General features: G+C 43.3%; 1 protein-coding gene, 1 long non-coding RNA gene and 1 pseudogene across 4 annotated transcripts; all 3 read left to right on the forward strand.

The window, feature by feature from the left end:
• The first annotated feature begins 12,422 nt into the window (after positions 1 to 12,422).
• On the forward strand, positions 12,423 to 15,604 carry LOC147628103 (uncharacterized). Its single transcript, XR_015268053.1, has 2 exons — positions 12,423 to 13,164; positions 15,288 to 15,604. It is a non-coding gene; the product is annotated as an uncharacterized LOC147628103 (long non-coding RNA).
• A 20,679-nt stretch (positions 15,605 to 36,283) lies between these two features.
• ABH1 (ARM repeat superfamily protein) lies at positions 36,284 to 97,491 on the forward strand. 3 transcript variants are annotated; one of them, XM_086813126.1, is made up of 20 exons: positions 36,284 to 36,456; positions 36,724 to 36,854; positions 37,018 to 37,077; positions 37,287 to 37,343; positions 37,462 to 37,533; positions 37,721 to 37,783; positions 38,251 to 38,427; positions 38,554 to 38,661; positions 38,746 to 38,812; positions 38,946 to 39,148; positions 39,706 to 39,776; positions 39,899 to 39,983; positions 42,331 to 42,399; positions 42,501 to 42,619; positions 81,828 to 81,966; positions 82,055 to 82,558; positions 94,464 to 94,763; positions 96,354 to 96,508; positions 96,673 to 96,778; positions 96,854 to 97,491. In XM_086813126.1, exons 2-20 carry the CDS (start codon positions 36,768 to 36,770, stop codon positions 96,950 to 96,952), a joined length of 2,541 nt encoding a protein of 846 aa, XP_086669252.1. In that variant the 5' UTR covers positions 36,284 to 36,456; positions 36,724 to 36,767; the 3' UTR covers positions 96,953 to 97,491. The 3 variants fall into 3 exon arrangements, with proteins under 3 accessions (XP_086669252.1, XP_086669254.1, XP_086669253.1); XM_086813128.1 differs by having other exon boundaries at positions 96,676 to 96,778; XM_086813127.1 differs by having other exon boundaries at positions 36,329 to 36,456; positions 36,732 to 36,854.
• Positions 63,913 to 64,882, forward strand: LOC147628105 (uncharacterized; annotated as a pseudogene).
• Positions 97,492 to 144,179: the final 46,688 nt, after the last annotated feature.

The raw sequence follows: 144,179 nt of genomic DNA on the forward strand, positions 1-144,179 counted from the left end.
AGGTGATAATTAAGTGGCAGACTATTTGTTAGTCGCATGGTGGAACATGAGTTGAACCACAATGAGATATCTTGGAAGACATGTGAACACCTATTATGGTTACATATTTTTGCATTTATATTCTTAAAAAGCTAAGGCCTCAAACCTTTGTACATAAATTAGTATTTATACTTTTAGTAGGGCCGTGGCTTGTTATTTTTAGCTTGCTATATTTTTGGAAGCACTTGTATGCTCAAAAACTCAAAAACTCTTAAGCTTTATTTTTGGAGTTGTCTTTTTAAAAAGCAAGCTTTAATACATATAGATATAGATAAGTGGTACGATGGGCCACACTCATCCAAGGGATATTGAACCCAATTTTGTGTCGGTGATCTCTCTCTTATTCACGCTTTCATGTTTTTTTAATTTGGTAAAAATTTGTTTATGTAAGGTTCATGCTTTCAATTTGTTTCTAGTCTATGGTTTGCTCTAATTTTTGTGTTTAAGAAAAAGAATTCTTCTCCAAGTGTCATAAAGGTCATGACAGTGGTATTGAAGCTTTTGGGACCACTCAAGGAGAATAAATTTTAGAGAAAAAATCAAAATAAAATTTTTACGCAAGCTTTTAAAGAAAAGGAGGCCATTGAAATTATTTTTGGAAAATCTTAAGGCTTCAATAAATCAAGAAATCATTGCATGGGAAAAGGCAAAGGGCTACAAGGCACTACTTGATTTTGGGGACCTTTGGACAAAGATAGAATGGTTTTAGACCATTAGGTAAATTCTTCTTCACCACCTTCATTCAAACCATCTTCCAAAACCACTTTCAAGCACAAAACCACCTTTCTCATCTCTTAACCTCTCTAAGATTAGAAGCTATGGATGTACTTAGCAAGGATAAACATCCTTTTCCTCTTCTCAAAACTAATTATAAAAGCTTCACATTTGGGATTCTTGGCTAATTAATGGTGAGGGGTACATCTTTCGTCATCATTTTTTAAAAAATTCCTAGATTCCTTCTTGTTACCGTGTTCCTTTTGCACTACTGTCAAGTTGTTTTGAGATATCAACCGTTGTCTTCTTAAAGTTGCCACATTAGATTCTATTTATTAAAAGTTTAAATCTTTAACACGTTAACACTTTTAAAGTTCTATAAAGCTTCAAGTTAGGCCTTAGCTTAAGGCCAACCTCTCTAAAGTATATAAGCTCTATTGATAAAGCTTTAAAAAAGAGTTACACCTCAGCCTTGTAAAGTTTTAACCCATTACTTTTAGATGCAAGTTGCATCACCATTCCCAAGGTTTCACTTTTTGGTCGTAAGGGGGGCCCAAAAATTGACTTTTTCAAAATTTTCATTTTTTGAGTTTTTTCATCAAAAAAACTTTCATTATACATATATAAACCCAAAAAGTGAATTTTTTATATCATTTCTTAGTCATAACTACCTCATAACAATCTTATCATATCTTTCTAACTTCTATGATATCTAATGATTGCAAGGTACATTCTAATATTTTATACCAAAAATAGAATGCAAGTTGCATCACCACACCCGTAAGGGGGGCCCACAACTTTATGATTATTTTTTTAAGAAATATTTTTTTAAGAAGAATAAGTTTAAGTGTGTTACAAATCATTTGGTCGAAAGTGCATCATTACGGTGGAATGCAAAGATGTGAAATGAAGCAAACACAAGCTAAGATTTGGGATAAATCATCATTATATGAATTAGCATGCAAGAAATACACATAATGCCTTAGTGATTTAGCCTTTCACCACCAAAGGATGGAAGTAACCTTCCACAGGCCAATGTTTGGTAGCTCGGCTCCAATGTATGTTCAAAAGTCATATGATAAAAAGATTCCAAAAGTTACAAATGAGGGTCCATGAGCCCCTTTTATACTTGAGCCCTATGACCATAAACCTAAGCTAACTATTAAAGTTGCTACTCCATTACAAACCATCACTTCTCCAAATATTTTATCCTCAAAATCTATCATGTGCATAATTGCCATACCTCCCATATACATTAATGGAAAGAGAAGGTTTCATCATATGTACAAGACAATGGTAGGGTCTCCAATAGTAGCCATGTCGAAGTAGTATGAACCCATGAATCCATAGCATGAGCAATGTAGAACTAGACCCTCTAATGATGAAAGAAGTGCTCTTGAAGCATAGTGACTGTTGTAGTGGTAGTCCATGTTGATTTCGGAACCACTTGCAAATCTCTTATGAAAACACTTCAAAATGAGCCCCAAATGACATGTGCATGATGCCAAAGCATCTACATATCATAAACTACCATCATAGTAACCATTAGAGCTCATTGAGATCACCAAAAGGCGCCCAAAAGTGCCTCCGCCAAATCTATCTAGAATATTCCAGAATGCACATCTTCCATTGTAGGAGTCATAAAAGCCCAAAAGTGCCTCTGCCAAATCTATCCAGAATATTCCAGAATGCACATCTTCCATTGTAGGAGTCATAAAACCCCATATAATGCATATCAAATGGGAAAACCACATTCTCCCATACTAGAGAATATTTTTACACATAAGAAAGTGGTTTCCATGTATCCTTATTCATAAGAAAGTGGTTTCCATGTATCCTTATTCATAAGTAATCCATTGGTTTGAGGACACTTCTTGGTGGAAGTATTCCCTTTCTTTGCATCAAAATGAGCTTCACTCTTGGGCTGTCCACCCCCATAAATGGTAGGAAATCTAGGGATGGAAGAGGGTGGTATAGGAAGAGAGTTTTTACCCTTATTATAGAAGAAATAATGGGTGGCTTAGATGATTAATTCATGAGAGTAGGCTATGATTTTCTATATTTGGACTCATAAAGCTCCGCCAACTTCATAGCCTCTTTAAGGGTAGGTAGTCTCTTTGAGCCAACACATCCACCTTGATGGAAGAATCCAACCCATGTATAAACTTCTTCATCTTCATTTTCTCATTAAGCCCTTCCACATACATGGATAGCTTCATAAAGCTTTTAATTTACTCCCTTACTACCATGCCCTTTTAAGAAAGCTCGTACCATTGTTCGTGGTATCTATCAAGCACCAAAGGTGAAATAAAGGTTAAGTTCATCTCTCTTTTCAAATCATCCCATGACTGTGGTACATTCCCATGCTTAACCATATGTCTCCACCATTGGTGAGCATAATCTTCCAAGTGTAAGGAGGCAAATTGCACTTTATCTTGCTCACTCTTAGGGTAGAGCTGAAAATAAGTGTCTAGCTTGGTCATCCACTCCTCGAACTCATGCAAAGTGGAACCACCCAACACCCTTGAACTTGGAGAGGGACACCTTGTCCTTAATATCTTTAGAAGTATTTGAAGTAGGATTCTCATAACGTGGCTTGCCCTTTTGTGATTGCATATAAGAATTGGAAAATTGAGCAAAGTCTTTGTACTCCTTCTTAATAAAACAAGGCAATTCCATCCAACTATCTTGAGTTTCCACTTGTCTTTGTGCAAAAGACATGTGCTCCCAATCATGATCAGCCCCATCCTTATCCCAAAGCATCTCCTCATCTACCATGATGGACTGATTTGCTTTTGAATAAGATGGTATCCTCTTGGCATCTCCATAGCATGAATCCATAAGCTTGAATGAATCTTGTGGCGGTTTCCTATTCACATGAGAAGTACCAAGCTGAAACGAAGAAGGCCTCAAATCTTTTATGAGAGGCTTCCTAGCATCCAACATAAATCCAAATGAAGGAGCCTTCATAAAAGCCTCTTACATAGCTTGTTTACCTCCCTTGTGAACACCATAATGAACTTCATGCATAGGTTGCTTGCCCTCATGAACCCCACCAATTCTATCTTCAATAGCTTCTTCATGGTGTTGATTCATGGATTGACCCAATTGATCTTCAATGGCTCCCAATTTGGTAGTCATATACTCAAACTTTGAATTCAAGGTTTGGTTAATGATATCCAATCTATCCATGAGTGGCTTAAAATCAAGTTTATTCACCACAAGCAATTCTAAGGGAGCATCATTTGAAATGGCTTGTGAACTTTGAGAGGTGTGCTTATGGGCACTTCCCACATTAGCATCCACTTCAACTCTATTTGAAGTTTTACCCATGGATCGAGAGACATTTTTATGAGTGTTTCCCCCAACCATTTGCTCTTCAAGTTCTTCCATTGTGTCCATAGTGCCATGTTCCTTCAACTCCTCCCCTTCTATATCCTCCATTACCAATTATAGCTTTCTAGGTCTACCTCTTGGCCATGTTTTGGCAAATTTTCAATAATATGATGTAGGAGTGTCGGATTTGGGTGTTCTAGGGCTTTATAGGAAAGTATTAGGATAAGGAGTAAACCTATATGGTTCAGTTAACCCTCCATATGTCTCTGTTTTAACTTTTTTTCGCATGTCAAGTAGTAAGTTTGGTCCACCACTTGCACTCTAATGCTCCGAATGATTTGAAACTTAGTGGTTAAGATATTTGGCAAGTGAAGAACACAATATGATTCGAGACTTGGTTCAAATTATGTCCAAACATGGCATGCGATAGAGAAATGGGTATAACTTCTTAACCCAGAAACCAAATGAGGTGGTTGAGGGCTCTATGGGAAGCCCTAATGATGTGGAATAACCCCCAATATTCAATTTAGGTTCAGTCCAAAACCCCTCGAGCTGAATCACACTTTTCTACAAACTGCATATTATTTCAAATTATCACCTACAAGCAACCAACTTGCAAATCAATGCATGTTTGCATCCCAGAATATCCAAAGCATCAATATGCATCCATCCATTCAAGGCATATTGACTAGATTTTGGTAAAATTTTGGCATGACCTTGGTGCATTTATGAGCCAATCTCAATCACTAAATCAATACCAATGTGCCCAATAATGCCAACCATGCATCCTTGCAAAATCCCATTGATTGTCAATTGCATTTCAAATCACTTGTATGCATAAACCATTGCCCATTTGATTCCATGTAACAAGTCAATGGAGAGTTTTTGCTCGGCGATCTCCCGACCAAGCCTTCTTACCCCCTTACCAAAGTTTGAAATCCAATGGCAAGAGCTGAGGCCATGTCTTGAACACCATGTACCTAATCCCCCTCCTTATTGCTTTTCCAAAAGCACTCACAACAAGGAGAGTTCAAGCCATGCTCCCCCTTGGCCACTCCACCAATGCCAAGGGTATCCTCTCAACATGCTAGATTCTAGTACTTGTTTAAATTGAACTTGGATAATTTGATTAAGAATCTAACAATGTAAAGAGAGTGGAGTGTTTGATAGCTTACAATTCCAAGCATTTACTCATGCTCATGTACATTGCAACTTTAGCATGTAACCATGCTTGCATTATGCTCCTTGTACACTTTCTTCATCAAAATCCTTTGCTCCAAGGCTTGCAATAGTCATCCAATCAAAGGGAAACAAACAATACCCTCACCAAGGCATAACAAATACAAGAAGAATCAATCTCTTGTTTCAATCCAATTATTGGCTTCTTTGCATGTATAGGGTGAAATGATTGGGAAAAAGAGCAAGTAGAGGTTCAAAGCAATGCAAACTATATACAAGGGAATGATGGAATTCCCATGATATGCAAGATATTTGCCCTAAAGCCTGTCTTCTCCCAAAACCCTAATGTCCTTGGCCAAATTAATCAAGCAATGCATGATTGTATAGAGAAGATCAAGGGAAGAAGGATTGTAGATTGGAAACTCAAGAAACCCCACCACAGACCCTAATCTTGAAGGTAATTTCCAAAACCCTATTTCTCTCAAAAAACCCTAAAATTGTGATCATTATTGCAAATCAATGATATGGAAGGGTAGAGGACAAATAGGAGAAGAGAACTAACACCTTGGATCTCAAAAAATTTAAGTGGGAATCCTAATTTTCATCAAGAAAACTCCCAAATCATTCAAGAGAACCAAGAAACCCTAAATTTTAATTGAAATCAAACATTGGCCACATGCATAGGTAGAGGAAAGTTGGGAGAGCCTCATTATGCAAAAATTTCCTGAAAAGATGTCCCAAACCCTAACTTTCCCAATAAAACTAAAAAAGTGCAAGAAAATAAAATTTCCCATGAAATATCCTATTCATGCCAACAATTGATCACATATATGAATGTAGCCAAGCATAAAAAGGAAGATTGACAAAGAAATCTCTCCAAAATTTAATGAAGAAATTCTAAATTTTTCCCTTGGAAACCCTAATCTCAAGAGAGCAAGAACGTGAAGCATTTCATTTGGAAAATTATTGCTTACACCTTTGATAAAGATTGTTAAGCATCATTAGCAATGAATTAATGGCTATTAAGCTCCAATGGCTATTAAGCTCCACTCACCACAAAACGCACAGTGGTACTGAGATTGATGCCACTGGAAATGATATTGGTGTTGTGCTTATGCAAGATAATCATCCAATCGCTTTTAAAAGTAGAATAATGAAACCATCTAAGCTTAAGTATAGTACTTATGATAAAATCTTGGTTGTTATTCATGCATTGAAAATTTGGAAGCATTATCTCAAGAGCAAGCCCCAAGATTCCCCACACATTCACATAGGAGTCTTTATTCGAGACCAAGGAACTTTATCCTAGGAAACACGCAATCACAAGAGCCTCATCGCCACGAAACAAGCATCAACCACCAGCCTGAGAGAACTATAAGACTAATGGGTTGATTCCTAGAGAGACTCAAAGATGTAGCAATGTTGTAGAAGCACCACGGATTTTGAAGAAAAATTCAAGGGAACCCCTTCCCAAGAATCACATGAAGTCGCGTATGAACCTTCCTTTAAAACCACAAGCACAAAATCTAAAGGGAAAGGGAAGGAATCCTCTTCAGGACAATAGGTAGAGCAGCTAGTTGCATTGATGCAACAAATGACCCAACAATGGAGAATAGGTTAAGATTGTGACCAAGCCGGTTAACCTCATCTTTATCCCAAGAGAGAACTAGTGTGGTGCCCAATTTACTGAGCAAACCATAATAGTATGGAGTGTCTACATTTGAGACCTATATCAACTCTCTATTGCGCTTCTACCGCTATTGCGCTTCTACCGCTACCACCAAAGAGCTACTAAAGCCAAGCCCTTAGCTACAGGCCTTTCCGCCAAAAATCCATGGTAACCGTTGGCTTTGCCAGCACTAGCACATTGCAATGCACCTCAATCTGGCCATGAAGTGGCCCAGTGAGATATCCTCACGGTGCCCAACATACCCTTGTTGCCACATCCAATCCTTCCACCCCAACCTTCATTAACCTCTACCAATTGACCTTGAAATAAATTTTCAAAGAAGATGAGGAGGGAGAGGTGACTAAAAACACCGTTTTTGAGCCACCTGAACTAAGAATCCCACCCCCATAGATCTTGAGTCATTATGTGATGGAGGGTGAGCATATATACCTCGTATACCAAGTGCAGCTGTAACACCGCATGGGTGGGACTTCAATAGTATGTCTAAACAACTATGCAATGCTAGATATCACTACACTCGACCTCACCGAATAGGTGAATGTCTAGTCAAGAAAGGGATGGCAAGTACTCCTGTGAGTACCCCCGCCTCTAGAGTCCTTTATGCATAGATTGTGGAATATACCACATGTATAAGGATTTCCCATTGAGAACGGGTGTCCTTGCAAAAGGAAATGAAGCTAAACCAAGCACCAACATAAACTTGTTAAGTGTCTGGGATGGCTTCATCCATACAGCACCTCTCAATGCAATCACATAGATGTAAAGCAGCAAGAGGAGAGCTGCTACTCATGCTGTCGCCCCCACCAAAACATCCACTTCACAAAATCAGGAAACCCCAAGACAAGCAAGGGTCTTGTCTTCTAAAGAGGTTTGTGAGCAAGCACAAATAGCTAGGCGCACTCAAAAGAAAAGGGCCACAAAGATCGGCACAGGAGACAGCCGTTGTCAGGCAAAAATCTGCGAAATGTTTTGAGTCTGTGTATATGTGGGATGCATGGTTTGTGAATAAGCTTTGCCCTGAATGCCCTGGCAAATGTACAGACTGAATGGTTTTGCAGTGAGCTGGTACACGCACGTTTTTTTTTAGAGTAGGTGCTTGACATTGGAAGTTTTTTATTGCAGCAGCATGGTGTGCGGGTGGCCAAATACAGGGCACCGACCGATTTGAAAGAGAGGCCGCCTTTGGAGCATGGGCAATGGTCGTGTTTAGGTAAGTTTTGGCATCTGGAAGGAAAGTTGTGTGGGCGCCGCATGTTCAGATGAAGCAAGCTAATGAGAGGGTGATTGTGGCCATCTAATTGAAGCTTTAAAATAAAGAATATAATGATATAACGTGGCCAATAATTTTGGAGACCACGTGGAAGCCTTCCTTTGCTGTCAGCAGACGTCTAGAAGGTTGGCGAGCGTGGAGAGAAAATAAAAAGTGTGGAGTTGCCGCCTGAAAAAGGAGGGATGAGCTAGTTTTGTTAGCAAGGCGTCGAAGGGAAGGCAGCTGCCTTATAGACTAAGGCCACTGGGGTGATTCAGCAGAGGCCAGACGTGAAGGTCTGGCGAGGAGCTGACGGCCAGGGAGCCGCCTAGAGGGGTTACAGTGGCTGGTGATGCAAGGGGTTGCTGCCTTGTGAGAGAGAAGCTAGTAGAAAGCTGGTGGCTGGAAGACGCCAATACAGCGAGTTTGGGGCTGGTGTGGTAGCCGCCTTGTGCGAGAGCTATGGCCTGCTGGTTCTGCAGGCAGATGCAAAGGAAGAGAAGCTGCAGGCCTCTGGGTGCGCAGAAGGGCTAGTTGTCAGCGTTGAGAGAGGCTGGCTGCAGGCACCGACCATGGGGGTTCTGGAGTGATCGAGGAGAGTGAAGAGAAGGGGCTGGCGTCAACTGGAGGCCACCTTTGAAGTGGATAAAGCAGCTTCTGCAGGCGCACTGGTGGATGGGCCGGATGCAGGGCGAAGACTAGAGATTGCCGTGGAGAGAAGCTGGATGTGCAAAGCTGACTGAAGACAGCTGAAGAGGGAAGTTGGCAGTGAAGGAGGGTTGCTGGTGGGGTGCCCTCTGAAGAGAGAGAGAAAGAGCCTTGGGTGCTGTGTGTTGGCTGCAGTAGAAGTGCTGATGTGTGGGCTGGAGACAGGTGGGACTCGCCTACTACACTTGGCAGGCAGCTGGACAAAGAGTCGCCGGGCTACGAGGAAGTTGAGGGTTGCTGGTGGGGCGCCCTCTGAAGAGAAGCAGAGACCGGGAGAGAGGCTTGGTTGTCAGATGCAAGGGTGGATTCCCTTGGCAATAAATCCAAGCCAGAGTCTTGGTTTTTGGTGTAATTGCTGAGTTTGTAGAGTGTGGATGGTGCCGTGTATGTTTTTGCTGGATGATCATTTATCTATCGTGGTTTTGAGCTATCTTTCTGGTGTGGGTGGGTGGTGAACAGTGAGAAATGTTCCAGCCGGTGGCTGGTGGTGCCCCCGTTGTCGTGGTGTTTTATCAAACTTTGGGAGGTGAAGGGCTATAGAGGCATGGTCTTTTTTCTTGTTTTCACCTCACACCGTCTTACTATAAAAAGTGGATTCGACAAGGGGAAGACCACAAATGTGTCATCTTCCTCATCTGATGAAGAGAAGATGCTACCATCCATCCCTCAAGAAAGGGAGCATATAAACCTCGACTGTTTGCCACTCATTGAATTCCAGGACTACTTCACTTGGAAATACACTGATACAAAAGGTGTACCTCCTAAAGTGGTCAAACACACCATTCCTGTGGTGAAAGAGGCAAGGTTGGTAAAGCAAAGAGCATATCCTATGAATCCTAAGTACTCTAAGATGGTTCGTGAAGATATTGATCGACTCACAAATGTTGGATTCATCTACAAAATAGAGCACACTAAATGGGTCTCACCTATCATGATAGTACCTAAGAAAAATGGAAAAGTGAGAGTGTGTGGACCTCAAAAAGGTCAATGCATCCACGATACAAGATCACTATCCATTACCCTTCATAGAGCGTCTCACAAGAAAGTAGGCCCATAGCTTCTTTGATGGATTTTTTGGCTATAACTAGGTACTAATAGACCCAAAGGATCAACAAAAAATGGCTTTTACCACTAAATTGGGCACATATGCATACCGTGTCATGCCATTTGGTTTGACCAATGCCATATGGACCTTTTAACACCTGATGTGCATACGGAGTATTTACAAAAATTCCTTTTTATGGATGACTACATAGAAAGCACATCTACGGCGTTTGTGAAAAGCACTAGAGAGATGCAGACTCTATAGAATCTCTCTTAACCCTTTGAAATGCTAGTTTTGGGTCCGACATAGAGTGATCTCGGGACACACTATTTCATAACATGGCATTTCCATAGATGACAACAACAAGGTGTGACTCATTCTGGAGTCACCACCAGTCCAATAATTTATGGGGCATGTTGGTTATTACCGGTGTTTCATCTTTATGTATGCCGACATCGTTCATCCCCTTTACAAGCTCCTAGTTATTTTCGAATGGACAGAGGAGTGCCAACAAGCATATGATACCCTCAAGAAAGCATTGGCAAGTTCAACTATTTTACGATCCCCAATTGGGGAATATTATTTCATGTCCATATAGATGCTTCGGCTTTTGCAATTGGTTCTGTACTAGCACAACCAAGAGAACACAATAGGGACTTTCCTATTAGCTTTGCCAGTCACAGTAATTAAACAAAGCATAACAAAATTACACCACCATGGAAATAGAAGGGTTTGCCATGGTCTATATAGTCAAAAAGTTTTGTTATTATCTTTTGGTGACTAAATTCACATTCTTTGTAGACCATCATGCTCTTCTTTACCTGGTGAATAAGCCTTGCACCACGGGCAGAATGACAAGATGGCTTGTAGTTTTGTTGGAGTTTGATTTCACTGTGGTACGCAAAGGTTTCCAACATGTACTAGCCAACCACATGCACATTCCTAATAAAGAACCGCTGTGGGAATCAATGATGACATGCGAGATGCTCCTCTGTTCCAACTATGCTTGATTCTTGAATGGGAAGAGGAAGTTGCACATTTCCTAGCTAATGGCCTACTCATTAAAATGCCGATACAATACGTCTTATTAAGAAGGAAGCACGGGACAAATGTACAAATAAGGGAAAGACATAATAATGAGACGAGGAGTCCATTAGGATGAATACATCTCTATTTTAGAATATGTCCACTCCACGGGCTACAAGCGGACACTTCACAGTAGATACCACTGCTTGAAAGATCCTTCTAATAGGCTTATGGTGGCTAACCAAATTTGGAGACTTGGTTAAGTATGTCAAACGATATGATGAATGCCAACCAACCATAATTTTGCACAATAGAGACAAGATGCCCCTCTATCCCTTGATGTCCTTGCATCCATTCAAGAAATTGGGCATTAATTTCATTGGTCCCATTAGCTCAACTACCCAAAAACACCCAAGCACAGTATATTATTGCAGCAGTAAAATAGACTACTGTATAAAATGGATCGAAGCCTGAGTCACAAGAAATGCCGATGATGAGAGGTCCATAGCCAAATTCCTTTATGAGTGTATAATCACTTGATTTGCATGTCCTCTTGAGCTTGTCAGTGACAATGGCACCCATTTCATAAACGAGGTAATAAAGTAGAAGGTACTAACAAAACTCTATGTGCTATCTTAACCAAGACTGTAGAGGAGAGTCAACAACTGGGATTAGAAGTTGCCGACTACACTATCGATGGACAACATACAAAGTGGCCATTAACACAACACCCTTTAGCTTAACATATGACACTGAAGCAGTCATGTCGATGGAATTCTTGGTACTTACTTAGCTTAAGAGTTGAGGTATAGGAAAGGCTCACTGGGGATGTTTTGAGTGATCGAATCTTTGAGCGCAAAAAACTCAACAAAACATGTCTAAGAGCAATGTATAGCATGATTGTAGGAAAACTAATGTGTAAGCAATGTGGTTAGACAACCATCTCACTCATTCTAGCCACAGCCGCTTAATCTCTCTTATCCCCCATGGCCATTCCTCTACAGAGCCATGGGCATTCTCCCCCCTTCTACGTAGCCACACAACCGTTTAGTCTCTCTTATCCATGGCAGTTCCTCTACAGAGCCACGGCCGTTCCTCCCCCTTCTACGCAGTCACGGTCATACCATTGCAGAGCCATGGGCATTCCTCCCCCTTCTACGTTGCCAATGACCGTTTAGTCTCTCTTCCCATGGATGTTCCTCTAAAGAGCCATCGGCATTCTTAGAGCCACAGGCGTACCTTTGTAGAACCACATGCGTACCTCCCGAGAAAATTTATATAAGGGCCCACCACCCCTCATTTTTCCCACTTTTTTTCTTGCTCTCTAGCCAAATTATTGTCCTTTTTTCTCCCGAATCCTAGCAGAATCTTGCCCTCCCATTCCCTCTACTCACTTGTCTTGCCATGGCCAGTGTAGAGCACTCCGACTCCCCTCCCATTCCCTCTACTCACTTGTCTTGCCATGGCCAGTGTAGAGCACTCCGACTCCCCTCTCGAGGTCGTCACCCACACTCCCCATAAGAAGAGATGATAGGCTAGCCATCACTTCAAAGAATATGGCAAGCACCCCACCCAACAGGATGACTGTATTATTTTTTTTTTGAAGGCTACAGTCTGGGTAGAAGCGGGGGAGCCGTGGGAGCAACCTGCTATTGTTTCTATACCATTTGCTTCGAGTGTAAGCCAGAGGGACCATCATCTGATATTCCAGAGAAAGGACTGAAATGAAGTGCATGGAGAAGTCACGGGTGACACTCACGGCTGGGGGAATAGTAGACAAGGATGTACCATTTGATGTTACAGTAGTCTGCTCAGTTGGCTGGGCAACGCATTCCTAGATGCTAGTGCCTTGAAGTGGAGGACAAGACACCGATCGACTACATGAGAGGGCCCAGACATTCACAAGCGGATTGTTTGCATAATTCATCAAGCTGTGGTGCTACAGGGTGTTCACTCTGAAAGACTACTACTGTTTTGCTCAAGAACTACCTGATGTACTACCTGATGTAAAAGGTATGGTGTAGTATTTGATGCAGGAGCACAAGAGGTTCGTGAGCATACATGCAGCTATGGATGACAGTGCCTATTTTGATGATGATGACGATGGCAATACTTCAGTGATAGACTTTGATGATACGTCCACTGATGGTCTCTCTTGTGATGATGATGAAGAAGCAGGTCTTCCTTTACAAGTTGGTAGGACAGGATAATTTGAGGTTGAGTGGGAGAACATGTCTATTGGAATGCTTGCTAGGCATGAGTGGGTTATGGTGGACTCTCTTGAGAATATCACATAGGATGAAGAAAACCCAGAGGTTCTTGGTACAACGAAGTTCCCAGACATGAGCTTGCGGGTTGCTGAACAACATCATGATGATGGTGAGGAGCATGAGGAGGATTCTTGGGCCAAATTCATGCATATCACCAAGATGAGGAGGATCACTATTTTGTAGGTAACAATGAGCTTTCTATGTGTTAAGAGAGTGTCTTGGATGTGTGTAAATAGGAGGTGGATGGATCTATAGAAGAGCACGTGGATGCCTATGATTGGGGCTTTGATGAGCCCATGATAAAAATGGATGCAGCTATGCAGGTCTACGTGAGGAGAGCCCAATCAAGATTGCACATGCTGAAATGTACAAGGGATGCCAGTCAAGGATACTTTGCTCTTTACGTTTTCGTGTTGGATGTACTGTGCAGGTTCTTGCAATGGCCGTGTTTCTCCACATCATAAGGGGGATGGGCATGATAGACATAGTGAGGAGATGCAGTCCATGTGTGGATTCGAATGCAACTAAGTTTTTTGATAGGGTTCTAGATTGGCACACTTGGGAGGAAATATGGCATAGAAAGAGGTATGCACATGATGTGTTTGATGGTGGCAACCTAGCCATAATGCATGTTGGGAGAAGATGGCCATTTGATGGAGGCAGATGTATATTACAAGGGACATCAAAGGGGTTAATCCTTGTTGGACATGAAATTCATGATTACAAAGCATGGGAGGATGTGCTTATGGCATAGAAAGAGGTATGTACATGATATTTTTGATGGTGGCAACCTAGCCATAATGCATGTTGGGAGAAGATGGCCATTTGACAGAGGAAAAAGAGATGCGTAGATGTATATTACAAGGGATATCAAAGGGTGGACATGAAATTCATGATCACAAAGCATGGGAGGATGTGCTTATGCCATTTGATCGAGGTGGACTGTGTTGAGGTTGGATGGTATGAATAAGTAGATAGAAGCTAGGTAGTTGTTAGATTGAATAAAGTTTTGCCAAATTCTTTTGGTTGAGCATGAATGCTCTAACCAAAAGAGGGGTGGGTAATCTATGATAGGCTTTTTTACGGTCAAGGAGAAGGCATCAGGACATTGTCGATGTGCTCGACTTGGATGGCAATAAGGCATGGCATGGCAGGTCAATAGGCTTGTGAGATACATGGACGAAATGGAAGGTGTGAACACATCTTATTGGGGGACCAAGGCAATTAAGTTTATCAACTAAAATATATAAAAAACCGGAGCATATACTGCCGGTAGCGTGTGTGAAGGGACTCAAAGCTCTGCATGGTAGGCGGCTACCAAAAAGCTGGCGAGGAGAAAAGAGGGGCTGGAGGAGTGTTGTGGGCGACAGGTGAGGAGCCGCAAGAGCTTGTGAAGACAAAAGGGCTGTTGTGGCTGGAACCTGGTGTCAGCTGGGGGCTCTGCTGAGTATGGCGAAGCGATCTAAAGAAGGCTTGGGTGTGGGTGATTGATTGTTGGCTTGTGTTGCTGGAGAAGGCTTGGGCTACGTGGAAGAAGCACAGAGGAAAAGTCAGTGAGAGAGGATGTTGTTTCTTCAAAGGAGGTCGACTGTTTTGTTCTGTTATCTGAGGCTGACAGAATGGGAAGGTATGCGATAAGGCTATGAGGATGATTATGTTATTTTTTATTTGAAGGCTACAGTCTGGGAAGAAGCAGGGGAGCTGTGGAGCAACCCATTGTTGTTTCTATACTAGTTGCTTCGCGTGATAGCCAGAGGGACCATCATCTGATATTCCAGAGGAAGGACTGAAATGAAGCGCATGGACATGTCACGTGTGAAATTGACAGAGTTGGGGGAATAGTAGACAAGGGCGTACCCTTTGATGTTACAGTAGTCTGCTGAATTGGCTGGGCAACCTGGGAACCTTGGAAGTGAAGTGATGTGTCAATTGCCTATTTTGCTAATGATGAGGATGGCAATACTTCAGTGATAAACTTTGATGATACATCCACTGATGGTCTCTCTTGTGATGATGATGAAGAAGAAGCAGGTCTTCCTTTGCAAGTTGGTAGGACAGGAGAATTTGAGGTTGAGTGGGAGAATATGTCTATTGGCATGCTTGCTAATGCATGTTGGGAGAAGATGAACATTTGACAGAGGCAAAAGAGATGCGCAGATGTATATTGCAAGGGATATCAAAGGGTTTGATATGGGTTGGACATGAAATTCATGATTACAAAGCATGGGAGGATGTGCTTATGCCATTTGATCTAGGTGGATTGTGTTGAGGCTGGATGGTATGAATAAGTAGATAGAAGCTAGGTAGTTGTTAGATTGAATAAAGTTTTGCCAGATTCTTTTGGTTGACCGTGAATGCTCTAACTAAAGGGGAGCGGGGCAAACTATGATATGCTTTTTTCCGGTGAAGTAGAAAGCATCCGGATTTTATCAATGTGCTCGACTTGGATGGTAATAAGGCATGGCATGGCAGGTCAATAGGCTTGTGAGATGCATGGACGAAATGGCAGGTGTGAACACCTCTTATTGGGGGACCGAGGTAATTAAGTTTTTTTTTTGCTAAAATATATCAAAACTGGAGAAGCTTGAGGTAACAACCTTATATTGCCTATTGCATGAGGTAGCATGTGTGAAGGGACTCAAAGCTCTGCATGGCCTTAGGTGGCTACCAAAAAGTTGGCAAGAAGAGAAAAGAGGACCTGGAGGAGTGTTGTGGGCTATAGGTAAGGAGCCGCAAGAGCTTGTGAAGACAAAAGGGCTGCTGTGGCTGGAACTGCTGAATTGGCTGGGCAACACCTTCTTGGATGCTAGAACCTTGAAGTGGAGGACCTCTCTATTGTTGCTGTCACCCAAGATGATGGAGAGGTCGACTACATGAGAGGGTGGTCGTGTTCTGAGTGTATGAAGGCCCAAACATTCACAAGCAGATTGTTTCTAGAATTCATCAAGCTGTGGTGCTCTAGGGTGTTCTCTCTGAAAGACTATTGTTGGTTTGCTAGAGTGTTTACAGAGGGTGACAAGAAGGCAGTGTGGCTGCTCCATAGACTCTTTGAGAGAGACTACATTGGTCTTTGTTGTGAGAAAGCCCAGGTATTGTGTGTATTAAGGGACTAAGGTTATGTAGAAGGGTGAGAGAAGGGTGTGAGTGTGAATGGACTTAAGGTCCACTAGCTCACCTATTTAAAGGTGGAGGCATTTTGTATGAGAGCAAGGCCTAGTTGTATTCATAAACAACTTAATAAGCAAGAGTTTATTCTTGTACTTTTTGAGTCTCTCCTCTCCACACACTTGATCTAGCATGAGCACCACGTTTTCTCAACATGGTATCTAGAGCTTAGGTGATTTGAATCACTTGTGGTGTAGATTAGGTCAAAAATCTCCATTTTTCCCTTATCTTTCTTGTGTGGAGCTCAACCCTCTCATGGTGGAGGCCTTCCAGCAGGCTGTAGAGGAAAAATCTCATGGAGATGTCAACATGGGAAGTGTAGAGGAGGCCCTGGTGCATCATTTCGTACCATCAATGGTTTGATTCCTCCACGTGTCACTGCGGCATTCTGTCTCTAGGAACCCGCTTGTAGTTTTTGCTTCGATCGCGGTCGTACAGCCATAGCCCCCGCCTATAAGCCACCATTAGGCAAGGGGCCTTAGGGCTATGGTAGCCCAATGAGTGGAGATGCCACAGCTCTAATTTGAGCCTATTTCATCCACTGTGGCGCCGGCGGCTGGAAGCAAAAGACCAGGCGGGGGTTCATCTTCACCTTCAAGCTTCCATTAAAGCTTCATTTTTGGTGTTTTTTCTTGCTCATATCATCACCTCCTTTGCTCTATATCAATCAAGTGATGAATTAAATGTTTGTTGCTGAGCTTTCTCTTGATTTTGAAGAGGTTCCATTCACATGAAGTATCCATAAGCCTCATACTCATCAAGCTTCAACATCAACATCAACATCAACTTTCAAGCGTTCAAAGCTTGAACATCAACATCAACTTTCAAGGGTTCAAAGCTTTCAAAGTGTGCTTTTTAAGCACTAATTATATTATTTAACACTAATTAAGCTATTAATCCAACAAAGAGAGGTTATTATAAAGTATTCTTAAACGCTAATAGTATTATTAAATACTAATGGTGAACTAATCACCAAAAATAAGTGTCATTTGATACTAAAAATATGCTTTTTAGTACTAATTGTGTTTTATACACACTAATGGTGATATTAATCATCAACCAAAGTGTTGCTTAACACTAAGGTGGTCTTAACCATCAAAGGAGAAGGTCATTTACATTAAGAAGGCTCTTTGTCATCAACATGGAGGTCGGACACATACCATAAGTGCCACATTCAAGTCTTCAACCCGTTTCTTCCAAGGAGAAATGGTGCAACCATGAACCAATTGTCTTCATCTCTTGAGTCAAAGAGGTTGAAGATCTTTGGTTTTTTCATCAACAAACTCAATACTTGAGTTGTTTAAACTTGAACACATGTACACTAAGTGTTCATTTACAATGTTGTTGTGTATTACCCTTGAGACTCTTGTTTGTAAGAGGCATAGGCATGTAATAAGCCGTATGCTCTCGTTTCCCAAGCCCAAGGCATTTTATTCCGCTGCATATTCTGCACTTTCATCGTATAAGATGAGTTGTAAGGTTGAGCATAGAATCCCTAAATGCTCTGCCTTGTTGGCTGTCATGATTTTAAGCATCTTTTGGCATTACTTTTGTAAGAGGCATTGGCAACAGTATGAGCCATGTCCTCTCCTTCTTGAGCCAAAGATGATAAACCTTATTTGTTTGAGTATTTACCTCAACCAATTACATTAAGCTTGTAACTTCAAACCCTATAGGGTATCATTTAACCAACATGCATAAAAGCTATTGTAATTGTGGAGTAGACACTGCCCTTGACCAATCCATAAGGCAAGTGGTAAGACCCTCCCTTTCCCTTCCCTATTTAAATCTACCTCATTACTCATGGAGGAGATATATTATTACAGGAAGCATAAAGCATAATGGAGGACCATCTAAAAGCAAACCACTTAAGCCAGGGTGGCAGCCTTGTCATGATCATTGTGTGAGAATGGTCAAGGTGGAAAGCATGTGGTGGAAGCAATGGCATGTATGTCTCAACCATGTCATCTACAAGAAGTCAAGCAAATACAAAGAGTGGGGTGCACCATCATCGAGGTGTACATCTTCATCGACAACAAATAAAGACTTAGAAGGCAACATTGTATTAGCCTCTAAGGCTCTAGGAACACATTTGTAAATCCTATATAACCACACCACCATGACATCCTTATATGCCTAATGTTATAAAGGCAACCTATGTCCAATACCACCTATTCCAATTCTTTCATAGTTGGTATTGAGGTGGGGTATTAAGGGACTAAGGTTATGTAGAAGGGTGAGAGAAGGGTGTGAGTGTGAATGGACTAAAGGTCCACTAGCTCACCTATTTAAAGGTGGAGCTATGAGGCATTTTGTATGAGAGCAAGGCCTAGTTGTATTCATAAACAACTTAATAAGAAAGAGTTTATTCTTGTACTTTTTGAGTCTCTCCTCTCCACACACTTGATCTAGCATGAGCACCACGTTTTCTTAACAATTTATTCACATGGTTCATTAGGATAGGTAATGGCATAAGCAAACCAAATCTCTTTCACTTATGACTCAATCTTTTGATAAGTAACACATTCAAACACCAGTTTTGTAACATCTCTATATATATTAGGTTAAAAGAAATCTCTAGCAACAAAGTAGATGAAACTCCTCTATGATGACCAATAAAGAGTGATCGATGAGATTCTTTAATAATAGCTCGCCTAAATGGCCTAATAATGCACTTTTTCTTAAAAAAAAAAAAGAAAAAGAAAACCATCATCATAAGAATAATCCAAATGAGATTACCAATCATTAGCTTTCATCTTGTTGTAAACATCGAAAAATTTATAATCACTTTCATAGGTTCTTTTCATGTTATCAAAAGAAACCCCCTTAATAGCAGATATATTATCAATGGTAGGTCTCCTACTCAAAGCATAAGCAACAAAACAACATTCTCATGACCTATTGAATAGCTGGTTGAAAACTTTGAATAAAAAATGCCCACTTAATATGTCTATCTGATATTAAAGTGTTCACCTAAATAAAGATTCACCTTGCATGAGGGGAGAAGGAGAGAAGAGATGATGCAAGGGTCGGTTGGGAAGTATGCACTTAGCCAACCTTATGAGGGTTAACTCCTCAATGTGAAGTTGCTAGGAGCTCACTCCACCAGCACTTGTCACCCAAGTGGAGCTTCCATGTGCTAGGTAAAAAGCAATAAGAGAAGGAGCTATGGAAAGCTCAACTCCTATCTCGATATCTCAATGCCTTCATGTGTGCAAGGAGGGAGAGAGAGAGAGATATATATAAAGAAGAAGGGGAGGGAGAGAAGATAGAGAGCAACACCTACATGCACACACTCACAACCAAGTAAGCAAGCATGTATCAACACACAAGCTCACCACCAACCACATAAGAGATCAAGAGAGAGGAAGAAAGAGACTCAAATGTGATAATGGGATTGTATCCTTTTCATATTTCATTAAGTCACTTATATACAAGAGCTCACTTTTTACAATGGTAGGCTGCCATTAACAATTGGGGACCCAAAACTGGTTCTCTAGCTCTATGTACACATAGGCTTTGTAGCCCATGGCCGGCATTACACATGTCATAAGCTCGGTCTCATCCCATATCTTTTTACATTAAGCGCTTAGTACGATTTTACATAAAATGAATTACATGAAGTGCCACCACACTTTGGTCAAAAATAGTAGGAGAAATATTAACCATTGTGGTTAACATATCCCCTCCCTAATTTGAGGATGTCCTTAAAACCAGCAAGAAAGCTCAGTGTGGCGGTAGTAGAGGGAGTAGGTGTGGATGAAATCGTACCACGATTTGGGGTATTGGGAGGAGCAGTGGATAGCTTTGTAGCTTGTCCAAAAGATTGTCTCCATGTGTCTTCAAAAGTTTATAGTCACAAGGTTGGCATCCTTTGGATATGCTCATAAAGTAGGGCCTTTGTTGATATTGAAGCGAGACCTTGGGCTCCTTTGTCATAGTGGTGCCATGTAAGGAATTCTGCCAAGAGGGTAATAATCAAGTTAAAGAAGCAGATGGTGGCTATGATTGTTGTTCGGGCACTTATTCATACTTGGCGATGAAGGCGTTCATCATCCGAGTGATCATGCTTTCTTTAATGTATGGAATGTCCAAAGTGGGTAGACTAAATTAAGGGAAGCTGAACAGAATCTTTGAGTTCTATCTCTATTTTTGGCAGAATAAGTCCCATGCCCAACGACGACGGATGGGCAAGTATGTGCAGTTAATTTAGATGTGGCATGGGGCTTTGCAGTACTCCACCAAGATGTGAGGCTTTAGGAGAAAGGGGCATTGCCTTTGATGGGTCGTTCACCCATAAGGTCAAAGGTGATGGATTGGGCATCTGGGTTGGGCCGCATGTATCCCCCCTTGTTGCTTGTGTGGGTGATGTCATTTCCATGCATCCTGCTTGGCGTCGATGTAAAGTCTGATGTCCATGCGATCAATCACTTTTGACAAAATGCGTTTGTTGGAGTTGGTGGCCAAGCAGGATTCTAATTGCACATTTGAATTCGGTGTGATCCAAAGGGTCACGCTAGTTGAGGGGATTGAGTGGATGATCCTTTCCCTATGGGGGTTCGGGGGAGGGGATTTCTCCTTCGTCTAGGGGAATATTAAGAGGGAGGGGGGATGATTGGGATTCCCGTTGGGGAGGGGTTTTCATTGTAGAGGGTGTGGTGCCAAACCGAGGCATCAAGGAGGGTGGGTGGGCACGTGGATGTGAGTAGCCGGCGGGCCCAAGCCAATGTAAAGGGAGGAAGGTGGCAAGGGTGGTGTCGGAGAAGGGGGTGGCAAGGGTAGGTAAGGCGGGGTGGCATGTGATGAAGAAAATAGGGGAAGGGTGGTTGGGGAGAATGTTTGGGGAGGGAAGCTTGTGTGGACATGAGTTTGGCTTGTGGGGGGTTGAGTGGATGTCAGTGGGTGTTAGTGGGCGGTGGGATTGGCGGGGGTTAAGAGGGGGAAGCATCATGGTTGTGTGAGCAAGGAGCATGATGAGAGTGCTGGTGGGGCGAGGTTCAAGGGAATGTGGGTCACCACAGGTGGGGGGACATTGCTGTCATCATCATCTTCATCGTCATCGTCACCATTATCTCCCGCTAGGGCAACAGTATGTCTTTTGGAGAAGAAGGCGGCCTTGGATTTGTGAGCCTCTTCTACAGTAAAGTCTTGGGGGAAGGCCATGTGGGAGTCATCAAAGCGCATTATCATTATGGCTGCAATGATCTCCAACTGGCGATAGACGCAGTGAATCGCCATGGAGAACCGGCTCTATTGCCCCGTCTCAACGCTCCACCGTGAGATGAACTCTCCCAGCTAACACCCAACAACAAAGCAAAAACAAAACATAAACACATCCCTGTCCAAGCCCATATGTGTATAACAACAAAACACACCACGAGGACACCAAAGAAACTCAAAGATGACATAAAGCCCATGGACATTGCTATTACCCCAAAATTCTTGACTTGGATGGACTTTTACAAGAAGAGAGCTTTCTGTACTTAACATCCCATATGTTCATACTGTTGGGGGTAAAGGCCCATTTATGCCTAGACACCTATGACACCCTTATGTGTGTACATACTTGTACTTAGGGTTTTGTACTTTTCTAATATAAAGCATGAGGGGTTGTGGTGTGTACCACACCACTCTCATTCTACACACCCACCATTGTGTGTTCTTGCTCTCACTCTCTCTCGCGCTCACTCCCTTCTACTCTCACATGTGGTATCAGAGCTTTGGCTCCACGTGAGATCCTCTCCCACCCTCGCATCCTCTCCGTCTCTCGGTCGCCTCTTTCGCTCACGGACACTTTCTTCTGTTCGGTTCTTTCAGCCTGAAAATAGTACCAAACAGTTCCAGCACTTCGAGAAAGAGTTCGGGCAGCTCGGGGCTGTGAAAAGAGCTCAACAAAGTGCGAAATCAGCGGGGCAAACAACTATCCAAACACTGGGGCAGCGTCAAAAAATGTTTGGGACGTCGGAGGCTAGAAACAGCCACCGGAATTGTGTCTGGAGGGTGGACGGAGGTGCGTACTGTCGTGGGGAAGTGGTAGAACTGTTTTGGGCTTCTTTTTTCTCGGGGTCTGCAGCAGCAGCAGCAGCAAGCAATGGGTCGAAGTACTTGCCACCAAGGTACAGACGCTTCTCGGGGTCCAGCTCTGCATTCCTCTGGAACTCAATGTAACCCACCACCAAGACTTCAATCCAGAGATCAGCCCCTCGGTGTTCTTGGAGTAGGCCAGCTCTATTTTGGTCTCTCCTCACCATTTTCGACGGTTCTTTGCTCGTGGTGGGAAGGCCCGAGTGCCTCTTTCTCAGCGGACATTCTATTCTCTACCGTGCTCACCTTGAGCCTATTTTACTCGAGGTATTTTTTTTTATGACTCCCTCTGTGACTATAGTCGGTCGAGGCGTCGTGGTTCGCAGTACATCGTCACTTTGGCAGTGGATTGTGTGGCCTTTGTGCTACATTTGGCGGTTGAAACAAAGGGCTTTTGCCTTTTGGAGTTCACATGCTTTTGGCGCACTTGACATGCTGTAATTGGTGCCCGAGAATGCAATTGGAGTGACATTGCAGTCACAAATCAAAGGGCTTTCTGGAAATTTTGCTTCAGAAGCGTTGGTGGAGTTTATGCTTGCTGGAATCTTCCCAAATCCCTCTATTTTTGAGGTGAAATCAAAGGGCTTTTGGCAAATTTCATTTCAGAACTGTGTAACTCAGTTGGGGGGAAGATATACAGTCTTGGAAGCTCTGTTGAGCTTGGAAAATTTGGGGAAAGTGCCAAAAATCAGGCCCGATCTATTCATTATTGTTTTAGGACAGTTTTGGGACAGTTTTGACCTCTTTGTTGAGGAAAAGTGAAGAAAAATAGTAAAATACAGAGCTGGACAGAAATTCCAGCAAGGTGTTTTGTGGATGCAAAGTGGTCTTTGACAGATCACGTTAAGTGGGAGTGCTCCCGCTCAAGGAGTACTATTTTGCGATACTTTTTTTGCAAGAGTCTTCTTTCAACTAAAGCAATGGCTTCATCCTCCCAAGTTGAGACTTCTCAAGGCGGGAGCTACACCATTGAAAAGTTGGAGGGCCAGGTGAACTTCAACTATTGGAAGGAGCAAATATATGGTGTGTTGGTCATCAAAAAGCTTAATCAAGCCAATCAAGCTACAAGGCGTTCAACCCAATGATATGGATGATGATGCATGGCTGAAATTTGATGATCTTGCCAAGTATACAATTTTGTTGTCCGTGTCAAAGAATGACTACTTCAATGTGGCAGGTGAGACCGGGGAGTTTGGCAAAAGTTGAGCAGTCTTTATGCAAAGGAAAGTGCAAGCAGCAGGGTGTACTTGATGAAAAAGATCTTTGAAATGAAGATGAAACAGGGTACACCAATGGGAACTCATCTCAATGAGTTCAACGGGAACTCATCTCAATGAGTTCAACGGCCTTGTGAGCAAACTTATTGCTCAAAAGATGAACATTGATGAGGATATGAAGGCTGTTCTATTGCTTTGCACACTTTCTGAAAGTTGGGATACTTTCACGACAGCAGTGAGTAACAGTGCTCCTGCTTTTACAGGCTTGTCATACACTGATGTGGAGAGTTCTCTTCTCACTGAGGAGATGAACCGCAGGAACAATCAAAGTGGCAAAGCCTCTAGTGCTTTGAATGCACGTGGGAGATCTCAATCAAGGGGAAGAGGCAACAATGGTAAGTCAAGGAGCAAGTCCCGCTCAAAGAAAGATATGGAATGCTTTTATTGTGGCAAAAAGGGACACATTCAAAAGTTTTGCTTCAAATGGAAAGCGGACAAGAAGGCAGACAAGGTAGAGAGCAAAGGTGAAGATGCAAATGCAAAAGATGTAAAAGGCAAAGGCAAGAACAGTGTGAAGATAGAAGAGCTTAATGCAGTGAGACAGATGGTGCTATTGTACCTTATGTTCCTGAACCTCATGTTCCTAAGGTTATATCATTCCTTGATGTGCTTTTCGTGTCTAATGTGAATGCACACTCACTCATTGCCGATGATTTAGATAAGCTGGATTGGATTGTTGACTCGAGCGCTCTAAAATTGAGATATTTTTAGATCTAAAAATCCTCGTAGTGTCTAAAATGGTTTTTCCTAAAACAAAAATTCAAAAAGAACTTTCCAATGTGCATTTGGAATTAATTGAAAATAAGTATAAAGGACCTTAGCCTAAGGGTCTAGATTTTGAGAAATTTTTGAATTATGATCCAATTAAGGTTCTTATGGGCCAATAGGATCAATCCAAGTGTGGGGAGGAGATAAATCTAATTTATAAAAGAAAAACCCCAAAAATGAGTAAATACTCACATAAGATGAAGAGTTCACCAAGGACAAGGTTTATTAGTAAAAAACTATGAGTATTACTTTAAAAAATGAGATATTTTGGGTATAATGATTCAATTTTGATACCTTGGTAAGGAGAAGGGGGCTCTTCAAAGATGCGCCTATTTCACATGTGTGGTGGAGTTTTAAACTCAAAAATATTGTGATATTTTTATCTCTCCTCTCTCCTTGATCAAACCAAATCAAAAGGGAGCCAAACTAGGTCCAAATCTTGTCCAAATTCAGCCACACTGAACCTGGAAAATTCTAGAAACTAGTTGGACTTGGTTAGAGGCCTCCCTCACCTATAAATAGGTCCTTAGCTCTTTGTAAAAAAATATGAGAACTATACCATACCAGTATTATACTAAAATAATGATATTTTCTATTATCCTCTAAAAATCCTCTACAAATTGAAGAGATTGGAGCTTCTCTCTCTCTTCAATCTTCCTTGGAGACTCCAACAATATACCAAACCAATTGATTGGTTAGGAGCCTCTACTGTGATCAAATAATCAAGTAATTTAGGAGGCAGAGTGTGGATTATTGTCTTCTTTTTCTTAAATCTCCAAATGTTTCTCTTCTCAACCCCTCTCAAGCTTGAGAAGCATTAATTTGAATGGCTTTTGAATACTATTGAAGTTCTTTAATGTATTGTAATGAAAAAATACATAAATTTTTATTTATGCTTAATTTATAATGGTTTTTAAGCATTTCTCTCTCTCCCCCAAAGAATGGTCATTCCTATGATCTATTCTCAATTCAAATGAAGCTTCTCACGAAGCATTTCTCTAATCTAAAAGTAATTTCTATGCTTGTCTGATTGGAGGCCAAAATAATGGCTTTTTAATACTTTTATGCTATTTAATTTATGGTAAGATTAAGAATCAATCCATATTTGGATAATGATCCAATTAGTGGTTGTTCTAATCACATGAATAATACTAAACTTTATTCTTTCAATTTTATTCAATTTTATTGAGAATTATCAGTAATAGCAGCAGAGGTATGGTAAAATTTTTGAAAAAATTATCACAAATCATTTTCATTCATAATATGAAAAGAGGACTTCCTACTATATTCTAGGATTAATCATCCTAGATTAATTGAATTATTCTCATTATAATCATGAAAATTTTAATTTTTATGTTTATGCATAAATAGTAATTAGCAAAAGAGGAAATTATAGTAATTCATTTTTATCTTAAAAGAGGAATTCATATGACATTTGGAATTCCATCATTGAGATGGAAAAAGAGAAATTCCTGGCATATTGGAATTAATGAGTATTTTAATTAAATTCAAAGATGAAATTTAGATAAATTTATTTTATCAATGAGAAATATTTAAATGTTTAAAGAGGAATTACTATGACATTTGGAGTTCCATCATTGAGATGGGAAAAGAGAAATTCCTAGCATATTGGAATTAAGGAATTAAATGGGAAGAAGAGGAAATTTTAGTATAATTCAATTTATGATTACTTATCAAAAGTGAAAATATGGGTAGAATTGATTTATGTAAATCACATGAATTCTTCTATTCTAAAAGAGGAATATTGAATTTAATTCACTTGAGAAATTGAGAATGAATATGGAACTAATCGTCGAGAAAAAGAACCTTTAATTAGGCCAAGCAATTGGCAAAAATTTAGAAAAAGTTCCATTATCAGGATCAACCTAGAAAAAGCTATTAAATGGGAATAACATGTGAATGGATGAGATAAGATGAAAATAGGATGTGATAAGATGTGTATGGGATGTGATAGAATGTGAATGGATGTGATAAGATGTGTATGGGATGTGATAAGATGAAAATAGGATGTGATAAGATGTGTATGGGATGTGATAAGATGAAAATAAGATGTGTATGGGATGTGATAAGATGAAAATAGGATGTGATAAGATGTGATGTAATGAGAATAGATGTTACATTCCCGTAACGCCGCTACGGGCATTACCACAAGAGGGGACGGCCTCTGGCTCACCACCCAGCCATAGAGGAAGAATGAGGATTGCCCCTCATCCCCCCAGGCTATATAGTGTGTGGCCTGCCGTCCACACTAGCCTGGCCGCCCATGACTCCACATGGGCATCCTCTCCCACTGAACCCCGGACATGGCCATCCGGTCTGCCGGTCGGTCAGGCATTACAGCCTACGTGACATTACCGGGGGGCCCCCCTTAAGAAGAATTTTCGTCCTCGAAAACAAACTGGGGAAACCTTTTGGAAATTGCACTACGGCGTTCCCAGGTTGCCACCTCGTCATCCCTATCGGTACACTTTATGTCAGGTTTGTCTGTCTCGATACCCAAGAATCCTTTCCGGTTCATCTGGTATCTTTGGTGGAGTGATCAATTCCACCAAAATATCTAGAGAAACTACGTTCTCTAACCCGCGAACTGATTCTTCAGTTTACTAAGACAGGATGAACTTGAGAACTCTCCGGTAACTCAAGTTTGTAGGCTATGTCTCCAATCTTCTTAAGGACCTTGAAAGGACCGCAATATCTAGGAGAAAGTTTATCACACTTTCCCGTTTGCATGGTTGCTGACTGCGCAGGAGCCTTAAAAAATACAAAGTCACCTTCTGCAAAGGTCACTTGTCTGCGTCCTTTATCGGCAAATGTATTAGCGCGATCCTGTGCGCTACGGATGCTTTCGCGTGCAGCTTTGAGCATATCATTCATTTATCAAGGAACTCCTTGACAGATTGAATCTTCTCCTTTTCGAGGTCTACAGCCATCGGAGATCTCGGCTGGAATCCATACATTAACATGAATGGTGTAAATCCAGTCTCGTCTCGCTGAGTGTTTGGAGCTGTTATAGGCAAACTCCAATAAGGGCAAGTACTCTTCCCAATTAGATTGCTTCTTACTAATATAAGAACGCAACATATTCTCGAGTATTTGGTTAACTTTTCAGTTTGACCATCAGACTCCGGATGATCTACCATACTCATACTCAGAGTAGTATCCAACTTTTTGAAGACTTCCCTCCAAAAATGACTGTTGAACTTTCTATCTCTATCCGACACTATATCTGCGGCGGCGGCGGGCAGGCCATATAGCTTGTAGAGATGTTCAATAAAGAGTTTTGCCAACTCTGGCGTTTTAACAGTTTTCTCGTGGTAATAAACTTTGCCAGTTTAATTCACCTGTCCACTACCACCCACACCGAGTCATTCCTTCGACTCGTCTTGGGTAAACCGGTAATGAAATCCATGGAAATGTTTCCCATTTCCCTTGAGGAATCTCCAGTGGACGGAGTAGTCCTCCAACCTTAAGACGTTCATGTTTATTGACCTGGCACCTACTGCGTTTCAGCACGTAAGTCTGGATGTCCTTAAACAAACTAGGCCAATAAAACTGTCTTTTTACTAGTGCATAGGTCTTCTGAATCCCAGGATGACCCGCACTTGGACTCTCAAAACTATACCCCGAAGACTCGGCTAGCCTCTCCGGACTAACTCTCGCTTCGCTACCCGCCGCACCTACGGCCAGTCTCTCCGGACTAGCATTACGTGTCGGCGAGGAAGGTGGGCGAGGCTGTGACAAAGTGCATACGCGTACAGCACGCCAGACCTCTGTAAAGACAGGATCATGCTCACAGAAGCCATGATCATGCTCACACAAGCCATGATTTTGGTATTTCAACCAAAACCTTAAGGCAAATTTCATGCCTTGATTTTGCATCATTTCATTAGCACAGAAACTAATGTACTGGAGAGCACTCTAGTAGCGCAAGTTCTCAGACTATGCTACTAGATATTTGTAGACTACGCTACCATGTTGCATTACCAGCTTGTTAAAACTTCTCCTTGGAAAGCTCTACGGCCATAGGAGAAATAAACTAGAGCCAATCTAATCATGCATCACAAGGATTAGTCCCAAAGCTTAGATATACTTTCTCTCTTAGAGTAACATCGTTGCACAAGCATATGCTCTAGAATTTTGTTGAGTTTCTAACTCCACTCTAACTCAGAGTAAATGTAACTTTTTGAAGATTTCCCTTCAAATATAACAATCAAACTTCCTATCTCTTATGCCATACTATATATGCGAGTAGACCATATAGTATGTGGAGATGTTTGATAAAGATTCTTGCACCACTACGGGTGTTTGGAATTACATCCATTCACTTACAACTCTTTGTTGCTATTACCAGACATATCCCTTCAAGTATTGTCTGGACTCACACAACTATTCGAGTTTATGTGATATTTGAGGATATCCCTCCTTTCCCTCAAGAAAGGTTTTTGTCCTCAAAAAACTGTACTCTCAAGCGGACTACGCGCTAGTGTCATAGGTCCAAGAACAAATCTAGACCGTGTTTAATATCATATGTTATATTCTTGAGTCCTTCCAAGAAACTTTTAAACATCTTGCAACGAAGATGTGGTATAATGTCTATGCACATATGGTGGTATTATTGATAAACTGTTTTGCAACAGATCAGTGGTTTCACACTTGTAACAAAGTGCTTCATTGTTGCATATTATTACCCTTCATAAGCGGTTACACACTTATGAATCATTTGGGTGGGTTGTACCATCTATCAAGAAAAATTCCAAACTACTAATAACCACATTATCAATCCACAGATAATGACTGAGCTTGCTGCGAAGCCACAGGTTGCTAGATAATTGATTGTAATTACACAAGCCCAATGTCTCATTACATCATACATTCAATATAGATGCAAACATCACAGTACTTCGTGATGATGAACTTAGGAATTTCATCCTATCCCTGTTTGGTGTTGGTATGAAATATAACTATGAGAACATTATTTGCTGCCTCCTCATTATAGCGGCAAAGCTACCTACCCATCACAGGTGGCAATCTCTACCAAGCTATAACCAATGACAAGCAAATAAACGAGTACTCTTGTAAGAACTTCATAACCATATCTCACACCCAACTCATAATAATCACAACGGATTAAATGCTAGGGCTTGCAAAATTGAATGTTATCTAGGTAGAGGGGATCATCGAACTACGGATGACCTCGACAACTCACTAGGACTAGTGATGTGTAACTTTTAAGTTACTCCACTCTCCTTGCTTTTCCATACCATCGAACAAATCGGTCCCTCGATTTGAGCAACGTCAACATATTTATGAGTACCTCGATACTCATGGATTGTGGTTCGGTAATTTAAAATGTTGATCTAGAGTATTTTTCACTCGAGGATCTAAATTTAATTAGCAGCTATGTATTAGTAGTGAGTAACTACGTACCCACTATCATCACACTAGTAACTCCATACTAGTCTGTGAGTAACTCCGTACCCATGGCGTACCTCCCCCGAGTGGGAGTACCATATACAGCCATCTATAACAAGATGCTTAAGTCACTTGCTGCTAAGAAGTGACTACACAAATTGACCCCTCCATTGCACATTGCAGTACAATATCTGGTATTACAACACGAATTTTTGGACGTCCTTATCATAGAGGTCAACTTAAAAACTAGTGCATAGGTCTTGTGGAGTCTCGGCTGACCTAACCATACCCACTGGTGACTTCCTACAAAAAATGTGGCGCCGAAGTCACCACCTATGTACTTTAACTCCGTAAAGTACATGGTCTTCATCTATCATCTATGGAAAGTTGTAAAACATTCCTGTGATGGATTTTTATCACCCTAAAATTATTGTGTACTATTTTAGTGTGAAGAGCTTTTTTCTTGGGTACCATGGTTCACCCCAAGCTCATCTTTTGTTAAATTCTCCGATTTAACAAAAGATATGTCTGCCTCCGAACACTCCGGTTCAGCCCCAGACTTTGAGTTTACTTCTTAACACTCTGGTTAAGTCAAAACTCACCAGATACAGTAGGATTTACCACTAAGCTCTCCGGCTTAGCCTTCTATCCTAACTCAGTCCGAGTTTATGTACACTTCATATGTCGGATCCGATACTAACAACAACCAGGCTCATCTGGAGTGAGATACTACTCACTATTGCCATGTAAAACCTTATTAAATCCATAGAAATGCTCCACTCATTTCCCAGGGGTCATACGACTTATAGGGTTTACACGCACATGAACTTTGTAAGCAAAATAGCCTGTCATGCAATATTACAATTGCTTATGTAGGAAAATAATATATTTCCCAAATTCATATGGTAGCAACTAAAATGTACTCACAATCGCACACTTATGTTGAACATAGGCAAGACTACGCTTGCAAAATGCTATAGGGCGTCCCCCATGCATGAAATTGTCCAACCAACTAGTCTTACTGCTAACCTCTAGATTTAGATCACTCCGGAACTAAATCACTCTGTTAGCACTAGCACACCATCATGGTCTTGCTACCTAGAGCTTCTCCGAACTCTGTAACTGGGTTTTATCCCAACTTATGGCTATATTTGGTAATTTTCAAAGTTTAAATTTTATCTTGCACACTTTATCACTACAGACAAGTGTACATACAGACCTGCCAAAGAGTCAAGTTACATGCACAAGCCTTGGCGTCCCATTCCACCAAGACTACAATCGATTCCGTGAGAATTTGATGTCCCATACCATCAAATTACCACCAAACCAATTGATGTGACATATAAAAAGGCTCTTTCCCCCCTCGAAAGATCACCACAAACTCTCGAGCAGTGGGATGTCGACGCATGGCAATAAAAAGAAGAGAAAACCATGCTAGTAAGTTTAAGAACAGTTCTCTTCTATCACTTCTATAAGGGCATTGAGCATTACATCTCAAGACTATACCCCTTCAGATTTACCTTTGATTTCTACAAATCAATCCTAAATCTGCTATTATTATCTAGGCGTATGCTAATCCTTCAGATTAGTACTCCTAGATAAACCATTCAATTGAGTACTGCTAGCAGCACTGCTAGCCCCGTTATCCCAAGTAATACACACCTTAGGGATTACTTTTACCAGGCAGTCACGTGACTAATCAAATTAGTCATCTCTAGGCCCAAGTAGTGACACTATTTTGTTACTACCAACAAGGGCCAGCTTGCCTCTAAGGGCCAAAGCTCTCTTGTTGCTACAAACAGTAAGCAACTTGTTTGGACACAAGGCATAACCACATCAAGACTACGCTTGTACATGGTTCTCATTTGCCAAAGTTTATCACAATCTTCTAGCAACTGTTAAAAGATTGTGAAGGGTTATGAGCACTACGGCTCAATTAGGCTTACCTTGATTTCTCGTGATAAGCACTTCGTCTAAATTGGGCACAACTGACGCCATTGCCGGTCTTCTTAGCCCAAGTAAAACACACCGCAGTTTTAGATTTACACTATAGCCAAACTACGTGACTTTGATGGTCAATACTAAGGCTATGCTCTGCTTAAATTTAGTTTCGCTGAACCAAATGTGTGATCACCACATGTGCTACTTTCGAGGCGCTACGGTCATAGACGTGTTCACTAGGCACAACGGCCATAGAACGGCTCTCTCTCGAAGGACTCGGCACTACGGCTGTGGGATTTGTCTCTCTCTTAGCACGCGGTGCTACGGCCATGTGCGGTGGGTCTCTTTCGTGGAAAACGGGCACTATGACCACACGACACGACGGCCGTGTTGGGTTTGTTTCGTGGGGTGTACTGTTGTTTTGTGTTTTTTTTTAAATAAAATAAAATAAATAAATAACGGACCGGGCCGTCCTTCGTCGCTTCGGACGTGGCCGCCCGCCCGTGTGGTGGGGAGTGTTCACAACAGGCCCTATTCTGGCCGCCTGCTGACTGCCAATGTGATTTTTTTTTTAAATAACGGGCCGGGCCAGCCCTCGCCGATTGGGCGTGGCCGCCCGCCCGCCCGCCCGCCCGTGGGGAGCTTGGCCGCCCGCTTGCATGGCCACCTATGGGTCGGCCTGGCCGCTCGCTGGGCTGGCCGCCTATGGGTTGGGGCCTATGGCCGCCCGCTGGCATGGCCGCCTATTGGCTGGGCTGGCCGCCTGGCCGGGCGTTCAACTCCGCCTTGCTGAGGAGACGAATGGTCAAAAACCATTCGAGATAAGGATAAGGAGACGAATGGTCGAAAACCATCGAGTGGGCTCCGGTCCCTCGGTCACGCGCGGGCTCTGACAATCCCATCGAACCACGCTCTGATACCAGTGTTACATTCCCGTAACGCCGCTACGGGCATTACCACAAGAGGGGACGGCCTCTGGCTCACCACCCAGCCATAGAGAAAGAATGAGGATTGCCCCTCATCCCCCAGGCTATATAGTGTGTGGCCTGCCGTCCACACTAGCTTGGCCGCCCATGACTCCGCATGGGCGTCCTCTCCCACTGAACCCCGGACATGGCCATCCGGTCTGCCCGTTGGTCATCACAGGCATTACAGCCTATGTGACAATATATGTGGATGTGTATGTAGAAGAATGGATGTGGATTTGTATGTGGAAGAATGGATGTGGATGTGTATGTGGAAGAATGGATGTGTGGATGTGTATGTGAAAGAATGGATATGGATGTGTATGTGGAAGAATGGATATGGATATGGATGTGTATGTGGAAGTATGAATGTGGATGTGTATGTGGAAGAATGGATATGGATGTGTATGTATGGATGTGGATGTGTATGTGTATGTGGAAGAATGGATGTGTGTATGAAAGAATGGATGTGGATGTGTATGTGAAAGGATGTGATGTCGATGTGAGTGAATGGATGAGATGTAATGTGATGTGAGTGAATGGATGAGATGTGAATCAGTGAATGAGATGTGATGTCATATGAATCGGATGCAAATGAATGATATGGGATGTGAATGGATGAGATGTGAATCGGGATAAGAATGAATGAGATGAGATGTGGAATGAGGTGTGATGTAAATTGAAATAGATGTGAATGAATGAGGTGTGATGGGATGGGAATATGGGTTGATACGAGTGGATGAGATGTGATGAGGATAAATGAGGAATGATATGATGAGATGAAAAATGATGTGATTGAATGAGAATAGGAATACATACGAATTGGATATGGATTAAGTAATGTGGGTAGATGTGGAACAATGTGAAAGACGAGAGTTCATTATAGAAACTGTATTTATAACCTGTTTTTAAATGACTGTTTTATGTCAATAATGCTGGAGAAACATTTTGACCGTCTTCAGAATGAGGCCGTGGAGACCTAACTTATAAAGTTACAACAGATGACGGAGAGTCAACGAAGGACGTCTCGCGTAGCAAGGTCGATCGAGGTCTTGACCAGCCTTGGTTCGATTTAAATGGTGAGCTTCCGGTATGGTGGATGAGGGACCAAGGAAGTGGCCTATGATTGAGTGAAGCGCTAGGTCACCTGCGAAGGATCCTAGAGGGTGCTGACCATATGGTGCTCGGGCTCTGGGTCGTCGAAGATACCCACACGTGCATCGGGGAAGATATTGGGACAAGGAGTAAGAGTTGTTTTCTAAAACCGAGCATGGATCTGGTTGATTGACCTTGCTGGTCCTCAACGGATGAGTCCATGGCTCTTTTATATGGATCTATTGGTTGATCTTGCTGATCTTCAACGAATAAGTGAATATATTGGCGGGTATTAGGAACTATCGAAAAGGCCCCTGAGGAACAGGTGGTGAGTGTTCTGATTGCCAATGATGCCATATGTACTGATGAAATGATTGGAAATTAGGATTCAACCGGATATTTTGGAGAATTATGATCAATGACACTATGGTTTCATTAAATGATTGTTTTAAAGATAGCTGAATCTGTGAAAAGGCAATTTCATATTGGGTGCGTAAGTGCCGTAAAATGAGATTCAATTCTGTTATAGTACGATAGATGAAGTAAATCCCGGATAGTAATTGTTCTATGGAAAAAGAATTAACGGCTGTGCCTCTCGATGGGGAAAAAAGCGTTGGTTTCTATGATCCAAGTGCAAGTTTCTTCCTTGATCTGACCAAGTGCAAGTTTCTTCCTTCATCTGACCAAGTGACTCACAGGTCCGGTCCGGATTAGTTTGGTCAGTAATGTCCTTGACTACGTTAGAGTAAAAATATCCTGGAGGAATCGCCCGTGCTTCTGGGCGAGGGAAGTTTTTCCAGGTTGGAAGAACCGAGGGATTAGTCTCTTGTCCGGATATCCGTGGGCGAGGCCCCGAGTGAGGGATCTTGCCCCGCGCAAGAAGTGCTACTTCCGCTGCTAGTCCGTTGTGCGGAGGGGGCAGGGATCTTTCAAAGATGCTAGAAAGCTTTTCTTGTTCTTATCAAAATCATATCCACTCATATCATTCAAGCAATTGAGATCAATTGCAACCTGAGCAAGAGAGAATGTTAGGCGTAATCTTCATGGGGTTAAGTGGGAATGCATGTGCGATTATTACTTACACATGGGAATGTGGGTGATGCCATTATTTAATTCTATATGTGTGACATATGTTTATCGGGGATACTTTATGTGTGAGATGCGCCTTTTAATTAGATTATTTTTCAAGATTAATGTGTTTAATCAATTGTGTCCCTGTTAGTATGATGTAGTCAAGATTAATGTGTTTAATTAGTTGTATGCGCTGACTAATATTATTTTGATGTAGGCGATAATTAGCGAACTATTTATTCATCGACGGGTGGAACTCATACCATCCATGCAATTGAGATCAATTACAACCTGAGCAAGAGAGAATGTTAGTCATAATCTTCATAGTTAAGTGGGGACGCTTGTTCGATCATTACTTACATATGGGAATGTGGGTGATGCCATTATTTAATTCCATATGTGTGACGTATGTTTATCGGGGATAGTTTATGTGTGAGATGTACCTTTTATTTATATCATTTTTAGGATTAATGTGTTTAATCAACCGTGTCCCCGTTAGTATAATATGTGCTTTATTGGTTGTGTGCATTGACTAATATTATTTTGACGTACGCGATGATTAAGTAGCAGACTATTTATTAGTCGTCTTGCGGGTGGAACATGATGGTATTTATATTTTTGGAAGGCTAAGGTGTACATACCAATTAGTATTTATACTTTTGGTAGGTCCAAGGCTTGTTATATTTTTGGAAGAGTTTGTATGCTAAAAAACTCAAAAAGTTTCTAAGCTTTATTTTTGGAGTTATCTTTTTGAAAAGTAAGCTTTAATCCATATAGGGATGGTACACAGGCTACACTCATCCAAAGGAGATTAAACCCAATCTTGTTATTTTTAGCTTGCTATATTTTTGAAAGAGCTTTTATGCTAAAAAACCCAAAAAGCTCTTAAGCTTTATTTTTGGAGTTGTCTTTTGGAATAGTAAGCTTTAATACATATAAATATGGATGAGTGATACACACGTCACACTCATCCAAGGGAGATTAAACCCAATCTTGTGTTGACAGTGATCTTTCTATTATTTTCAAGCTCTCGTGTGGTAGAAATTTGTTTACGTAAGGTTCATGCTTTTAGTCTATGGTTTGCTCTAATTTCATTGTTTGAGAATTTTTTTTTTCTCCTAGTGTCATTAAGGACTTGACAACAAGTTTTAAAAATATATAGAGTAAACATTGTGCATAATAAAAGTTAATTAGAATTGGAATAATTGACAAGGGGTAGTACTTATACAATTTTCAAGATTTACGTAATTCTAGTTTTTCTCTAGTTTGTTATATAATCTTCTTCACATTTTGAAGGACCCTATAACTTAAGTAGGGGGAGAGATCAATTTTTTCTTTCTTCATGTTTTCGCGCTCACAGAGGTGAAAATATATGGCCTTGTAGAAGCCATCGAGGACCAGGTGAGTTCACTTTTGAATCTTTGCAGGTTTTGCAGTGCAATAATGCTTGTTCAGCACAGGCGCTAGGGTTTTGTAGGAGAATTTCAAGTAGTGAGATGATGCTAAGATGCCCTTATTTTTATAAATTGTGTGCGCGCGCGCACGAGAGAGAGAGAGAGAGAGAGAGAGAGAGAGAGAGAGAGAGAGAGAGAGAAGGATAGACCCATTGCTTCCACACTACGTTTTTGTATACATGACCTAGTGTATTTCACTTTGTGGCAATCTTAGCTTGGCAGGTCAGGTGAGATTGAGTTTTCTCAGTTCACGAGAAGATGGCTGCAAGTTGGAGATCACTGATTTTAAGAATCGGTGAAAGATGCGCAGAGTATGGAGGCCATGCTGATGCCGAAGAACATATTGTGAGTTCGTTTTATGTTATGTAAGAGAGAGAGAGAGAGAGAGAGAGAGAGAGAGAGAGAGAGAGAGAGAGTTAACATCGTGTCCTACATGGAGAGAGAGAGAGAGAGAGAGAGAGAGAGAGAGAGAGAGAGAGAGAGTTAACATCGTGTCCTACATGTATAGGAAACTTGCTACGGCTATGTTTTTCAAGATCTACGAGAATCAGAAAACGACATTCTGTCGGTAAAATGTGTCATGCAAGAATTACTATTTAATTCAGTTTGAGGAAACGGAATTCTGTTGGCAAAATTTGTCTCGCAAAATGTACAATCAAAGTCAAAGTTTGCAAATATTAAGGGTGCCTGAAGTGCACTAACATGTGCTTTTTAAAAAACGTAGTGGTTGATGTTAGTGCCTGAAGTGCACTAACATGTGCTTTTTAAAAAACGTAGTGGTTGATGCAATGTGTCGAACAGCTCCCTCACAAGATTCCCTTGTATGGGACACTGGTAAATTCTCCTGCAGAATTTGTAATATTGTTGTGCATTTGTCTGATGCTATTACAGGCGTTTGAAGGTGCTGTTTGCGTCTAATCTTGTTTACTGCCTTTTTATTTGTTGAGTTCAGGTAGGTCTCATAAACACAGAAGATTCTGATTTCGCCTCCAAAGTTATACAACAATCTCATGACCACATCCAGGTAACCACTTAGATCCAATAATATGGTTTTCAACACTTCACATGCTATGCAAACTCATGCCTCCTCCAGGGCAGAGTGGTATGATAACCATTTGGACAAGGCCCTGCTGACACCTACTGATCTATTTTTCATCTCAACTTGATGTATGAATCCAAACCAATCCATGCGTGCTCTTTTCTTAAAATAGGAGGCATTGGATTCAGGGGATTGCAACAAGCTTCGGGTCTTGATACGATTTGTGGCTGTCCTTGTAAGTATTTCTCTTGTTCTAATGAAGAAATGAAGGGGTGGGGACCCATTTTATAGACAGCTTAAAGGTTACATACATACATACATACATACACACACACACACACACATATATATATATATGTATATGTATATATATACATATACATATGTATATATGTATACATGTATACATATGTATACATGTATACATATGTATACATATATGTACATATGTAGATATATGTATATACGTACATATATACATAGATGCATATATATGTATATACGTATATATATACATATATACATAGATGTATATATATATGTATATATATACCCTACTGCCTGCTAACCATCCTGACTTGGTTGTGACTGCTGCCTGACCTACTCCACCATGGTCGGACTGCCCACGAGCAACTGTAGATGTTAATTGGACTTAGCGCACTTAGTCACGACTCACAACTCATGGGCTTATTTTTGGTACAGATGAGCAACAATGTAATCCCACCTGCATCACTTGTAGAAGTTTTGGAAACTCTGCTGTCCTCGGCCGCCACAACTGTGGATGATGAGAAGGGGAACCCAGCATGGCAACCAAGGGCGGATTTCTATGTCTTTTGTATAATGGCTTCGTTGCCATGGGCTGGTCATGAGCTGTTGGAGGTGTTTTGTTGTCTTTGATTGGACTGTTTCAGGATTTGTGTGCAGTTTTGAGCAGCATTGGAAACTCTCTGGCTCTTACATGATGAGGGATCCTTCACCTGATATTATTTTGTCAACTGTTTGCAGCGTGCGCCAGAGGAGCTGGAACGTGTGATGGCAGGTGTTGAAGCATATCTCAGCATACGGAAGCCTGTAACAGATGCATGCTTCAACGCTTTCCCTACAAGCAAGGAAGTGAGTGAGCCTAGTATCTTTGGAAGCTGTTTAGTGTGATTGAATTCAAGCATTTTGCTTGACATATGGGATTAATCTTGACAGGATCATGTGGTAGACTTATGGAAACGAATCAAACACTGCCAAGAAAACGGCTGGAAAGTGGAGAGTGGTAAGTAGAATTATCATCTGATGCCAATTAAATAAAGCAAAGCAAAAGGAACATTTCAATGTGAGGCAAGGAATATGTTTTCTGCCGCTGTTTCAATTTTCCAGTGATTTGAGCAGTGGACTCTTGTGGGCAGTCCCCAGACCACATCTCGCTTTTGAGGCAAAGTTGGCCACTTGTCAAACTCACGGGTTTGGGCCTATCACATGTCCAGACCCACCGCAAGTGCCTGAAAAAAATACAGCATCTGCATTTGGTAAGCAACGACAAGAAGCCGAGCAGAGGTTTCCAAGAAGAATCAGACGTATTCAGATATTTCCTTCTGCAAAGACAGACGAGGTGAAATTGTGACATTCAAACAATTTTTGTTGTTTAAGAACTTTTTCTTCATTTGTTGGTGATAGTTCATTCCTGTAGCAGTCGCATTGTTTGTGACTCTGGTAGGGTGGAGTAAAATCTCATGTGAGTGCACCCATATAGTGTCCTCAGCTGGCCTGGGTCCCCTAAAGTATGATCTTCCACTTGCCTTCATGTGGTGTGGTTGAAACATTGGTCCCTCTAATACAGAGTAGTCATATGTGTACTGTTTAAATGGAGGGCATGTTTTAAACATTTTTGTGAGTAGATGGCTGCAACATCTTCTGATCTCCTGGTAGTCAAGGCATCCCGATTCCCTAGACCGACTCTGACCCCCTCCGCTCCCCCTCTTCTTCCCTTCCCTTCCCTTCCATTGGATGATCTCTGAAAGCTTGCAGATGTTTGTCTTCTTGTTTGGATGAAATGATGTGAAAACCCTATTTTTGTGGTATCTTGTCCTTGTGGGATTACAACTTTCTCTATATTTTGGAGCTATTCAATGTGACCTGTGGATAAAAAAATATTCTTTGCATTTGCAGTACATGGCTGCAATTGATCGTTTTGTCGTTGAGGAGTACCTCCTTGATGTGCTTTTCTATCTCAATGGACGGTAGCCACTTCTTTAAATGCATTGGATTGTGGTTTGAAAGTTTGGGTGGTAGTTTGAGTTTCGAAGGCATTTATGTGCAACCTCACTGCTTTGTGGTCTGGTGGATTTTTGTACTATGCTAGCCGGAAGGAGTGCGCAGCATACCTTGCAGGACTCCCAGTGCCCTTTCGTTACGAATACTTAATGGCCGAGACGATTTTCTCACAGGTTTTCTTTCTTTCTCATGCTTGTTTTGTGGGCATTAACTGTGTCTCTCTCTCTCTCTCTCTCTCTCTCTCGCTCTCACTCCCAAGCTTATTGGAACTCAGACAGTATGGCAACTTGCAGTTTTAGGATACCATTACATGGAGCACTTAGGATTGTTTGGTGTTATTATACACATGGATCATACAACTCTATGGGGCACTTGGAAGTGATGCACTTTTAGCCAGTGGTGGAAACTAAGTGACTCATTGGTCATGGGCAAAAGTCATTCAAATTGTTCCAATATTATTATGTCATCAGCTCCTTGAATGTATGGTAATCATCTACATTAACTACTGTGGAAATGCCACTTGTACCTCAATCAAAGCAGATCATCACTATTCACTAGCTGGCCACAATTGCTTTGACATTCAGCTGAAAATTAGCTATGATTTGCACTTCTAGATCACCTCATTGGTCACGTGCATGGCAACACATAGACATGCGTTCCCAGTGCAGCAGGTATCTTGGCAAGGTAAGAAGCCGCATATGGGTACATTCCATCAGTTTTGGCTGCCCAAGGGTGCCTGGACATGCCGAGGACATGCGCCCATGGAGGGGTCAACTTTGGGGCACAGTGTAAACACGATTAATAAGGTTCATGATATTTTTGGACCTGAAAGGTGCTGGCTGACCTGGGATGAAAGTAACTTCAACTAGTTTAGACTGTGATTGTTGGTTCGAACTGGTATGTTGCCTATAGCAATAGGGTTTTCCAGTTAGTGAGAAATCTCTAGTTATAGGGTTTGAGCTTGTTAAAAAGAGTCCTGGGGAATTACCTTTGCATGCCCCTTTGTTTGCGGGAGTTCCAACAATCAGAATGGTTTCCACTTAGAAAGTAAATCTTTGCTGAATTTGGTGGTTCCAGAGTTGGGAGGATTGGTTTATGTGAGTGCTTCTTACAGAGAACCAATTTAATGAACCAATCAGGTGATTTTAAAATCTGGTACTTCGGTTCAAGTTATCCCAGGGTATCCACACAGATTTGTACTTGATTAAATCCCTTTTGGTAATAAATAACTGGAAGGGGGCGGGACTGGCACATCTTTGGCTCCTAGTGTGGTGTTTAACACATGGTCTCACAACACCCATACTTGTATTCTTGTCTTGCATCCACAAGGGTCTATGAGACCATGCATACATCACGGGTGTAAGTGAAACACGCATGATTGCATGTGACAGTGGATTTTAAAGGCCGTTTGGTTAGAGGCCTTGTCTAGTGTCTCTCAATTGAATTGCAAGTGTCGAACTCTTGTGCCTATGGCAGAAGTGATAGAGAAGAGTGCGGCGGAATCACACATACAGCACGCACAAGAGTCCTAAATTCTGATCTGTATTATGTACAACTGAATCTCTGGTACAAAAGATGTTTGAGAATGAGGACGTCAATTCTCAGCCCACACTGCTGTAGATCTCCTTGACCAGCCTGTACTGTAGAGATATGCTCTGTACGCTCTGATTGCTGAGAGGATGAGATTGACCCTTTTGCTACGCACATATATACATTCCACCTGGTTGGCCACCTTTTATTAAAGTCAGCCTGCTCACGACAGGTAATAACTAATCATGTTTTCACATGCATGGCTGCCTATGGCTTGTCCGCCCAGATGTGCACCTGTCTGACCTGTCGGTTGCTGCTCGAATGTCATCAAGGCCTGGACGACTTGTGCCCTCCTGCTCCCTGGCTGTGCCAGCATATGGGCTATCCACCGGCTGCCCTAAGGTGAGATGTGTCACAAACAGCCTGCAGAAAAGGTCTCCAAAGTGCAGTCACACAGTGTTATCACGAGCTGGGTCTTCATTGGTCTTCTTCATGCAGTTATTTGTGCCATGTGGTGTGGTAGAGAGAGGTCAGGAGCGTCTTTTGATTGGCCTTGATACTCCTCAAATAATCCCTGTGAATGTTGGTGTAAAAGCAACTCTTTGATTGCCAAGATATATGGTGTTGACAATGCCTATACTTTCTTACCTTTCTTGGATCCAAATAGCCTGTCAAACACCTTAGCACAAAAAAAGCAAAATCCTTGATTTCTTGGTTCTTGCCTCCATTTAATGGCCATCAAGCAACCCATGCACAAAAGCAAAGTGCTAAATTTAATCAGCTTTGATACACCATCTACACTAGAAACAATGAAACAAACTAGAGGCCAGACTAAATTGTACGCAAAATTGTTCTTCTTCTTTAAAAAAAAGCATCTCAATGTGTAGGTTCCTTAAGTTACCATGCAAGTCTTTGGGTTTGAAGATTTCTTATTTTTTGATTTTGAGGTTGATTTTTATGAGGTAATGTTTTTTTTAAAAATGTATGCAGCTTTTTCTACTCCCTAAGCCACCATTCAAACCAATTTACTATACCGTTGTCATCATTGACATATGCAAGGTAAATTTTTTCAACTTTACTAATGAAGAATATGTTTCCTTTTATTTTAGCAGCTCAAGTGACACACATATACATGTCTTTAACAAGTGGATTACTTTTAGGCTCTTCCTGGGGCATTTCCAACTGTTGTGGCTGGAGCTGTCCGTGCCTTGTTCAACAAAATTGGTGATCTGGATATCGAGTGCCGAACCCGCTTGATTCATTGGTTTGCTCATCATCTGTGAGTCGAGTTTTTGTGGCCACTACTATTCAGCTAGACAAATCAGCTTCATAACTTGTAGGAAAATAATACATGCTTTTTTTTAATAAGCAAGAACTACTGCAAGGCAATCCTCCATCCATTGTCATGGAAAACAGAAACTTTCATAGCACTTAACTAACATGCTGAGATTGTAGAATGATCACAAAACTTGCTTCATCCTTTTGAACCCTCCATATTCATGTAGACATGAAGGTTTGTGCGTTTATGGAGTTGGGTACAATGTCCCTTCCCCTAATTTGGAGTTAAGAGATATGATGCAATAACTTGCTCTTGTTTCTTGTGTAGTCCTTGGAGATGTTTGTCACAAGTACAGGTGTGGACATACTTAACTCCCCTATTTAGCTAGGATTAGGAGCTTTTTTAGGCATTGACGAGACTGTTTATGGGATTTTTGTCATGGAAAACAGAAACTTTCATAGCACTTAATTAACATGCTGAGATTGTAGAATGATCACAAAACTCGCTTCATCCTTTTGAACCCTCCATATTCATGTAGACATGAAGGTTTGTGCGTTTATGGAGTTGGGTACAATGTCCCTTCCCCTGATTTGGAGTTAAGAGACATGATGCAATAACTTGCTCTTTTCTTGTGTAGTCCTTGGAGATGTTTGTCACAAGTACAGGTGTGGACATACTTAACTCCCCTATTTAGCTAGGATTAGGAGCTTTTTTAGGCATTGACGAGACTGTTTATGGGATTTTTGGTGTTTTGCTGTCCAAGGACCTGGCCAACAGCTAGGGGCAGTTTTATGAGCCTATAAATAGCAAGGGTTAGTTCATTGTGTATTCATCTGATCCCTGATAGGTGGGACATGTCATGGGCATAGGAGATTCCTTTTGAAGGCCATGATTGGCTAGTATCTATCTATATCTTGATATATATATATATATATATATATATATATATATATATATATATATATATATATATATATATATATATATATATATATATATATATATACAGAAAACAATGTTTCAAGCTGTAGCATCTCTCTCTCTTCTCTGTGTTCATCTTTGCATTTTTGCATAGTTCTTTAGATATGCAGTTCTTCTGCATGTTACAACGTTTTAGACCATGCTCCTGTTGCTCCCATAGATCTCCTAAACACCGGACAAACATGATTAGTTTCTAAATTAGGGGTTTTGCAAACTAGCTCACCACCCAATCATAGGTCTGCATTGGTAGACCACCCCCAAGCACAAGGGCTAAGGCTTAGAGTGGACTGTGTCCTAGGCTTGGGCATCACAGTCACATTGGTCGGGGGACGGGAACGGGGATGGGGAATGCGTGGAGGTAGGGAACGGGGACGGGGGGTGGGAGTCGGGACCGTACACAAAAAAATGCATCAAAATATCCATCAAATGTTAAGTATTTATATTACATTTGAGTACTCTGAACGAAAGCACACAAAATAACACAATTCATGATTCATAGTACAAAAATAGTGTATTGGTATTTTGACTCTAGAATGCAGATACTAGAAAATAAACCATGTCTACATAAATATAGCTTGGGTAGTGGGCCCTAAAGGCTGAGCTCCACATGTGACATCCAAGGTTGAAGCTTGCGGTGCTGCGCTAATCTAAAATCTCAATTAGAATCCATACTAAAGGAAACGTTGGTCTCATTTTCATGAGCATCAGTCTTTGTAACCTCAATCTGCTTATTCTCCTTCTCTTGTTGTTGCTCCCTTACCCAACATACGTAAGTTGGCACACTTGCAAAAACCAAATCACAGGATTTTTTCTACGCCTAGGCGGTTTCCCTTCTTTGATGCAATGTGACTATAGGAGCTCCACAGTTGCTCCAAACAAGAGGAGGTCACAGCTTGGTTGAGAATGCCAATAGTCAAGTGTTGTGAATCTGGTCCATTTGTTTCAAAATCCTCCCACCACAAAGCTGCCCCAACCGGAGTCCGAATCTTTTGTGCATCAGGGCAACCATACGTGCCATGAAAAGATTATACTCTGCAAGTGAGTCTCTTATTTTGTGCCTTGCACCAGGATCTGGCACGAGTCTCTCTAAGATAATCTGCCAACCACTATTTGCCTCTTAATCATTTTTTTGACCCTTGCCTTGAAACTCGGGGTGTAAAATGTATGCTATTGCATGCAAAGGAGAATGATACGCATTCCATCTTTTGACACAAAGATCTTGAACCATCTTATACTTGCTCTTGAGAGCGTCCTCCTCATCCTCTTCATCATGATCAAATTGCTCCTGCTCTTTAATGAGCTCTTTCAATTGCTCAATCATCTTGTCCATGGCCTCATACCAATGCACATCCTCCCAAAACTCAAGATCTTCAACATCATCTTTGCATTTCCACCCTCTAGTAGTAGAGGCTAACGGAGATGTAGTGAACTCATCACTAATGAAAACCTGACTCAATGCGGCACTACATGTACTCAGTCGGCCCAACATCAGAAAGTTATACGCGAACCGTCATAGTTGTTCCGTACGGCGTACGACACCATATCGTACGGAATACTATACGGTACGATACCGTATGGACTCGTATGAACTTTTTCGGGGAAATTTTTTTGGGATTCTTTTACTTGAGAAAGGAGGGTTGAAATTAGGGTTTTCAGCAAAAAGGCCAGGAATTACAACAAGAAAGAGAGCTGTTTTGTTGAATTTCAGTCATTGGCAGTGTATAGGAGAGTGATTAGCACTTGGAAACACTCTTGGAAGCTTGGGAAATACCTTAGCAAGCTTGGATATGGAGTTGGGAAGGAGAAAGTGCAGAAAATACAGCCCAAAAGCCCTCATGAAGGACAGAGGGAAGAGTGAGGGGGTGAGTTGTCCACTCTAGGTGGCAGGTAGGTGCTTTGTGGAGCAAGCTAGAACAGACACATGGTTGGTTACTCCCTTTGTACAAAGGGATAAGGTCGGGGCAGTGGACATTGGGTTTTGTCCACCTCAAGACATGAGTGTGAACACCGGGCTGGTCATAATTTATAAGCGAGTTTTGGTCGCCCAAAACTTAATGAAGTGTGTACACACTCACTTATAAATTAGTGCTAACTCCTAAGGCTAGGTTTATGATCAATACTTATCACCTGTTTCACACGCACGATTCACGGCAGGCGTCCCCTTACACGGAACTACACATTGGTTTTCCAACGAATATAGTATGCGCGGCATGCACTTTCTCTTATGTGTGACTTGGGTTGGTGTGAGGTCATGTCTTTTTCCCTTTAAGGTCCGCCTTTTGGTGAGGAATGCTTGCTTTGCCTCCAAAGCCTCAAACTTGAGGATGAGTGCGCATCCTTTGTGGTGTCCTTGCCCACTCTCCATGCCTCGACGAAGGAGGTGTTGGCAATTCCCATCTTCCTACATAGTGCTATGGCATCTTCTTTTGATGAGGCGCCTTCCTTCCATCTCGCCATTGACATGTGGTGCTCGGATCTTCTGTCTCTTCTCCTCTTCAAGCGTGTCATTGATGATGTTCAGGGGTGAGGGTGGGTTTCATTGTTTCTTGGTGACCTCAATACAATTGCTCGCTTCCTCCACCTCCCTCTTGTCTCTATGTCTTTTCGATCATTTCAGTCCATGTGCTTGTCTCACTGGTAATTTTCTCCTCCTTCTCTTGGAGGGTCTTCACTTGCTCCCTAAGCATATTCAGCCCATCATTAATAGATGGTTGAATTTCACCTTCCTTATATTGCGTGCATGTTTTCATATTATTGTTTTTTGCTTTGAGTGCGGAGACGGGGGCCTCTAACCTAGTGATGAGTAGGGCTTGTTGGCTGTTTTTGGCTTCCACCATCTTAATCAATTCTCCCCACATCTCATTTAACTGGCTCATCAACTGGCCTGCATTTCTACTTTCCATTTATCCCTTTCCTCTTGCATGGAGGCGCACCACGTGCACATAAGCTTGTCTTCCCTTGGTATTTCTCCAAGCTTCTTCTCTATATTTTCGATTTCCAAATCTTGCAACTTGCATACCTCCTTCATGGCTGTCATTCTTGCCTTAACATGGGAATCCATGATCTTTTGTAAATTACTCCATACGTAATTGCATTTCCTTTCTTTTTCACCTGTGGTGCATATGTTTGGAGAGTTCTCCATTCTTGGACTAAAGGGGTCCCCTCTATGTCGGTTCCTAGGAGTAAAGTGCTAGCAGGTAGGGCCCATGAAGCAGAGTACGGGAGGTATGTGTCACAAAATTTCTCATTGCTTCTCCTACTGTTCATGTGTGGCATATGGAGCTTGACATGACATACATATATGGCTTGTGGAGCCTGACATGGTGTGTTTGTATGGCATATGGAGCTTGACATGACTCTACATGTATGGCTCATGGAACCTGACATGATGTGATTTCCTAGGACTAGCTATCCTGGTGATCTTTGTATTTATGTTCTAGGAAGATTCTGAAAGGATCATGAAGCCCTAAACACTTTTCTTGATATAACTGAGCACATGGGTGTTTCTCCCGTCTAGTTGCACTCGTGTGTGCATGACTTTGATTTTATATTTGGATGACTTGTCTTTTTGGCCTGCACAATGCCTCAGATTATTGCTTGTGTTGTCCAAGGGACCGGGGACGTCTGGGCACCTTGTGGACATGTATGTGCACACTTGTTTGGGACTATATGTGTTTTGCAGGTGGAAAGTGTCCCTAAAAACCCAATTTACAGCTTTATAACGCTTGCACAATCTCATGTGGCACTGATGGCTTACTCCTAATCATGTGTGAGATCATCACTAGGGGTCTCTCCATCGGCTTCCACCCATCATATACCTCTCCCGTATATCTTAGCTAGCTCCCCTCTCCATCTCCTCCTGTGGTACAAACTCGGACTCCAAATGGAGCTCCATACAATAGTGTAGGTGTGACTAGTCTGTCAAATAGCCATAGCTTCGTCCTCGGTTCATGGAACTTTATATGTGAGCACTGCCTCTCAAGTGAGCCAAGGGTTGCATAGCCACGCATCAATTTGGTTTCGGCCGCTTTCGCATAGACTGTGGTCCAACAAATGTGATCCCAAGATACCCATAAGAGGTCACATGCTCCACGAGCTCTCAACTGTATGTAAACTGCAGCGTGGATCTGCCTAGCCACTGCAAGGAGGTATTAAAGATCATAACCTTGGTCTTCCCAAGCTTCACAGTGAGGTCCCGATGCTCGCAAAAGGCTTGTAATGCATCCAAATGCCTCTGTAGCCCCTCTAGTGAGTCGGAGAAATGGAGAATATGGTGGTCTGCATATGATAGGACAGGTATCAAGACACTTGCCAATTGTGCTCTGGGTCCTTCTTGTCTGTCTATGTAGTCCAATATCTCGTCAGTGTATAGCCCGAATAGAGTAGGAGACAGGGGGCAGCCCCGTTTCACCCCAATAGTGCTATGTATGACCTTTGAGTCACCTCCTAGGGCCCGTACTCGGCTAGTGACACTCGTAAAGTGTGAGGATCCCCCAAAGCATCTGCTAGTACACCCATATCTTGAATTCTCCTCATCAATCTCGCCCATGGGACAATGTCAAAAGCCTTGCATGAATCCACAAAGTAATAGTATATCCGACGCCCGTGAGCTCTCCCCTCCTCAATGATCCCCTGTAGTGTGAGGTGTCTCCTCTGGAAACCTGCCTCTTCTAGTGCTCTGAGTCTCTGTTCCTCGGCCCATCTGCTGAGCTCATGCTTCAAGATTGATCCATAAATCTTGGCCAAAGTGTGACCAATCATAATAGTCTTGTAGTTACCAGGGTCCATGTGTAACTTGGTTGAACACAATGCTAATCAATACACTTAAATACACCAAGATTTAGTGGACAACATGCTCAATATAAGAAGTAATTTGTTGAATTCACAAGAGACGCACAATGAGCCGGAACGGCCGGCCCCACCCTCAAATAAAGTATATTGATCTTGGGAGAATCAAGTACATAGTGTCATGGGCATTTCTGACCAGAGTTCCATACCAATGCATATAAATACAGTTTTGCAAACAAAGTGGTTGTCGGTGTGGACTTGCAACTCACACTACCCTCTCAAGTGTCCATGTTCCCTACCATTTGCTCTCTATTGTTCCACCAACACAAGGTAGCAACAATCTGCAAGATAGTAGAGAACACTACATAGGGTATGGGATCTTGTAATTTGGTTCCTCCCTCCTGCTACTTGCTTCCATATTTAAGCATAAAAGCTTACCAATTGCAAGTAGAGTTGATGACAGCCAAAGTCTTCACGATGGAAGTGCTTAGAGTGTTGAAATCTTCGATTTGTCGCAATTCTTCGTGACAAAAGTCTTCAAGAGGATGAAGGGGACCTTGGGAAAGCTTCCCCTATGGTTCAACTCTAGAGAGAAAGGCTGAAATTAGGGTTTTCAAAAAAAAGACCAAAAATTACAGCAAGAAAGAGAGTTGTTTTGCTGAATTTTGGTCATTGGGATTGAATAGCACTTGGAAACACTCTTGGAAGCTTGGGAAACACCCTAGCAAGCTTGGATATGGAGTTGGGAAGGAGAGTGCAGAAAATACAGCCCAAAAGGCCTCATGAAGAAGGCGCCTTCTTCTTGAGAGCGAGGGAAGAGTGAGGTGGTGTGTTGTCCACTCTAGGTGTCATGTAGATGCTATGTGGTGCAAGCTAGAACGGACACATGGTTGGTTACTCCCTTTGTACATAGGGGATAAGGTCTGGGCGGTGGACATTGGGTTTTGTTCACCTCGGGACATTAGTGTGTGCGAACACAGGGTTGGTCATAATTTATAAGTGAGTTTTGGTTGCCCAAAACTTAATGAAGTGTGGACACACTCACTTATAAATTAGTGCTAATTCATAAGGCTACTAGATTTATGACTAATACTTACCACCTGTTACATGCCACATAACCATGTCAGTAGATAGTTTCACAGGCACGGTTTGTGGGCGGGCGTCCCCTTACCTGGAACTACACATGAAGCAAGCATGAAAACATCATGCAATTTCAATTGCAAGCAAGCATATAAAGATGTTGTGCAATGCAACATTGGTATGGACAATCCCCATTCATGAGACTATACCAAAATAGACGCGCTACAAGCAAGTCACGACTCACGAGATACTAGACCTAATGGAACACCAATCCACCAGGCATTTCCGGGCATGTACATAGAGGCATAAGTCCCAAGAGAAAGCCAATTCCACAAGCAAGTCACGACTCACGAGATACTAGACCTAATGGAACACCAATCCACCAGGCATTTCCGGGCATGTACATAGAGGCATAAGTTCCAAGAGAAAGCCAATTCCACAGTATCACATGAGTGGCATTAATCCCCGGTATATACAACTGCCATGGACGCCATCCAATGTATATTCATGATGAGAAAGCATGGGTGGACCAATTGGGTGGCCAAATGGTGACATCTCCCCGGCTTCTAAACAATTGTCCACAGCTGAAAAGCATCCAAATATGTCTGAAGCACAAGCGGGCAATCTTTGAAGAACTCTTCATCTACCCATTTAGCATCAATGGGAAGATAGTTCGTAAACTTCACGAGGTAACGCCTGACAACTTTGCCTGTAGCAAGCTTGCGTTCCTTGTGATACACAATTTGCTTTCGCTGCAAGATCTCCTCAAGCTCATCCACTTCTGGTGGATCCTCAATGATCGTTTCACTGGGCTCCGGCCCTACATACTTGCGAAGGAGACTCTTATGAAAAGCATTGTGTATGTGCCAATGACTAGGCAATGCCAATCTGAAAGCCACTTCATTGATCTTCTCTATCACTCGAATAGGCCCCATAGTACTTGGCCGCAAGCTTAGGATATGCACCCTCTTCGCCAGGCCTCTTTGCAAGTCTTGTTTTTTCAAATTTCAGCAATACCTAATCATTCTCTTTAACATCCAATTGCCTTCTATGCTTGTCGATAGCCTTTTCATGCTCGTCTTGTGACCTTGCAAAAGCAATATCCAAGTCTCAAACGGGGCGTTGTTGTATGCTCTACAAGCGGTAAGTACTTCTCTCAAGAAGACTTCTGATCCGCCACATAAAATTTCAAAAGATCCAACAAGGCTGAATTTGTAGCCTCACTTTGCCCATCCGTTTGAGGGTGATAAGCTGATGAGAAGTCCAATTTGGTGTCCATGTTATCAAATAAGGTCCGCCAAAAGAGACATGTAGTCTTGGGATCTCTATCTCCCATAATGGACTTCGGCATTCCATGATGCTTGAACACTTGTGCACCTTGGTGGGTCGGTGGCAAGTCCATAATGAAATCCATTGTAATACTTTTCCATGGTTGCGTGGGAATAGGCAATGGCTGAAGCAAACCTGGTGCCTTTTGCCTATCAAATTTTACCTTTTGACAGGTGATACATGCACGTACATATTGCTCTTATGTCCTTTTGCATGGCTGGCCAAAAGAAATACCGCTCAATCATGTGCGTAGTTGGCGTTATGCCTCTATGACCAGCATATGAAGGAGCATGGCACTCATTGAAAACCTTTTGCCTCATGTCAGACACCACACATAGGAAATTATCTTTCATAAGATAATCCTCTTTGATCACATATGAGGCATGTGCATGACCAGCCACCAAATCAACCCAAATTGTGGCAAAATCAGCATCCGTATGATACAAATCACGCATGGTAGACAAGTCTCCATGAGAGGCAACTGAAATAGCTGGTACATACAGCTTCCGTGACAATGTATCTACCACTACATTCTTCTTTCTTGGGATGTGCAAGATCTGAAAATGAAACATAGAGAGGAAATTGGCCATCCTCATATGTTTCTCTGACAATTTAGTTTGGATAAGAAAATACCTCCAACTCTGATGATCTGTCTTGACAGTGAAATTGGCCCCAAGAAGGTAATGTTTCCGTATGGTAAGTGCATGAATTACAGCCAAGAGCTCTTAGGACAGGTCCTATGCAGTTTCTAGATGCATCACATTCCACACTGAATGGATTTTGCAAATCCGGACCATGTGTAGTTGCATCTTTCAATTTGAGGAATGCATCCCTCTCTACAATAGTCCAGTTGAATGTGGTGGCCTTCTTTGTCAAATCATGCAAAGGAGGAGCGATCCATGCAAAGTGCTGAATGAACTTGCGGTAATAAGAGCATAATCCAAGAAAACTATGGATCTCATTCACCAAACTCAATTCGGGCTAATTCCGAATTGCATCAATCTCTGTAGGATCCATCCGCACTTCATCTTTGGACACAATATGCATAAGATAATGTGGTCGCCTTCTTTGTCAAATCATGCAAAGGAGGAGCAATCCATGCAAAGTGCTGAATGAACCTGCGGTAATAAGAGCATAATCCAAGAAAACTATGGATCTCATGCACTGAACTCAATTCGGGCTAATTCCGAATTGCATCAATCTTTGTAGGATCCATCCTCACTTCATCTTTGGACACAATATGCCTAAGATAATGTATCTCTGACAAGAAGAACTCACGCTTCTTTGCATTTATGAAGAGTTTATGCTTACGAAGTTCTTCAAAAACAATAGCCAAAGGAGCTCTATGCTCTTCTTCGTTCTTCGAGAGGACTAGGATGTCATCAAAGAGGACACCTGTTAATTTCCTGTATCCATGGAATATGCGATCCATCATTCTATTGAATGTAGTTGGTGCATTCTTAAGACCAAAAGGCATAACAAGATACTCATAAAGCCCAAATGCTGTCTTGAAAGCAGTTTTATATACATCCTCAGGCACTACACGCACTTGATGATACCCACTCTTGAGATCAATTTAGCTAAAGCATGGCGATCCATCCAACCTGTCAAGGATGTCGTCTATGCGTGGAATCGAAAACTGATTCTTGATGGTGAGCTTATTCAAATGTAACATGCGGAAGCTTCGGGGGAGATTGGTTCAATGCTCAGAAATCAGCACACTTGTCGTGACGAAATTAACGCACAAAACTGAATGTAGATGTGCAGAAAAAGAGAGAGAGAGAGAGAGAGAGAGAGAGAGAGAGAGAGAGAGAGAGGGAGGGAGGGAGGGAGGGAGGGAGGGAGAAGAGGACATAGTATTGGGCCCTTTGTAGGGTCCCCACCACGAATGGTGTATTTGCTTTTATTAGAATGATGCAAAAGTGAAATAAAAGAATGAACCTAAACCTTCTTGGCTGAGGGAAAATCCTCTACCCTTGACCTTCAATCCTTCACTCCTTCTGCGCTAGCTTATCCTTGGTTGTCCTGGCCCTTTGATCATGTTAACCTATGGCGGACATTGAGATGTACTCCTTTTTACGTCATATAATTATTTTACGTATTCTGAGTCATGGGTCGGGCTTGTCGGCACCACATGTAAAGGGTAAGGGGATTGGGTGATTGCCGATGAGAGGTGCACCTCGAATTTCATCAGGATAAGGGTTAGGATCGGCCGGCCATGTGTGGGCGCCCATGTGTGAATAGCCATGTCACATATAAAAGTCAAATGTAACCTAAAACCTCTCATTCTCTGAGTGTTGAATACAAGGAGTGCTCTTGCTTCATCTTCTCCATCTCCTTCTCCAGCGTGTGTGTGTGTGTGTGAAAGAGAGAGAGAAAGAAAAGAAAGAAAGAAAGATATATTAACGTCTACGAGAGGCCAAAGTCGGCCTACGAGACAAAAAAGAATACAACTGTGTTCTTCCGGTCATCGGAAGAAAAGAAAGAAAAGAAAAGTGTGCATGTGTTTGGATACAACTGTGAATCATCACGGATTGGTGGAGCCCATCTACAAACAATATTAGGGGGGGTGGGGATGTGGATGGAGTGCTAAGGCAAGATGCATCTCTATATGCTGAAGGGGTAGTACAAGCATGCTATGCAGATCTATGTCTAACTCCATCCAGTGCCATAAGAGGGATATAAGATATCATACATCGCCGATGCTGAGGCTGTGAATGGCGTGAACATGTACCCTGAGTTTGAATGAAAGCGAGCTACCCTCTCCTGTGTCTCCATCTGGTGTCTCATTCGGATAGCTGCTATCTCTCGGTGACGGAGTCGGGGTGCTCTATGTCCAGTCTGTCTAGGTCTCCTCCTGGCTCTCAATTCCTCTGCTCTCTGTGCGGTCACCCCACGTGGTACATCAGCTGGCACTGGCATAGCTCTCTGGAAGAAATCTGTGAGCTGGGACTGTCTCCCACCCCTAGTGGGAGCGGGTGTCTGGAGGACTCTCTCTCGAGAACTATGAAGCTCTAGTAGTAGTCTGCCAAGCTGTCGCTGGTCCGAGGCCTCCATCAACTGATGTAGTGAAGAGTGCTCCTCAAACAATCCTGCATATCTATCTCTGACCCCCTGGTGGGCTCTACATCTACATACAAAGTGATCCTCAGTCTCCACCTCCTCGCGGCACAATCTGCATATCCGCTCAGCTCTGGGAACCCGTGCCGCTCTCCCAGCCTCTATCTCTAGATGATGTGATGAGACTCGTAGCTGTCCAATAGCAACGCGAGAGCTGTGTGGCATGTATACATCCATGTACCGCGGTCGATGTATAACCCATCCCTTGAGATGCTCATAAAGTGGTCTCTGTAATACAGCATATTCGATGGTAGTGGGCTCTCTGGTGCTGTCCATGTCTTTTATATGTAGTGCTGCCATATGTCCTGTCTCACCACTCTGTTCCTCTCATTGAGAGAGAGGTAACCCCGTGGAGGAGACTGATCATACTGAAAAGGTGGCAACCGCTCAATGTCTATCCCATGATGTGAGAACCACTGTAGCATCTGTGCATACCAAGATCCAGTGTGTCCAGCCTCGGCCAGCTGTCTGGATGCCTCAAAAGCTCGGCGGGATAATCTCTCCGTGGGCATCTCCCTCATCCTTTATATAAAGCAGATCGTCTGGAACAATGCCTCCACCACCATAGGTGGTGCAACAAACTCAACTCGAACAATGTTGTGCGAGACGGATGGTTTGTTGCGTATCATCCTCGAGAGCATCAAGATCTGTGGTCCCTCGAGCTGTACCCATGTGGAGGCTGCAAGCCTTGGTGCCCAAACCGCTGCTGCATACATCAAGGCTGGTGTCACTAATGTATCAAACAGCCACCCCTTCGTGCGGGGTTCCTGAAAATGTGCCTGATGACACTGACGCTCAAGGCCAGCAAGAGCTGCATACCCCCGGGTCACTCTGTCTCGGACTGCCTGAGCCATGGAGAAGCGTCCACCTGAGCTAGTAAATGTGATGCCAAGGTAAACATCAGAGCTCACCACCTCGACCCGCCCTCCTGCTAATGTGAGAGTAGTGTGGCTCCTGACTGCGGGTGAGGTGTGGAAGATCATAACCTTGGTTTTCCCAATGTTCACTGTGAGACCCTGCTGTGCGCAGAAGTCATCAAGAGCCACAAGGGTGTCTTTGAAGCCCAACCTACGTGTCGGATACCAAGACGATGTCATTAGCATAAAGCATAACATGGACAGTAATGCTTGATAGCTCAACCCCAGGCCTTCTCCCTGTGTGATGTAATCGACCACCTCATCACTATAGACCCCAAAGAGCGTGGGGAGAGCGGGCACCCTTGCTTCACACCAATGGTGCTAGCAACTGTGTCGGACAAGCCTCCTGGGCATCAGACTCTCCCAAAGACCTGCTCATATAGCCTCTACATCATGTCTGAAGGTATGCCTAGTGTCTGTAGTCGCCGAAAGAGGCGCTCTTTGGGCACAGTATCAAATGCCTTGCGGATCCACAAAGCAACAATAGAGCCGTTCTCTCCGTGCCTTGGAGAGAGAGAGAGAGAGAGAGAGAGAGAGAGAGAGAGAGAGAGAGAGAGAGAGAGAGAGAGAGAGAGAGAGAGAGAGAGAGAGAGAGAGAGAGAGAGAGAGAGAGAGAGAGAGAGAGAGAGAGAGAGAGAGAGAGAGTAGCAATCGAGCATTGCTGGCGGCGGCGGCTCCTTCCTCATCGCGGCGCGAGAATCCTTCACGACGACGATCTGAGCGGTGAGTGACACACCATTGCTCCCTGTTTTGAGCTTGCTGGTTTTGTGGTTGTGTGCTTGCAGCCACTCGCACACGATGCTTGGCAAGTCCCTAGCTCCGACACGTGCGGCAAGAGTGCACATTTTTGGCGCCGTTGCCAGGGAATTGCCCTGCACCAAGCTCCAGATGCGGCTCGGGCTGCTGTTTGAAGTCTATTTTATCATGCAGGAAAGGCAAAGAGAGGCGTGTTTGTGTGTTTGTTACTGTTCTTCAGTCATTTTTCAGTTCTGTTTTCTTCATTTTCTGCACATTTCAGTTCTGTGTGTTAGTTGTTAGAGCAGTAAGTTAGTTAGTGTTAGTATGTGCGTGCGCGTGTGTAGACAGAGGTTAGAAGAGCTGCTGCGCGCTGTGCTGCTGTGTTGGTAGCCGCAGAGGGCGCCGCGGCGGCAAGCGGCCCGCCCTAGGTGCACATGAGCTATTTTTCTCTCAAAATATTTTTTAAGTAAAAAGAATTAAAAAATAAAATAAATCAACCCAACCCGCGTGGAAAGAAAATTTTTATTGAAAAAAATTGAAAAAGAAAAAACTCCTAATTGACCCCGACCCCGGCCCGGTCTCGGTCTTTTGATATATATATATATATATATATATATATATATATATATATATATATATATAGGAGAGTGAGCTTCCATATCTTTCTCTCAAGTGAAAGCTTAAGGGGAGTAAAGCTCTATATATAGTCTACCTCCCAAGGAGTGGAGTGGGCATGTGGGACAAAGCCATCAGCTTTCCCCCCACAAGAACCCTTGGACTTTCTAATTTAAGCCTCACATCTAGGCACAAATAGAGTGTTCTGAGGGCCATGGGAGCTCTGGATAGGCGAACACTGTGCTGTAAAGCACGCTAGGACCCCTTGAACGATACGCTCGTCTTGAGCTATCACACGCCTTAGTCCAGTTTCGACCATAAGTAAGGGGATAAAAACGGGTTGAAAACAAGACAAAAACAAGTAAAAACGGGGTACAAAACACCTGAGAAACCACTTGTGTGGGCTTCAAGGGTAGTTACCAACGCTCGTAGGATACCCACGTCACATGCATCTACGCTCTGCTCGGGTGCTAGAGTCTGAGCAACTAGAAAGCGTTTCAGTTTACGCAGGCTCACACCATCCCTCCACGTTAGCATCTTGGCCTTTAGTTGGAACCCAAGGAAGTGCAACCCAAGATTCACGAATAGCGGCTAGTGACTTGTCCTTTAACTTTGAAGTCATGGAAGGGCATCCTATCCAGAACTCTGAGGAAGCAAGCCAAAACGTGCCAGTTTGAGTCCCACAACCTGGATCTAGCATGTTTAGTCGTCTAATAGAGACTTTTAGTAGAGCTACGTGCTCTGAACCTGCGAGGACAAGTGAAGTAAATGAAGGAGGTGGGGAAGTAGATTCGCCATTCACATCTCATGTAGACCCTGCCCTCCCAAAGAGTGTCCATGTGGATATTCTACCCACTTCATTTAATGAAGACCCTACTGAGCTACCACCTTCTGACGCTCTTCCTAAAGTAGAGGCTCCTAGAAGTCAAACCACAAGAAGTGACATTGCGTCCACTTCGAGAGAACCTTTTGGCACGCCAAGTTTAGATGGGATATTTCTCAATGAAAATTGAGAATATGACCTACACACGGAGACTCTGACTGATCTATACACGGGTTACACATACCATGTAGGTTGGTTAGAAGTCATACGATCTACATCTAGTGCCACCAATCTAGATGAACAACAACAAATGATATGTGAAGTTATCCATAGAATTATCCAATTCGAGAGGCAGAATAGGGGAGTGAACCTAGTTTCAACTGGCCCTATGAGATTTTTGGATACGAGAGGCTAAACAACCAACCCTGTCGCAATTGGAGACTCCCTCGGTGAGTCCCGTAGATCCTTCGTATGTTGTTTCGCCTGGAGTCTCAATGCAGGTTGAGTCCACGAGCAGTAACTTTAGCTTCCCAACTTTGGCTCAACTTTCCATTAGGGAATCCACAATGCCTACTCCGATGATGAGCATGACAGAAAGTGCACCCGTTACCACTGTAGTTAGTACAACACCGCTACCTAGTGGTACAGTACCTAGAACAGTGCGTACCAGTGCATATCGACCATATGTACCTATCGTTACTCATGCTCATGTAGCTCCTACGCCTCCTGTTATGCCAATGGCGTATGCTCCACGAATGCCTTATCGGAACCCTTCTCCAAGAGGAGCTATGCCTAGTCACATATCATATCCTGCGTCAGCTGCATACATACCAAGACCAATGCCAACTCTTGTCAACCAGGCCATCCCAGAAGTGCCTCCACCAGCTATGCGTGCTCACTTAGGTGATCTAGCAACGCTTGCTCAAACGATCGGACGATCTATTGCGGAAAACATGCGTGGCATACCTGAGAGAGAGCCTAGAAGCAAGGTGGTACAAGTTGCCAAGCTCACTGAGAACTTCAGTGGTAATGAAGATGTTAGGAAGCACATTGAAGTTTTTGAACACGTGTGTGATTCCTTGGAAGAGCACAATGAGCTACATAAGTGTAAAGCCTTAGGCTTAACCTTGAATGGAAAAGCCGGAGATTTGTATCGAACTTTAAGGGTTGAAGAGCGTACTCACTATCCCACTCTCAAGAGATTGTTCTTGAAAGAATACATACGTGAGGGTGTGCTTTGGGGTGTAGCATCTCAACTCTAAAAAGCTGAACGCGAGGAAGGAGAGTCAGTGAGAGACTTTATTAGTCGACTAGAGCTTCTAAATTCTCGCTGTACTCCTGATGAGCGCTTCAATAACAACCAACTTCTTGATAGATTCATCCGAGGATTGCGCCACGAGGACATATACAATGGCCTAGTCATTAGAGGTCTTACGACGTGGGAAGCAGTCACACTGCCAATGCAATCCAGTTAGAAGACAACTTGATGATTGCAGGTAAAAAGGTGTCTTCGGAAACAAAGTCTGTTAGTTCGCAAGTATCTGGGCACGAGCCAATGACTGTAAAACCTATTGCCAAGGAGCCCAAGATATCCGAAATGTCTATAGCTGACCTTACTAAGGCTTTCCAAGAATACTTTAGGGGTAATCGAGCTCCTCAAAATAGCCATATGTACCCAAGAACAGAGCAACAATGGTGTTCGGTTTGCTTAGGACCACATAGCACGAGTGAATGTCCCACGTTTAGAGTTAAATTCAATGGGACTTGCAATACATGTGGTAAGTATGGCCATCAATCTAAGGATTGCCTAGTACTTAAGCGTATGTTAGCAAATCAGGCACCACTAGCCTGGTCAAACACACCTCAAGTACCCACATTGATACCTGCATCACCGGTCGAGCAACTGTCACAACACATAGTTCCAAGAAACCCAAATTTAGTCCAGTCTGTGCCGTTACCACCGCTAGTGCCAGGACCACAACCTCCGCATCCGAGGGTTACCCCTATAAACCAGATGGGTTGTGAGTCACATAGTGCGTGTGGGGATTATGAAGAGGATATAGATCCCACTGTTCCATATGGGATTGATACGTTTGAAATGACTTCCCAGTATTACATGGAGGATCATTTCGGGCAAGTCAAGCTTGTATAGCAAGCGGTTGCTCTCGCCACAAGAGGGCAAAACCTTAATACCTTTGCCAGGAGACCACCTCTTCAATGCTACGATTGTTGTGGAGCGCATCGTGTAGCGGAGTGCCCTAATAGGCTACAGAAGATCGCTACTCAAATGCAACCAAATCAAGGGAGCACGTCGGGAATGCCGGTACTTACATGTAATTGTTGTGGCATAGATCATTTGATTGCTCAATGTCCACATAATCCAAGTGCACCCAAGATTACGCCATTGAATTTGGTTGAGGTCACCAATGAGGCACTAGGAACCACACCTGTTGTACCCGCAAATGTAGTCACACGGTCAGTGCTTCAAAATCAAAACTACATTTTTGAAGAGAGGGATACTGCATCAATTGCTCGAGCAAAGAAAAAGAAAACGCGACGGAAGAGATTGCTTAATGCCACAAGCTCTAAACCTAGTTCAAAGACTAATATAGGGACAGGAGACGACCCTGTGTATATGAATGATCCTGAAGATGATTCTGATTCAATAGAACCATGGAGACCAAAGCCACTACTTTAAGGGAGGAACCCACTCAGGAGCGCAACGAAGGAGAATCAAGCAAAGACATAAACCGGGGGAAACAAAAGAAAACTCCTCCTACCCCACAACCAAGTCAGCTAATGCTCTCTTGGCTAGCCAGATTGACTGAGACTCTCAAAGACAAGCCACGTGGGCCAAAAACCCTCAAGAAAAAGATTGGGACTTACCCAAACCCACTAGGGGAGATTTAACAAGTGCAACACTTAAGGGGTTTGGTGGAAGAAACACAAAGAGAACTGAAGCCAGAACCTAGAAAAATGAAGATCCCAGACACAGTGTTTCCTACACAAGTTTAGCCTCACAGGAGCCATAAACCGTTAGCTATACCTAGTATCATTCGGGAAGAAAGTGAGGATAGGACATCGGGAAGTGGGTAGACACCCTTCTTGCTTGAAAGAATGTTTAGTGAGGGAATGCCTGACTCCATCGAAGAGGAAGTGATTCCATCTTCACTAGTCCCTAGTCAAGGGCCGATATCTCAAAAAGTACCGTTGAATGTGTCCAAACTAATGGATTTCATGTTCTTTGAAATCAGAACCACAATCATATCCAAGTTATACGGAGATCCTGAGCTATTCTTAGCTCTTCGGGCATTTCTCAATGGAGAACTGAAGGTGGGGTTACCACAATTTGCAAATATGGATAGACCCGATACGCTTTAAGATGTGGAGGAACATTTGGATCTACAGTCCAACCTAGATGAAGACTCGGTCGTTGAAATACCTGTTAACAAGTTGGGACAGTACTTTGAAGGTGACGAATCTAATGCAACCCTCCCCATTACTACCAAGGGATTAACTCTAAAGGGAATCCTTGATGGTGTTTGTGGAGTGAGCATTGTGACTAAAAACTGCTGGGAATCTATGGGAAGACCTCACCTAGAAGTCACAAACATAGTGGTTAAGATGGCAAACGGAACTATAGCTAAACCTATTGGAATGCTAAGGGACCTTAAGATCAAGGTTCTGGGATACAAGGTAAGGCATACCTTCATTGTAATGGATTTCTCTAAGCATCCTATGTCATATCAAATGATCTTAGGACTTCCTTTCATGAGGGAAGCATGACTGGTCGAAAAACCATGTCTAATGTCTACTTACGATTCCAGGACTCTGTCATTCGAGTTGATCTTGAGAATGGTCGCGCGCATCCTTTAGGAAGCAAGGTTATTATTGATAATCGATTGGATACCACTATTCACTCAGCCCCATTAAAGTATTGCTATACATGCAAAAAAGAGATCGATGATGGGGAAGATTTTCCTTATATGGATGTCCTATCGAGCATGACTGAGTCAGATAACGTAGATTGGGTACACCTAGCGGCAACCATAGACACATGGGAAAACAGAGGCACAAGTTGGGTAACACTTGAGGGGCAAGATATGCCACCATTAGTGCCAGTAAACATGATAGGTGTTATGCACTTGACTTTTGTTAGCAAGGAAGTGGCAAACTCCCTTGACACTGAAAGTAGCGAAGACTCTGATCAATGCGACTCCGAGTCTGAATCTCAAGAAGAAACTGACTCTGAGCCTGATAGGGGGTATGAATTGAATATTCACCCAAGTGTGGAAGCCACGTGCTCAAGGCCTAGGACAGTAACCTCTTGCAGTTCATCCGAGAGTGAGGGGGACACAAGTGAAGATCAATCAAGTGAGTCTGAATCTGATATAAACAAAAATCAGAAACTAGGTAAGAAGAAGATGAGACATAAGCGACAATGCTATCGAGCTAATGTACGAGCTAGAATAAACAAAGAGAGATCCACTGCAGAATGGCTTCGTTATGTAGGAGCATATGACGCTCATCGGAAGTTAGTGGATAATTGGGGAGAATACTTCCAAAGTGTCATGTGGTGTAGTTCGCAACCTCATGACATCGCCCAATTAGAAATCAAAGAGAAGCCGAAACTAAGTCGTACTGCGAGAAGGCGTCAAAACCGAGAGTTAGCTCAGCAACAAAAGGAAGCGGAATTTAAAGAAAAAAACATGGCACAACAAGAACCGGTAGACTTACATCGCGCACCCGAGCATTTCAAATCTTTTACCACGGGGGAACGTAAAGTCGTCTACACAAAAGCCAAGGAGATAGAACTAGCAGATCCACGTGAGGAGTCTAAACCAGTTTTTATTGCCCAAGACCTCACCAAGACGGAAGAAGCTACACTTAAGATGCCTCTTAAAGAATTCAAGGACATATTTGCTTGGACATACCATGATATGAAGAGTGTTCCACCCTTTGTGGTGCAACACACAATTTCAATGAATAGCACTGCTAAACGAGTCCAGCAACGTTCCTACCAAGTATGCAAAGATTGTACAAGAGGAAATTGAAAAGCTTATAAAACGTGGATTCATATATCCTATTGAGCACTCAGAATGGGTCTCTCCGATAGTCATTGTACCAAAGAATAATGGGAAACTCAGAGTGTGCGTTGATCTCAAAAAGGTTAATGCAGCCACCAAAAGAGATCATTTTCCCTTGTCGTATTCGGAACATGTGCTTGAAAGAGTTGCAGGCAAGGAGGCTTATAGCTTTTTAGACGGGTACTCTGGTTATAATCAGATCACAATTACAGTAGAGGACCAAGCTAAAACAGCTTTTATAACGGAGTTTGGAGTGTTTGCCTTTCGTGTCATGGCCTTCGGCTTAACCAATGCATCTGCAACATTCCAACGATTGATAAACACAGCCTTTAAGGAATATCTAAGGGACTTTTGTGAAGCCTTCTTAGATGATCTTTGTGTTCATTCCTCTTGGGATGAGCACTTGATGTTTTACGAAAAGTATTTGAAAGGTGTAGATTATATTGCATCTCATTGAATACTTTCAAATGCCAATTTTGGATTTTATTCTAGGGCATATAGTGTCCAAAAATGGGATTTCCACCGACGAAAGTAAAATCAAGGTCATTTTGGAATTGCTCCCACCCACCAACTATAAGGGAGTCCAGCGCTTTATGGGCCATGTTGGTTATTATCGAAGGTTTATTTTATTCTTCGCTGAGATAGCTCGATCATTGTACAAGCTTCTCATCGAGTTTATTTGGACCGAAGATTGTGACCGTGCATATGAGTTATTAAAGAAGGCCTTTGCGAGTGCTCCAATCTTGGAAATGCTTAACTGAGATTTAATCTTCCATGTGCATATTGATGCATCAAACTTCGTTATTGGGTGTGTACTAACTCAACCTGGAGAACATAAACTAGACTACCGCATTAGCTTTGCCAGTCGCCAGTTGAACGATGCTGAAATGAACTACACCACTACGGAGCGAGAAGGGTTGGTAATGATATATGCAGTAAAGAAATTTCGTTATTACCTTCTTGCCACCAAGTTTGTTTTCTATGTGGATCATCAAGCATTGTTGTATCTGGTAAACAAACCATGCTCCACAGGAAGAATCACATGATGGTTGTTGATTCTTCTTGAGTTTGATTTCACTGTTATTGTGAGACCTGGCAAAAAACATGTCATGGCTGATCATTTGTCTCGCATACCTAATGGTGAAGCTCCTACGGGAGTTGATGATGACGTACCTGACACTTCCTTGTTCATGGTGGAGACAATGCCTGAATGGAGTGAGAAGATTGTTAACTTCTTGGTTAACGGTTTTCCACCCAAAGAGCTTCGTAAAGATCTAGCTTGAAAGCTGATCAAGGAGTGACCCTATTGTCTAATGGTCGAGACTCTTTATAAAAGAGGAAAGGATGATGTTCTTAGGCGTTGTGCTCGAGAGGATGAGTATCTACAACGCTACAAGAAACCCCAGCGGAAAGATCAGATGCCCCTACATCCAATTAAAGTAAACCAACCGTCTGAAAAGTGGAATTTAGACTTTGTAGGTCCAATTAGCCCAGCGGCCCATAACACACAATCTCGCTATATTATTGTGGCCACTGACTATGTGACCAAATGGGTTGAAGCGAAAGCGACACGTAAGGCAGATGTGAGGACAACACCCAAGTTCCTCTTTGAAAATATAATCACACGCTTCAGTTGTTCTTTTGAACTTGTGAGCGACAATGGTACGCATTTTATAAATGAAGTGATTAACCTTAATCTCTATTCTGACAAAGACAGTTGAGGCTCATCGCACGGATTGGGATCTAAAGCTTACGTCAACTTTATGGGCCTATCGTACTACGTACAAAGTGGCTATTAATTGCACACCATTCAAGATGGTATATGGCCAAGAAGCAGTCATGCCGTGGGAATTTGTCATTCCTAGTCTTCGTGTTGCTACTCAAGAAGGCTGGGATGGTAATCCCTTAGTAGAGCGTTTGTATATCCTTGAGCGGATAGACGAAGAAAGACAATTGGCGGTGTACAATGCCCTTGTAGAGAAGGATAGAAGGAAGAAATGGTTTGATCGCCACCTAAAAAACAAGGACATCAAAGTTGGGGATAAAGTCTTGATGTATGGAGTGCGTAACGAAAAGAAGAAGCTAAAATATGCTGGTAAGGGACCGTACAGAGTATGTGAAATTACTCCGCAAGGTACCATCCGAGTGGAGACTCTCGACGGAGTTGAAACCGTTGGATTCCTCAATGGGAGTAAATTCAAAAGATACTATGATCCCCTAAGCCAAGAGGAATTACATGCAATCCATCAGAAGAAGGCAGCTAAAGAACAGGTTGAGCTTAAGAAGATACAAGCGAGAGTTGAAGCTAAAGAACGTCAGCAGCGTGTTAGGCGCCAACGAGAGGCCAACTTAGGGACTACGCAAAGCATTTTTCGAGGAGGCCGAGGAGGATTCACTAGAATCTGACTCGCCTCTACGATACCCAATTGAGCTACAGAGTCCTTACGGGAAGGTGCTATATAATGCATTATTGGATACGGGAGCTCAACACAATTTGCTGTCATATGGAGTGTGGTGTCAACTTGGAAAACCACCCTTATCCAAGAGTACCATCCAAGTTAAGGGTATCAATAAGAAGAAAACTACTGTCTCGGGAATTCTGCACTCCTGTTGCCTATCACAAGGGGTCAAAGCTTTTTGGTTATGCCTGCTGGTACCATGGAGAGAGAGAGTTGGTTCTTGCGTTGTAACTCGCCTGGTTGCCCAATCAATACTGCACTTGGTGGCTAACATCCATCCACTCAGGGTCCCGCACCTAAGTCATCAACTTTGGACAAAACGCTAGATAAGGAAAAATCACAAAGTCAAGTGGCTACACCATCTTTGATTGTTCACCACTCCTCTAACGCTTCAACGCCAAGAGTGGAGACAGGCAGTGTGGTCCCCAAGGCTCCGCTTACTTTACCGAAGAGTACATACAAATGGGTCCCAAAAGCTTCGTTAACGGCTACCTCTACTGCTCAATCTCGTTCAGACAAGAAGCCTTGTAGTAGGAAAGTGCCCTAGAAAAGGCAAGGTAACATCACGTTGGATTCCTAAAATATTATTAGCAGCCCAAGGGTACTACGAAGGGAATGACCAGATTTGGGTCCCTAAACATAAGCTGAATTCCTCTGCATCGCATGTAAAATCTTGTAAGCCAAATGTTGCCACCCCAACGACAATTCAAGACCGTGGTAAGGGAAAGGTAACAGAGTACTCCACACCACTTCTTCCAGAGCTAGTTTGGATTCCCAAACGATATCAAGCGATACCACCTAGCTCAGGAAGGGGGGAGTCACAGGAGGCTTCTAGCTCCTCATGCCATTCACAGGTTGATATAGAAGTTTCTGCACGCTCTACATCTACCCTTGTCAATATCCACCAAGAAAAAAATGAGTCTACGTCTCCCCTTGTAAATGTATCGTCGGAAGCCATATCCTCCGTTCATTCATGGGAGCGTACACTACCATCTCTGCAACTTGATGTGGCCATAAGGGTCATAAAAAGCTATTTGCCCACATCACCACCTATAACCCATTGGACAAATTGGTTCCAAGGAGCTACAACATCATTGCAAAAAAAAGGATCTTCCCAAGGAAGGGGGGAGCATGTACTCACGTTCGACATTCTATTGCTTTCTCCCTAACCTTCTCCCTTGACCATTTAACTTCCAAATTCGAGGGAATGTATATATATATAGCTTCATACACAAAAAAGAAAAGAAAAGAAAAGAAAAGAATAGTAAAAAGAGCAAGAGCACATTAAGAGGAGAGTTATCCGCCGCACACAATTAGAAACAAGATTGACCTGTCTTCATGAACCTACTGATGCTATATCTGTGTTTGCAGATATGGCAGATGCACGAGCATCACACACACTTCATCCACTCCCACCTTTGGTAAGAGGTATCATCTGTACCTTTCTCAGATATTTCACAGGTGCTATCCTGTAATTAAAACCGAATTGGGTCATATTGATGTACTAGCCAGCGAGGGAAATGTTGAGGAATTAGAATGGCTAATTTGCCTATTGACCACGATTGACCCCTACTCTGTAGAGGACGTATCCCCGATAGCCCAAGTCTTTACTTTTCCACAGGAAGACTATTCTCGCATACACACAACAGTGCGCAATAAGCCATGTCGCACTCTCACTAGTCTCTCCACCACAATAAACATATATGTAAAGCGAGTTTTGGAGGGCTTTAGAAGCTCAAGATTACTATTGGCCTTGTACATGCTCAAAACCTTTGGCCTCTTTGTGACAAAGTTCACCATGTTGGATGCAGCTAAAAATATATGGCTCACCTAATCAAGGTTCTCCACATCCTCGTGTGTTGCACAAGGTGTCCACACAATCTTGGGGAACTCCTTCGCATGGATGCACAATTGGACCCATTGTCCGTGATCACCTGCACAATATTATCAGGGCCACTTTCATTGATTGCTTGGCGCATGTGGGACATAATGAACTCCCCTGTAACCACTGTCCCTGCCACCAATGCATCTATGGCACGAATGAATATTGTGCCTCTGCAGGAGGACACAAGAATGTTGTGCACATTTCTCTTCTGCACATCTGTCCACCCATCACAAAGCAAAGTACAACCATACTTTGCCCAAGTGGCCGTGAGTGGCTCCATCTCGATCTCTACATCCAGTTGCTCCTTGAGAATCTTAGTAGTGCGCAATGTTTCATAGAAGGGGCCATCCCTCTCACACCCAATGCGGGAGATAGCTCTCATTGCCTTCTTCCATCTCTACATCGAGTTGCTCCTTGAGAATCTTAGTAGTGCGCAATGTTTAATAGAAGGGGCCATCCCTCTCACACCCAATGCGGGAGATAGCTCTCATTGCCTTCTTCCATCGAGGAGTCCTGACAATGTGGAAGCACAATCCACACTGAATAAACAACTTCATCAACTCTCTCGTTGCCTCTTTCATGGCAACCTTCTGCATCCCTGCCTGCACATGTCCTTTCTTGAACATTGGAAGACTGGTTCTTTTGACTCAAGGTGCCGAGCTAGAACCACTTGCAACACCACCTGCAACATCACCATTGGTATCTTCCTCTCCAATAGTGCGAGTCCTCTTGGAGACACTTTGACGTACTTCAGGCTCTCTCAAATTGGGGATATCCTCGAGGGGGATACCTAGCTGCATGGCCTTTCAAGCCTTTAGGCTATCATAGATTTCTTGTGGCACATGCTTACATGGCCCAATGCCAAAACCCTTTGTTTGTGACAAATGTGCCTTTAGCCTGGTGACACTGCCATGGTGCTTATCTGCACAAAAGTTGCATTTCCACTTTCCAGAGCCTGAGCCACCATATCTAGACTCGAAGGTGACATTGTTTCTAAGAGAATCACATATTCGAGGCATCCTACAAGGCGGGGATAAATGTAGATTGTTGGCCCTGCAAGTGCGACACATAACATAAAGTAATCTCATTTTATGGATTTCACTGTCATCTTGGCAATTGTAAAAATACTCCAAATTCACCCCATATTACCCAAGGCAGGTAGCCTTAGACCTCAATAGAGCAAGGGGAGGAAGATATGCAATAAATATTCATGGAAGAGAACAAAACGTGCTGCTTTGTGAGTTGTGCAAAGAAAACATACATAAAGCAAAACAAAACATTAATCCTTGAAAAGACCACCACAAGGCCCAAGGATACCGAGGAGCACAAGGGTTGACACGGGCACTGATTTGTTGGCGAGCTGGTACACAAGACGATGAAAACGTACAGGCGGCCTCCATTGGGAAACATGCACGGAAAACCAGGTACGAAACGATGTGATGGGTTGAAGGGTATTATAATATTCGGGCTGATTAAAAAACGCGTTTCGTACAACACGAAACGTTTTGTATGTTTCAAATTGGTACGAAATATGTTTCTTTGCAACTGTGATACAACTTCCATGGACACCAGTCCAATGTAAATACATAATGAGAAAGCATGGGTGGACCAATTGGGTGGCCAAATGGTGACACCATGGGGTCACTTGCCTCAGGAAGGGCACAATGGTATTAGAAGACCACCTCGCGGGGAAACCTTCACATAGGGCCCTCTTAAACATATGAACCAAAAGTGTAGCCAACACATTCCTCGCATGGAAGAAGTGCTCGGCAAGCAGCCCATCATGATCCTGTGCTCTCCCATTTTGCATCTTGTCAATAGCATCTCTCACGATGCTCAAGTGGAAGGAGGAACGGGGGGGAAGAGGCTTAGCTGGGTGAGGGACGGGTGGCTGTCTAGGGACGTGGTAAAGGGAGGTGGCATAGGCATTGGGTGAGGTGATCGGGGTCGGTAGGCGAGATCTTAAAGATCCTCTGGGCCTCCTTGCAGTCCTATCCCAAAAATAACTGGTACAACTCTTACTTAAGATTGGCTCAACAGGCTTGCTTATTCCTCCGTGTGAGATGTCAAAAGATTGCTCGTGCCTGCTAGTAAGTGGTGGAGCCTAGAGAAATCTCCCATTGCAAGCGGGCATGGGTCTCACGACACTCCTCATCATACCAGCTCTTCTGTGGAACAGAACCACCTGGTGATTTGGGATGCCGAGTTTACCAGTTAGACAATGCATGATGTGTTCTGTCAGTTGGTTGAAGCCTTATAAAGGACCTCCTCTCTCTGTTGTCCACGATGAATAGGAACCAGACATAGTGGACGAAGTTGAAGTTATGGTCTCGGAACAGATCCTCTTACATTGTTTCCAGCATGGATCTGGCCAAAGAGAAAGATAGTTCCGCACGAAGTTTTAGGACTGAGGGACACATGAAGTGGTGTGGCTTGACAAGAACTTCTTCGAAGATTATGTGGCATGATTGTTGAGTACTTTGTGGCTTTGCCGCTTTTGTCAAGTTAAGCAGAAGGGGATGTCACGTGCATCCCGCACTTGCATGCCACATGGACATATTTGTACAGCCGGTGCAGGACCCGGAGTGGTAACTGCTCCCTTGTGAACCCTAGTCCGGGAGACGGGTTAGCGAGGGTTCTACCCTAAGCGTCGAGGGTTAGGTGTATAAGTCCCATACGTGGTCTTGGTCGAGTGCGCATGTCCCGCACATGGAGTAGTGCTTGTCTGCACCGTGATTCACCGTTTGGAATGATGTAGAGGTGTATGGGGCTGTTGTAACCGAACGGGGACATGGAGGAGAAGATTAACATTTCAAATATGCAAACAGAGTATAACACAACAGGAAGCCACAAAATATAAAGACAGCACATTGAGCCAAAACGGCTGGCCCCCCCTAGGAACTTCTTTATTATGTAGAAGCTTTACAAGAAATCCAAGGTGAGGGTGCAGAAAACACCAGATTTTCCATAGTTTACTGAGCTGCTTTCCTCCAAAGCATACAAGAGACTTTCACAGAATTCTCTTCCTCAGAGTCAAGACAAATCTGTCCCGCAAAACAGTCCCAAAACAGTCCCAAGACAGGCTTCAAATCAGGCCCAAAACAGTCCCAAAACTATTTTCAACATCTGTCCCAAACAATCCTGTAGGTGACCAGCTGAAGATAGATACTTTAGGGCTGCAACCACCACCTTGAAGGCGGCCAGAAGTGAGAATGAGAGAGTGAGAACCCGTCGCTGTCACACGTGTGGAGGCTGTATGGCTGTCTGTACAGCCAGCAGGCGGCCAGCTTGGAGGTGGTTAGCAGCAGTACACGGCTGTTGGTCAGCCTGTAGGCGACCAGCTCCAAAGCAGGGCATAAGAGAGCGTAAAGGTGCTGCTGTTGGCCAGCTGTAAGACCAGCTTGGAGGCGGCCAGCAGACAAGAAAAACAGCAAAGCAGGTGCCGGCTCCCCTTGAAAGAGAGAGATTTACCAAGCTGTTGGGCTGTCCAGAACCGGGTGAAGAGGACTCTAAACAGACCTGTATGGCCAGTGTAGAAGAGAGGGATTTAGATGCCAGCCCGCCAGTGCTCTCATGCGCATGCTCGGACAGCCCTTCCTCCTTTTAATAGAGTCGACCAGCTCCCTCTTTTTAGCTGTGCTTTTCCCTTTTTGCCAAAAGTGGCCTTGGCTGCCAAGATTATCCCTCTTTTTGCTTTTCCCAACTTGTTGCCCAAGCTTGTATCTAGGTGCCTCCTTTTATCTAGGGATCTATGCCCAAACAATCAAATGTCCGGCCAAACTTAAATATTGTCTGAACACATTGACTTATAAACCATATAAGTCACATGAATGATTAAAATCCATGTTACTCATGCTTTATGGCCATCTTTTAGGCCAATCCTTCCTTGCTTGTGAATGCTTCAGCTTCCTTCTATGGAAAATCCCCGTTCTCACCTTGGTTCCATTTTGATCGTGGGCTTGCCCCAAAACACTGATCAAGGCTGGTGAAGGGACCAAATGGTGACATCCCCTCTGCCTTATAAGTAGTTGTCCGCAACTGTATAAGCTTAGTACGACCACGACACTCGTCTAGTGTAGCATATGTAGTGCCAATCTGAAGTATCCAACCATAGCCATACAAAAGAATACTTCCACCTGAATTTTTTTGTAGTAACCGACAAGCACCTTTCATATTGGGAAATGTCCATGCTGGTGACATCCTCGCCAGTTTTGCAAAAGTTGTCCGCAACTTTAAGCTTCAATCCATATATTCAAGAGATAATCATGTCCCAAATAAATGGGCAAGACTAGGCAAGTCTCCATAGATCCATAACCGTGTGCCAACTTCCACGAAGTGGGTGACTTTACCAGTTACAGTCCCAGTTGGATATTCATCCGGTACTACAGAGGAAGATATGGGCTCAAGTCGAAAACTCAATAAGTCCACATCCACAATCTGAAGTCAGATACGGGCACAAGAGCCCATTGTATCGAGAAACAAATTGTGGCCAAGTCCACCGGCCATATCAAGAGTCAGACACAGGCACAAGAGCCAATTGTGTCCCAAACATGTATAAATCCATGAGTAGCTGTGAGTACCTGCAAAAAGAAAATAAGTAGAATACATAGCCACAAAACATCTTGCCATTCCATTGGAGTGCATAAGGGCACCACCTCTATGATCCATACGGATGCCCAAGCCTAACATGTTGCGCATAACCGTCAAAGGTACTTGCATTCCACTTCACCAGGGCAACGGCTCTTCCATGAAGTCAAACATGCTTGCCAGGGTTTTCCCTTCCATGAGACTTCACTCACCAAGGCAACGACCCTTCCATGAGTGCTTCTCGCCAGGCTTTTCCCTTCCATGAAGTTTCACTAACCCGGGTTAGCACTCGTCCATGAGTGTTGATAATACTCACCAGGGTTACCACTCTTCCATGAGTGAATCCATCCACAATTGGCGTAGACACGGTTCCCTGCCAACGAGATGCTAGATCACATGACCCTTGGCGTAGACATAAGTCCCCTACCAAGGAGGCGTCATGTCCACTTTACCACATGCTCTTCATGTCAATATTTAGAACATACACTTAGGAGGAGAGGTGGGCTCAAGTTTACTCTACTACGTGCACTCCATGTTGATACCCTGACCACACTCTACCACGTATTTTGACGAGAGACTTGGAAGGAGAGGTGGGCTCACACTTAGGAGAGGTGGGCTCAAGTTCACTCTACTACGTGCACTCCGTGTTGGTACCTTGACCACACACCTTGGAGGAGAGGTGGACTCACGTGCACTCTACCACGTGCACTCCGTGGTAGTATTTTGACGGGAGACTTGAATGAAGGAGAGGTGGGCTCAAGTGTGAAACTTAAAGATAAGAATGAGTCACATGCATAGACATCTTGGTGCTCCATGAAGATTTCTGTGTATATAGTTTTACAGGCATTTCGGCCGCCAATAGTTTTATAGGCATTTTGGCCGTCAATAGAAATCCCAAGAAAAGTCCTTGATCCATGAGATATCCATGACTTCCATCAGTCATTGCATCCTAAATAAAGGGAGCCAAAAACATACTCCATGCCTGTAAAGGAAGCCATAGAGCTGTATACATAGTTGCAATGAATCGCGTTTCATATAGTTTGAATGAAATGAAACGTTTTGTAAATGTTTCATACGAATGAAACGTTTCATTCGTGTCCACCTGGGAACTGTTTGATTTAAGGTTTTTTACCCAGATTCTTTAGTTTTAACTTGAAAACATGTTTTAATGTGTAAATGATACATGTTTAACATTGTTTTGCAGGGAAGGCAACATATTTTTTACATATTATAAACTTGTATATAAAATTTGGGACCTGTAACCCCCCTGTTTTGTATGAAACGTTTTTGAAACGTCTGGGATTTGAAAGAAACGTTTATGAAACGTTGCTTGAGGTTGTGTGTGTGTGTGTGTGTGTGTGCAGGCTAGCTGCCCTCCTACCCAACATTGGTATTAGAGCTTGGTTAGGGTTAGGGTTAGGATTACGCTTTGGCCTATTGCACACAGATGAGCACAACTCCCCTTGCAGCTGTCGAATTGTTCTGCATGTCGCCTGCCTTTGAAGCCTGTCGATGAATCTGAGTTGACTCTACCTGCTGCTTGAACTGTTGTGTGCCGCCCCTTTGAAGCCCGTCGACTGTACCTATTGCCGGAACTGCTGTGTGCCGACATGTTCTGCCCGACTGGACATGCTTTGCGGCCGCCCGACTATACTTGGTGAGTCTGCGTCGACTTGCTGTCTTGCGTTGTTGCTTCCATGTGTCACGCACGACTGCTGTCGCATTCTTGACCTTGTGAGTTGCCAACTGAACCTGTGTACCGATTGTACCAGCTCTGACGTCCTGCGCGGCCCTACAGATCTGCATAGCGCTGCCACTCTCTTGTGCCGCCCAGTCTACACCTTCTGCCTGACCCGTACTGCCCGACCGTATTTGGCAAGCACTGACGGTGTAAAGATGTCCGCCCACTTGCACACTATAAAATTTGGGGCATTTGAAAATTTTCAAAAATATCAGCCCACAGGTTTACAGATTTATAGGTTTGTGGGATTTGGCAGTTTCTGACCTGAAATTGCACGTTTTGTTTGTTGCAATTTGGGGCTTTTCACCATTGAGCCTGCAATTGCAACATTGGTACACATTGGCATTGATTTCAGCAGATTTGGTGCGTAATTGCACTAGAAATTTGGGGATTTTGCAAAAATTAGCACTATTTGCAGGTCTATTATAGACATTTGCAGGCATTTTGGGTGTTACAAGCACATTTACTTGGCATTGGGACATTTCTCCCAATTTTTTGGGCCATTTTGCAACATTCGACCAATTTACCTTTGATTTTACCAGATTTGAGCACTTGTAGCTCGTACAGGTGTTAGCTGATTGTGTTTTTCACGGCACGTGTATACATTTGTGGTTTGTTGTAGTATATGTATGCCATTGTGGGCACTTTGACAGATTTGCATCATCGTGCAATACACTTGCAAATTTGGGACATGCATATGTATTTCTTGTGGTGAAGGAGTTTCCTTTCAGTCCATCGATTATCCTGCTATTTATCTCCCACATTCTTACGGTTTTGCTGGGCATTGCCTACTTGTAGTGACTTGTGACAGATTTGTTGTGTTGTCATGGCCAATAGTAATAATGACTTCTTTGGCATGCTATTTCAAGAGGAAAAGCTCAATGGGGATAACTACCCTATGTGGGCTTATATGATGCGTCATGTATTGGTTGCCAAGAATGTATGGGTATATATGGATGGCACTGAGAAGCGTCCTCTAGCACCTGCTCCAGCGGAAGGTGAAGTGATTCTTGCTCCCCCTCCTGCAGGTCCACCTCCTCGTTCTCCTCCTATATCCCAAGCACCCTTTGCAGTGGTGCAGGAACGAATGTGCGGAATGATATGCCTCTGGCACGAGAGAGCAATCAACGCATGGGCCTAAGCATCCCTAGCGTCCCAAGTATGTTGCTACTGGTGGGCCTTGGCGGCGTTGTATTCAGGTCGCAATGAGGCTCGTGCAGCTTACCTTTGGGGCAAGCTTGAGATTGACCGCATGCTTGAAGGTGACTGTATCGATCAATACCTTACGTATGTGAAAGACCTACGAGAGCAGCTCATTAACATTGATGAGGTCTTGACAGATGGCTATCTTGTTCAAACAGTTTTGCGTAATTTACCAAACTCTTATTAGACATTTGGCACCACTTTGCGGTTGTTGGCTGGTAATGCACCTAATGCGGTCACTTTTGACAACCTTGTGACTCTCTTGCTTAGTGAAGAGTAATCCTGTTTCAACAGGAACAACATGATGTCTGCTGAGTCAGCAATGGCTGCTCCCTTTCGTGGGAATCGATCTGGGCCTAAACCTAGTCCATCGGATCCTCCCAAGACAGAGGACAAGCTTGAAAAGAAAAAGCGCTGTAATTATTGTAGGAAAACAGGGCACACCATAGAGGTATGCAGGAAGCGTATTGAGAGTGAAAAAAAGAAGAAGCTGGCATCTTCTTCCACAGGTGCAGATCAGGCGAGTTCGGCTACACATGTATCAGCCTTGACCATTACATCTTCATCACGTGCAGAGATGTCTTCTGATGACGTTGCTTTTGATGACTATGCTCTATAGTCAGTACTTCTTGGTATGCATTGTCTGGCAGATGCATTTCAGAGAGGGGGGGGGGGGGATTTTACTTGCCCACATGCAGTTGGTGATGCCTCATGGTCACTTATGCTTGTCTATGCTAGACACTTTCTCTTATGTGATGTCTATTGGAGATGCCTTTTATTCTTATTTCCCTTGCAGCGGGATTGTTTCTAGAGTGTTGACATTGTCACTTTCTCACATGTGATGTTTACTGGGAGTGCCTTTTACACACTTGGCCAGTGTTGGCTTGCCCTCATGGTTTTGACATGTCACATGTATATTATTCATTGTGGGATTATGCATCTTTACACTTGCCATACATGCCACTGATCATGGCATCGCTGAGAGTTTACCCATTCTCGCATAGCATTGGCTGATGCCCGCCCCGTGCCCCCACTTTTTCTCCCGATTTTCAGCTTTTCCCATTGTTGAATTTTTATTTTTATCAGCCCTACCATTGCTGATTTTTCTTCATCGGATCCTCCATTGATGAGTTTCTATCTTGCAGCTTACATTGCATGTCTCACAGGCATGACTTCTGGATCCTGTTGCCTTTACACATGCGTATATTTGCTACCTCTTCTTATGCTTATCACTGGTGCAGTTGCAGAGCTATGCTTTGCTCTCTTGTTGTCATTGAGGTGGATTACATGCAGTTCAGCTTGGCATTTCGATGCTTGCCTTCAGGGGGGTATTATGCAATGCCTCTTGATTTGATGCAGTTGATGTCCACATTATCTTTGGCATGCATTTCAGGTGATGCATTTATGTAATACTGTGCTCTAGCATTAGCATTATGACATTGGGGATTCTCCTTTTCCCCGTCATATAGTGCTTGCTTTTCCCATTGGCACTGCGGTTCATCTTTGCCATCGTGATCTTTCTTGATCACTCTTACTGTGGAGCATAGTGCAGGGCAGCATTCACAGCTTTATCACCTTGCTACCCGTTCACACCGTTCACTTGAGGGGGGTTTGTTGGTCATGTCCACTCGCGGCTAGTTCAGGTGTGAACCCAGCTTACTCACGGGCATTTTTTCCCTATGATTGGACGCATGTTTTTTTCCCGTGTGAACACACTTCTGTGTGTTGGGCACTTAGCCCTAGGCTTTTTAGTACTCACTTGTACTTTCATTTGATTTTCATAGAGTACATCTTTTCCAGCACTCTCGCGTTTCTCTGTGCTTGAGGTTGTGTGTGTGTGTGTGCAGGCTAAGCTGCCCTCCTACCCAACATTTGATCTTTTCTTGTCCTCATTGTTGGAAAGGAGCCTGTGCTTCCGAGGAAGCTTATGCTTTGATACCACTGTAGCCGAAGGGGGCCAAGAACAGAAGATAAACGCTTCAAATATCTCTGTACCCTGAGACCACCTTCTATAGCGTTCACAGGAGATAGGCGTCGGTCTCATCGGCAGAGTCCCTAAGAGGGGTGCAAGTTAGCTCACCTCCCAACTATAGGTTCTATGCTTTGAACCACCCCCGAGCCAGAGGCTAAGGTCTGACTCCCACAAATCCATGCAAGCATGCCGATTTATGCTGGTTGAACTCTTACCAATAGTGAGGTTATGACAACAATAACCCAAATAATAACCTTAGCTGCCCATATTGGCTTGCTTTCTTCTAATCACGGGGCTTCCCTAACCTTGCTTGAATAGGCCACTAATATCAAGGATTAGCATTAGGTATGTAACAATGATATATTCACGTTCGAGGCTCTCATTGAGTAGGCCAAAGCAGATAGCCGCCGACTATACTACTGCTTTGTGAACGTTCACAAACACTTGCACACATTCATCCTTAAGAGGTGCAGGTGGGAGTGCAAGGAGTTGACGTGTAGAACGTTGATGTTGATGGGGTAGGCGCTAAAAATGCACGAAAGTGGGGCATAGCACACAAGAGCCATAGAAGTGCAAAGAGGAGCTGAAATCACAACGGCTATTGAAGGTGTATCTCGGGACATCTCCACCTTCGCTCCGAAGGGGGATTTGTGGGTATTTTGGAGACTATGTGTATGTACCCATCGTGTACATTTACCCTTGTTTGTGTACCCGCTTGTGTTTGTGTGTAAGCCTCTACAACCCCAAAAATTTGGGGCTTTTTTGTTTTTTTGGGGTTAAAATCTTCAAATGAAAGCGTATTAATGTGCAAACATTTGGGGTTTTTGCAAAAATTGAGCTCTTGCATCAACATTGAAGCCATTATAGCATTTAGAATTTGGATTTTTTTTTTGAAAAACACGAAATTGGAGCTTCTAGGCCCTTAAAAATTTTGGAAAATTGAGACCTTTGTATCAAATTGAAGTTGCTACTTCGACAAAAACTTTGGATTTCTTTGCATAGCTCTCAATTTGTGCAATTTCGGATTCTCTGCCTTGGCCTTGGAGCCTAAAATGATGCCTTGGGTGTTGATTGCTCGGCAATGCCGTTGGAAGAAAATCCATCACTAACATGTGTTCGAGGGGGGAGTCTAATCTTCCATCAATATTTATGTGTTTGTGTGTGAGTCAATTTGGGTCCTCTCCCAAGTTGTCCCTCGAAAAAGATTTGCATTAAGTGTTCGACATTTACATCAGTCTGTTATGTGTTTGTACCGCCTTGTGTTATAAAAGGCTCCAATATTTTAATTTATCCCTACTTAGGTTGAGGGGGGGTTGACTTTATGAGAGTGATAAAGCCATGAGCGGTCATGCTCTTTTGGCACGTGTTCTCTAATCTCTGCGTCTTTGTGCGTCCATTCTTGTTGAGGCATCGAGCCATGCTTGTTAAGCCTTTGAGCCTTCTGTGCCATGCCTTGGTTTGAACGACGTTTTGGAGACTGTGTATGTACCCATTGTGTACATTTACCCCTGTTTACTTGTGTCTTTGTGAACAACCCTTGTTTGTGTGTGTAAACTCACTTATGTGAGTAAGTAAGTACATGTGAACCACCTCTTATAGCCACCAAAGTGTTTGTGTGTGTAAGTAGTGATGTCACCGGATTAGCTGAGTGTCATTGTCCCATGAGTAGTGTGTCGAGAAAGATAAGGCATTCAGCCTATAAAAGCATGTACTTGGTGAGAGCTTTAATATAATTAATCAAGTCGTGCATATATTCTCTCACCTTCCTTTGATCAGAGCCGAACAGGGTAATTAGGAAGGACATTGTTAGACTGGATACTTAGAGGACCTAGCGCTGACCCACCTAGCCCCTCGGGATGAAGATGGCCTTCTACAAAGATCACCTTCTTCACTTGATGGAGGATAGCTTTATCACACGCCCACGCTACATGGACACACATTTGTCATTTGGAATGTGATGCACGATTGGCCAGATATGCACCTCATCCCACCAGTTGAAGTGGAGATAGCTAGATATGGGCCAAGCACGGCTGCAAGAAAGGATAGGATGTGCTAGCTTTGCCATACAAAGGTGGAGACGGAGGAGCACTACATATGTTGATGTCTTGGATACTCTGAGCGCAAGGTGAGGTTCCACCGCCTCTTCTGAGATGGGTTTGGACCACTCTCCAAGATTATGGACTTCCCAGATCAGAGATGCCTAGGGCTTTTCTTGTTGGAGCTTCGCAAACACTATTATGGCCTAGACTAGCAGCAACTACCCAAGGACCAGTGCAGAGAGCTCTTATTGATTTCTTCCAAACTCGAGCATTGAGCACAGATGCACCCACCCTACCTGGACCCCAGGCTGATGTAGGATCCTGACCGAGAGGAGTGACTTTGGACAGAGCCACTGAGCTATGGAGAGGTCGATGACCTCGACCCGGAGGCCCCCACCCATGCCTACGTCAACATAGGAGGATCAGGGCCATCATTTTACACCAGCATAGGACTCCCTCACCCAGGTTGAGCTTTACCACTCTGCGTGCCATGTTGCAACGCCCCATGTAGGATATCTTAGGATGATATGCGAACCTATTCTCTTTGTACATGGATCAGCTCTAGCATTTTAGCTTTGTGATTTTCTTCAATTTCATATTAGTACCCATGATGATGTATTCCAAGGACATGATGTAATCCTTTTGGTCTCATAGGTCATTTTGGCCTTTTGTAGACATTAATATAACTTTTCTTTCTTTCGTTCTCTCTTAAGCATTATTTTATATTACTCTCTCTCTCTCTCTCTCTCTCTCTCCACCATGGAGTTCCACTTGCTATAGCTCTAGAGTGAACCCCTAACTTTTCTTTCTTTTGTTCTCTCTTAAGCATTATTTTATATTACTCTCTCTCTCTCTCTCTCTCTCTCTCTCCACCATGGAGTTCCACTTGCTATAGCTCTATAGTGAAACCCTATTCTTGGTCATTCAGTTTCCAGGTGCATTTCCAAGAGCCTGTGTTGCCCTAGTCACCTCGGCACTTATGTATGCAGCTCCCTTTTGGGCACATGATTTTTCCCCAGCAGGTTGGCAGCACATAGAGCGCCCTCAGATCATGATGTTATCACGGATAATACGCAACAAACCATTTGTCCCCCCTAGATCATCCAGGCAGAGTTTGCTGCAGCTCCTATGTTGATGGAGGCCTTGTTCCATACAGTCACTTATAAACAAACGGTGAGGGAGATGAATCCATTTGACTCCCCTAACTTGAGTTACAGTCATCACACAGCTGATACCAGCCAAAGGAGAGCATTCATCTTGGTATGGCACAACACTCACTTGGTTTCAGGCACATAAAAAACAGATGGATCAGCTGTAACGGGAGGCGGACGCGTGTATTGGAATCATATAAATGTGAACAAGATTCTGAGCACTTAACACTTGAGCATTACAACCACAAAGTTGAAAATGACAGTACACCACATAAAGGGGCCGATGATAGGCTGACCTCCCCCCTTTAGTTTATATTACCAAAAGAGTCTGCAAAGTACAAGATTACGGGTGCCTGGGGATTCACCACCAGCCTGCACCTGATTCTTCCAAATACATCATGAATGAATACATTTCAAACAAGAGAATCTGTACGTACATCCGCCCTACACACAGGTACATCCGCCTTGCACAAGCCTCTTCACAGGTACATCCGCCTTGCACAAGAGTATCACAATCCTCACAGGTACTCCGCCCTGCACAAGATGTAAATGGATCTTTTGGCCCTGTTTCCACGCGAGAAACTGATCCAGAAACCTATATTCTCCGCGGGCAAGTGTCCCCAATGCTTGCCCTAAGCACCTGTTATACCAGGAATCCTTGAGACACATCCATGCTCACATATTCCATTGCTGTCCGGTCTGTTTTGTGCAATAACCAGTCCAAAACAGCAACTTTCTATCGCGAGAATTCCACCTGTAAAGGGTCCTACAGCCCTGTGGAGGTCCCTAGAGTTGTCCTGTATTGTCCAAGTTGACTTTGGACACCTGTAACCAGCCCAAAACTCGCAATAACTAGAAATTGCAGGTCTGAAATTTACCAACCAGCCCTTTAGAAGAGTGTGGGGATCGTTGTCCAAGCTTGTGTGAGTCCGGGAAGCAAGCAACCAGCCCTGTAGCAACTCCCAAAGCTCCAATCAGCTCTCCAATGTGTTGAATAATGAATAAAACAGCCCAAAAGGCCTCTTGAGGGAGGCGCCTTTTTCCAGTGCCACTTAAGGGGCTTGGTGGATACACATACTGGCTGACATGTGTCCCCATAAGGTGTCCAGGTAGGTGTCCAGCCCATAGTGCTCCATTTGTCCTATTTGTATAAGTTTAGGTCCAACCAAATGGGAAATGGTCATAAGCTGTTCGGACTTCATTAATTTTGGTCCAACCAAATGCGAACGCGTTATAAGTTGTCCGGCCACTTATTAATGAGTGTGGACCTGCAAACCAATAAACCTTAGTAGTAAATGAAGTAAGCTGTAAATTGAGTGTGGATGCACTTACCACCTGCAAAACCCATAAGCCCACAGTTTTAGGCCCAAACAGGAGTGCACACACGTGTCCACAAGGTGCCCGGCGTCCCCGGTCCCTCGGACTTCACAAGCCAAAATAACAAGCATTGTCCAGGCAGCAAGACAATGTCACACAAAGTAAAATAAAGTTATGGCATGCATCATTTATGCATTGTGCACATGTAAACTTGGAGAACCACCTATCATCATTCTTGTACTTGAAAATATTCCGCCTGCCATCATAACACACCATGTGTGCATGGCCGGAATCCACACGGGCACCGCCCTAAAGTCCACAAATGTCTTGCCATGTCCTTGGACTCTTATGCATCCACTCATATGATCCATACACATGCCTAGGTATAATACATACATGCATCCGCATGTTTCTAGGTCTGACACGCATCCGCATGTCCCTAGAATATAGGGGTTTGTGACATCGGCTCCCTTCACTTCAGTATGATCGAGTTCCCCATACATTAGGCTTACACATGAGGACAAGAAGCGGGTGATCCGATAGGGTCTACTGGGGCTATACACACGTAACACATGGATCACACCGGTAGGCCCATTTCCTAACAGGATACAATCCAACAGAGATCATTTCCCGAGATTCACAGCAGATGGGTTCATTCAGAGACCAGGTTATCTCTTTGTTCTCTGTCCCATGCTATGAGGATAGCCATTAGCCAGCTTAGGGTATCATCCCTTAGACACTGAGGATAGAGACTGGCAGAGCTGAGCGGATACCAAGAGAGGACAGGACATGCAGACTCTGTCAGACGGGGGCTGAATCAGAGGAACACTATGATTGGCAGTGCCCAGTCTATTATGAGATCAGAGGGAGATATTACTGACCATGGGACCCTACCACCTGAAGTGGCATTACAGGCCTCCAGTGTGGCTTCTCCCTCCTTGGTCCCCCATGTAATTTCCCAGTGAGAGAATCCAGCTGGAGAGGGAGCATCCCCTCTCATCTTTTGTTTATACCTTGCTTGAGGGACGTACATGTTCCTTCACATGAGAGCTGCAGCGTTGCTTAGTAGTTCGCGTTTGCAGATGTTTTTTCTTTTATGACTTGTGCAGCTACTCTGTGAAACTTCGTTACTTTGATGAGATTCCAACAGTTGTGTACTACAGTATTGGCATGGGTATCCTGCGTGTAACCATTGTTTGGATCTGATAAATGCAGTTATAGCCCCAGATCTTGCTTAATACTGTGCACTACACGATTTCTATAATTAATATTTTTTTGCATCACTTTATTAATCTCTGGTCAAATAGGGCTAGTCTTCGTCTTTGTGAAAGACAAAAGTTCATAATACTAGAATGCATGTGTGTTTTGTTTTACAGATCGAATTTTCAGTTTGTTTGGCCTTGGGAAGAGTGGGCTCATGTTGTAGAATTGCCAAAGTGGGCACCACAACGATATTTTGTTCAAGAAGTACTTGAAAAAGAAGTCCGGCTAGCATATTTTGAAAAGATAAAGCAGGTATATTTTATTTCAAAGGAACATTAGGGGTAATTTTGAAGTGTTGGAATTCAAAAGGCTTACACCCTTCTCTTGGATATGTTTGCAGAGCTTGGAGGATGTCTCAAAGCTAGTGGAGCTTTTACCTCCCAAAAGCTCTCCATATTTCAAGTACACCACGGAGAATCAGGAAGGTTGCACTGAGTCAGAAATGCTATTATCTACAGAACTGACTGCGATGGTTAAAAGCAAGAAAACAGCAAGGGACATACAAGTGTGGGTAGAAGAGAAAATATTGCCTTCTTTTGGCCAGAGAACTGCCATTGAGATTGTTGTCCAGACTTTGTTCTACTTGGGGTCGAAGAGCTTCACTCATATGGTCACTGTCTTGGAGAGATATGGCCAAGTTCTCAGTAAACTAGCATCAGATCAGAGCTTGCAAGTGTTTCTAATCCAGGAAGTCTCCAAAGTCTGGCAGAACAGTGTGCAGATGACAGTTATCGCAATTGATCGCATGATGGGATACAGGATAATATCGAATCTTTCCATTGCTTGCTGGGTTTTTGCACTGGAAAATGTCAGGCAGTTCCACACTTCAGATTATATATGGGAGGTAGCACATTGTTCAAACCTTCCCAGTTGGGCTTTTGTGCGTGTGCACGCATAGAGAGACCTTTCATAGCTGTTTAGGACTGTTTTAGGACTTTTTTAGTTCTTTTTGTCTTACTTTTGATGAGACACCATCAGCTGTGTACTATGTTTTGGTCTCATAGGCCACTTTGGCCTTTCACAGACATTAATCTCTCTCTCTCTCTCTCTCTCTCTCTCTCTCTCTGTCTCTCTCTCATGGGACACCATCAGAAGGAAGAGAGAGAGAGGGAGAGAGAGAGAGAGAGAGATTAACGTCTTCAAAAGGCCAAAATGACCTATGAGACCAAAATGGTACTGAAAGTAAAACTAAAAGAACATATACATCATCATGGTATTGAAAGTAAAATTAAAAGAAAATATCTGTAAAAGAACAAAGAGCCTCAAGCTCTCACATCAGCCAAGAATATCTCGTGTAGGGCGCTGCAAGATGGGCCAAAATGACCTATGAGACCAAAATGGTGTTAAAGTAAAACTAAAAGAACATACACATCATCATGGTATTGAAAGTGAAATTAAAAGAAAATATCTGTAAAAGAACAAAGAGCCTCAAGCTTTCACATCAGCCAAGAATATCTCATATAGGGCGCTGCAACAAGTACCCAATGTAGTAAGGCTGAACCGGCGGGAGTGGGTGGATCTGCTCTCGGTGCTCTAGTCTTGAAGAAGTCAGTGAGAGCTCTCTGTGTTGGTCCTCGGGAAGGTGTAACTGATCTGGGCTACAACAGGGATTCCTTGTGTCTGTGGAGCTCAAGAAGAAAGAGCCCCAGACATCCGTGGTCTAGAAAATCCATGGTCTTAGAGAGCGGTCCAAATCCCTCTTGGAAGAGGTGGAACCTCCCCTTGATCTTATTATAGTATACTGGGCATTTGCATATATAAGTAGCCTTTGTATGGCAAAGTTGGCATGCCGTGTCCTTTGTGCGGCTGCTCTCGGCCCATATTTGGCTGTCTCCACTCTCAATTGGTGGGATGAGGTGCGGATGTGTCGCACACCACACCTCGAATGAGAGATGTGTATCCATGTAGTGCGGGCGTATGATGAAGCCGTCCTCCATCATGTGAAGAAGATGGTCTCTGTAGAAAGCCATCTTCGTCCCTAGGGGTTGGAGGGGTGGATGCCAAGTCCTCTTAGTATCCAATCTCACAATGTCCTTCCTGATCACCTTGTTCAGTTCTGTGCAGCTGAGAACAAAGGAAGGGACCTCTATGCTATACTAAAACGGTGGGAGTGTCCCCATCTGCTTGCCATGCATACCAAACGAAGTGCTCACCTTTGCATACCAACATTGGGTGTCTCCATCAAGTGCCAGCTATCAGAAGGACTCTAGGGCAAGCTGGAGGTATCTATCTGGTGGAAGCTCCCATAGTCTGCTAAAGACCCAAAGGGTGTATGAGTCCAAAAAGTGTTACAAAAGTTCCATGCGAGTATAAACACGGAAACTAGAAGTGCCAAAATAACATAGGCTTGGGTACTTCACGGACCCTACATGTACAATGAATAGTGATGTTAGTGGGACCATTGGAACACATTAGATGTCATCGTCCTCTACTACAATATACATGGATGCAATTTACATGCCTGGAGTGGTGTCGACAAAACTAGTCTCATGTCATCCCCCTCGTGAATGGAGTACAACGCATCTATCCACCTCCTACGGCTGTTACGTCTAGGATAGGTGCACACTAGTGTGGGGTCAGGTAGGAGGCCGGACATGGGGCGCCTAGTGGGGAGATATCCTCAACTGGGAAGAGGCTTATAAGTGGAGGCATAGTTATAAGTAATTATAGGGTTAAAAGCCCAGTGGCCTATATAAGTGAAACCTAGGCTCATAAGTTGTTACGATTGTCTGGTGTGACATCGTTCAGCATGGCCCTTTAGGGATGTTCACCTCGACGACACGTGTAGGGTGTGGCCTAGTGGTAAGGGATGCTAGGTCGTATTGCGGAGGAGCTTCTTCAAGGATGTAGCTATTGAAGGCATATATGCTTATATATAGTTTTGCATGTGAACAGGCACTAACTCTAGGGCCACTTTTGTCCTACGGGTTTCGTCTCCTAGTGTAAAAGGACACCTAGATTAGGTTTTGTTATTATCACTTGTACTTGCCACTTATCATTATTTTGTGAATATATGTGCAAGTACGCCTCCCTTTCTCTCGATTGATTTGCTTCCTTTGTGTGTGTGTGTGTGACAGAGACTGTCCATTGCCTCACAAACCCTAATAATAGGTTCCTGTGGGCCAACATTTGGTATCAGATCAAAGGGTTCCTGCTGTTTTTAGGTTTGTACATGCACACAAAATTGAAGCTGCAAAAGTTACCAAAATTTGGGGCTTTTGTGATTTTGGGGTTCCTGAGCTTCGTGACAGTGGCTATCTACGGACAACACTATTTTGGTGTCGACAAATTATAGTTGTAAGTGCAAAATCGAGGCTTTTCCCACTCTCTTTAGCAACCGGTCTTGATTTGATGCTCCAGTTCTTGTTTTGATCTAGATCTCGTACCTCTACTAGTTTGTTGTCTCTAGAATCTCGTCACTCTTGTACATTGGTCCCGAATACTCAGCTGGAGAATTTGTCCTTTATCACTGCTAGCTATGTAAATGCTTTTGAGATTTGAGGTTGAGCTCTATAGGTTAAGGTTTTATCAGGTTTTAGGCTTATCTAGTATGCTTTTATACTTTGCAAGGGTCAAGTTTGTACACACATGTGCTATTATCACTCCATGTAATTTCCCTTTCTTTTGATGGAGCAAGTAAAGTAATCCACTTCATCCTCTCTATCCTCATCACACTCTTTTGTGAAGACCCAGTTTTGGGAGGGCTTTGTTCACGGCCTCATCTTCATCGATAGCACATTCGAAGATCGGTGCAAAAGGAAGATTCTGTTCGAGGCTACTCTTGGAGATTGTTCGTGCAGTTTGACATCCAGTAGCTACCATCATTTTGTTAGCCTATCTCTGGCTCATGCCTGCTTTTCATTGAAGGAGGGATTGTTAGGGAAAGTCAATGTTAAGGAGATTTGTATAAAGTGTGTGTGTTTTGTGGGAACAACCCCTCCTAAAGATATCTATTGTGTGGGTTCTGTTGTGTGTGGGAACTCCCCCTCAAGATATTATGTGAGCATGTGACACCTATTGAGGACACTTGGCATCATATTTAGCATAAGGCATATGTGGTGGCAACATATGCTTTAGAATATGTAAAGGGGTTGTCCCTTATAAAAGGACTATCATTTTATGTTTAATATAACACATTAAGCAAGATGTAGCCTCTCGTGCATTCTCGCTCTATTATTAGTATCAAGCCATTTATGCTTCTTTTAATGGTTTATGCTTAAACCCTAATGTCAATACATACTACAAACCTGGGACCATATAAATAGTCTCTCTAGGTTTTTAACATTCGAACGACTGCCATGAATAGGCCATTCTAGAACCTTGCGAAATTTATCTAGGTCTATCCTCACACCATCTGTGACCTTGATACAGAAGATTCTTATTTAGGGAAGTCACACTTTGACACCTTCGCAAATAGCTTCTCTTCTCTCAAAATATCCAAATCATGAGGTGCTGTAAATGCCTTTCCAATGAGCTAGTGTATATTAATATGTCATCGAAGAAGACAACAATCCTCTTCCCTAGATATGGACGAAAAAAATCGTTTATCATCTGCTGGAACATGGCAGGAGCATTGGTCAACCCAAAGGATAGCACCAAGGACTCATAATGGCCATACAGCATGTGAAACGGAGTATTAGGCACATCCTCAGGTTTTAGCACACCTCAAGTTTTATTCTTATCCGATGTTATGACTTGATCTGAGATTGATCTTCGTGAAATATTTTGCACGTTGAAGACGGTCAACCAGGTCATCCATCCTTGGTAAAGGATACTTGTTCTTAACGGTGAGTTTGTTCATTTCCTTGTCATCAACATAGAAACGCATACTACCGTCTTTCTTCTATTCGATCGAAGAATGGGTGTGTCGCATGGAGACTTACTCGGTTGAACAAAGCCCTTACTGAGATAATCTTGCAATTGCCGAGCAATCTTGTAGTCCTCCCTCTAGGTAAAGGCTGCTAAACTAAGGATTTCAGCCAGGCAAGAACTCAATCCCATGATTGGCACAATGGTGTTGCTAGACCATGAGGGTGGAAAAACTTGGCAAAGGGCTATGTTAAACATATCAGCTAGGAAGGGGGTCAGAGTGTCTTAGGCGTGAGCAGCGTGCTCAGTTGGTAAGTCCTCATGGTTCTTGGCCTTCCCATGCTGCTGTTTATGTATGGCCTTAGTAACATTATGTATGGTAAAGAGGGTGGTGGTAAAAGCTGGCTAGGGTCGGGGTGAGAGATATGTGGGGTGGGATTGGGAATGTGGTAGAGATTTCGGTCGTAGGTGTGCCAAATGGCCAGATCTATGATGGGGGAGTTGGTATGATGAGACGAGTGCAAGACCACATGCCTACATATCTTACACGATAAAGCAATGAGACAAATCACTGCACACCAAGGGCAAAGAATATGCCTAACCCGTCCTAGGGAGAAGGCGTTTTTGGTCAAGTGTGAGGATGACTTGACAGAAAATGCCTTATTCTTATGGCCCAACTTACCACCTTTTTGCATGCTACAGCCCACATTTCCTTCCCCTCCACTACCACGAAGCCTCCTTGTGGATCCCTGCCTCAACATAGTTGGTATGATGACGAGTGCAAGACCACACGCTTACGCATTTTACACGATAAAGCAACAAGACAAATCACTGTGCACCAAGCGCAAAAGATGTTCCAATGCCTAACCCTTCTTAAGAAGGTGTTTTTGGTCAAGTGCGAGCATGACTTCTATTGATCCTTTTTGAGTGACAATCGTAGTGAGGCTCGGCCGAACTCCTTGAGCACAAGACACCCAATGTGGAGGCAGGCCCCAGGGATCCACAAGGAGGCTTGGTGGTAGAGAGGGGTGTGGAGGGGAAGGAGATGTGGGCTGTATTGTGCACAAAAGTGGTGATTTGGGCCGTGATAGTGGATAGTGGGGCTTAAAGAGCAAGAGTGGAGAGTTGGGCCTTGAGATGACGTTGAGGTGGATCTTTGTGTAGGTGGAAATGAGTCTGTGAGGGGGTTTTTGGGGAAGGTGCCTGAGATAGCGAATGACAAGTATGTGTGATCTGCGCCAATTGGGGGGGGGGGGTGTGGACAGGGAAGTCGACAATGTGTTGGCCGGGGAGTCCTTCACAGTCAACTGTACTAGAGCCCCACTGTAGGGGATGCATGTGAGAGCTCGTGAAGTGGGCCAACTGGGCATGCCGTTATATATGATGAGCCCATGTGCGGCGCCCATCCCCAAGAAAGACCTACCAAAGAAAGTTGTATGACCGGAGTCCTATTGCTGGATGTATCCAGTGGAAAACAGCATACAGCCATGTGCAGAGATGTGGTCTGCAGAGGGCTGCAAAACTTACGTCCCACCCCCCCTCTCACCCGTCCTCTCACCCGTGTGGACTCCACATGTTCTGGACGCTCCTCTGTATGCTGACTCCCATACATACCCTGCAACCTGTGGTAAACTTCTCCCAGGGCTCTGATGGGTCTGTGTGTAGAAGATGATGTACCGTCTGGTAAAGGTCCTGGATCTGACTAAAAGGTACCATTGCAGTTCCAGTTGGCTGTTCATATATATATATATATATATATATATATAGAGAGAGAGAGAGAGAGAGAGAGAGAGAGAGAGAGAGAGAGAGAGAGAGAGAGAGAGGGAGGGAGGAGGGGAGGGGGAGGGGGAGGAGGGGGAGGAGGAGGAGAAGAAGAAGAAGAATGTATTATCGTCCTCTGGGAGCCGATAACGGCCCATGGGACCTCCACGAAATTATTACAAAGCTGTAAGAAACAAAAAAACAAAGCCTCCTCCCTTAATTGGAGGGAAATACAAAGCCTTCTCCCTTCATGGGAGTGATATGGAGCTTGTCGTATGGTCGCATTGTGCTGTAAGGTAGCCATGATGTTTAAGAATCTTGGTGATATAAATGCCTACAGCAGCAAGCTTGGCATGTGTGAGCAGATCCACCAAGTCATGATATCCTTCTAGAATGGTACTAAAGTCCTTTCTTATGTGGTCATATTGTGGGCATGTTAAAAGGACATGTTCCTCCGTCTCCACTGTTCCTCCGAGCGAGAGAGAGAGAGAGAGAGAGAGAGAGAGAGAGAGAGAGAGAGAGAGATTAAGCGTCTACTAAAGACCCAATGGGCGTATGAGACCAAAGTGATACAATAATGTCCATGGCATATCTCATCATGGAATGGAAAATAAAATAGAAAGAAAACATAAATATAGCTATCTCACTGGGGTGATACAAAACTGTCCATGGAAACTTGTCATGGAATACTAAAAACATAAAAAACATGGGAGCAACATCAGCTCCGAGTAGATGGTATACCACTCTCCAAAATGTCAAGCATGGGGCTGACGAGTATGGTGGAGAGGTCTCCCTCAGCTATGTCGCGTGGAAAGGTAGCTCGATGGCGGTGGAGCATGTTCTGGATCTGGAGCTGATGAGGTGATTGTAGCCGACGGGGGGGTCGAGGGCGTTGGGCACGCTCGAGTGCAGAGGCTCGGTCCGAGGTAACTCCTCTCGGGCGAGGTAGGTCTAGAGCAGCTCGTGGAGGGTCCACAAGATCCACTGTCGGTGTCCTCCACCTCCTGGGATCCGGAAGAAACTGGTGATGGTTGGTTGCCGAGGGAGGGGGCGGGGTGGCTGGGGCCTGTGTCTCAAGAAGGTGTCCCTGTGTCTGCGGAGCTCAAGTAGGAAGAGGCCCAGGCAACACTGGTCCTGGAAATCAATGATCTTGGAGAGGGGACCGAATCCCTCACGAAATAGACAGTGAAACCTCTTGCGGATCTCATAGTATACTGGGCAGCGCATTGTAATGCTCCTCCGTCTCAACCTCTATGTGGCATAGTCGGCAGATCCTCTCCTCTCTTGGTGTCCGTACGAGCTTCCCGGCTCTGAATATGCGCTCAGCTCTATCTATCTCCACTTTGAGGCGGTGGGAAGAAACCCATATCTGGCCAATCGCAATCCACATGGCATGGGACATGTGAACACTCAAGTAGCCCGGCTGCTGGATGAATCCATCCTCAATGAGTGTGAGGAAGTGGTCTCTGTAAAAGTGCATCTTCGTGGGGAGCTCTGGGGGCGTGATCCATGTGCAATGTGTGTAGAGGCTAAGAAGATCTGAACGGATAACCCGGTTGGTAACCTCGTGAGATAGTCGAAAAAAAGGGGAGTCCAAACTGTACTGAAGGGGGGTTAGGCGGTCCATGCAGAGCCCATATATTGAGAACCAAGTGGAAACTAGTGCATACCATACTCCAGAGTGTCCCTCAAGTGCTAGCTGTCTGGAGAACTCCAAAGCAAGCCTCGGGTACCTGTGGGGATCCATGTGACTAATGTGATGGAGGTATGTGACTATCTGGAAGAGTGCCTCCACTACCATCGGGGCTGCAACAAACTTTGCCTGGATAATTTGGTGTGGGACTGATGGTTTGCTGCGGATCATACGGGAGAACATCATGACTTGGGGCCTCTCAACTCGTTGCCAATCCTCATCGGATAAATCTGGCCCCCAAAAAGCTGCTCCATATATCAAGGCTGGTGTGACGAGGGTGTTACAAAGCCATCCCTTCGTCCTGGACTCCTGGAAATGTGCCTGGCAGCACTGCCGCTCAAGTAAGCTCAAGGCTGCATATCCCCGCGTCACTCTAGCATGTGCTGCGGGAAGCATGGTAAAGCGTGGGCCACTCAAAGTGACACCAAGGTAGACATAGGATGAGACAATTTACACAGGATCCCCTCTATATGTGAAGCTCAATCTCGATGTGACGGGGTGAGAGGTATTGAAGACCGTTACCTTGGTTTTACCAAGGTTAATAGAGAGGTTCCGCTGAGTGCAAAAGTCATGTAAGGCATCCAACTGTCTGTGAAGCCCTTTGGCTGAGTTTGAGAGGAGGACGATGTCATATGCATAAAGTAGTATGGGGATCAATATGCCTGCCAGTGTAGGACTAGCCCTGCCTAATCCATGAGTGAAGCTCCAAATCTCATCAATGTAGAGGCCGAAAAGAGTGGGTGATAGAGGGCAGCCCTGTTTCACCCCAATAGTGTTGGAGATCTCTTGTGATGTACCTCCTGGGCCTCTCACTCGTCCGGTGACGAACTCATAGAGGGCGATGATGCTCCAAACCATGTCAGATGGGACTCCGATCTCCTGCAGACAGTGTAAGAGGCGGTCTCGGGGTACAGTATCAAAAGCTTTGCGGAAATCCACAAAGCAGCAGTAAATCCTTTGGTGTCGTGCTCTCTCTACCCTCCTCGATGATGGCACGGAGGGTGAAGATGTGGTCAAGGGTAGAGTAGCTCCTCCGAAAGCCAGCCTGTCCTGAGGCTCTGCAAATGAACTGAGCTGCGCTTCTAGCACTGATCCATAGAGTTTGGCCAATGTGGCCAATCGTGATCGTCTTGTAGTTATTAGGATCAAGTGGATCTCCGGCTTTGAGGATGGGGGTGATGGTGTTGGTGGACGAAGAGGGTGGAAATCCTTCACAAAGGGCTCTATTGAACATGTAGGCAGGCTAGTAGGGGCGCTAGGGTATCATGGGCATGCGAGATGTACTCGGCAGCAGTGTAAATTCATTTCAATAAAAACAAAATACATGTAAGATATGATGATATCACAAATCATGTGGGTGATGACTAAACAAAAATCAAAAGGATCACCACGTGGGTGATGAGTCATGACTCAAAATCCAAGATCAAAATAAATAACATGTCCAAAGTTCAAACTAAATAACACGTCCAAATAAAATGATGCTGGCAGTTGCTAGCTGCTATCTGCATTCTCATCCTCATGCTCATCCTCATCTTCAGGCGGGGTTGACACGAGCTTTGATTCGATGGCAAGCTGGCTTACAAAATAGCAAAAAGTACAGGCGGCCGCCACTGGGAAACGTGCACAGAAAAGGTACGAAACAATTCGATGTGAGAGGCTGTAGGGTATTAAAATATTCATGATGAAATAAAAAACGTGTTTCGTACAGGACGAAACGTTTCGTACGTTTCAAACCTGTACGAAATGCATTTCTATGCAACACTGCTTGGCAGTGAGTCCCTCATGATCTTGGGCTGGCCGATTGCGTAATCTATGAGTGGCCTTGAGGACGATGCCCTTTATGAGGAAGGTGGAGGTGGTGGGGCGGGGGTCTGGTGGTGGGGGTAGGGGATATGATAGAGGGAGCGTACATAGGAGTGCCATGTGTTTGGGCAGGGCGATCTCGGAGTTTCCTCCATGTCTCTTTGCAGTTCGGCCCTAAGAAAAGTCGGTATAACTCATCCTCTTTTCGAGCATAGAACTCCCGTTTCTTGCGTTGGGTGAGCCGTTGAGAAATCCGTTGCACTTGGCGCTTTGTGATTTGCGCAATCCGTACCTCATGCATAAGACGGGAGCGTGTGGCCTGACATTCGTCAACATACCAACAGTTCTGGGGCATGGAACCGCAAGGTGGCTTGGCGGTAGACGTCGCGTGCAGATGAAAGAAGCTGTGGCAGATGTGTGGAGTATGGTGGTGAGTTGTGTTGTGAGGGTGGATAGGGCGACAGTAGGTTCCACATCCTGGAGTTGGCGGTAGATCTGGTTGGAGTAAACAAGGTCAAGCTCGTGATCAAAGTGGACCTGAGTCTAATGTAAGATGGGGGGGGGGGGTGTGCAGGTAAGAGTGAAAGAGAGGTAGGCATGGTCGGCTTCAAAAGGGGGTGGTAGAATGGAGAAGTCGGGGATAAGGTGTGCCAAAAGCCGGAGATCCCATAAGGTAGTCCACAGTGCTAGTACCTCCTGAGCGAGGGAAGGAGGTGAGGGCGTCGGAGGAGGGCCATCGGGACATCCCGTTATTGATAACGAGACCATGTGCAGCTCCCAGCTCTAAGAAATATCTCCCGTACACTGTGACCTCACGGTCCTGCGATGATCGCTGCAGCCCTGTGTCAGTGATGTCCAGCTCTTGTAGTTTTCATAGGGTCGTCTAGATTGAGTAGTGGGACCTAGTGACTTCTCCTCCTGGCGTTGAAATCCCCAAGCAGGAGGACTTCCCCCGACTGTGAGAACTCCATGATATCCTCATATAATGGTAAGTACGGTGACTGGCCATGCTGTGCGGCGTAAGGGGAGTGGCGTGGTACAAAATAACACACAGCAATGTGGATGACTCTGTCACTGCTAAGCTGTAGCCGCACCCAAAGATATCGTGCATCCTCGTCCTTTCGGACAATGCTGAGAATCTGTCGGAGATGGGATCTAAAAAGGACAGCTACCCCTCCCCCCCGCCCCGCCCCCGAGCCATGTACTCCTCTTGATGTGGGGGTCTTGCCTCGAAAAGCTGACTCCCACTCATACCCGGCTATGTATGGTAAGCCCCTCTCAGGGCTCTGATGAGTCTCTGTATAAAAAATGACATCCCTGCTTGTGAGAATCTCACTCAAGCCTCCTGGATTCGACCACAGCATGCCATTGCAGTTCCGTTCTGCCAACCCCAGGTGTTTGGTCTCATAGACCCCGCGCCCCTATTTGGGACAGCGCTCAGTGATAATGACTCTACCATCTCTGTAGATAGCCCACTTGCTTGCTCTGCGGGCCTCATGAACAGTCACCATCGCCTCACGCCGGTGTGCCACCTGTGCTGGAGTGAGATCATCTCCCATGTACACCTGTGTGCCCTTGAGGGCAGCCCGCCTGTCTAAGAAGGCCTGTCTGCTGGTGGCAGCAGGGAATCTAATGATGAGGGGTCGCTCTTGTGTCATATCCTTTCCTGCCCTCCATGTATCTGCAAAGGGGGGGCGATCCCGTCCACTCCTAGCATCTGGCAAAGTGTCATGGCATCCTCCTTGGGGAAGCCCCCGCCTGTAGCCCCCATACTCGCACATGGAGGGCCCTATCCTTCCTGCGTTTCTCCTCCTCGAGAGTCTCATGTATGATGCTCTGCGGGGTTTGTGCTTCTTCACCACCTCCACCCAATCTTTCTTAGTGGTCTGCAGTTCTTCCCGCAGCTTATCACTGGCAGCTTTCAACTGCTCCAAGTCAGTCCTTAAACCCTCCTGAATATTCAGTTCCCCTTCCTCCATTGTATGGTCCTTGACCGTAGCCGTTAGGGCTTCCATTTCTGCCCGGAGTTCCCTATCATCGGGGCAGCTTCTGGCATTCCTGTTTGTTGCAGCTGGGTCTCTTTCAACATCTGAATCACCTCTTCCTGGTGGTTCACGTGGGCTGTCAGTTCTTCAATCCTGTAGTTCTTTCCTTGTATCTCCTTGCGGAGGCCTTCCAACCGTTTTTCATTTTGGTTCAGAACCCTGTCCAGCACCTTCTTTTGTTCGCCCAGTAATTTCTTGGTGTTGTCCTCCACTGTTTTGATGTATGCCTCCAGCTCCTGTAGGTTCATCGTGCTATTTCCCCCTAGTTGCTGCCGTGGGGGCCTGAGCAAGGACGAACACACAGTATACGAACAGGCGCAGCCTGACGAGCACAGAGCAGCGCGCAGAGCAAGGGAGGCGGAGGGGAAGCGTGCCTGTGTACAGCACAGAAGCAGGGGTGCAGTGCGGCAAAGGGCGTCTGTGCGCTGGAAACTGGGAGGCAGAAGCGGGGCAACAAAGGTGCAGTGCGGCAGAAAGCAGCAATTAGGGCCACCAGCGCGCAGCGCGAACAGAGGAGGGGGGGGGGCTGCGCAGCTTCACTCCATGAGAGAGAGAGAGAGAGAGAGAGAGAGAGAGAGAGAGAGAGAGAGAGAGATGCCTTGATCGTAGAAGCTCATTGACAGTGGTTTCATTTCCAGATTCTTAGGAATGCAATCAGCAAGACAGTGAATCGGACTGCAGATTTGCGAAAAGAGTTAGCGGCTGCTCAAAAGGCTCTGGATATGGCTAGTGGTGCAGCAAGCAAAGCTATTTCCAACTTGCAGACTGCTCAGGGCTTGCTAGATTCAGCTGACACCGAGGAAGCACATACTCAAGCCACTGCTAAGGCAGAGTGGGCAAAGTCTATGGTAGAGAAAAAGCGGAATGAAGAGATTTTGGCTCAAGAGGCTCTTGAAGCAAAAGATGCTCTTTTGAACCGAGCACTTAAAGAACAAGAGGTATCATTTCACCTTGCTTGCATTGTCCTAAAGCATAAGTATGCCTTTTTGGAATATTGTGATGTTTCAATGAACTGCATATTTTGTGAAGCTCCATGTTCCTCATAGTCTTCTCATATCTACGTCTTTGCAAGAAGGTCCTTGGGATGTGTGGTCAAAGCCTGCATTGAAAGCTCCTATAAATAGTTTCCAAAATGACGCCCAATAGTTAACATGAAGCTTTAATACTTACATGCATGTGTTAAGCCAGGGATAGTAGTCTGGGTTCAGGTTTAGGAAAGGAATGCAATCAACACAAACTAACATAAACTAATCCAAAGCATTGCAGGCAAGTGGGCCTATTTTTTGAGTGAGAGGTGATGTAAGATTCTAAAGGTGCAATGGTGAGAGTTGATGCAAGGTTGTGACTTAAGAAATCTTGTAGAAAGGGTGCTGCTAACACTGGGGGTGAGAATAACACCCTTTTGATGGTTTCTTATGACTGTTATTCATTAGATGGAAAACAGATGCATAATAAGGTTTCCTTTTTATCTGGTTATTTGCCATTGGATTTAGCCCTTTAAATTAGGGAATTTAACATTTTTTAAAAACTCCAAGGATCCCCTGAAAATCCCATAAACAAGGCTTGAAAACTTATAACTGAAATGGTGATAGTGCTCAAATTTTTGCTCCGTTTTGTGAGCTTGTTTTTTTTGGCTTGTTTCTGTGACACATCTGCGGGTCTGGGCTCATCTCCCATGCCTATAACAACAGCAGCAGATTTAGGCGTAGCCAGTGGGTAGCCCGTGGGCTGGCACAGGTGCCACCTGGCTTTCGGCCAGCACAAACAGGTTAGATCTCCCTAAACTCAAGCAACAAGATTAGTACCAAATAGAAGGGGTGCAGGCTAGCTCACCTCCCAACCATAGGTCCGCATCTGTAGGCCACCCCCGAGCCCCCGTTGGGTTAAGGCATCGGTGGACCATGTCCCAAGCCTAGGCACACGTTTCCCGTCATCCGACCACACTGCTAGAATTCAAAACAATATGGTAGTCCACACAATAGGCTCACCCACTTATATACAGCCTCAGTCAAACTCAAAATAGCCGTGGACTCATAAATAGCTATAACTTATGGGATAACAATAATAAACCTTAACCCAAGGAATCACGGCTTGCTGCATTAATCCTCAAGTTCCCCTAACTGCAGATTAGGCCCCACTAACCATGTGGTTTACATAAATGTTCAGTTGGGGGATTTCCTTTATACGCACAATTTCATGTCCAGGGTGAGACTATTTAGCATTGCCTCCTATTATGTAGAATGGGGGGCTGTCAGGTAAGGGTCTGTTCAGTTGAGGGATATCCTTTATATGCACAATTTCATGCCCAGGGTGAGACTATTTAGCACTGCCTCTCATTCTGCAGAGAGGCTAACTTCCATATTTGCAGAGGAGTGCACTTCACTTGGCTCATGAACAGAGGAAAATCTTGCAGCACGATGTTTTGCTTAGGACCTGGAAGATGGTATGATTATCATTAGGGTTTAAAGGATCACATTAAGAAGACAAATCAAGACCCACATCTGATCTGTTTGACCTTCATTTTGCAGGGTCTTTTTATTTCCATCTTTGAAAGTTTCTGCTCAGTGCTGACAGAGAAGCTGTCAAAAAATCCACACAATGGAGGGCATGTGTCGGTTGTTGAGGAGGATAATGCTTCAGCCATGGATATTGATGTCACGAATGCTGATGGAGACAAAGATGGGTAATTGTAGTATGGCTTAGAAACAAGTGTTTGCTCTCACCATGGTTATTAAGGCAGTCAAAAAGTTAATGTAAAGCATAGGGTGATAAAGTTTGGAAGCTGCAGGGGTACAAGCTGATTAGCAAGATGGTTTTCTTACCTTCTCATGCCTCCTGAAACTGCAGCAGGGGGACGAAGGAAGGGTTGGAACCGAAAGATGAAGAAGAAGGCCAATGGTGGGCAGCTACCCTAGGACAGCTTTCTGCAGTCACCCGGCAGTACGCAACAGAGGTAATTGAAGGTTCTTCTGTTTAGTTCGTAGCTCTCTTGAGAATCTGTTTATTCAGCAAGTTCTTTTTCCTGCAGATATGGGAGCACATTGATAAACTGGATGCAGATGTATTCACTGGATATGTGCATCCTCTTGTTTTGAAGACAGTAAACTCTTGCATGAGGCGCATGTAGTTGGCTTCTTGAATACAAGCGGCAGGGAGTCAGCTTGTTGAACGAACAGCATTGTTATAAGATGAGGGCACCCACAGTACTGTATACGACATGCATTAGAGAGATCTACTATCAATGCAGCGCTTCAAAATATCTGGAAGAACCTGCACATAAATTGCAGCTATGAGAGGGGGAATGCAGCTTGTCATGTTGGCTCAATTTTGATGATGGTAAGGACACATTTGTGAAGGTATAACTATGTTTGTTCACATGGGCACTGGCCCGAGTGGTTAGTATCATACCCTGTTGCCATCAAGGGTAGGTGGGTTTTAACTTGTAAAATAGGTCACAAGAAACAGTCTGAAGAGAAACATAATTATGCATGGCCAAGTACTGCTAACACATGTCTGACCCAGCCAACTAGGCTGTAGCTTACGTGCAAGCATTCGACACATTTCTTGGTGCCTATACGTCGTGCTTGCAGTCATAGGAGTTACCTCTCTTGTCATGCCATTTTTTGAGCTTTTTTACTCCCAATGTGCAGCTTGAGTTTCCAGGTCCCTCTGTGATGAATGTTTTGTTTATCCAGTGTTGGTCTTTAATTTCACACGTTGCACAAGTGAATGTGGCGTTGCTTGCCAGTCAACTATGTTAACCCCATGTGGCATATTCCATGGCATCTTTTTGAAAGTTCATTTTTTCCCTTCAGAAAAGAGACTTATATTAAGGAATATTGAATCATGCAGAGGGAGATCTCAACCATTCGGGGGCACTATACTGCCATAAACGCCCCGTAGGAGTGGATGAGAAGAAAAAACCCTGGTCCACACTCTCATGCATATGCTACGTGTTGTTTGCCCAGCCCTTTATATGGGCCTAGGTGGTCAAAGAGTATGCCCTGGTATCGGATGTGCCATCAAAGCCCTAACCATTTGGGAATCACCCTCCGCAACTGTCTAATGCGTATACGGTCATAACACTAGCAAGAAGCGACATCTACGTGATGGCAGGCAACACCTGGTTTATCACCAAGGCTCTAGACGCTAGATTGAGCTTCTTGGAGCTCCAATGAGGGAGCTTTTTCTTTTTGTTCATGAGCACATGGGCAAACTGCTGGGCAGGTGTACTGTCTACCCCAACTTGGCTCCAATATATCTAGCAGTGTGTCCTCTCTCAATCCATGCGAAGCCAATGCCCCAATCAATCCTCTCAACTCAAATTTTGACATACTCATGCTCGACAAAACTCTTCCGAGGCAGTGCAAAATTAGCGCAGACACGGGTAAGATGTGCCAAGAAACATTGTTATATTAGCAACCAACTTGAGTCCATAAGCCTTGTTGTGCATAGAGGTAAGATAGGGGGGCTAAGGGGCAGCCTTGTCGTACTGAGCGAGAGATCTAGAAGCATTGAAGTGAACTTCCCCATAAAGGCAAGGGACACCTTTGATCGAATCTTGAGAAAATCCCATGTGCACGAGAGGTTTCAATCCACTCTATCATAGGCTTTCTCAAAATCAAGTAGCAAGATTGCCAAGGGTTGATTACTTACCTTGGTCCCTTCTACCACCTCCAAATAGGAAAAGATGATATGAATGTTTTTTCTTTGGAGAATCCATTTTGTGTGCCATGAATGAATATTTGTACTGCTAATTGCAATCTCATGCTCATCACTGCCTTAAGAATTTTGTATGCAATCCCAAGCAATGTGGTAGGCATCCACTTGGCAATGTTAGTCTTATCACCACCCTTGGGATGTTAAGTAAAGGAGTTAAGAGTCCGTGTTCCACATGTCCTATGATGCTTCAGTGATCTCATCTTGAAGTCATTCCAAAAACTCGTAAAAAATGTGGGAGAGGCTATCATCCCTAGGACATTTACCATGTGGTAATGCATGAATCACATGTCTAAGCTTATTTGAAAAGGCATCACGTAACGACATGCCATTTGAAGTCAACCTAGGTAGGGACTCCCAAACCTTTTGTTGTGCCCTATCCCTTTGAGGGGAGTGAGTCTTTGTAGATAACAAGCGGTAGTAAAATCTTGACCATGTCATGCACTGGGTGGTGCACTTCCTGCGAGTCTTGCAATTGTCTTAATGCATAACAAAGAAATGCATGTCACATCCAGCTCCCATCTGAATCCAGAATGACTCTTGTGCATGAGAACAAAATTTGCCACATTGCTCAAAAGAGGTATGCGACTCAGCCCTAATAGTGCATAATGCATTTGAGATCTTGGGCGTGAGGGTGCTTCACAAGTTTCCTTTGCAAAGCGCACAATCTATGCAGGATTGCTCTTTGTCCAAGATCTCTTGCCTACTGGCTAGAGCCACACTTTGATAAAAATCACTGACACTCTTTTAGGCAAGATAGACTTTTTAGCTAGAGTTCGAAGCAAAGATGGACCATATCCCAAGCTCTCCAAACATCCATCACTTGTCGAGATAATTATGCATGTGACTTTGGTATGCATACTCGGGGATGAAAGTTCTAGATCCCTTGTTCTCTAATGCACAAAACTATAGACAATGGCTTCAAGTACGTTGGAAAATGAAGATAGTGCCACCTCTATCAAGTGCTCAATCATCCACATAATAGTAGTCCAAGCGGGCATAATTGCAACGTTCACCACTTTGGATTACTCTAAGAAAAGGAGCGAACCTAGCTTCGTATTGAAGTTGTCCTCTAGTCAACAATCCTTGCCATGAAAGGAAAAGATAAATCTCTCCTAGGATGTTCTCTCAAGCAAGTGAAGTCCCTTCTTATTTGCGGGTTGCTCAACCATGTTGGGGTGTGTCTATGGAGCGAGCACGAGTGGGCCAAAAGATGTATGGATATGTACAAATGTAGTAATTAATCATATAGGAATGCTAAACTACTTATATTTACTAACATCAAATAACAAGTTGATCATGAATTGACAAGCAATTTATAAATAATACAATGTAAAAAATATATTAGTGGTAATACTGAGACAAGAACAAGTAACATTATAGTGTATTTCTATCATCACAAAATAGTGCTATACTAAGGTATTCTTGATCTACCAAAAAGGAGTACAACATAAAAGGAGGCAAAGGAACTCTGCCTAATGTGAAGTGGAAGGGTAGCTCCTTGCAGCTTTTGTGAGCATGTCTTTCAAAACGTGTTGAGCAATTTTTGCTTGATGGATGTGCATATTGTTATTCACATCTTGCCCCAAGTACCATTGTTGTAGGCAACCTCTTGAGACTAGAGTTGAGAGCTCCTTCTTCTCCATGCAACCATGCCAAAAGCAAACTCCGGTTCCTATATCAAGACCCAAGCTCTTTTAATAGCATAGTGTCCTTCACATGTGCTCGGACACTCTTATTAGTGTCCGATCACCCTAGAGTCTATAACTGGCCTCTTGGCTCCCTTGAATTCTGCTCGTGCCTTGCCTTAACGGCTGAGCTCTCTACGCTTCCGTTCTGTTGTCATCATGACATTACTTCCACCATAAGAAGAGTTTTCGTCCTTGAAAATGAAATTCAGAAACCTCTTTCTGTGTGTGCTCATCTTTTCCGAGGTAGAACCTTCTTTTGGTCTATCCTTCCATTTGATTAAACACTCCTGTCATACAGAGTGTCGAGTTCTTTTTTCTTGAAAATCGAAGACTTTTTTTGGTTCATGTGGTAAGGATGGGGTTTCGATAAGTTTTACTAGAATATCTTGACTGACGAGATTATCTTCATCACCCAACTTCTTTTTCAGTCTACTGACATGAAAAATTGGATGAGCTTTAGAGCTTTTTGGTAAATCTAACGTATAAGAAATATTACCTACTTTTTTAAGTATCGTAAATGGACCACAATACCTTGGAGATAGCTTTGGACTTCTCCCTGTTTTCAAAGATTCGGAATGTGCGGAAACCTTTAAAAACACTTTATCACCTTCCTCAAAGATAATTTGCCTATGATCTTTGTCGGCCTAATGTTTAGCACGGTCCTGTGTTCTGCTAACATTGTCTTTTGCGATTTTCATCATCTCTTGAAGTTCTTAAAGAAAATCTTTAACCTTTTGTATCTTTTCTTTCTCGAGTCCAATAGCCATTGGAGCCCGTGGTTGAAAACCTTACATCAACATAAATGGACTAAATCCCGTGATTGAATGTTTGGCGCTATTATAAGCAAATTCCAATATGGGCAAATATTCTTCCCAACAAGTTTACTTTTTTCTTACATATGCTTGGAGCATGTCTTTCAAGACTTGGTTGACTCTCTCCATTTGACCATCACTTTGAGGATGATTAGCCATACTCTTACTTAGCATGGTGTCCAATCTCTTGAACACAACACGCCAAAAGTGAATGTTAAACTTTGTATCTCTATCACTAACTATATCGGTTGGTAAGTCATAGTCGATTGATATTTTCAATGAGTAGCCTTGCTAACTCATGCGTAGTGACTGTCATTTTTGTCGAAATAAACTGACACATTTTAGTCAACCTATCTACAACCATCCAAACTAAATCGTAGCCTCTGTTCGTTTTAGGTAATCCAACTAAAAAGTCCATTGAGATACTCTCCCACTTGCCATTGGGGATCTCTTGTGGACTTAGTAAACCACCTATCTGCTTTATTGACTTGGTACTTTTAGCAATTTAAGACTATCATGACATTCATATAAAATTTGGCGCCTAATGTCCGAGTCCGAAGGTATACATACTCTACCTTTGTAAAGTAGGTAATCATTATCGATGGAAAAATTTCTTCCAACATTTTTTTTTGATTACTTGTGACATGTCTCCTTGAGACATCTCTTAAGACTTACCGCTAGTGGAAGTGTCTGTCTTGTGAATGGGGCTATTTTATTTATAGTCAAGGGATCCCTCATCTCTATGTTAGTCCACACGTGGGCATAATGCAGATCATCAACACGCTTCTCCTTAAGTGATTCCAAAAAATTACTCTTAATTTGAGTAAAACTTAACTCGTTAACCATGGACATGCGACTCAATGAATCAACTATCACATTTAAACGTCGTTTTCTATATCTCTCAGTTGAAAGTCAAACTCTTAGAGCAACTCTGCCCATCAAGATTTGCATCCTGTCAACTCTTTTGACTAGATAGCCATTTGATACTCTCATGATCAAAGACTATCTCAAATCTGGCACCATATAAATAATGCCTCCACTTCTTTAAGGCATGAATTATAGCATATAACTCCCTTTCATAAGATGAATAATTTTGTTGAGCTCTGTCCAACTTTTTACTTTCAAATGTAATAGGTTTCTCCCCTTGTAAGAGGACTTCTCTTACTACATCATTACTAGCATCCGTCTCTACCACAAAGGGTTGATTACTAGCATCCGTCTCTACCACAAAGGATCGACAACTTGGAGTATGGGAGCTGTAGCTGTAGCTACCTTAAGTTTTTCAAAACTTCTTTGCTGCTGAGAGTCCCCCCCAAACGAAGGTCTTTTCTTTTCCTTTAAGCTGATCCATCATCGCAACAACTATGTTAGCATAATCTCGAACATATTTTCTATAGAATTCAGACAAACCAAGAGAAATTTGTAATTCTTCAAAGGTTGTGGGCTGTGGCCATTTCAATATGGCTTTAACTTTCGTTGGATCCATACGAATGCTACCTTTCGAGATTATGTGGCCTAGGTATTGAATTTCTTTTATGAAGAATTCACATTTACTCTCTTTGGCATAAAGTGAATGCTTCCTAAGTAACTCAAATACTTGTAAAAAGTGTTCGAGATGTTCTTTCTTGGTACGACTATAGATCAAGATATCATGTAGGAAAACACTATCCATGAGTGTCATGAATGTGGCCGGAACATTAGTCAAACTGAAGGGCATAGCTAAAAAACTCATAGTGACCAAACTTAGTTCGAAAAGCAGTCTTTTGGACATTCGCTTCTCGAATTCTCACTTGATGATATCCGGATCGTAAATCAATTTTCGTAAAGTACGTTGTCCCTTGGAGTTGATCAAACAACTCATCTATTCATATAGCAAAGGGTACTTCTTCGTAATCAAGATTTGATTCAAACCACAGTAGTCTATACATAGTCACATAGACCCATCTTTTTTCTTCACCAACAGAATTGGTGAAGCCCAAGGCGAAGCGCTTGGTCGAATGAATCCACTTTTAAGTTATTCCTTTAACTGTCGTTCTACTTCTTGTTCTTCCTTAAAACTAAGTTGATATGGAGGCTTACATACTGGATTTGAGCCACGTATTACTTCAATCGGATGCTCAACATTGCGGACAGGAGGTAACCTTCCAGTAATTCATTTGGAAAAAAATCTTTAAATTATTGTAAACAATTGCTTTAAGGATTCATGAATTTTTATTATTAACATGCTTTGATTGAAAAGAAGTCATGTAAACACTCTGCTCACTCAAACCACTTGTGTTTTCACATGCGGAAAAAGAAATGACATCACCAAGACTCATGTAAATTGCTTCTTCTTCTAAAGTTTTTGACTGATTTTGTTTAACTTGATTCTTATAGTTCGAGTCTAATCCGCGAATGAATCCATAAATTTTTTGAAAATCATCCATACTTTCAACTTGAGAATGATTTCTCGATAATTGGAGATATACTGAGACAATGTGAGATTTCTCATCTCATAATTGTCGCATGCTTCCCAATTACGATTCATCTCATTCTTTGGAAGAAATTCTTTCATGAATGCACTTTCAAATTCAGCTCATGTAGTAGGCCGATTTCTAGACTCTAAGGTCATCCGCCACCACGTGCATGCTTTAACTCCTAGAGTTAAGCTCGCTTCAAGCGTGCGTATCTCCTTTGGAGTGTGACGCAATCGATGCAAATCCTACCACTTTAATGACCGCATCCTTATTACGTTCTTTCTCCTCCCCATTAAAGGTTGGAGGTTTCAAATCTTTTAGAATAGTAGCATATTTAGAGTGAGATGTACCAACATTCATGTTGCGCCCTTGGGCGGGAGCCATTGGCATTGCTCCCACTGAAGCACTTACAGTGGTAGAAGCTTGCATATTATCTAGTTGGAGGTTGGAGGTTTCAAATCTTTTAGTAGCAGCATATCTAGAGTGAGATGTACCAACATTCATGTTGCGCCCTTGGGCGGGAGCCATTGGCATTGCTCCCACTGAAGCACTTACAGTGGGAGAAGCTTGCATATTATCCTTTAACTCCTAAAAAGAAAGAGGAGTATCTTATCATACTTGGCCTCAATGTCCAAAGTACAGGACTCTAAAGCCTTAAATTGTTAAGTGCTACCAAATTATCATCTGATCGTCGTCAGTCATTGCGCGACATCAGGATTGGCCACACTGCCTTCTTCGTGTCCGACAATCGACTAGGATCTCCACTTACGGATTCACTAGGGTTATTAGATCCCATTTGGACTCATATATGGGATGGAAAAGAATAAACATAAGCACCAACCTCAAGTCGCTCTAGAAAAGTAACCGGATTGCTAGCTCGAAGTGAAATCACCGGTGCGGTATAAAAAGCTTAGAGTTGTCATAGCGAAAACACCTCCCGAGCTTTGTAAAAACAACCCGAAATTGCTCTTAGGTTGTCATGGTAAAACACCTCCAATCTCTGTGGGAACACATTTTTGAACACACCGTGGGAACAACCTACAACCTCTTATCTCCAAAGGTTTAAGACCTTTGAAATAAAATCCTTTGTGGATTAAAAAAAAAGAATTTTTTGCTCTTCTGCAACGCGGCGGCTCCAAGCGGGCGGCTGAAGACTGTTGGTGAGGGACGGAGATGACTGGGTTGTCCGGTTGGTCTTCAAGCCATAGGATTGTTGCGATGCCAACATATGACTGGCTTGGTGGCTGGCTACGCTGGTCGGTGTTTGGTATGTAGGCTAGCCAATTAAATTTGGCTATGCTTAGCGGTTGCGCCACACAATGCATGTAGGAGTTAATGCTGTGAGAGTCGATGTTGTGGGAGTCGACGTTGTTTCCTCCCCTCTTACACATAGGCAAAGCGTGTCGGCTTCACTCCTCCTTTACACGTAGAAGGTGCGCCTTCACATTGGTTGCTGACCAAAGGCGGCGGGCGGTTTGAACAGCACTCAATGCTGTGTTGTTCGCTGGCTGTGGGAATCAACACGCTCAATGATTTGCAGCTTTTAGCGCTTGAGGATCCAAGCTCTGATACCAATGTTGAGGCACCCTCAGGTAGGCAACCTCCTCTTGAGACTAGGGCTGAGTGCTCCTTCTTCTCCACCCAACCATGCCAAAAGGAAATCCCGGTTCCTATATCAAGACCCATGCCTTTCACACGTACAGGGACACTCTTATTTGTGCCCGGTCACCCTAGAGTTTGTAACCAGCCTCTTGGCTCACCTGAACCCTGCCCCTACCTTGCCCGGATGATCGAGCTCTCTAGGCTTCCATTCCGTTGTCATGACACTCATCAAAAACAAAATATATATGCTTGCAAGCAAGATATGTCTTCTTGTTATTTATCCTTTCCATAAATGGACCACATGAATATGAGGGTTGCTTTTGTATTATCACTTCAAATGGTGAAATTCCCTTTTCATATCAGCATCCTTTGTTTTCAAATAGAACATTTTTCAGACACCAGTCTTGTATATAACTCCGCCAAAACAATCTCTACTTTCATGTCCAATTCTTGCTGAATCTGTTCAAATGCAACTTTAGATATACTTCTTCTGTAAACTTATGGTTTTTTTTCTCAAAGTCAATGTCAGCGTGTGAAGTTGTGGATGTTGGGAGATCCTCAAGTGAAATACTAATATCAAAACCTGCACGAATAAGCTTTTGTGTTTCCTCAATTTTCAAGGAGGTGCCCTTTGCAATGGGCTATACATCAGGAAAACTAGGGGGTGGATGTAAAACTAGTGTTTGAACCTTCCATGTATGTCTCACATCAATATTTAAGAAATAACACATCTCTTGTTTTGTCCATTGTGAAAATTGACAGTCACTTGAAAAACAAGGAGCGATATCCCCACCTCACAACTTCATATCACATTTACGATCCTTTGCCCAATGATGGCACTTTACCCTGCTTGTCTTTGGAACTTTCCTAATAGCCCACTTTGTATTATGATTTTCTTTTTCCATTTTTACTAGTAGTTGTTTGTCTGTATCATGCTTAGCTCATTACAATCCCCGGTTTGATCAGAACCCGTGGCATCTTGAAGGAATACTCTAAAAACCAGCAAAATTACATTGACATTACACAAGTGGACACATGATTTACATTGGCATTTTGAATTGGAAGTGCTAGAGAATAAGAAAGAGGAGCCATATCACGCTGCTTGAATTCTCCGCTTACGAGCGCCACCCCCCCAAACGGCAAGTGTTTCGATGTGGTTGAGTGGCCTTTTTTACGCTCCCTAGTTCAAATAGGAGTGCTTTTCATGTGGGAGATGGTCTATGTAAGCTTTTCCGCATACGCTACTCTCTCTTGATTTACACCCTCAAGCTCCTTGATTTTTTGCTTGAGCCTGAAAAGTAGGCCTATGTGTACACTAGAAAGGTTAACTTGGAGCGTATTCAACTATGATGACAAGTAGAAGACTCTACTAGCGTCAGTTGTTGCTAATCTCTTGCAGTAGCCGAACATCCCATTCTCACCATCTCCCACATACTGAATAAATGATGGCAAGTCTTTGAAAGTGGGTGCTACATTCCTCTCTTGTTCTGTGAGATGAACCTTGCCCGAAGTTGCATACTCTTCCAACACCCGCACATGCAAATCCATGCAATGCCATGCTTAGAGGAAGTTGATAGTGGAAAACAAGAGGGAGGCACTAAGCTCATAGTAGAGAGAGAGAGAGAGAGAGAGAGAGAGAGAGAGAGAGAGAGGGATATGAGTTGACATTAGAGGGAGTGAGTGCATGCCATAACCTTCCAAGGAGTTGAGATTAGAGAGAGGGAGGATGCAGGACCATAGGGGAGAGAGAGTGTTTGCAGGCCATTAGCTCACATTAGAGAGAGAAAGGGAGAGTTGAGAGTAGATGGAGTGAGGCTATGCAAGCCAAGCTCACAATGGAGAGATATTCTAAGGAGTTGAGATTAGAGAGAGAGAGGATGCAGTCATAGGAGAGAGAGAGAGAGAGAGAGAGAGAGAGAGAGAGAGAGAGAGTTTGCAAGTCATTAGCTCATAGTAGAGAGATAAAGAGAGAGTTGAGAGTAGATAAGAGGATTGCAAAGAGAGGGATAGAGTGAGGCTATGCAGGCCAAGCTCATAATAGAGAGAGAGAGAGAGAGAGAGAGAGAGAGAGGGATAGAGTGAGGCTATGCAGGCCAAGCTCATAATAGAGAGAGAGAGAGAGAGAGAGAGAGAGAGAGAGAGAGAGAGAGAGTTGGTTCAATTTTGGGGGAAAAAAGAGGTGGAAAAATGATTTTTTGACATATATATGGGTTTGGGATAACTTTTAAAAATGAGAAAAAAATCACTAATTTTGGCCCCCTCTTAGTTGCGAGATTGATGATGTGGAAAGTGACAAGAGATCTTGACACTTTCCACATTGATTGGGTTGATTTGGTGGGGAAGTGGAGGCATTAAATGAAGGAGAAAAATGTGGAGGCATTCAATTATGAGATAGAGTGGGTTTTAGGGAGAAATCAAGGTTAAAAATTGAATGTTTTACATATATATGGGTCTCGGGTCAGTTTCAAAGTATAAAACTTGTAAAATGGAAAAAAAAAAATTGTCCATTTTGCCCCCTCCCCTAGTTACGAGCTTTCTAGAAAGAGAAGAACAACATTAGACCCTATTTTTTTAAGGGGAGTTATGGGCTAAAAATCTCAAATTATAGGCTCCAAGGAGGCCTCTTGATTGACCTTGTCTCCTTAAAAGAAAGCAAATTAGCCTTAATCCCTAAAAATTAGGAATCCTTACAAGGCCCGAAAGATATCCAAAGGTCTCCTAATGATGGATCGGAGATCTTGGAGGGCACCGGCGGTCAGAGATGTTGAAGGCATTGGCGGTGATGGCGGTCGAGGTAGTCGGAGCTGATAGTGGGAGGCTCTTGGTGTAGTGTGGGGAGGACGTGGCTTCTTGTCCACATAGATGTTAAATAAAATTGGTTACCAAGCTACACTATAGTACATGCATGAGTGTGTCAAGCCCTTCATGGTGAATATTAATCCAAGTGAGATTGATTTGGTGAAGCTCTACATGGTGAAGATTCATCCATGTGAGATTGATTGGGTGCCTTGCAACCTCCTAGATTAAAAAAGAGACCTGTAGTACATGGTGAAGCTACCTTGTAGTGCATGCATGAGTACATCAAGCCCTACATGGTGAAGAATCATCCATGTGAGATTGATTGGGTGCCTTGCAACCTCCTAGATTAAAAAAGAGACCTGTAGTACATGGTGAAGCTACCTTGTAGTGCATGCATGAGTACATCAAGCCCTACATGGTGAAGAATCATCCAAGTGAGATTGATTGGGTGAAGCCCTACATGGTGAAGCTACAATGTAGTACATGCATGAGTACATCAAGCCCTACATGGTGAAGCTACAATGTAGTACAATGTAGTACATGCATGAGTACATCAAGCCTTACACAGTGAAGCTACACTGTAGTACATGCATAAGTACATCAAGCCCTACATGGTGAAGATTCATCCAAGTGAGATTGATTGGGTGCCTTGCAATCTCCTAGAATAAAAAGGAGACTTTTTGCTCATTAAAAATTGTATATACAATCACCAACCTATGGTCACAAGGTAACTATGTATTATTTGTGCAAAAAATAAGTTTTTTAAAAACTATGGATTTTTAGTTTGTACATGTTTTTTATCTTTTATGCATAATTATATTAATTATTAGAATTATTTTTCACCCAAAAAAGTGTGTGGAAATTTATAGAGTCCATTATAAAAAGGTACCCAACCCTACTGCATATCTCACATCATTGAAAGCTCTCCTCTTGTATAAAATTGCACCTAGCCATTCCCCCACTCCTCACTTTGTATTTGAAAGTTATCCTCTGTCTTCTTATCAACTTTCCCCTTTCTTTTTGCAATCTTTTCCCTTCTCACTATGGATCTCACACCTTGTGGATGATTTCTTGAATTCCTGACAAGGACAAAAGTCAAAGACAAGTAACATAACGTATTTTATCTTACCTATGATGTTACATAAAATTAATTACCATGCTACATTATAGTACTTGGATAAGTACATCATATCCTATACATTATACTACATGAAGTACAATGAAGAGTCCTCCAAGTGAGATTACCTGAGTGCCTTATTACCTTCTTTTATACAGCAACTCCAATGATCAACCCTTTATAATAAGACTTGAGATTTTAAGAAGCAATTCCCAACAATAGCCATTTTCAGGAGATCACACAAGAGAAGTCTTCTACCCTTGGCAATGACAAAATAGGTATTAAGTTCTTGTCATGTGTTTCCACTTTCATTCTCCTTCTCAACGAGATTGCAGAGGATGATGAGTTGGACACCTCAATCTTGGCCTTTATAACTCTGTCTCCAGAGAGGGCCTGTAGAGCTGGCTCTTAAGCCTCACAAGCGCTCCCCTTTCTTAAGGAGAAAGAGACCAACCCTTGATAGTGTCGATTTGGTCACTTTCCCTCTGATCTTAAAAGAGAAATTCATACCATAGAAGCCTTGTGAGAACTTGCATCCCAACATGCCTCTCAAGAACTAACGAAGGGTTGAAACCTTGTGCAAGGATGAAGAAGAAGACGCTCCACATGGAAGACTTTTCTAGGTTCAATTGTAGAAGCTAAGACCAGGCCTCTGATTATAGATGGAGAGGAGCATTTGTTCCTTCATGATGTAGAGAAATTGTCTAAAGTGAGGGAAGATTAAGTTTTTTTTACAATTTCCACCACTATGAATTTTCAAATGACAATATGGGTGTCAACTATTTGTCCATGCAACTCCTATCATTAAACATTCTTGATGCCTGAAGTAGTGGCTTTTTTGTCCAAGGGGAGATGAAAGTGAGCAAGCATGCCATGGTGGTGGTGAAGGAGTCATGTCTAGTGCAAGAATACCTTGTGCAAATGATGCCATTGACTAGAGGCCCAAGTGGCAACCTTTTTAGCTTGTGAGTGCATTAGGTGCTTGTTTCTTTAGGTGAAAATTTCAAACTTTGTGTGATGCACTAAGTGTGTGGAAGATGAGAAAATTGTCTTTCGTGGCTTATGTGCTTGCTTTATCATTCTATCACACACATCCCATCCTCTTATCAAATAATCAATCATTGGTACTATACTAAGCACATACAAACTCCATTTAAAGCTGTGTGAGACCCTTGTTTTTTCACATCAAAATTTCACAAGTTTCTCATATACAGTGTTCACGAAAAACGGAGGTTTAGTGTTGAGTGAATGGCAAAATTTGGAAATTGACTTTGAAAAATAAAAATAGAAGGTTTTCATGGATTACGAGTTTTGGCGCATAAAATTTGGTGACTTGAAAGAAGAAAATTAAGCATTTTTTAGATCTGGTATTGAAAGGGTTTTGGAATTTTATATATAATATTTACAATTTTTAATACTAATATATATATATATATATATATATATATATATATATATAAAATGAGGTATTACTCTAATTTTTTAGCTTTTTTAAAATAATTTTATCGAATTGATGATGGGATTAAAGAGTAAATACGGTGGTGGGCCAAAAAATCACGTAAATTTAGAAAAATTGAGATTACCATTTATTTCACAACTCACGGTAATCGAACAGCAGTCGGTTGCATTATAAAAGGCTTTAATCAAGCTTAGAAGGTGGTGACTAGTATTAAGGGATCACGATTTAGGCCTTCTCAGTTGTGCGACGGACCAAGGTTTCAGTTTCCCGTTGCTGCAACAACCCGCAACAAAAACCATCAACAGCGGCTTTAATCAAGCTTAGAAGGTGGTGACTCGTATTAAGGGATCACGATTTAGGCCTTCTCAGCTGTGTGACGGACCAAGGTTTCACTTTGTGACGGACCAAGGTTTCACTTTGCCGTTGCTGCAACAACCCGCAACAAAACCATCAACAGCAGGATTCGGTAAGCACTAGAGCCACTCTTTTTTGTTGTTTCACTGTGAGCAATCCTGGCTGCCATGGCCCAAAGGCACTGTTTGATCCTCAGCCACCCTAGTTGCGCCCACCCTGCCCAGCATTGAAATCCTTATTGTGGGTGCTGGCTTGTCAAGCATTTGCTTGGCTATCAAGCTCTTAGAAGCAGGTCAGAAATCGTTTCTGCTAGTAGAGAAATCGGAGGACATTGGGGGCACATGGAGCATCAACCTCTATCCGGGCTATTGTTGTGACATTCCCTCACATCTCTACCCCTTCTCCTTCGATCAGAACCAGTTTTGATGAAGGCACTGGTGATTTGCTTTGGATAGTTGTGCACTACGCCAGAGAGAAACAGCATGCGCACATGCGTCTGTGAGAAAACATCTACGTGGAGCATCAACCTCTATCCGGGCTGTTGTTGTGACATTACCTCACATCTCTACTCCTTCTCCTTCGATCAGAAGCAGTTTTGATGAAGGCGCTGGTGATTTGCTATGGATAGCTGTGTACAAAGCGAGCGAGCGAGAGAGAGAGAGAGAGAGAGAGAGAGAGAGAGAGAGAGCGCGTGCACACGTGTGAGAATATCTGCGTGTGTGCGTGCGTGACAGAAAGAACGAAAGAGAGAGAGAGAGAGAGAGAGAGAGAGAGAGAGAGAGAGAGAGAGATCGACAACATATAATTGTTGAATCTTGTTGCAGCTATGGCATTGAAAGCCAGAAATCGTTCGTGCATCCGCTTCTCCTGATGTTCATCATGGCGATTGTCTACTTTGCGTCGGCATGGTAATCGAATGGCAATATCTATGCATCCGGGCCATTTTATTTCTGGTTATATTATGTTCTGTTCTCTGGTTTGTATGGAGCAGCCCCTCACCGAGCGTCTCTCTTTTTTGTTGTTTCACTATGAGCAATGGAGTTTTGACGAAGCCCTCACCGACCAATATGAGATACCAAAGACGTATGGCCATCTCATTTTATTGCAGTTGTAATTTGAGTTGTGGTTGGCTTCTGTGAGTCTTATTAACTAGAGTTCTGGTTGCTTTTCTTGTTGGACGCAAGTAATGCAATGTTGCTACCATTGTAGAGGGGGCTCTTTTTGTTACCTTTTGATGCTCCAACATGCAAGAGCATACACAATCAACAACCACAATCATCCAAAACTAAGACATGGTTTGAGTTGCAAGAGCATACACAATCAACAACCACAATCATCCAAAACTAAGACACCAAATTTTGGTAATCACATTAAAATGCATTGCATTTGAGGGGACAACCATTAGTGGGTGCAATGTTGCTACCGTTGTAGAGGGGGCTCTTTTTGTTATCTTTTGATGCTCCAACATGGTTTGAGTTGCAAGAGCATACACAATCAACAACCACAATTAGCCAAAATGGGTAATCACCATTGGTTAATCACATTAGAATGCAGTGTTACATCAAAATCCCCCTTGTCATTCATCTAGTAGTAAGCTCAATGAGTGGTTTCTTCATCTGCTTGTGTGCTACTCATGTTGGCAGAAGACATTTTTTGACCTTTTTTGCAAGGATTGTTGTCTCAAGAATAGTCTTTTTACGCGTATATGTGTAGGAATTGAGCTTGACCTCTAGACTTGCCTTGTACCTGGCTGTAGATGAGAACCATGTCCATGTGGTGATGGCTTCAGTGGTGCATGTAGCATGGGCACTTTTGGGCTCTTAAAACATTGCCCAATTGGTTAAAGGTTTGTTTGGTAATAGGAGTTACTCGTTTGGTGTTTTTTAAATTATTTTACATGATGTTTAGTGGAGTAGCATTGAATTTCTTTAAACACATGAAAATGTGAGGCATGCACATATTCACGTTCATGTGGGCATGAAGGTGTGGTGAATGATTAGATGGCTCTTTGTTATCCCTTTCGGATTTCTCTAAGGTTTGTAGTCCCACACCATGTGAAAGAAGCGTAGGTGATGTGCTACAGGTGCTTCTAATGTTGATGAAGATGCAATAGATGGTGACTCATTAGATGCAGCCACCATGTGAAAAGAAGCGTAGGTAATGTGCTGTAGGTGCCTCTAATGTTGATGAAGATTCATTAGATGCAGAAGTGGTTGAGATGATTAGTGAGACAGAAGTATGGAGGAGAAAAATAGCAAGGAGAAGCTGGCTTGATGCTTGGGCAATCATATTTGAATGGGCATGTTTTGATAGGAAACAAGGAATAATCTTTTGCACTATTTGTTAATAGCCAAAAAATTACAAGAGGATTAGTAAATATTCAACTTAGTGCAATTAAGCAGCATGCTCAGTCAAAAGGGCATAAGTTTACCTTCTACTCCTCCCAAGGCCATGGACAAAGAGCGTTACAAGAAGGCAACAAGAAAATGTAGATACAAGTGTCTTGAATGTGTTCAGAGCTGCTTATTTTCTTGCAAAGTATGACATGGCATATTTAAAATTTTCTCCCTTGTTAGATCTATTGTGATGTTGTGGGACGGAACATGTGCTTGCACATCTTTATAACAATGATAATGTTGTAGCTTTGTTTATTGCAGTCATAACTAATTGTATTAGCCAGGAGATGTTGAATAAATAGAAGCAATCTCCTTTTCTTGGAATTTATGTGGACGAGTCAACTAATGTATCTGTAGTGGAACACATTATATATGGGAGCTACATATGGATGCATGAGCCACATGTTTCATTCTTGGGCTTAGTGGAGGTGCAAGATAAGTCAACAAAGGTTTTGCATGCAATTCTTAATGACTTCTTAAAATGGCACGAGATTGAGTCAAATGGTGAGTTTTGATCAGATGAGAAAGATCTTGCTACACTCTTGAAGTCAAGTTTTAGTTCAAATGGTGTTTGTTATGGTTGGTAAAGAGAAGGGTCTTGCTACACTCTTAAAGAAGTCAAGTCCATTTATGACTTCTATTCATTGTGTTGCACATTGGATCCATGTATGTGTATCAGATGCATTGAAGCGAAGTGACTATGCTTGAAAGATCAACTCAATTTGAAATGAAGTTGGGACACTATTGAAGAAGAGCTCAACATGAATGGTCAAATTGAGTAAGTTGGAGGATGAAATTGATTATCCTACATTGCAGATAAAAAAAATTCACAAGTTTCGATGGTTAAGTAGACACAAGGCGATTTTGTGTATTTTTTTAGAGCATATCTCACATTTAAGCTATGTATTTTAAAATGACTGCGGATGTAACAACTGTTCCAAGCTTGGTAAATGCAACCATGGTTGAAATACAATTGGAGTTTATCATGGATCGTCTTATAGATGTGAATCCATGGCAATATGATAGCAAGGGTTTTCTTGCATATTGTCATTGAATTTCAAAAGGAGATTATTATCATGGAGCTAAAATACAAATTTGTGTTGTGGGATTTGATTTGATTTTCCAACTAAGTCGAGATCCTACAAGATTTTGTTGGTATATTACATGCTATATCACCTTAACAACCAAATGTCACACAACTATGTATATTGATGTCATTTAATGTATTCCAAGATGCTTTATCTCTATTTGGCATTTATGAGCTCATCTCCAATTCAAGAAGCTTAAGGTGTACAAAAATGCATCCTTCTGAGTTTTTTTAGTAGGCTTAGATTCTTGCCACAATGAAGCTATTTAGAGGATGGGCAATGTCTTAATCTTAAAAACACCTATCTACAAATACAAAGTAATTTTTTGAGTTCATCTTCATGAGCCCCTTCTTATTATTGATCTTTTTTAAGGGTGGTTGCAAGATCACAGTTCTGTTGGCTGGAACATCAGATGTAAAGTTGGGAATATAATTGCATAATTTGATTAAACATTGGATAATCAAAAGTCCTCATTTCCTTAGGTACAAAGTCAATATATATAGCTTGTCCCAAATTTGGAATGATTCCATAAAATGCTAATATCTTTTACATATAAACTCATACGAGATTCCCACTTTGGACCTTAGATCTTCACATAATATAGAGCTTAACTTGTCTTTTTTGGAGAAAAGTTTAAGCTATTTGTCTATTTTCTTTAAATATTTCAAGGTCTTTAAAGTGTTACAATATATGTCACTTTTTGTACCCACAATAACTACCACTTAAAATGCCCAATCTTGTAGATCAAAAGAGTGGTAGATAGTGAGACATTAATAGAATGTGGTGGTTAGTCAAAATTGCAAATCCAATGTTTGGATTTTTAATGATCTCTTTTCTAAAATTCTTTCAGGCTATCCGAAGGCCTGCAAATATTAATAATCTAATTATTAAAATTATATTTTTGATGTAAATCATCTAAAATCTATAGAGACTAGTGTACTTGTAATGGTGCATCTATGGAAAAACAAATTGGATCACGCTAAGTATGGAAATATCATTTTTTTATCATTTCATTATATTTTTTATTAATTTTGATTAATAAGGCTAATTTATATTAATTTAAGTTATATTGGGTTAATTTGAGTGTATGTGTATTTCTATTGGTTTCTTGATCTCATTTGAAGTACCTTAGCCCCCTAAATTTTCTTTCCAATCATTGTCTTAGTCCAGCATAAACTAGACAAAACTAGACAAAACTGGACACCTTGATCTTGCAACAACCTTTAAAGAGCTTCAAAAATTTTGTATTCTAATGGATAACTATAAGACATGATGATATTAATTTTATAGCATTAGGGATTACTGTCTTGAATTACCATAGTTGCTTAGGAAGTGATGGCACATTTTCTCGTGTTATTAATATCGGTTTCTTGAATGGGCCAAGGGAACAAAAGCAGAGCATTGATGTTTAATTTTTATGGATGTCACGACCTTGCTACTCACCTTTCAGCTCTGAGGAGGTCACTAAGTAAGCGAATCGAAGGGACTTATGAGACCATTTATTTAAGCACTTGTGATGCAACATTCGTCTCACCAAAAAATTTGCATTACACATCAAATTTGATCAAGATAGTTTGATGAACCAATCCCATGAACCTCATTTGCTTTGTCTCGGCCCAAAGAACTATTCTTCTTCCACTATCATTGGAACTTTGACCCAATGCTAGATGCTAGATGATTGACTTTTGATCGATCTTAGGTGCTACGGGGCAATTTTGATGGGGTACCATTAGTCATAATACTCATTCACTAACCCTTATTTTATAGATGATCACGTAATGCTGTCAGGACTACCAGATGATGGCACTTTATTCAAATAGCAGATGGAGATTGCCCACCAGCAGACAACAAATCATGTTGTTGGGCCGTATGCCAACAAGATAACCACATTGCCAAACCGTGTCCCCCAGAGTCAGGGCAAGCCCTAGAAGATGACATACATACCCCCCCAAACGACAACCCACAGCCTCTTCAACCCTCGCTGCCCCCAAACCTTGACTTGTTTGGATCTATAGATGGATTAGCATACATGCACCTACTCTTGATCCACCTGATGATGATGTGAGATCCCATTATGATGGGCGAGATGTGAATGTTGATGCATCACCTCCCTAGCACGATGTGTTACATAGGGATTTATTACATGTGGTGATGCATTGCATGGTGATGTATTGCATGTTGACGATGATGTCTTATGTCCCTTGATTATCATTACACATGATTACTTTCCATCCCTTATAGGGGCAATGCAGACGTATGAGAGGTGCCAAAGTAGATCTAGTGCATGTTTTATGCCTCTTTATCATGAGAGTTGTCTCATGCAATGTGTAGGTGTAAGGCCTCCCATTCTTGTCTAACCATGATCTCCTTAACACAGTCCAAAACAGGATTAAACAAACCATACAAAAGGACCACCCAATCGTAGTATGGTTAGTACTTCAATCCAACCTTGAGGTAGGGGCTAAGGCTCTACTCCACAAATACATGATAATTAGCATTGCATCCCACACCACCATTACTTGCCCACAATGACCCTCGGCAAGACTATATGTAACTTGCCATGGCCATGGGAGGCGTAGGCACTCTAGTTTGGGTACAAACCCATCAGAAGTGCACCGCGCGACTGACTACACAATAGTGATAACCCAAGTCATCACTTATATAGTGATAACTATCGCTAAATATAGCTAACATGCTATACATAGCCAATAGCTTAGTTTTATTAATTATGAGCCTTAGAACTACGTATCTTCTTGCTATCTCCTAATCCCAAGGTCCCCTAACCATGCTTGATTAGGTTTGCAAATTCCAAGAATAGCTTTAGGGACATAATAGCAAGGCCTTGGTGGCATCTTTCCTCTTCTCTAGAAGCAAGCTATCACGAACCTTCACCGTTCAACAATTATGGATGATCCCATATTTTTCTCGTGAAAGAGCATAAGTTTTATGTGTCAACCAATGTACCAGATCTGGCAAGCTTTTATTAAAGCACACTTTTTTGTCTGCACAGATGGAACTAAACGTGTTATATGCACCTCAGTGAACAACTACACTTGGTCATGGAGTCATTATCCTTGCCAAAGCATAGTGGATTACAAGGTGGATTGAAAATTGTTGTGTTGAATGTGTATGCTACCAACCTTAAATGAGAGAATTATTTTTTGAAAAAATGCCATCATGGACTCTCTCATGTAAATCATTGGATTGTTGGAGGTGACTTCAACATGGTGGGGATGGCCAAAAAGCGAGCAAAATTGAGCAAGCAGATTTCTTTTTTTAAAAAAAAATAAATGGTTTGGGTATGTGAGCATAATGGAGCAAGCATATTTGAGTTTTGTGATTGATTACACTCTTTCATAAAGTGCCTAGAAGAGACAATGCCAATAGAAGTATTAAGTAACATTTCAAAGTTAATGGTAAATTCAACAAATTAATTCACAAACCATGTATCACTTTTTGCTCATCAATGTGAAAAATGTATGGTATAATATAAAATTAAATGAAATTATAAAATATAATAATATTGACAATACCTTCACAAATAAGCAATTTTAAAGATCGTAAATCTACTTAAATCATAGCAAATGTCCACGATAGCAAAACTGAGATAATGTCCATAATGTTTGAAGCTATAATAGTAAAAGGAGCTTCTTAGTCATAAACAAAGGCAAGAAACTTAGAGTGATCATAACAAATGTCTATAATAGTGAAATTTAATGCAAGTTAGCACAGCAGCAATCATATTCAATTTCTCCTCTATGATGGCAATGTGTTTGCTTGGCTCATGCCAAGGCAAAGAAAGCGATAGTATGCTAGTAACACTCACCATTGCGAGGATCTACAAGCTTTGCATACTTCCATGCTTTCCTCTTATACAACACCTCCACCTCTCTTATGACTTTTTGTTCCATTTCATCCTTTGATAAAAAAACATAATATAATAAAACAAGAACAATTAATGAAAGTTCATCCACTTTTTGTTCCATTTCATCCTTTGGTAGAAAACATAATATAATAAAACAAGAACAATTAACGAAAGTTCATATTTTCACTTTGCAAATGCAAGACATATATATAATCTGACATTTTAAAAAATGCAAGTTACGAGTAGGAAATTACCTTGAAAATAAGTTGTGTGAGTATTTAAATTGGAATCATGTACCAACCCTTTTTTTCTCTTACATCAACTATCTTACTTAACTTTGCTTTAATCCATTTCTTATCTTCTTCATCAAATTCAACAATAAGAGTAGTAAGGTTTGATTCCCCAAGTTTTTCAATCTGAAAAAGCTTCTCTCCAAATGTGTTGGGAACATACCCAAACTCATTAATCCTACCACACAAGATAACATTTCAACCAATGTGTTGGGAACATACCCAAACTCATTAATCCTACCACACAAGATAACATTTCAACCAATGACCCAAAATGCATATTGTTCAATCAGATGAGAGAATACATAAGTTCAATCGAGAGAGAAATTTCTTACTTGTTCAATCGGGTGAGAGAAAACAAGATTTTCCCAACATCATTGTTCTCAAATGAAACAAAATCACAAACAATATTTTTCCGACATCATCGTTCTCAAATGAAACAAAATCACAAACAACACTGAAGTGCATCGACAAATGGTATTCTACAGCATTAAGAACACAATTATAAATAAATAAAAGACAAGATTTGACCATCGACATAAACAATTTTAATATAATACTCACCTCTTTTGATGCAATCCATGAATGCTTTATGGTAATTGTTTCCATCAAGTATCTAGATCATTTTGCCTCTAAGATACGGACCCCACTCTGCATTTGTGTTCAAGAGTTGCTCAAACCTATCATTCATAGTCTTCCATGCATCACTCCAAGACTCCCTCCTCTCATCTGTCAGGGGTATCTCCTCCCCCTCTAAATCAAGGATGGAAACAATGAAGGACCCCTTACTTCCATGTAACCACCTATCTTCATAAAAAACCTTGATAGAGTTTTCTTTGTTGATGGACTTAATTTTTTGATTGCTTCTATCGGGATGAGCCTACACAGAGGAATTTTTGGAGGTGGTGTCGTAAAATTCACCCTAATTCTCTCTAGGAAACCTTGAGGTGTACTAGTTTTTAAGAGCTTACCAAATATCTCTATCTTCCTCTTACTCGCACTTTTTGGCACATTTGTCTCCTGTGCACTTTCTTGTTGAGCACTTGATTCTTCAACAGATTCCCCTCCTTCCTTATTTTCCCCTTCAACACCTTCTGCAGTATCTTCTTTGTCCCCCTCGTCATTACCTTCTTCACTCCCTCCTTCATGAGCTTCATCATCCCCTTCAATATTAACTCCTTTCATCTCTCTTTCCCCATCCCCATCCCCTTGCCCTTCTTTCTCTTCTTCCCTATCCCCTTCCGCTTCTCTCTTACCTCTGTTCTTTCCCTTCTTCAGCTTCTCTATTACCTCCTTATGCCACTTTTCCTTCTTTAACAAGAGGCTGCTCTTTAATGTCGATTTCTCCAAGCTTGAACAAACCTTGAGCAATAGTAGATAAACCTTCTGCTGCTTTACTCTAATGCACTTGCACAATATTTTTTTGCTTACGGTTAGATCTTGGAATTTTAACTCTATGTTTTCACACGGTCATCGTTCAGGTTCACAGTAACATGACCTTGTAAAACATCTACTACCCTTTGACAAGCTTCTTGAACCCATTCTATTAGGTGCATGGATAGACCACCTGTCTCGAAGCAAGACCCAACTTCTCCTACCTACTCACAAAGAAGCCTTGCTTCAAGACTCCTGAGCTTTATCTTGGGAAACACGCACACTCAGACAATCCACACCCTAGGGATAGAAAGAGGTATGGAAAAGCAACTTGAAAGAGAGTCCTCGCCATCTCTAGATCCTAGAGGAGATAGGGCAAAGTGAAAGTAACCAAACAACCCAAATTAATCCACCGGTCTAAAGGGCCATGCCTACCTTAGGAATGGCCGATTCATACCAAGCCCAGAGACCATTGCTAAACCCATGACATGAACCAGCTCTCTAGGGACTCGAGACATCCTACTAGAGAGAAAGGGCGTAGCCCATTGATAGTGGTCTTGATAGATCAGCCTAAAGAAAGATATGATGGATTTGCAGCTGAACAACCCTTTGCAAGTGGGTCTCAGCATGGATATGACTTTTGGGATAGCTTGTTTAGGCGTCATGTAAAGAAAGGGCAAGTGTTAGTAGAGCTTTATGCTGGATGTGGAGATTTTGCCATGGTAGCACGTAAATTAGGCACGCATAAATATTGTTTGTATTGATCTCGAAGAGGATGTAGTGGAGGGTGTCTTGATGAAGATTTCATTTTAGTGCAGTAAACATATTTATTTGTGAATATTCAAGTGACTGGCTCATGATCTTATTTGTTGCAATTATTTATGATTTTGTCATGATCTTATTTGTCATATTAAAAAAGACAGAAAGAGGGCGAGAGCAATGCATGTTGGGGTTTTGCAATAAGACATCATTCCCCTCTGCAATGATATTTATATACATGTCGTACAAACCAATAAAGAATCGACATTTTCTGTTTTGTGTGAATGAATAAGGTAGTGAAGCATTTGTAGACTCGAGAGTTTGTATGCAAAACATGAGTTAAGTAAGCTTTGTTGAGAAATGAGAAAGAAATATAGAAAGAGTGAGCAAAGAGGACATAAAGAGTGAGTGAGAGAAAGAGAGAGAGGGAGCGAGAGCAAAGAGAAGGGAAGAGAGAGAGGGAGAATAAAGAGAGTGAGGAAAGAAAGAGACTGAAAGAGTGAGAGAGAAGGGTAGAGAGGGAGAGATAGAGGGGAGGTAGAGAGAGTGAGCAAAAAAAAGGACTGAGAGAGAGAGAGAGAGAGAGAGAGAGAGAGAGAGAGAGAGAGAGAGAGAGAGAGAGAGAGAGAGAGCAAAGATAAGGATAGAGAGAGAGAGGGAGGCAAGAGTGAGCAAAGAGAAGGACTGTGTGAAGATTGAGCAAAGAGAGAGAGAGAGAGAGAGAGAGAGAGAGAGAGAGAGAGAGAGAGAGAGAGAGAGGCAAGAGTGAGAAAAGAGAAGGACTGAAGAGTTAGCAAAGAGAAGGATAGAGAGAGAGAAGGAGAGCCAAGAGAAGGACAGAGCGAGAGTTAGCAAAGAGAAGGATAGAGAGAGAGAGAGCCAAAACAAGGATAGAGAGAGGAGGGAGGATAGAGAGAGAGAATAAAGAGAAGGATAGAGAGAGTGAGCAACGCGATGGATAGAGAGAGAGAGAGAGATGAGGATATAAAGAGCGAGAGAGGGAAGGAGGATAGTAGGTAAGAGAAGGGGGGAGAGAGAGAGAGAGAGAGAGAGAGAGAGAGAGAGAGAGAGAGAGAGAGAGAGTAAAGAGAAGGATATATATCAGCCTAGGGCACGAGTGTGTACCAACAATACCCGCCTCGAGGAGCATACCCTGATACCATATGGGGCCATATGAGGTTCAACCCAATCCTCCCATAAGATAAAGGCCCCCAATGGCCTATTATCCACCCGGCCTCGCTCCCTCACCTAATATTCCCTAACCCCAGCACCACCTGCTCCAGCCATGGCAGGGCTAACACCTGAAATGTTAAGGATAGCCATGGAAATAGGGAGGGGGTAGCTGCTAGCATCATACCCCCAACACCATCTTAGCCTATACCTATGGAAATAGGGAGGGGGTAGCTGCTAGCATCATACCCCCAACACCATCTCAGCCTATACAAGGACCGAGATAAGAACGAAACAAACCGGCCAACATCTCCAAGCTAATGACACTAAGTTCGATGGAATTGGTGATCCCATACCACACCTTGAGATGTTTAATCATATTTATAAAGCATTTGCCCATGTGGATAATCAAGTCAAGGTGAGTTCCTTTGGCCTCATCCTAGGTGGAAAAGTTGGCCAATGGTTTAGGTCCTTGAAAACAGAAGATAAGGCCACCTTCAAAGCCTTGAAATAGTCCTTCAAGGTTGGATAATCCCATCAAGGAACCCGATGGAGTCCCGTAGAGTAGCTACATAATGTCAGACAAAAGGATGGCAAAACCATCCAGGATTACATCAACAAAGTACGATGTCTCCACTCACGTTGTAGCGCCAGGGATATGTTCTCAGACGAAAGGCTAATACGGGCATTTCTAGAAGGCTTAGAAGATGTACTCTTACGTGATTCATTGTATGCCCTAGCCCATACCTCCTTTGAGTAGTGTTATAGGAGTGCTATGGACTGCAAGGACAACTTTAAGGGATCACGTTCCCATGAACTTCATGACGGTACATCCGAGGTCTCCTTCAAAACAACTAGCAGTAAATCCGACGAAAAAGCAAGGAGTCTACCTCAAGACAACAAGTCAAACAACTGGCAGTTGCATTAATGGAGCAAATGACCTAACATTGGAGAACTAGCCAAGATCAAGATCGAGTTGGTCAACCCCATCTCTACCCCGAGAGAGAGCTAGTGTGGTGCCCAATTTGTCGAGCTAACCATACTAGCATGTGGAGTGTCCACATTTGATACCCCGTACCACCCTCTACTATACATACTTCCAAAGATGGGGCAATCATGAAATGACAAATTGCTACCAGCAAAGGGATGCCCAAGCTCGAGCCCTGCCAGTAAGCCCCAGGAAACGCTCGCCTTGCGCCAACGCCTGTGCGCTTCACAACACACCTCAACCTAGCCATGAAGTAGACCAAAGAGGAATCCTTAGGGTACATTGGCTTTCTAGCTCTATGTACATCTAGCTCACTACTTTACGGACGACTGGCATTAAACAAGCTATAAGCTCGGTCATCCCATATATCTGTTTATCAATAAGCACTTAGCACGGTTACAAAATGGTAGATTACGAGAAGAAGTGTAACCACACTTGAAAAAATTATGTTAACCAGAGTGGTTAACATACCCCCCTCTCTAATTCAAGTCTGTCCTCGGAGCTGGCAAAGGATCTAACAGTAGTAGATCGAGTATGTGCGGACAAAGTCGCGTGTCACGAGGTAGGATGTGGGGGAGCTCGATGATGAAAGACTTGGTAGCTCATCCACAAGGTTTTCTCCATCATGTCTTTGAAATTTTGGAGCTGCCAGGCAGGCATCCATTGGATGCGATCGTAGTAGCCAAAAAGTTGCTTGAGTGTTGGGCCTTTGTTGAGGTCAAATGCCAATCCTTGACTGCCTTCGTGGTAATGGCTCCAATCTTGGAATGTTTAACAGTGTGATGATAAGATTGAAGAACCTTATTGTCATGATCACAGTGCGGGATCCGGCACCTGCTCCTGATGAAGTCATGTAGGCGCTTGAGCATATTTACCTCGGTGCACGGGTTGTGTGCATCAAAGACCATGGGAAGATGTAAAGCAATTTTGGGTTCTTAGTTTGCTCCTCATGGAAGATATTCCATGCTCACTGGCAACAAATCCGTAGATACTTGGGGTCGACGCCTTACACTATTGTCCCATATGTAGGATTTGAAGAGGAAGGGATGCCGCCAGGCCGGCTACTCACCAATGAGATCGAACATGATGGGGTGAGCGGGCAGGGGGGCTGTGGTATCCATTGCATTGTCGAGGGGGGTGCTCATGCTTCAAGCTACGATGCTTGGTGTCTAGGTAGGGTTGCATGATGTGGAGGTCCATGCGATCGGCGACTCTAGTGATGGGTGCCTCTTGGAGTTGTCAGCCAAGCAAGATTTGTATAGCCTACTTGAACTCTGTATGATCAAGGGGATCATGCCAATTCAAGGGGTTTAGTGGAGGGTCAATCTCCTCTTGCTCTCGTGGTGATGGCAATGGGATTTATCCTTGTTCCAAGGGTTGGGGGGAGGGGATTTCGAGTGGTGGGGACGAGAGAGATAAAGGGGTGAGAGAGATAAAGGGGTGAGAGAGATAAAGGGGCAATCGATGAAGAGGGTATCGCGAGAGGATTTTGGTGAGGAGATGTGGGGACCTTGTGGATGTAGATGGTATATCCTTGAGGTTCAAGCCCAGTGGAGATTGAGGTCAAGGGGTGAGGGAGGTGTTGGTGAGGGTGGGGGAGTTGGTATGTGGGGGGGTGTAGAGGAGTGTGAGGGGAGGAGAGAGATGGTGGTGGTGCCGAGTGGGAGTGGGGGTGGTTGGGTGCTCGTGTTGGGTTGAGAGGAGTTGGGAGGAGGTTGATGGGGGGTAGATGAAGATGGGGTTCACGGGAAAGGGAGGGGGTGGGTGCATGGGGCTCCTTCGCCAGCGTTATCGTCGTCGTCGTTGTTGTCTTCATCTGAGTTGGTGTCGTCACGACCTTTGGAGTGAAAAAAATCTTTTGCCGTTCTTTGGGAGTGTACTCCATTGGGAAAGCCACTTGTGAGTTATCAAACTAAATTATACCTCTAGCCTATATAATCTCCATCTACAAATGGTAGCGTTCATACAAAATGACAAGGCCTTCTACTGTGTATGGCTGGAGTTCGTAGCGCCTCAAGGATTTAGAAGTATCATATACGACGTCCCAACCTAAACAGCATAGGAATCAAAGGCCCTCTGTAGTTTTGGGAGAGGAATAAGGATAAGGACAGAGCCCATCGGGTATGGCGAGGTCTTTAGGTCCTGTGTGTTTTGTTAGCTGGCCGTAGCGAAGGAGATGCATGCAAGTGAGAGAAGGTTTACTTGGAGAGGATGGATATAGGGAGGTAAAAAAACATGGAGGGGTGGGTGAAAGAAAGTTGCCCTTGAAAGAAGAGGGTGGCTAGGAGGTTGGGAGTTTGGTTAGTATATAAGAAAAGGTGGTTTGGGATAGGGATTCATTGATAAAGATGTCATGTTGTAGCAGGTTAAGGTGTATGGTACGGAAGTTGAGCTCAAGGGTTTGTGAGGGGATTTGGGGAGGAAGGGCCAAGATGGGAAGCTCCGTGGCAATATCCACATCAACGCGTTGACTTTTCGTTCGATCACACTGACAAATGTTGCTTGCAAAGGCACAGGAACAACAAAGCTAGGAGGCTCTCTATGCTGCCACCATCAACAATATCACCATCCAACAAGCCCTAGATGATAGAGAGAGGACCTTGGTCGACACCTTCTTTGCACTTTCAAAGCCAACTCGAGGAAACATAGGAAGTAGAGCAACGGATCCCTCGCCCAGGCCACATCATACAATCTCCCCGACAGGGTAGAGTAGGCGAAAGAAAGCCTCAACAAAATGAACCTCAACTTCCGTGAGGTCATAGACGAGGCTCTACATCATAAAACAATGCAACTAGAAGCCGTTGAGACATGGGTAGCCCAACACCTAGCCACTCCCTCTAGCCCTATCCCTACTGCACTGCCATTGCCATCTCCTGTTGTTGTCGAGACATACAAGAGCGTGATGAGCTCGCGGGCCAATGGGAGAAGCCCTGGGCGAAGTCTGGCACTTCCCCATGCGATGCATAGACTCCTTCAAAATATGCTTTGTGTGAATAGAATCTCCCATTGTGTGCCCAACGGAGTGTCTCCAAGGTATTTCTTTGATAGTAGGCAGGCGAAGAGGGATCGGCTTGTGAGTATTGATGAAAGGAGAGGAACCTACGGGCGAGTGGTGGGGTTTTGTATAAGTTATAGTCAAAGATGGCCTTCTGCTAGGCTTCCTTCTGCAAGGCCCTGGCCAAATTGGGGTGAGGGGTCTGGGTGATATCGCTTTGGTGATGGAGAGGTGGGAGAGGATTGAGGGGGAGGGAGAGAGGATGGCACTGCGTTAAGCCCTTCCAGCTAATATGCCATGGGGACTTCTTTCCATTTGGCTGCGTGGTATACCTTGGTAAGTAGGAAGGAAGCTCTGAGCATTCCCTAGGGGTTGGCGTAGACTGAGTGCAAATCCCTATGCAGATATTCTACCTAATTAACGGGGGTTCCCTAGTGGACTCGGGTCAATGTAGAAACGTTGAACATGACAAGGTTCTCCTACGTGATGTTTCCCCACTCCACCCCATCCTTGGTTGTGTTGCCTTGGAATGTACCACGTGTCAAATGTGTGGCGTTGGTAAGGCACATGTATGGCTGTTCCATCCTAGGGAGGTGCAGGGCTTCCCAGATAAGGTTAAGACTGAGGTGGACGGTGTGGACCTGGCCATTAATATCCATCACCTATCGTGTGGCTTCCTTAGAATCATACGTCTGTGAAGTAAAGACAGTTGTATAGATCAGGACCCCAAGGCTCCAAGGTTGGCAGCCTACCAAGCCCAATCTGCTCTAGCGCGTGACAATGGGGCTGGGTTAGCAAAACAACAGTAATAGGGCCCTTTGTAGGTAAAGGAGCTTGTGCTCCACCTTGTGATTGTTCTTCATCAGCCTGTGGACAGTGTGTCCACTAACCTACTTCATCAAATTCCCCCTAAGGTGGGATAGCTGTATGGGATGGTAGAGATATACTCCTCGAATCGTCCCCCCAGCTGGGCGCTTCTTCTCCAAAGTGTGGGTAAGGACCTCGAGGGAGGAGTCCGAGTGTTCGGCCATGCTGTTGCTGAGAGGAGGCTGGAAAGAGAGAGCTCAAGAAAAAAATTTGCAAGGGTTTGGATACGGAGAGAGCAAAGAGTGAGGAGAATGAAGTGGTGGGCCTTTATTTATAGTTTCCAGGAAGGACACGGTCGTGGCATTTCGAGGGTACGGGGGGAGACGCTTTCGAAGTGATACAGGCGTGGCAAAGTTTGGGATGACCGTGGCTTCTGGTTGGTATAGGCGGGGCAATGGATGAGGAATGCATTATGTGCACATTATATGTGCATATACTAGGAGGCTAACCCACCTTGGGCATGTGAACATGGGAGCATGGGAACATGCTCTAATGGTGCAAGGGTTAGGTCTAACCTTGGGTTGAGGTTAGGATCAGGCAACCAAGGGTCACACATGGAAATGGAGAGTCAAGAGTCACTTGAGGGCCCTCTTATATAATAAGGGCATGGGGAACTCTCAAGGGAGGTTCTCTTGTGTAGAGCATTGTGTTTACTCTCTTCCCATTTCATGCTAGAGCTATGTGTTGCTGGAGTGAAGTCATATCTCTTGGTGGTATGGGACACTAAGGTAAGGTATGTGGTACTTCATTGTATTTATGTGTGCACCCTTGAGCTCGGGGGTGGTTGGGTGGATGAGTATCTGCCTGGTTTATGCATAGTTATTAGCTAGAGAGATCTTTAGGATTTTAATAGTGGTATTAGAGCGGTCTCTAGTTAATTTTTGATATTTTTCTCCTCTTATTTTTCTCTCATTATTCCAAATATTTTTGCATTTTTAAGTAAATTTTAACATTTACTAAGCAAAAAAGTCATTTTTTGGTTTTTTTTTTGTGGTCTATGGCAACGTGAATATGGCGGTCGGAATGCAGTGCTTCTTGACTTGGATGGACCTATCAACGTTGCGGAAAAATTCCGTGAGTGAAAATGCTATTTTTCTCTATTTAAGCATTTTACGGATTTTTCAAACCAAAATACTGCACATGCTATTGTGGGTGTTTTTGTTAGAAAGGATTTCCTAAATTTCTACAATTTTTCTAATTATTTAGGAATTTTAAAGAGCAGTTTATGGTAAAAAAATACATTTTGCGGGTTTGCGGGCATGCATCAATTTTCTACTGATTTTCTGCTAAAATTTAGTAGGAGGCATCATGTTGATACATTGGGTTCTCTTCCATGTGCATGGCATCTTTTCCATCTCTCAAATTTGAGTTTTCCTTTATTTTCTTTCTCTTGCGTGGGAACACCTCTTATTTGGGTGGATTAATTAAAATTTAATTAACCCACATAGATAAATGAGATTGATATGAAGTTTGGGTGCTAAAGATCCTTATGAAGATTGTTTCAAGTTGCTCATGGTGGTAAAACCAAACAAATTGTGAATTGATATGAAGTTGGGGTGCTAAAGATCCTTATGAAGAGCGTCTCAAGTTGCTCAGTGGTAAAACCAAACAAATTATTGTGTGATGGCATAAGAACACTAAGACCATTAATATTCTCTTGAGGACATACTTTAATTTGCATAAAATATTTTGTGTATTTGAAGCTAATTTGTTTAGGTAACTCAAAGATTTTCTGATATAGGCTTTGAGATTGTTTGGATCTTTACTTTGGTTATGAAGGCTCAAACGCTTTTGCTAAACAAAAGAGGTCATTGAATTTTTTTTTGAGAACTTGTAAGGATGCGTTGAGGAGTCAATGATAGTTTGAATGAGAGACTTTTTTCAAGAGGTCAATTGAGGACTAGGTTAAGATTGGAATATGATGGAAGAATTCCACACTTTAGGCTATGGGGGTGTACCTTTAGGAGCCAAGCCAATACATATAGTATGCACTTAGTTGAATATTAGTTTTTTACTTGTATCAATGATTGTTACAAATTTGTAAATGAATGGTAGGATTGACAAAAGGGAAGAGGAGAAAACCACTTAAGACATATATTACCCATTGTAACTTTCTTGCTATGGAAACTTGGGCCTCGACTTTGATATGTCCCAATCATAATAGGACATAGCTAGTATTTGGTAACTACTTTCCAAAACCATTCAAAGAAAAAGCTACTTCATAGAAGTTTGGAGGGTAGAGCATCTTTGCTCGTAGATCATGTACATAGTTTCAATATAGAATCAAGGGAAAATTCATGAGTGGAGGAACTCACCTATTTGACCTGGAGGAGGTACTCCCTACCACCCTCAATCAAACATCAACAATGAGAGAGAGAGAGAGAGAGAGAGAGAGAGAGAGAGAGAGAGAGAGAGAGAGAGAGAGAGAGAGAGAGCATGAGCCAAACATTTTGATATTTAGTAACAAGGTGCATGCATTGGAGCGCTCATATACAAGATCAAAAACTCTAGTATATAGGTAATACGCACAAGAAAACTACAAAAAAGTTGAGACCTAAAAACATTGTAATTAAACTTAACGTTTTAGGTTACATTTGTGAGGGGACTTTTGTGAGACCTAGCACGACGACTGTGAGGCGGCAGTGTAGGAGAGGGTGGACGCAAGAGAGGGCGGGCGACTTTAGTTGAAATGAAGAGAGCTCCATGCCTCCTCGGGAAATACTCCCCTTTCAAATCTGGCAATAGTCCCAAGAAAAAAGTCTCTCTCAGTATTGTTTTGGTTGTCTATTTTTTGCTCAAGTTTGTTGGCTCTGCGATTCATGCATGAATCTCTCCTTTCTGCTAATTGTAGTGATGGACTAGTCCTCTTTGAGTTTGTTGGCTGCGAATCATGGTTTGCTTTGTAAGCTATCCTTATGAATCGCATGGCCATGTCCATAAGCTTGAAACCATGGCCTGTCTGGCCATGCCGTTCAATCGCACTGAACGGCATGGCTAGATAAGCCATGGTTTCAAGCTTGTGGACATACAGTGAACAACCATGGTTTCAAGCTTGTGGATATACAGTGAACAACCATGGTTTCAAGCTTTTGAGTATCATTTCTTCGAGGTTGTTGGTTGCGAGTCATGGTTTGCTTTGTGAGCTATCCTTGTGAATCACATGGACATGTCCCCAAGCTTGAAACCATGGCTTATCTTGCCATGCCGTTTAATTGTGCCGAGCTGAACGACACGACCAGATAAGCCGCATGGTTTCAAGCTTGTGGACACATGGTGAACAATATGCTTTTAAGCTTCTCATGTTTCTAGCCATGGTTTCAAGCTTCTCATTTGGTGAATAGTATGTTTTCAAGTTTCTCAGTATGGTTTCAAGCCATGGTTTCAAGCTTCTCATTTGGTGAATAGTATGTTTTCAAGCTTCTCAGTATGGTTTCAAGCTTCTCATGTTTCTCACTCTCAGGCGCTAATTTGCAAGCTTACCATATTCCTTGAATCTCCTACCATATTCCTTGAATCTCCTACCATATTGTGCAAGCTCCTACTGTATATTTGCTTAATATGCGAGCCTCTATTCTCTCCGTTTTTCTTGTCTATTGTTAACCAAAGAAAACTACCTTGCACACAAGAGAGGGAGAGAAGAAGAGAATGAAACCATGCAAGGGTCGATTCAGAGATGTGCATTTAGCCAACCCTGATGAGGGTTAACTCCCCCGAAGCTAGGGGCTCACTCCACCACCATTGTGTCACTCAAGTGGAGATGCACAAGCTAGGTGAGGAGCAATGAAGAAGGGAGCTATGGAGAGCTCTACCTCCAAGTGCATGCAAGAGGAACCTTGAATGGGAGAGAAGAGAAGAGAAGACTAGACTAACACCATCCACTCCATGCATACAAAACAATCAAACAAGCAAGCATTCTAAAACACAAGCTCACAACCTTTAACACAAGAGAGTGAGAGAGAGAGAAGGCAAGACTCAGAAGTGATAAATGGGATTGTTAATTTTTATTTTCCATAAAATGACTTATATACATGAGCTCAGTTTTTACAATGGCCGGCCATCCATTTACAATCGGGGCCCAAAATTGGCTTTCTAGCTCTATGTACATCTAGCTCACTACTTACGAGACTGGCATTAAACAAGCTATAAGCTCGGTCATCCCATATATCTTTTTATCAATAAGCACTTAGCACGGTTACAAAATGGTAGATTACGAGAAGAAGTGTAACCACGCTTGAAAAAATTATGTTAACCAGAGTGGTTAACATACCCCCCTCTCTAATTCAAGTCTGTCCTCGGAGCTGGCAAAGGATCTAACAGTAGTAGATCGAGTATGTGCGGACAAAGTCGCGTGTCACGAGGTAGGATGTGGGGGAGCTCGATGATGAAAGACTTGGTAGCTCATCCACAAGGTTTTCTCCATCATGTCTTTGAAATTTTGGAGATGCCAGGCAGGCATCCATTGGATGCGGTCGTAGTAGCCAAAAAGTTGCTTGAGTGTTGGGCCTTTGTTTAGGTCAAATGCCAATCCTTGACTGCCTTCGTGGTAATGGCTCCAATCTTGGAATGTTTAACAGTGTGATGATAATATTGAAGAACCTTATTGTCATGATCATAGTGCGGGATCCGGCACCTGCTCATATTTGCTCTACTGATGAAGTCATGTAGGCGCATGAGCATATTTACCTCGGTGCACGGGTTCTGTGGCATCAAAGACCATGGGAACTTTGTAAAGCAGTTTTGGGCTCGTAGTTTGCTCCTCATGGAAGATATTCCATGCTCACTGGCAACAGATCCGTAGATACTTGGGGTCGACAACTTACACTATTGTCCCATATGTAGGATTTGAAGAGGAAGGGATGTCGCCAGGCTGGCTACTCACCAATGAGATCGAACATGATGGGGTGAGCGGGCAGGGGGGCTGTGGTATCCATTGCATTGTCGAGGGGGGGTGCTCATGCTTCAAGCTACGATGCTTGGTGTCTAGGTAGGGTTGCATGATGTGGAGGTCCATGCGATCGACGACTCTAGTGATGGGTGCCTCTTGGAGTTGTCAGCCAAGCAAGATTTGTATAGCCTACTCGAACTCTGTATGATCAAGGGGATCACGCAAATTCAAGGGGTTTAGTGGAGGGTCAATCTCCTATTGCTCTCGTGGTGATGGCAATGGGATTTATCCTTGTTCCAAGGGTTGGGGGGAGGGGATTTTGAGTGGTGGGGGCGAGAGAGATAAAGGGGTGAGAGAGATAAAGGGGCAATCGATGAAGAGGGTATCGGCGAAAGGATTTTGGTGAGGAGATGTGGGGACCTTGTGGATGTAGATGGTATATCCTTGAGGTTCAAAGACAAGCCCAGTGGAGATTGAGGTCAAGGGGTGAGGGTGGGGGAGTTGGTATGTGGGGGGGTGTAGAGGAGTGTGAGGGGAGGAGAGAGATGGTGGTAATGCCGAGTGGGAGTGGGGGTGGTTGGGTGCTCGTGCTATTGTCATGATCACAGTGCGGGATCCGGCACCTGCTCATATCTGCTATTGATGAAGTCATGTAGGCGCTTGAGCATATTTACCTAGGTGCATGGGTTCTGTGGCATCAAAGACCATGGGAAGATGTAAAGCAATTTTGGGTTCTTAGTTTGCTCCTCATGGAAGATATTCCATGCTCATTGGCAACAAATCCATAGATACTTGGGGTCGACGCCTTACACTATTGTCCCATATGTAGGATTTGAAGAGGAAGGGATGCTGCCAGGCCGGCTACTCACCAATGAGATCGAACATGATGGGGTGAGCGGGCAGGGGGGCTGTGGTATCCATTGCATTGTCAAGGGGGGTGCTCATGCTTCAAGCTACGATGCTTGGTGTCTAGGTAGGGTTGCATGATGTGGAGGTCCATGCGATCGGCAACTCTAGTGATGGGTGCCTCTTGGAGTTGTCAGCCAAGCAAGATTTGTATAGCCTACTCGAACTCTGTGTGATCAAGGGGATCACGCCAATTCAAGGGGTTTAGTGGAGGGTCAATCTCCTCTTGCTCTCGTGGTGATGGCAATGGGATTTATCCTTGTTCCAAGGGTTTGGGGGAGGGGATTTCGAGTGGTGGGGGCGAGAGAGATAAAGGGGCAATCGATGAAGAGGGTATCGGCGGCGAGAGGATTTTGGTGAGGAGATGTGGGGACCTTGTGGATGTAGATGGTATATCCTTGAGGTTCAAAGACAAGCCCAGTGGAGATTGAGGTCAAGGGGTGAGGGAGGTGTTGGTGAGGGTGGGGGAGTTGGTATGTGGGGGGGTGTAGAGGAGTGTGAGGGGAGGAGAGAGATGGTGGTGGTGCTGAGTGTGAGGGGAGGAGAGAGATGGTGGTGGTGCCGAGTGGGAGGGGAGGAGAGAGATGGTGGTGGTGCCGAGTGGGAGTGGGGGTGGTTGGAGTGTGAGGGGAGGAGAGAGATGGTGGTGGTGCCGAGTGGGAGTGGGGCTGGTTGGGTGCTTGTGCTAGGTTGAGAGGAGTTGGGAGGAGGAGGTTGATGGGGGGAGATGAAGATGGGGTTCGCGGGGAGGGGGGTGGGTGCATGGGGCTCCTTCGCCACCGTTATCGTCGTCGTCGTTGTTGTCTTCATCTGAGTTGGTGTCGTCAGGACCTTTGGAGTGAAACAAATCTTTTGCCGTTGGCGGCTTCTTTGGGAGTGTACTCCATTGGGAAAGCCACTTGTGAGTTATCAAACTAAATTAGACCTCTGGCTTGTATAATCTCCATCTACAAATGGTAGCGTTCATACAAAAAGACAAGGCCTTCTACTGTGTACGGCTGGAGTTTGTAGCGCCTGAGGGATTTAGAAGTATCATATACGACATCCCAACCTAAACAGCATAGGAATCGAAGGCCCTCTGTAGTTTTGGGAGAGGAATAAGGGTAAGGACAGAGCCCATCGGGTCTGGCGAGGTCTTTAGGTCATGTGTGTTTTGTTAGCTGGCCGTAGTGAAGGAGATGCACCCAAGTGAGAAGATTTACTTAGAGAGGATGGATATAGGGAGGTCAAAAAACATGGAGGGGTGGGTGAAAGAAAGTTGCCCTTGAAAGAAGAGGGTGGCTTTGGTTAGTATATAAGAAAAGGTGGTTTGGGATAGGGATTCATTGATAAATATGTCATGTTGTAGGAGGTTAAGGTGTATGGTACGGAAGTTGAGCTCAAGGGTTTGTGAGGGGCTTTGGGGAGGAAGGGCCAAGATGGGAAGCTCCGTGGCAGTGTCCACATCAATGCGTTGACTTTTCGTTCGATCACACTGACAAATGTTGCTTGCAAAGGCATAGGAACAACAAAGCTAGGAGGCTCTCTATGCTGCCACCATCAACAATATAACCATCCAACAAGCCCTAGATGATAGAGAGAGGACCTTGGCTGACACCTTCTTTGCACTTTCAAAGCTTCAAAGCCAACTCGAGGCAACATAGGAAGTAGAGCAACGGATCCCTTGCCCAAGCCACATCATACAATCTCCCCGAAAGGGTAGAGTAGGTGAAAGAAAGCCTCAACAAAATGAACCTCAACTTCCACGAGGTCGTAGACGAGGCTCTACATCATAAAACAACACAACTAGAAGCCGTTGAGACATGGGTAGCCCAACACCTAGCCACTCCCTCTGGCCCTATCCCTACTGCACTGCCATTGCCATTGTCGAGACATACAAGAGCGTGATGAGCTCACGGGCCAATGCGAGAAGCCCTGGGCGAAGTCTGGCACTTCCCCATGTGATGCACAGACTCCTTCAAAATATGCTTTGTGTGAACAAAACATCCCATTGTGTGCCCAACGGAGTGTCTTCGCCAAGGTATTTCTTTGATAGTAGGCAGGCGAAGAGGGATCGGCTTGTGAGTATTGATGAGAGAAAGGAGAGGAACCTACGGGCGAGTGGTGGGGTTTCGTATAAGTTATGGTCAAAGATGGCCTTCTGCTAGGCTTCCTTCTGTAGGGCCCTGGCCAAATTGGGGTGAGGGGTCTGGGGGATATCGCTTTGGGGATGGAGAGGTGGGAGAGGATTGAGGGGGAGGGAGAGAGGATGGCACTGCGTTAAGCCCTTCCAGCTAATATGCCATGGGGAGTTCTTTCCATCTGGCTGCGTGGTATTAGACCTTGGTAAGTAGGGAGGAAGCTGTGAGCTTTCCCTAGGGGTTGGCGTAGACTGAGTGCATATCCCTATGCAGATATTCTACCTAATTAATGGGGGTTCCCTAGTGGACTCTAGTCAATGTAGAAACGTTGAACCTATCTGTCCACGGGGTTGTGAGCAAAAATGATAAGGCCTTGGCTGGCATGACAAGGTTCTCCTATGTGATGTTTCCCCACTCCACCCCATCCTTGGTTGTGCTGCCTTGGAATGTACCGCGTGTCAAATGTGTGGCGTTGGTAAGGTGCATGTATGGCTGTTCCATCCTATGGAGGTGCAGGGCTTCTCATATGAGGTTAAGACTGAGGTGGACGGTGTGGACCTGGCCATTAATATCCATCACCTATCGTGTGGCTTCCTTGGCATCATACGTCTCTGTGAAGTAAAGACAGTTGTATAGATCAGGACCCCAAGGCTCCAAGGTTGGTAGCCTACCAAGCCCAATCTGCTCTAGCACGTGACAATGGGGCTGGGTTAGCAAAACAACAGTAATAGGGCCCTTTGTAGGTAAAGGAGCTTGTGCTCCACCTTGTGATTGTTCTTCATCAGCCTGTGGATAGTGTGTCCACTAACCTACTTCATCAAATTCCCCCTAAGGTGGGATAGCTGTATGGGATGGTAGAGATATACTCCTCGAATCGTCCCCCAGCTGGGCGCTTCTTCTCCAAAGTGTGGGTAAGGACCTCAAGGGAGGAGTCCGAGTGTTCGGCCATGCTGTTGCTAAGAGGAGGATGGAAAGAGAGAGCTCAAGAAAGAAATTTGCAAGGGTTTAGATACGGAGAGAGCAAAGAGTGAGGAGAATGAAGTGGTGGGCCCTTATTTATAGTTTCCAGGAAGGACACGGTCGTGGCATTTCGGGGGACACTTTCGAAGTGATACAGGCGTGGCAAAGTTTGGGATGACCGTGGCTTCTGGTTGGTACAGCCGGGGCAATGAGGAATGCATTATGTGCACATTATATGTGCATATACTAGGAGGCTAACCCTCCTTGGGCATGTGAACATGGGAGCATGGGAACATGCTCTAGTGGCGCAAGGGTTAGGTCTAACCTTAGGATCAGGCAACCAAGGGTCACACATGGAAATGGAGAGTTAAGAGTCACTTGAGGACCCTCCTATATAATAAGGGCATGGGGCACTCTCAAGGGAGGTTCTCTTGTGTAGAGTATTGTGTTTACTCTCTTCCCATTTCATGCTAGAGCTATGTGTTGCTGGAGTGAAGTCATATCTCTTGGTGGTATGGGACACCAAGGTAAGGTATGTGGTACTTCATTGTATTTATGTGTGCACCCTTGGGCTCGGGGGTGGTTGGGTGGATGAGTATCTGCCTGGTTTATGCATAGTTTAGCTAGAGAGATCTTTAGGATTTTAATAGTGGTATTAGAGCAGTCTCTAGTTAATTTTTGATATTTTTCTCCTCTTAGTTTTCTCTCATTATTCCAAATGTTTTAGCATTTTTAAGTAAATTTTACAATTACTAAGCAAAAAATGTTATTTTTTGGTTTTTTTTTGTGGTCTATGCATTGGCAACGTGAATATGGCGGTCGGAATGCGGTGCTTCTTGATTGGATGGATGTATCAACGTTGGATGGATGTATCAACGTTGCGGGAAAATTCCGTGAGTGAAAATGCTATTTTTCTCTATTTAAGCATTTTACGGATTTTTTAAACCAAAATACCGCACATGCTATTGTGGGTGTTTTTGTTAGAAAGGATTTCCTAAATTTCTATAATTTTTCTAATTATTTAGGAATTTTAAAGAGCAGTTTATGGTAAAAAATACATTTTGCAGGTTTGCGGGCATGCATTAATTTTCTACCGATTTTCTGCTAAAATTTAGTAGGAGGCATCATGTTGATACATTGGGTTCTCTTCCATGTGCATGGCATCTTTTCCATCTCTCAAATTTGAGTTTTCCTTTATTTTCTTTCTCTCGCGTGGGAACACCTCTTATTTGGGTGGATTAATTAAGATTTAATTAACCCACATAGATAAATGAGATTATCTCAGAATCAAGATTATATATTAATCTCTCTTTTAACAGAGAAGATTAGAGAGGAAGAAGATGATGGAAGGAGAGAGGGTGTGGAGATGGAGAAGGGAAGCCATGCTCCCCCCTTCTTTCTTGCGAAATCGCGCATAGGGGAGGGATTTTTTTTTTGCATGCCACCGGCGTACAGCGCCCCCCACGTTTTCTTCAAAAAAAAAAAGCTTAATTCAAGCTTTTGATTAAAGTTTTAAAAAAAGGAATAATCTTTTTTTCTTTTTAAAGATTTAAAAATAATAATTTCTCTTGAGGCCTTTCATTTTCTGAATTATGGAATTCTTTGACCTTCTAAATTCCGAGTTTTCTTTGTCTCTTCATTTTCCTGCAACCCTTGACTTTCGGTATGCCGAGATGACCTTTCGGGTTTCAAAATTTTTTTGACCATTCGTATTCTGATGCATTCGGGGTGTATTAAAAATTTTACTTTTTTCAAAAAAAATCGTGGAAAATTAGACAAAGGTTATTTCAAAATTTTGGAATATCCATGTTTGGTGACCAGCATGTGGTGTGTCCATTCGGGCGTCCGTGATCGTTCAAATTCTTTTAAGAATCCCTTTTTTTTGCCTAGAAAATTAGTAAATCCATCAAAATTACAAATTTTGATTGGATTTGAGAATTATTGGCATAATTAAAAAAGTTTATGATCGATGGAATTCTCAAGGTAATTTTGTTTTATAACTATAAAAAATTAGAAAAATTCTAGAAATTATTTTAGAAATCCTAGAAATTGTTATTTTTAAAATATCAATTGTATTTTGATAAATTTTATTGCTATTTTTTTTTGAAAAAAATTAGATTTGGAGTGCCATAAGATAGAATTTGGTGGAGTTCAAAATTAGTAAATTTTGAGACCCTAGAAAACCAGGTAAAATTAGAAAAAAAATCATGATAATTCTTTTTCTCGAGAATTTATTATTTTCGAGAGTTATTTGGTGTTGTAGTTCGTTATCATGTGCTCACATTAGATAAATGCGGGTTATTCACATATTATTAATGCGAGTATGTCTCGTATTGATAGTTATTTCCGTTTGGATTTATTCTAAACGATATTTTCATGATTTTTTACCATTGTTTAGCCACCAAAAGCTAATTAAAGCATTTTTTCTTATGTGCAGTTGATTCTAGTGAATTAATTTGCTAGAGCATTTGGTCAAGGGTGGTCAAAGAGAAGTGTAAATCGTGATTTTTAGAGAACATTATTACCATGGCTTATATTGACTTCTTAGTCAATGATAATGTCGATGAGATGAGTGATCCTAATACCCTAAAATCTTAAAATCCTAAAATCCTAAAAACCCTAAACCCTAAAAACCCTAAACCCTAGACCCTAAAACCCTAAATCCTAAACCCTAAACCCTAAATCGATTGCTGCTGAATACGCTTTAATACACCCTTTACAAAATTTAAACAATTTTAATTTTCTTCAATTAGGAGTATTGTAATATATTTGGAGCTTGGGATTTGTAAATAGTTATTATCATTGTGTTGCCATCTTAAATGAGGATGCATTTATAAGGATGTAATGGTAATTGGTTACTTACAAAAAAATAAATTTAGAGGTAGTTATCATAATGAAGTTAGCTTGCATTTATAAGGATGTGATGGAAATGGTGCTTATACTCTGGGCTTGGAACTATGGGGTTTCTAGGATCCATAGACAAACCTACGTAGTGTAGAAATCTCGCGGTGAAGTTTGGGTGCTAAAGATCCTTATGAAGAGTGTCTCAAGTTGCTAAGTAAAAAAACAAAATTGATATGAAGTTTGGGTGCTAAAGATCCTTATGAAGATTGTTTCAAGTTGCTCATGGTGGTAAAACCAAACAAATTCTGAATTGATATGAAGTAGGGGTGCTAAAGATCCTTATGAAGAGCGTCTCAAGTTGCTCAGTGGTGGTAAAACCAAACAAATTATGTGTGATGGATGGCATAAGAACACTAAGACCATTAATATTCTCTTGAGGACATACTTTAATTTGCATAAAATATTTTGTGTATCTGAAGCTAATTTGTTTAGGTAACTCAAAGATTTTCTGATATAGGCTTTGAGATTGTTTGGATCTTTACTTTGGTTATGAAGGCTCAAACGCTTTTGCTAAACAAAAGAGGTCATTGAAATTTTTTTTGAGAACTTGTAATAATGCGTTGAGGAGTCAATGATAGTTTGAATGAGAGACTTTTTTCAACAGGTCAATTGAGGACTAGGTTAAGATTGGAATATGATGGAAGAATTCCACACTTTAGGCTATGGGGGTGTACCTTTAGTTTGAATGAGAGACTTTTTTCAAGAGGTCAATTGAGGACTAGGTTAAGATTGGAATATGATGGAAGAATTCCACACTTTAGGCTATGGGGGTGTACCTTTAGGAGCCAAGCCACTACATATAGTATGCACTTAGTTGAATATTAGTTTTCTACTTGTATCAATGATTGTTACAAATTTGTAAATTAATGGTAGGATTGACAAAAGGGAAGAGGAGAAAACCACTTAAGACATATATTACCCATTGTATCAATGATTGTTACAAATTTGTAAATTAATGGTAGGATTGACAAAAGGGAAGAGGAGAAAACCACTTAAGACATATATTACCCATTGTAACTCTCTTGCTATGGAAACTTGGGCCTCTACTTTGATATGTCCCAATCATAATAGGACATAGCTAGTATTTGGTAACTACTTTCCAAAACCATTCAAAGAAAAAGCTACTTCATAGAAGTTTGGAGGGTAGAGCATCTTTGCTCTTAGATCATGTACATAGTTTCAATATAGAATCAAGGGACTCACCTATTTGACCTAGAGGAGGTACTCCCTACCACCCTCAATCAAACATCAACAATGAGAGAGAGAGAGAGAGAGAGAGAGAGAGAGAGAGAGAGAGAGAGAGAGAGAGAGCACGAGCCAAACATTTTGATATTTAGTAACAAGGTGCACACATTGGAGCACTCATATACAAGATCAAAAACTCTAGTATATAGGTAATACGCACAAGAAAACTCTAGTATATAGGTAATACGCACAAGAAAACTACAAAAAAGTTGAGACCTAAAAACATTGTAATTAAACTTAACGTTTTAGGTTACATTTGTGAGGGGACTTCTGTGAGACCTAGCACGACGACTGTAAGGCGGCAGTGTAGGAGAGGGTGGACGCAAGAGAGGGCGGGCGACTTTAGTTGAAATGAAGAGAGATCCACGCCTCCTCGGGAAATACTCCCCTTTCAAATCTGGCAGTAGTCCCAAGAAAAAAGTCTCTCTCAGTATTGTTTTGGTTGTCTATTTTTTGCTCGAGTTCGTTGGCTGCGAGTCATGCACGAATCTCTCCTCTCTGCTAATTGTAGCCATGGACTAGCCCTCTGAGTTTGTTGGCTGTGAGTGATGGACTAGTCCTCTTTGAGTTTGTTGGCTGCGAGTCATGGTTTGCTTTGTAAGCTATCCTTATGAATTGCATGGCCTTGTCCATAAGCTTGAAACCATGGCCTGTCTGGCCATGCCGTTCAATCGCGCGCTGAACGACATGGCTAGATAAGCCATGGTTTCAAGCTTGTGGACATACAGTGAACAACCATGGTTACCATGTAGGCGCTTGAGCATATTTACCTCGGTGCACGGGTTCTGTGGCATCAAAGACCATGGGAAGATGTAAAGCAATTTTGGGTTCTTAGTTTGCTCCTCATGGAAGATATTCCATGCTCACTGGGATCCGTAGATACTTGGGGTCGACGCCTTACACTATTGTCCCATATGTAGGATTTGAAGAGGAAGGGATGCCGCCAGGCCGGCTACTCACCTACTCACCAATGAGATCGAACATGATGGGGTGAGCGGGCAGGGGGGCTGTGGTATCCATTGCATTGTCGAGGGGGGTGCTCATGCTTCAAGCTATGATTCCTTGGTGTCTAGGTAGGGTTGCATGATGTGGAGGTCCATGCGATCGACGACTCTAGTGATGGGTGCCTCTTGGAGTTGTCAGCCAAGTAAGATTTGTATAGCCTACTCGAACTCTGTGTGATCAAGGGGATCACGCCAATTCAAGGGGTTTAGTGGAGGGTCAATCTCCTCTTGCTCTCGTGGTGATGGCAATGGGATTTATCCTTGTTCCAAGGGTTGGGGGGAGGGGATTTCGGGTGGTGGGGGTGAGAGAGATAAAGGGGTGAGAGAGATAAAGGGGCAATCGATGAAGAGGGTATCGGCGAGAGGATTTTGGTGAGGAGATGTGGGGACCTTGTGGATGTAGATGGTATATCCTTGAGGTTCAAAGACAAGCCCAGTGGAGATTGAGGTCAAGGGGTGAGGGAGGTGTTGGTGAGGGTGGGGGAGTTGGTATGTGGGGGGGTGTAGAGGAGTGTGAGGGGAGGAGAGAGATGGTGGTGGTGCCGAGTGGGAGTGGGGGTGGTTGGGTTCTCGTGCTAGGTTGAGAGGAGTTGGGAGGAGGAGGTTGATGGGGGGGGGATGAAGATGGGGTTCGCGGGGAGGGGGGTGGGTGCATGGGGCTCCTTCGCCACCGTTATCGTCGTCGTCGTTGTTGTCTTCATCTGAGTTGGTGTCGTCAGGACCTTTGGAGTGAAAAAAATCTTTTGCCGTTGGTGGCTTCTTTGGGAGTGTACTCCATTGGGAAAGCCACTTGTGAGTTATCAAACTAAATTATACCTCTGGCCTGTATAATCTCCATCTACAAATGGTAGCGTTCATACAAAATGACAAGGCCTTCTACTGTGTATGGCTGGAGTAGTGCCTCAGGGATTTAGAAGTATCATATACGACGTCCCAACCTAAACAGCATAGGAATCGAAGGCCCTCTGTAGTTTTGGGAGAGGAATAAGGGTAAGGACAGAGCCCATTGGGTATGGCGAGGTCTTTAGGTCGTCCTGTGTGTTTTGTTAGCTGGCCATAGTAGCGAAGGAGATGCACCCAAGTGAGAAGGTTTACTTGGAGAGGATGGATATAGGGAGGTCAAAAAACATGGTGGGGTGGGTGAAAGAAAGTTGCCCTTGAAAGAAGAGGGTGGCTAGGAGGTTGGGAGTTTGGTTAGTATATAAGAAAAGGTGGTTTGGGATAGGGATTCATTGATAAATATGTCATGTTGTAGCAGGTTAAGGTGTATGGTACGGAAGTTGAGCTCAAGGGTTTGTGAGGGGCTTTGGGGAGGAAGGGCCAAGATGGGAAGCTCCGTGTGGCAGTGTCCACATCAACGCGTTGACTTTTCGTTCGATCACACTGACAAATGTTGCTTGCAAAGGCATAGGAACAACAAAGCTAGGAGGCTCTCTATGCTGCCACCATCAAGAATATCACCATCCATAGATGATAGAGAGAGGACCTTGGCCGACACCTTCTTTGCACTTTCAAAGCTTCAAAGCCAACTCGAGGCAACATAGGAAGTAGAGCAACAGATCCCTTGCCCAAGCCACATCATACAATCTCCCCGACGAAAGGGTAGAGTAGGCGAAAGAAAGCCTCAACAAAATGAACCTCAACTTCCACGAGGTCGTAGATGAGGCTCTACATCATAAAACAACACAACTAGAAGTCGTTGAGACATGGGTAGCCCAACACCTAGCCACTCCCTCTGGCCCTATCCCTACTGCACTGCCATTGCCATCTCCTGTTGTCGAGACATACAAGAGCGTGATGAGCTCGCGGGCCAATGGGAGAAGCCCTGGGCGAAGTCTGGCACTTCCCCATTCGATGCACAGACTCCTTCAAAATATGCTTTGTGTGAATAGAATCTCCCATTGTGTGCCCAACGGGCACACAATGTGTGAATAGAATCTCCCATTGTGTGCCCAACGGGCGGAGTGTCTCCAAGGTGTTTCTTTGATAGTAGGCAGGCGAAGAGGGATCGGCTTGTGAGTATTGATGAGAGAAAGGAGAGGAACCTACGGGCGAGTGGTGGGGTTTCGTATAAGTTATGGTCAAAGATGGCCTTCTTCTAGGCTTCCTTCTGCATGGCCCTGGCCAAATTGGGGTGAGGGGTCTGGGTGATATCGCTTTGGGGATGGAGAGGTGGGAGAGGATTGAGGGGGAGGGAGAGAGGATGGCACTGCATTAAGCCCTTCCAGCTAATATGCCATGGGGACTTCTTTCCATCTGGCTGCGTGGTATTAGACCTTGGTAAGTAGGGAGGTAGCTATGAGCTTTCCCTAGGGGTTGGCGTAGACTGAGGTGGGAGAGGATTGAGGGGGAGGGAGAGAGGATGGCACTGCATTAAGCCCTTCCAGCTAATATGCCATGGGGACTTCTTTCCATCTGGCTGCGTGGTATTAGACCTTGGTAAGTAGGGAGGTAGCTATGAGCTTTCCCTAGGGGTTGGCGTAGACTGAGTGCAAATCCCTATGCAGATATTCTACCTAATTAACGGGGGTTCCCTAGTGGACTCTGGTCAATGTAGAAACGTTGAACTTGTCTGTCCACCGGGTTGTGAGCAAAAATCATAGGGCCTTGGCTGGCATGACAAGGTTCTCCTACGTGATGTTTCCCCACTCCACCCCATCCTTGGTTGTGCTGCCTTGGAATGTACCGCGTGTCAAATGTGTGGTGTTGGTGAGGCGCATGTATGGGTGTTCCATCCTAGGGAGGTGCAGGGCTTCTCAGATGAGGTTAAGACTGAGGTGGACGGTGTGGACCTGGCCATTAATATCCATCACCTATCGTGTGGCTTTCTTGGCATCATATGTCTCTGTGAAGTAAAGACAGTTGTATAGATCAGGACCCCAAGGCTCCAAGGTTGGCAGCCTACCAAGCCCAATCTGCTCCAGCGCGTGACAATGGGGCTGGGTTAGCAAAACAATAGTAATAGGGCCCTTTGTAGGTAAAGGAGCTTGTGCTCCACCTTGTGATTGTTCTTCATCAGCCTGTGGTGGACAGTGTGTCCACTAACCTACTTCATCAAATTCCCCCTAAGGTGGGATAGCTGTATGGGATGGTAGAGATATACTCCTCGAATCGTCCCCTAGCTGGGCGCTTCTTCTCCAAAGTGTGGGTAAGGACCTTGAGGAAGGAGTCCGAGTGTTCGGCCATGCTGTTGCTAAGAGGAGGATGGAAAGAGAAAGCTCAAGAAAAAAATTTGCAAGGGTTTGGATACGGAGAGAGCAAAGAGTGAGGAGAATGAAGTGGTGGGCCCTTATTTATAGTTTCCAAGAAGGACAGGGTCGTGGCATTTCCAGGGTACGGGGGACGCTTTCGAAGTGATACAGGCGTGGCAAAGTTTGGGATGACTATGGCTTCTGGTTGGTACAGCCGGGGCAATGGATGAGGAATGCATTATGTGCACATTATATGTGCATATACTAGGAGGCTAACCCACCTTGGGCATGTGAACATGGGAGCATGGGAACATGCTCTAGTGGCACAAGGGTTAGGC

The sequence above is a fragment of the Cibotium barometz genome, chromosome 19, assembly GCF_041138505.1.
Source record: "Cibotium barometz isolate CiBa-2024 chromosome 19, ASM4113850v1, whole genome shotgun sequence".
NCBI lineage: Eukaryota > Viridiplantae > Streptophyta > Polypodiopsida > Cyatheales > Cibotiaceae > Cibotium > Cibotium barometz.

What these genes read in the sequence shown, in the direction of transcription:
- ABH1 (XM_086813126.1), top strand. Translation starts at nt 36,768, where the DNA reads ATGGCTGCAAGTTGGAGATCACTGATTTTAAGAATCGGTGAAAGATGC. An exon ending in TACGATTTGTGGCTGTCCTT is followed by an intron (nt 37,784 to 38,250) that starts GTAAGTATTTCT and finishes TTTTTGGTACAG; the next exon opens with ATGAGCAACAATGTAATCCC. An exon ending in ATTTTGAAAAGATAAAGCAG is followed by an intron (nt 81,967 to 82,054) that starts GTATATTTTATT and finishes ATATGTTTGCAG; the next exon opens with AGCTTGGAGGATGTCTCAAA.